This window comes from Camelus bactrianus, chromosome 25 (genome assembly GCF_048773025.1).
Source record: "Camelus bactrianus isolate YW-2024 breed Bactrian camel chromosome 25, ASM4877302v1, whole genome shotgun sequence".
In the NCBI taxonomy this organism is placed as follows: domain Eukaryota; kingdom Metazoa; phylum Chordata; class Mammalia; order Artiodactyla; family Camelidae; genus Camelus; species Camelus bactrianus.
In genome coordinates this window covers 20,694,740-20,838,918 of record NC_133563.1, presented here as the reverse complement: position 1 = coordinate 20,838,918, position 144,179 = coordinate 20,694,740, and the positions used below count along the sequence as shown (strand labels likewise).

Here is a 144,179-nt window from a genome sequence, read left to right as displayed (position 1 = left end):
CCTCTTCCTGCATATACTGTTTGACTCTTGCACGTAACATTCCTTGCACTGAGGCTGCTTAGCAGGTGCCTTCTTTCCCTGTGTACCTGGCCCATGCCTCTTCTCCGCCGCCCGGCCCCTGTAAATACTTGAAATCTTAGCCTTCAGAATAAAGTCTAAATGTGTCGTTATGCCCGTAAGTCCTTTCAGGATGTGTTGTAGACTTACCTGTAGGGCCTCACTTCCTTTATTCTTTCCTTCTGGGCCCTCAGCATTCCAGCCATATCCCCCATATGCAGATTCCAAAACCGGTGTTGACTTCTTGCGACCCTGTTCCTCAGCGCCTTTGCCCATGCTGTTCCCTCTGTCTAGAATACTCTTCCAGCAAGCACACTGTCCCCAGAGGTCATTTCACAGACTTCAGCATTTTTTCAAACAGTCTCTTCCACGTAGAGCATTTTTGTATAAATCAATTCCATTTTTTAAAAATACATTGAGCTCCAGCGATTTCCAGGCATCATGCTGACTACTGGGGACAGAAAATGGACTGCGAGGGGTCCTGTTTTCTGGAGCCTCACAGTCTTTGTGGTGATTGTTACATAAATTACCTAGATCGAGGGTCTGAAATATTTTTCTTCAAGGATCAGAGAGTTAATATTTGAAGTTCTAAGGGACAGCCAAGACTGATATGTAGGTACTTAAATGGCCATTTAAAACTTAACCATGTTAAAATGTAAAGAACGATGCTTAGCTGGTAAGCTTTAGAAAACAAACAAACAAAAGCCAGATGGTTTCCCAGACTTCACCCAAGCACCACACACAGTTTATCAGCCTGTGGTCTAGACCTATTCTGTTCAGTACAGTGGCCATAGATCTTTTAAAACTCTATTTAAAAACTGAATGGGAGTATTATTATAACAATGAACAGTGAAACTTCAGAATAAATGGAGAAAGAAGAATAACTGTTTTTCCTACTATCTTAAGAATCCATCTTCATGACAGGGAGAAAATGAAGCAGATTTTCTCTGTTCAGCCTTAAGTGTATTTATACATTTTAATCTCTTGCCTTGTAGACTCATCAGAGCAATTTCTGTTGATTATAAGCTTTCTGTGTAAATACATGTGAAATGTGTGCTATCTGCAGATATTCCCTATTTAAATGATGAATACCTGTGTTCATTGACAAAGTAGAAATCAAACAAGAGCCATTGGGGCACATTTCAACAGGGAGATGAGAGACTTGAGAGATTTATATATTTGCAGACATGTCAGCCTGGACATCCAGTGCAGAACTACCTTCCTCCCTGCTCCTCTCTTCTACTCAGTTGAGAGAACTGGATTTGCTTCTACGTGTAGAGCCCAGCCCACACACAGACTGATGCCACATGTGATCCGCAGCAGAAAGAATGTACCAAACCTCCTAACTCAAAAAGCCTTCCATTAATATCAACTTCCATTAGCTGGTGGTGTCTAGTCATTCAGTGAATACTTACTTAGCATGGGCTGTGCACAACACTAGATCCATGGCCCAGGTTCTTAATCCCCAAACTATTTTCCTGGGCACCTATTCCTTTTTTTCTTTAATATCTCAGTTTAGATTTCTGGTTTCTTCTGCCTGATCTGGACAGACAGCCTTGGGGGACTACTCCAGGATTAGTTTAAACAGAGATGGTCTATACTCTTAGTATTACCTTCCTTCTCTTATTAATGTCTGCTCCTGGTGCTTCTTATCCAACTGCATTCCATTACTACTCCTCCCTCCTCTTCTGCCAAATCATTAGACACCCATCACTTGGGCCCGAAGTTGACTTACTAAACTATAAATATTTCTCCGTATTGCTCTGAATTTTCTATATGTGATCCCATGGCTATGCCAAATGTACCCATTTCTAGAACACCAGTGAAATAGAACATAATACCAATTAGGACCATTTGAAGAGAAGAATGTGACTTGGAGTCATCTGTGGTATTTAATATTTCCTGCCTATTGCAAATTATTCTACTTTAAGCATATGTCCCAAAGTGCATCCCAAGAAACAGAAATCTTAAGAGAGGCACCACAAGAAAAAAAAAATGTTCTGTGCAGGAAACATTCTATATTCTCTTCTTGTTTCACAAACTGGTTTGACACAGGACACCCGGTTTTTAAATAACATCCGTAATATCCCCTTTGAAGCCACTTTAGGAAATGCAGCTTTTCTTTTACTGTTTTTTGTTATTGAAGTACTGTCTATGTACAAAGCTGTGCTAATTTCTGGTGTACAGCATAGTGATTCATTTATACATACACATATTCCTTTTCATATTCTTTTTTATTATAGGCCATGACAAGGTATTGAATATAGTTCCCTGTGCTATACAGTAGAACCTTATTTTTATCTATTTTATATATAGTAGTTATTATCTACAAATCCCAGATTCCTACTTTATCCCTCCCCACCCTCTTTTCTCCCCACTAACCATGAGTTTGTTTTCTATGTCTGTGAGTGTGAGTCTGTCTCTATTTTGTAAATAAGTTAATTTGTTTGTGTCATTTTTTAAGATTTCACATGTGAGTGATATTATATGGTATTTGTCTTTCTCTTTCTGGCTTACTTCACTTAGTATGACAATCTCCAGGTCCATCCATATTGCTGCAAATGACATAGTTTTATTCTTTTTGATGGCTGAATAGTATTCCATTGTGTGGTATATATGTATATATACCACAACTTCTTTAGGAAATACAGCTTTTCTAAAAGTAGACAAAGATGAACCAGATATACTTTCCACCTTTAAAGGAATTTTACCATGGAGTAGTGTATAGGGAAAGATGCATAGCACAGAACGGGAGTAAGCAACACACAAACGTATGTGTCTGTGTCTCCAAGCAGAGGGTAAAACAGAAGTATGAGCTGATTCTTAGTTTCATTGTAAGGTGGTTGGCCTCTCATTGGAATGATGATGAATATGTCCTAAATCCCTATCCAGTCTAGGACATATGAAGAAAGTCAGATGGAGCAATTTTTAAGAAGTTTTATGGTTGATAGAGAGTTCCTTACTTCTCCTGTTCATGCTGCTCACAGTTCCCCCTAAGCTCCCCTCAGTAACTTTTCATCCCTTTAATTGCCCCCAAGAATTTCCAGCTTCACTCCAGAGTCCGTCTTCACCTCAGTCTCTATATGGTTGTAACACTAAATATTTATTTTGCAACCCATCCTCTCATACCCACATGTTTCACTTGAAGTCAAAAGGGACCTGAAAGACCATCCCATTCTCATATTTTATAGGCTCATAAATTTATGTGACCTGGTCATATTTAAACAGCTAAATCATGGCAGGTGAGGGAGAAACATCCCAGTACAGGGACTCCCAGCTGTAGAACCCAGCAGCCGCTGTCCCCCCAAGGCCAGCCCAGAAGGGGTGTCCTCAAAGCTGATAGGTTAATTCTACTTAAAGACAACATGTGTCGTGCCCTCATTTCTCTCACCCACACTCTGGAAGCTGAGGACTAGAAGGACTGGCCAGGGGCAAAGGTCAATATGCTCACACACATTTACTTCCAAAAAGAACCCTTCTGAGTTATCAGTGTAGATGTTAATTTGTTCTAGGGGTCTGACCACATCTTCAGAATCACTCCTGGCCCCTGAACATTCAGGTCTTACAAGCTCACATACAATAGCAGTGCTAGACCAGGAGGCAAACGAAAACATGTTGATAGTCTGTATTTTCCCAAAATATTCTAAGCTAAAAATTCGGTAGCTATTAAGGCCCAAGGGTTTCATTATTTTAATTGCTAACAATTTATGCTTCATTACACTGTCATTGAAAAATGGCTGATAATGATGAGATAATCTCACATGACCTACAGTTAGAATTTTTACATGTCTGTATAAAACTAAAACCTTTTAAAAAGTGAAAGTAGATTAGGAAAGAAAAATTAAAAAGAGAATCAAGTCTTCTTGAAAGAAAACACTCCTCATCTCCTCACCTTCCCCTCCTAAGACAATTTTTAGGTCCCTTTAATCTCCCCTAAGAGAGATTTCCAGCTTTACCCCGAAGTCTGGCTCCAGCTCTAGGTATATTTATGGCTGTAATTTTTAAGCAAGTGCTGTATAATATGGCTACCACCTTGTGGGCAACAGATAAATATTTATTTGATGAGAAAAATGGATGGATAGTATTATTTTATTATTTTCCTTCTTTACTTGTATATTTTCTTCTTTTATCTACCTAGAGCAAGGCTAGGGACTGTTCAAAAAAGGATGCCTAAATGATTTGATAATATTTCCTATTTAATGCCTCTGCTGCTCAGTCCTTGTGTCCTAGTTTTTGTCACTAAATATTTTGTGCTTTCCAAAAACTATTTCAGGGGTGGATATGAGAAGGAATCATGCAGTAGAGACAGAGACAGAGGTGCCTAAGCTGCAGAAAGCAGAATTCTAATAGAAATAAATATGACAATAGCGAAGAATCATTCTTACGTGTGTTTTCTTGAAGTATTGTCAGTTTCTGGTGTACAGCATAAGGTTTCAGTCCTTTTATTTTTCCTTGCTCCTCATTTTCCATTCCTCCACTCCTTTTTCAAGTTTCTGGACATTTCTACCCTTGGACTGAAGGAATACAAGTCTGTTTTGCTAATGTTCTTCATACAATCAAATTCTCAAAGCTGTACCTCTCTGACCAAGTTATAATGAAATCTCCAAGAAATTATAAGAAACACTGATAGTTAAGGAGACAGCCAGAGGAAGTGCCAGGGTCTGTGGGCTCTTTCGTCATAAATAACTGCACTAAAATGACAAAGTCATGTTGAATTATTAGATCTTTTTCTTAGATCTGCAAGATGATGCATTGTCATCATGATAATCAAAATTAAAACACTGCTTGTTGAGTTCTTACAAAGTGCAAAGTACTGTTCTTGACACTGGAGAGTCAAAAGGTTGTATGAAATATGTGATTTCTGCCATCAAAGGTTTACAGTCTATTTGAGGATCCTGTGTATATGTGTGTATATATGCGTGAATATGTATATATATTATATGTATCACTTGATATTATACATGTATGTGTGCATACATGATAGTTATTGAAAAATTGGTATTAGAAAATTAAATTGGGAACTTAGGTAGTAAAATATTACAATTGGCTATCATTTAAAAATAGTATTAACAGAAAATGTAGAACAAAACAGTCTGTACAAATTAAAAATAAGAAAAAAAGGATCTTCCAGGAAAGGAATTCTTTGTATTTTTTTTTCCTACCTTTAATTTTAGATACATTTTTCTTTGGTATATACTCTTCAAAGTTTTTAAAATAATAAGTTAAAATGTAGGAAGCGCATACTAAATATAAAATAAATGATATGTGTACAGGCAACTAGTACGAAAGTTCAGAAGAGAAAGCAGCCTGGGGATTATATTGGATTATCTCCAAAGTAAGCTGGGCACATAACATTTCTGTATGTTTTACAAAAAGTGAACTCTTTACTTCGTACTGTGGAACCAGAGTGTGGGACAAGAAAACCTTCTGATTTAATGAAATCTACATTATACACAGTCTTTTGAAATTATTCAATCTTAACACTGCCATAAATATACATAAAGAAGAAGCTTTAAAAATATTTACCCAGTAGTATCCTGTTTATGTTTTACTGAATAATTAAAAATCATTTGCCATTAGATGATTATTAATTTATTATGCAATAAAATGCCATAACACTTCTTTAAGAAGTTTTAGAGGATTGGGCATTTTATTTTTCCCAAAGAAGTTCAACATCATTCCTAGCTTTTTTTTTTTCCCTCTCAATAAAATTGCATCCTATTTTTTTGGCAGTGCCCAAGGAATGGGCAAAGTTATCCTCAGTTTATCCCAGCGCTATGCAGGGTCCACCTCAGGCTCTGATTCAAGAAATCTGAAGCCCTGAGGCTGGCAAGTGATTTCTGCTGTCAGCTCTCCAGGCTTCCCTCTCTCCCAGCGTTGGAGTATAGAGCAGAGGGGAGTGTTTAATTCTGAAGCTATCTACTCCTTTGGAGGTTTACCTTCAGGGGTCTCACAAACATTGAGCTCTTCAGCACTCCAAGGGACTTCCCATGAAGAGGGCAGACTAAAAAGATGAGTTTCATTCAGGCAAGGAGGTCAAAACCTGAAACACTGGTCAAAACTCTTGATCTCAAGTGACAGAAACCCAATTAAAACCAGTTTAACCAGAAAGAGAACTGGTTCATATTACTGGAAAGTCCAGGGGAGGATCTGGCTTCAGGGTCTCCAGAACATCAAAAATTTGGGCTCTTGCTGTCTCTCACTGTCTTTCACCTGCTCTCATAGTTATTCCTCCATATGAATTACCCTCATTCCCTCAGACTGTAGCCTGAGGATGAAGAAGACAGAGTTGAGTGTAGGAGAGTAGAGTTTGAAGACACAGTGACATATACAGATATAAGAAGTCAGTCAACGATTAGATATATGAGTGCAGAGCTCAGGACAAAGAGCTCAATTAATAGTTTTCTTAGAGCACCATGTAATAACGATAGCAACACTTACTGAATATCACCTGTATGCCAGGCACTTTGCTAAGCAGTAAACCTCATTGACCCTTCAGAATTCTGTGAGAGAGTCTGAGATTTAAATGACTTGCCCAAATTCACACAGCTGGTGAACCGTAGAGCTGCCATATTTGAAAACCCAAGTCAGTACGTATGACTCCTGTACTGTACACTCTTGACATCAGCCAAAGTGTTGGCTGCTGAGGAATCATAGCTGTCTGTCCTCTCCCCAAATTTCCTTTCACAAAGGGTGCTCCCTCAAGAAAGGGAGGTGCTTCATCCAAGGTTATGCCCCTTTGATAAAAGGTACCAAGATCCAGCCTTGCCTCAGTCAGGGATGCTGTGAAGGACTTCCCAAGGGATGGATCTTCAGAGGCCTCTTTACAGCTGCATCACAGTTAAACTTCAGCTTCTGTCCAATTTTACTTCCCCCACCTCCTTGCATGTGTTGTTCCCAAGAGCGCGCAGGGTAAAACTCATATGCACAAAAGTCCATTTCAGACTCTGTTCCCAGGGAACCAACCTAAAACAAGTTCAAAGCCTGGGCTATTGACCTTTAGCATAAACTACCTCTTCAAATCAAGTTTGTTGACTTGGCCTGCTTAACTACAAAGAGATACTGTGAAATGAATCATGAAGTTTTGAAAATGAGCAATTTCCAAACAGGAGACCAAAAAAATGCTCCCGTGACATACTCAGAAAGGTAACATAATTTTACGTGAATTGTGGACCTAGTCAACAATTTTTCAAGGTAAATATTTTATGTTCTCTATTATAAAGCTGAGCAGAAGGCCTTCATCATATTGGTTTACTCTTTCCTGTCTTCTTGGCAAATTAAACTGTTTGATAAACAGCCTGCATTTAGCAATTTCTCCTTTATGGAGTTTTACAACATCCAGCTTGCCTGCACATCAGAAACTATTTGGTACAAATTGTTTCCTTGAGAAGTAACCGTGGAGTCCTGCACTCCTAGGTCACTGGGACTTTGTTAATATTCAGTTGAGTCCTGTGTGTGTCAAACAGACACAGAGTTGCCAATCCCCAACTTCAGTCTGAGATGCAACAGAACCACCAAGAAAGACAAGAAACAAAGAGCACTTTGTCGGTCTAATCCTTGAAGAATGCTTCGAGTTCATCTAGCCCTTCTAGAATTTTCAGAAAACGGTCAATTTTTTTCCTTCTCTCTCAATATTTTTCAGTAGTAAAGATGGGCCCCTGTGTTATGATTTCTGAAATTCCGGAAAGGCTCCCATGTTCTCCCGAATATCTCCTCATTAATTTGCAGGTATTTGCAATTCCACCATTAGAAGTTCTTTCTCTAATATTAGTCAAAGGTGGCCAAGACAATTGCAAGCCCTTAAACCTTTTTAGTCCATTGCAGTTCAGTATAAGTGTGACTGAGTTTACCGGCAGCTTTCAAAACAGAGGGTTTTGATAACAGTTGTTGGTTATGAGGATTGGGGGGGTGGGGGGGCACTATACCAGCATTGGTAGAGCAATTATTTGTTCAACATACTTTAAAGACACGACCTCGGTGGTCCTCAGCTAACCCTATATTAACTCTGTATTATCCCTCTTTTATTGGTAGGGGAACTGAGTTTTTAGGGAAGTAGATAAATTGTCCAAGACCACATACCTAGAAAGCATCAGACATGGGTGGATTCCAGGTGTGGGACTGCCCAGCTTACCAGCACCATCTTCTAAAAATACTAGGCTCATAAGGGGAGACGATCATGTCACCAGGATAGAAAAGTGAAGAATGAAGAGGAAATAGGAACTAAAACACAAACACCTACTCAGCCTCATGAGTATGGTTGTACTAGGCTCCTGGGCCTCAGGAAACGTGGGACTACACACACATGAAGCTGAAGGGGCCCTGGGACAAATGTCTCCTTCCCGACAAAAAGACAGATGGTCCCCAAGAAGTAGAAGGGCCACCTCCTCTGCAAACAGGGCCAGAAACATCTGTGAACTCATTGAAAACTTCTGGTGCTGGAGAAAGTCCACACTGCATAGTAGACTCTTGGCCATTTGATAATCAGTCTAATCAACAGTGTCCTCTGCCCACAGTCAGTGAGGCTGCTCTGAGTCGGACTTTGGAGACAAGCAGAGAGGGGAGTCATGTAAACTTATCTGATATATGTAGTTCTCTGTATGAGGCTGCAGATTCATCCATGCTATTTTCTCTGGGATTATCTACTGCTAGATTATCCACAGTGCCTCCCCCTACAAACACCTACAGCACTTAGAAGATTAGAGTAGAAAATGTGCCCCAGGTACAACAACTTCAGTTCTCCAAGCACGGTAGGACTTGATTTGTATCATTGGGTTTAGACAAAGTTGATCCAGCCCTGGCAAAAATTATACCAAGTTATCTATTCATTAATCACAATTCTAGTACTAACCTTTTCTTATCTTGGAATGTAGACATGGACCTCGAAAGTATTATGATGCAGAGGGGATATAGCATATGATTAAGAACAGGGGTCCTGGAATCAGGTAGCCCTTGATTCAGGTCCCAGTTCTAGTATTTTCTAGTGCATGGCCTTGTATAAGTTACTGAATCTCCCTTCACCGTAATTTTAATAAGGATCAAATGGAAATCAATAGGAACCCAATAAGGCTGCTGTGAGGGTCAAATGAGATAAGATACGTACAACCCTTGGTGTTATCTCTTTAATTCTCACATTATGACTCTGTATTTGAAGAAAGGCTTGAAAGTGATTTACCATGCCCATCTGCCAGGTAAAGCACATTGCTATTTAAAAGGAAAATACATCAGTTTGACTGAAAAAAAAATAACTGAAATCACTTTGTTCACCTGCCTTCAAGCAAAAATTTTAGTCATTAATGTTAGCAACTAAAGGGCAATTTTCCAACTCCAGAATCTCTGTTTACATCTTCCCAAAATAACCTGCTTTAGAAAAACAAGGTAAGAGAAAGAGGGATTTTAATTTTTATGGGGCAGAAAAAATATATAATTCATCCCCCAAAATGCCTCCCAAGCCTATTTTATGACACATAAAAACAATCTTAACTTGAATATTCTGGAAAGTAAAATTTTTTAACCATCTATTTCTCTCTTAGTTGTAGCAATATGATTAGCAAGATAGCTATCCACCTGTCGGTACATAGGACTTGTCAGCTCTAAGACCATGTGCATGGACTTTAGAGTTCACATTACCTGACTCAAGTCTCAGTTTTACCACTAACTAGCTGTGTGATGTTACTTAATGTCTCTGAGCCTCAGGGTTCTCATCTTTAAACTAGGGACATTAATTTCCTACTGCATCAAACAGGGTCAACTGCTGGCTCAACAGCCTTTCTTCCATAGTTTTTCCAAGCCAGAAGAGCCCTTCACACAATATGAAGGCTGAAATTGCCAATCACTCACATCCCCAGCTTCTCTTATAATTAGCAGTAGGTATGTGACTCCTCTCTGGCCACTGAATCATCAGATGAAGTTCTGTAAGAGTCTTCTGGGAGAAGTTTTCCTCCATAATTAAATGAAAGAAACACACACAAGATAGAAACACCTTCCCTTCCTTGCTGCTTTGGGAATAGCAGGGTGAGGGGGCATGATGACTTGAATGTCCATGCCCAGGAATGGGTTTCCACTGCCCCACATCCCACCGTGCCAGTTTTCTCTATCATACAGAAGAAAATCAGCTGAATACAAAGGATATCTTGGTAGACTTTACAGCAGAGTTTGAGCCCTGGCTCTGCCACTCCGGGCTGAGTGACCTTAAGCAAGTAAGTTTGCCTTTCAAATGTAATAATGACAATAATGATGACATGTATTGAAACCTTAATGAACACAAAACCTCAAATGCAATACAGTGTTTTTAATCCACACCACAACCTACAGTGTAGTTATGATTGTTCTCCACTGTAAAGCTGGGGAAACTGAGTACTTTAACTAACTTAAGGTAGACATCTAATAAGTGAGGCATTATCCTTTCTCACTTCACTCAGAAAGTACTCAACAAATAATAGTTCTTATTATACACGTGCTGACATTACCAATTTGTTTATTGATTAACCATATAGGCCCTGATAGGAAATTTTAAAGATCATATTAACCACTGTGGCCTCAGAGAGCCTGGGTTTTACATTTACTATATAGGCAACCTGGACCTTGAATTTTACACTCAGCAGCAAAAAAAGCTGCAGCAGAAAGCATCAAAGGCTGTAAAAATCAACAAGATCAGATACATGCCACTTCTCTTTTTTTCTTTGATGAAAATAAAGCCGCTCTTCATTTTTGACCATCATTTACTTTATGAGTTCCAAGCTGACTAGTCCGAGCATGAGAAAATACTTCAAAATATTGCAATCTCACAATTAATGGATGCTAAAAAAAAAGTATGTCAATACCAACATTTTCTGAAGCCTCATTATAAGTTGCACATTTTCATTCTAGATAATTATTTTCATTTTAAGAAAAATTGAAAGAAGAATTATATTTTTATAGTCATTTCAAGGTTGGGCAAGAATTCCAAAATTTGATTTGGACTAAGCACTTTTAGATCTGGAATACAAATTTTCAGCTCTTTTTAAAGTCCTTGGGTCAAGGTTTGAATGTCAATTTAAGGCATGTAATTTGTAACAGAAAGAATTCCTTTGAGGGCTACAAACTACTTGAGCTTAGCAACCTGGAGTTTATATATCTTATCTTGCTCTTGGCAATGATCTAAGAAGTCTAGCTTCTGAAAAGATGGTAAATGTGTTCCAATTAGGAACTGACCCTGACGAGGCTAAACCCTCTTAATTGACAGCTACTTGCCTTAGATACCAATCCAGTAAATTAGACCAGTGGACCAACTTTTGCTAATAATGGGATGGAATTGATGCACAGATGCAATGTGGTGTAGCAACAGGAGCAAAGACTTTGAGGGAAAGAAGACAGAGACCTGCACCCTGGTTTAGCATGTACTTGGGCAATTAACATGTGACAATTATTTATTGAGAGCTCAGCTTGTGCTGGGTACTATTGTAGGTACCAGGCCCTGAAACTACTCTCTGAGCTTCTGTTATTCATATTAAACCTAAGAAAGAATGAGAGAAAATATAAGCAAAGCACTTAGCAGAACTCCTGAAGCACAGTAGGTGGCCCATACGATATTATCGTTTCTATGGCAATGGAGGTCGTGGTCTGGGTGAATCTGACCTTTACAGTTTGATTTTCTTTCTTCTCCATCTCCCAGTCAATGTGGCTAAAGCCGAATTCTATTATTTCAGAAGTACGATCGTAGCCCAATTTTTAAGCTAAAATGTTCACCGGAAAAAAAAAAAATTGTCACCTGATTGTTTTTCAATAATATTAGACTAAAATCACATTTTACCAATAATTATCATCATTTTAGAATGAGTCAGTTATTTGGCATGTTGTAATTACAATACTTGGATCAGGATGCTTTCCATTAGGAGAAAAACTCCACTCAAATAGTACAAACAGAAAAGGAAATTTATTAGCTCATATAGTTGAAAAGTGGAGACTATACACTATGTGTCATCGCATATAATCCTTACAATGTGCCCCTTATCATCCCCATTTCATATGAGATAGATGAAGCCCGGCGAGGTTAAATAACTTATCTGAAGTTCAAACAGACACGGTGTGGAAGTCAATATTTGAACCCCGGCCATCTGATTCCAAAGTCCATTCTATTTTTTAAAGCACTCAGAACCGTTCCTGGCATAGATCACCCAACCAGCATCCACTTGCCATGATAACCACTAGGCTCTCCCTTTCTGAAACGTGGTGATTTTTTTTAATTCTTCTTTTTTTCATTTCCTATTTTAACATTACAAAGTCATGTAACTATAGCCAAAGAATTTGGATTAATATACTGTATCAGTATCAGTTTCATTTTTCAGGTCAACAAATGCCTAGATCTAGGCACAAAACCACGTGCATGGGAGGAGATAAAAATGCTTGCTCTTCACTTGAAGTTTACAGCGCACACACTTCTGTACCTCTTTGAGGTTGACAAAGGTGGAGTCCCTGCTAGCTCACTTGGTCCTTATAACAAACCTGATCAGAATATTTATAAGCCTGACCTGGACTGCCAGGGGTCGGACAGTAAGGGTGGGCTGGCTAGAAGTCTTTACACAAAATCTGAATGTGTGCCGTAGCCCAGGGCCAGACCACTGAGTCATGATCATTTGCACCAGTTTCCCTCGTCACTACCCACCCTCACCTCATCAGACCCACTCTTGACTCTAAGGCTGGTGCTAATTTCGTAGCGCTCATATGCTGTCTGTAACAGAAGAGTCCAACTAACACTGCTTGGGTCTGAGTCAGACACTTAAAATAGAGCAACATGTCTAAGCAGCAGCTAGAAGCTTGCTTCATAATTTATTTTCCTTCGTGTAGCTATGATACTTTCGTTGATCTCTTTAAGCATCCTCAATATAATTATTTTAAAGTCTAGATCAATATAAACTATCAGAGAATTTATGGTGTAAGGTGTGGAAAACCTCATATATTAATGCAATAACTAAAGTCATGTCCGACACTACTTTAGAAATAATTGCTTCTGGAGTGTGTTAAATTCCCAATAGTTGATTTTGTTTCTGTTTTTCTTAAAGCTGGTTGTCTTCATGTGTTTATGAATTCAGGCTTGTAGGCTCATTTTGAAAGGAAGCCTTTTTGGTTTGGGTTTGGGTTTTGGGCTTCAGTTTCCTCACATCTGCATGTGAACACACTCTCACTCACCCTGTGTCTGTAAATCTCCTGTTCTTGCTTCCTGTACTCATCCCCCTACCAGCCCCCCGTCTCCCTCTGCTGTTGCCTCAGTACGCCCGCCACACCCAGCCCCCAGTCCAGAACCAGGTCTTTTAAGGTTTGCAGATTTGGGATATATATTAGTTTCCTAAGGCTGCCATAGTCAGTGACCACAAGCTTGGTGCCTCCAACCAACAGGCATGTATTCTTTCATAGTCCTGGAGGCCGAAAGTCTAAAACCAAGGTGTCAGCAAGTCCATACTCCTTCTGAAGACTTTGGGAGAGAATCCTTCCTTGCTCTTCCCAGCTTCTGGCGGTCACCTGCATTCTTTGGCTTTCAGTCACTCCATCACTCCAATCTCTGCCTCTGGCTCCATGTGCTCTTCTCCTCTGTGTGTCTCTTGTGTGTCCTGCTCATCTTAGAAGGACATCTCAGCCATTGGGTTTAGGGACCATCCTAAATCCAGGATGAGTTCATGTCCAGATCCTTAACTGATTACATCTGCAAAGGCCTTATTTCCAAATAAGGTCACATGCTGAGGTTCTGGATGGCCCTGAATTTTTGAGGGGGACTCTATCCAACCCACTGCAGGCCACAGGCCCTGTGATGATACTAGGAGAAAAAAGACACAGTTACCAAGCCACTGGATGGTTCCATTCAATTTCCAATCACAAGGCTGTTTCCAGGTACCTTGACCTGGTCAGTAATCTACACTATTTTTTCTATCTTTCTTTTTATGGTGTTGGAGAGGCATCTATCTCATGTGGAGGACCCTTGGTCCCTTGAAGAAACCAAATCCCTAGCCATTGCTGCCAGTTGAGGGCACAGTACATCTTCACTCTAGGCCTACCACCTGTTCATGTTTCTGTTCATTCCTAGTTCTTGACGGTGTTTGCATTGTTTTTGAACCCAGCCATATCTGCTAAACTATCTTTTTTTTTTTTTCACATGTTCTCTCTCATTGCTATATTTTTGTGCACATCAAAGCATCAGTTGACTACATCATCTTGATGACTTTCCCCTTCTATTATTGTTTAATACATGCTGTGTTAAGTCAAACAAAATAAGCATCTGCATTTGGCCACCTCTGCTTAGGACAAGAGACCCCAATTCTGGCAAGTCTTCTCAGACTCCACAGAGGGAGACAGGAGCTCACTCCGCTTTGAACTCAGCTCCTTTGCAACACTGGCCAAATGATAGCTCTGTTTCCATGAGATTGTTTCACCTTTGGGTCATAAACCACTTGAAAGCAGAGACCCTGTTTCTCCATCTTTATATCCTTGATGTGTAGCACAATATATGGTTCCCAGCAGCCTCATATATGCTCAGCTGGCAAATGAATGAATGAGCAGAGCAACATCAATAACTCCATGAGTCTTGGGTCTCATTTAATCACATTTCTGATTTTGTCCTCATTCCAAAGAAAATTCCTCCAATAAATATTCATTTTCACAACACTATCTGGGGTGTTTTGCTGCATACCCTGACTAACGTAAAATTTCTAAGCCCTATTTTTAGATCTATTTCAGGTGGCAAATAGGTTTTGGTAAATAAATTTAATTCCCCTGTCCTGGTTTTAATTCAATGCAGAAACATCTCAGAAACAAGTTACCTTCTTTAAACGGCTTTAATTTTCTAATGGCTAAATTGTTATAACTGTTCATTAACTCTCTTGTAAATAATCTAGCAGCTGTTAAAATTCTATACATCTAACAAAGAAATATTTTTAATAGAGGACGGGGAAATGTCACAAATAATGAGAGTTGTAGAAATTAATGTTTTTGCATTTTACGGTTCATCTGCAATGAATTACAGAATACATTTTAAAGCGTGCTCTGAACTCCCAATCTCATAATACCTATCACCAGAATAGCAGGCAAAACAGTTCAGTTCCTCATTTTGTAACCCACCACCCTCTGGGTGGTCATGCTTCTAGAGGTGGACATTAGGAGTGGGGTGGGGTACCGTGAAGCCTAGCCACACTCTGTCTTCTGCTCTGGCAGTACAGGTGTGCAAACAGGTTCTCAGAAACTGTGCCCCAAATTTCATTCTGGCCATCAGCTCCTTTTGAAGCACAAACCTGCGCTTATTTTCTTTGCTAAATTGGACTTTGAAGGGTGAATTTATGCATGAGAACATCTGCACCAAGAAGCACTCCAGGTTTCTGAGTTTAAATTATTTCCTGTTTAGGAAACAGTACCAACAATGGCGTTTTGACGTTGGGCCACGTTTTCATTTGCTTTTGTGCTTTTCTTCTGATGAATAGGTTCTGTATACCTTTCCAAATGCCTGAATCCCACCAAGTAGGAGCCATAGGTACATGCAAAACATCAAACCAAACCCTCAGGGTTGCCTAGCTACCAAATACATGTGCAGCCACCAACGTGTCTTTGAGCCTGTACGTTCTCAGGGAACAGCTCACCTGGGGTTTGCCTGTGTAGAGATGTGTATGTGTGGTGGTCTATGACCTGCACAGGATGAAAGTAAGATCTCCCTCTGTGACTGGGGAGGGAGAAGAAACAGGGACAGAGAAAGACAGAGAGTTAGGGGTGGGGAGAAGGCACATAGGAAGGTTTCAGGAACCTAGGTAAAGATAAATTTAAAACAATGTGGTTTTTTCCGAGTGCCCGGGACTAAAAGCCTGAAGCACTGAGTCCTTATCCCAGCTCCATCTCTGAGCCTCAGTTTCCTCACATAAAATGGGTACTTTGGATGAGACAGTTTCTAAGATCCCTTTCAGAACCAACATTTTTTGAATCTAAAAATTAAAAAATTACAATGCATTTTACTTATTAGAAACTTTTTTACTTTGAGGATATGAAAACGTGAACATAGTGGCTGCTGAAATACCAGTCCCCTGCCCCCTGCCCCCATGCATGCCTCCAATTCATCCAGCGCCCACGGCGCCAGCCTCCCCTCTGGGCTCTGGGCACATCGTCTGTCTTAGCCAGGGTGGCACATCTTATCACCAGAGGGGCTTTCTAAAGAGACACATCCCATGGCCTGCACCTCCAGATTCAAATCCCATCGCCAGGGACGGAACTAGGGCTTCCATTATATTACAAATGTGATTCTGCTTTGTGTCAACGGAGAACCATGTGGGAAATGAAGTCTTTGTACCTTTCAGGTGGTGGTGTGAATTGACTAACCACGGTTAGACACTTGGCCCTAAGTGACCTATTTGGGTGGCTTATTAGGCTGAAGAATCCTTTAGGTCCAAAGCCCACAGCTCTTCCAAATGAATTCTTGGCATTTCAGGAGCTCTCCCTACCCAAGCATCTCCCAATACTTTACAAACCTGTACTGAAACTCATCCTGAGGCAGAAAACCATCATCACAGCCACTGCGGGGTAGGGCAAAATCAGTTCAGAGGGTGCGATGGACTCCTGGATGCTTTGTCATTAGCATTTGAAGAGGCATTAGCCCGACCTTCCATGCACTTACAGATGGGAACACACGCACACAACTGAAAAAAAGGAGATAAAAACGAACAAGTTGCTTAACATTAATCAAACTACATTTTTGCAGTCTTCCTCCATAATCAGGTTAGTAATTCACTTAAAGAGAAATTTGGGAGTTTGAGATTTGCAAATGTTAACCACTATATAAAAAAATAGATTAAAAAACAAATTTCTTCTGTATAGCACAAGGCACTATATTCAATATCTTGTAATAACCTTTAATGAAAAAGAATATGAAAATGAATATATGTGTATATATATATATGCATAAATGACTGGGACATTATGCTGTACACCAGAAATTGACACAATGTAACTGACTATACTTCAATTTTAAAAAATAGTAATAAAAAAATAAAGAGATCCTTTCTTATACCAACTAAGACACATACATGTTATTTTTCCATGGCCTCAAATAGTAGAGATTATGCATGTTAATATTTTGAGGATCTGCTTCATTTTTGGAAAGGTGAAAAGGGAACTTCACTTTGCCTGAAAATATGCCTATTTTGCTTTCAATTTTTTCGGAAATATTTTCCTAGGTATGGCATTCTAGGTGATTTTTCCAACACTTTGCAAATATTATATGATTGTTTCTTGTCTTCTGTTATTTCCATTAGAAATTTAATTATTAATTGTTATGTATTTTTTCTTTCTGGCTGCTTTTAAGATTTTCTCTTTGTCTTTGGATTTTATCGTCTTGACTATAGTTTGCTAAGTGTGGTTTTCTTTGTATTTGTTCTGCTTGGCATTCACTCAGCTTCCTAAATTAGTAGGATAGTCTTTTTTTTATCAGATTTGGGAAATTCTTGGTCAGTATTACTTCAAGTATTGTTTCTGTTCCATTTTCTCTCTCTCCTTTTTTGGGGACTGCCAGTACAGTTATGTGAACTTTTTGATTTTATTCTCATTAATTTAAGTTTTATTTTTTATATTGTCTTTTAAATTGGATATTTTCTGCTAACATGTCTTTGAGTCTTCTAGTCTTATGTTGTATCCATTCTGCTTTTAAGTTTATTCAATGAGTTCTCAATTTCAGATATCATGTTTTGCAGTTCTAAAATGTCTATTTGATTCCTTTTTGTATAGATTCTGATTATTTGGTTATATTCTCCATATTATCATGCATTTTCCATCTTTTCTCCTATTTTTAACATAATAACTATAGTCATATGATATGTTTAAATGCTAACTACAACATCTGGATTATCTCTGGGTCTAGATCGGTCTTTTCTCCTGATTTTTGATCACTTTTTGTGCTTTCTGCATGTCAGTAATTTTTTAGACATTGGAGATGCTTTGAATTATGTTCTCTTCCACTCAAGAGTGTTAAATTGTATTTTTGGGGGGTAGAAGTTAAATTACAAGCAAATCATGTAGATCTTCTCAAGGCTTCTTATTCTTAGGCTTCATCAGTGCAGATCTTAGGTTTTAGTTTTGCCCATACTCTTAGAACATTGTCCTTACTCTAAAGTGTGACCTTTCTGCTGTCTAAACTGAAATTCCAGGGTGTTCTAAAGATCTTTCCACTCTGTCTGGATTTTGAGTCCAAGTTCTGTCTCTATAGCACTGAACTGTCTCTAAAAATCTTTGCTTAGCTCTCAAGCCTCACAGCAAATATTCTCCGCTAAGCATCTCAGAGTTGTAGCCCATGCCAGCAGTTTAGCATTAGAAGATTCAAGGGGATTATTTACTCAGATTTGGGAGCTTTTCCCTCTAATAACTTGGCTGCCTTTTCCCTAGAACCTGTTCTCTAATAGCAGTCACCTTGGCGGTCCAAAATTTCAGTCTTCTTCACTTATGAAGACCACAATTCTCTGTTCAGACTCCACGATCTTGCTCAGCAAATTGGAATCTCCTGTCAGGGAGAAAGTATCAGGAATATGTGGATCACCTCTTATGCTTCCCTTCTCTCAAGGATTAAAGCCCTGTGTTGTTTGCTATCCGACAGCTGCGAATGGTTATTTTACAGAGTCTGCCCAGCTCTTGTATATATTTGTAATGATAGGGTGAGTCCAGTACCAGATAAGAGATATCTCCTCTCCTTAGGTGTTAGCCTCTTAGTTGCCCCTCTCTTACGTTCTGAGCCTCCTACCCCATGCATGCAGCCATGCAGCCTTTTGTAACTAACAAGTAGATGCCTCATGGGGAGACTGCATACATATTTTGGGGCTCACTTTTTGTCACTGCCTTGGTACCCCAGCTTTCCAATTTTTGTCTCCCCTACCCATGAGACTGCTACAAGTTTTAGGGCACGACCTTTTTTCTCAGCTTCTATATCCATATTAAGTGTAAGCAAATGCTCCTAGGGGATAAGACCACGATACATTTAGGGCTTATGATGTATGTGCTTTCCCTATTGAATCATGGCCTCGTATTTCTGGTCGTCTTAGTTGATTTTCAGTACTTTCAAACATCTGCTTTTTCCTTTGTTCTGTGCTTCAACTCAACGTATATAGTTATTCTCAGAAGAGTTAGTCTGATACAAGTTACTGTGAATGCAAAAATCCCTCGTTTGCATTTTCATTTTGACTGTCTACCAGAACCATTTTCTAGTTCTGGCCTGGAAGTTAAAATAAGCTCCAGTCAAATCACGGGAAGAGATGGCGTGACTGGTGTTTCTAAGCCTGGTCGTCTTGTTATTTTTGAACTCCCCTCCTACATAATTTATACTGAGTCTCACCTATAATATAGTTCATTGATGCAAGTAATTTCAATGCATTTTAGTCAAATAAATCTCCCCAGTGAAATATTCTCAGTTAATAACTAGCACATAAAAAGCCAGAAGTATTTGCCAGAACCATAAATTTTAAGTTAATTTCATAGCTGTTGAAGAGCAGGATGTTATTGTAGGCTGTAGACCCTGCACTGCCAGTCTTCAGGGCCACAAGATACTTACTGGGGAATTAAATGGACTTTGATAAGCATCATCAAACGTGGCTCTCGTGTTCTCCTTTTTCCACATTAGCAGCAGGCTCATGCGTGATTTCTTAGGCTGCAAGTCAGAGGGAATACATCTTTCTAGTCAGGGAAAGTAATTGAAACTCCAGTATGATGAACGTGTACCGACTAATATTAGCAGGAAAACAAAAGATAAAAGGACTGAATTTACATATCTATTGTTAAGCCAAATCTTCTATTTTGCTTAAAGATTAAGATTCACAGCTGATGCCTTGAGGGATAGAAGTGTGTCTGAGTTTTGCAAGTAAATTGGAAGAAAATAGAAAGTGAAGCAGTTCAGGATAACATATGAAAATGCAACCAACCATCCCAAAAGGAGGACATTTTGACAGAAGATAGCAGAATTAGTATTTGAAAGCAGAGAAAGCACAAGAAAAATAAGGGAAATCCTGACAATTCTTCTAGTACTACATTTATAAAGAGAAAAAGAAGAAGAAAATTCTAATTTCTATAAGGTGAGGGTGACTTAAAAATAGAATGATATGTAAAAGCTAAACAAGACACTGGTAGCACTCCCCTGGAAAATTCCCTCCGGATAAAATCATATTCTGAAGCCTAGATTTCACGTATATTATGTGAACAAAGTTTTAGTTCACAGACACACACACAACCCCAAACAAGAACACGCATACCTTACTAAAAAGCCTTGTGTAGCTGGTTGGCTTTTAAGTTAAAAAAAGAGAATCATTAGAGATTTACAGAAAAGTTGCAAAGATAGTAAAGAATTCCTGGGTACCTCTCACCTAGTTTCCCCTAATGGTAACATCTTCCATTATCACGATACATTTATCAAAACCAGGAAACTGACGCTGGTACATTGCTGCTACCTAAACTGCAGACTGAATTTGATTTCACTGGTTTTCCACTAACGTTCTTTTACTGCTCCAGGAGACCACATTGCATGTAGTCATAGCACCATGGACACCTCTTGGCTCTGACAGCTTCTCTGTCTTTACTTGTTTTGCATGACTTTGACAGTTTTGGGGAGTTCTGATCAGATATTTTGTATAACACCCCTTAATTTGGGTTTGGCTGATGCTCTCTCATGATTCAGCTTGGAGTTACAGAATATGGGGGGGAACCCCACAGGGGTGAAGTGCCCCTATCACATCAGTCAGAGAGTACCTGAACATCAGTATGGCTTACCACTGGGGATGGTCACAAGGACTACTTGTTTAGAGAGCGTTTGCCGCTATAGATTTTATCTATATATTTTCCTTTCCATATGCTATTCTTTGGAAGCCATTCTCAAGGTGAATGGTAGAGTTTAGGTTCCACCTCATTGCAGTGGCAACAAATGTTTCCAAAACCTAAATTTTAGGAACAAGCACAAAAGGGCAAATACAGACAAATCCAAACTCTTTTACTCAGTGTTTTACCACACCAAAACCAACATATGGCATACCTTATTACAGAGCCCAACAGAATAAAAACTTAAATACCATAGTTTCAACCTCAGAAATTGGAAATTGGTTTTCAATTCTTGCTATCCAATTGAATGACAAGGTAGATGATGTAGTCCTGAGATGGAAAGTACGTGGGCGCTCTCTCCTCATCCTCAGGGCAGACATGCCTGCCAATCAAGAATTCTTTTCTAATTTTATCCAATGTAGCTTTGGAGTTCGTTCATTATCAGTTGTGCTGGCAACAGACGTGCAAATAGAAGCCTAGCATCATTTCTTATTTGTTCCCAGCACTGAAGAACACTGCCGTGAAGTTTACCACTGTGCCTCAGCAAACTTTCTAGCATTATTTAATGGCATTTCTTGAGGAGCCGTAATTGTGCAGCATACTCAGAGTTACCCAGATATCTCTATTCATCCCTTCCTCCTCGTTTAATTTAGCAAAAATAGGCTATAATTCCAGGAAATCAACAAATGGGATCCCACTTATTATCTATTTTTTGTGCATTCAGAGTTGTTTTTTGAATATCTACTTCATTCAATGACATGTGGTAGGCTCCATATAAGGCCAGAGTTTCACAGAATAGCATTACTGCCCTCAAGGAGTTGTGTGCTATATGAGAAGATACTTGCATAAATCAGGGAACACAGTGGAAAGTTTATATGAACAGGAGAAAGCATCACAGGTGTTAGAGGACGGGGGTCACTTTCCTCTGAGATAACTCAGAGGACGAACGGAGAAGGCAAGTGTAGTTCCCACTGCAAGCCTGAGTTCATCCAGTCATCCTCCAAATATTTATCAAATTCCAAGCATATGCCAGTGGCTTCATCAGAGGCCGGGGGTTATAGTACAATAACACTAACAACAACAATAATATGAATAATTACTTTTAATTAGAGTTTTCTTTGTGCTGGATAAACAAAATTACAGGCGTGGTCTTTGGCAAATGTTCTGAGAGAAGCACGCAAAAGATGCTAAGGGAACACAGAGGAAAATTATCTAAAAAGGATGAGAAAGGCAAGAATTCTAGCAGACTTCCTAGAGGAGAGACTCTAGCCAAGTTTTAAAAGATGGACTGGAGGTGAGGGCCAAAACACCACTCTCAAAGAGAGCAGCGCTTGGCGAAAGGCTCTAAGGCAAGAGCTTCGGGTGCGTACCGGAAGAGCTTGGATGTGATGAGCGGAAAGGGGTCTGCCCGTGCAAGATGAGGCTGGAGGTCTAGGCAGTAATACGAAAGGAAGAATGAAGACTTGTCAGAACATTTAACAATGTCCGCTGACTATGTAGTACAACCTAACAACATTCAAAATGAAGCTTACGCTAACAGATCTTCACTGGATTACACTATTGCCTCCAGATTGCTCCTTCAGTGTGTTACCCATGAAGATCACCCATTATCACATCTGCATGGATGAGTCTGTCAGAGGAAGAGTGGGCAGAGCAGGGACTGGCGAGGCAAGACGTGGGACAGGGAAAGCCCAAAGGTGAGGAGAGTCATCCTGGAGTACAAGGCTAAGACATGGACCTCGACCCCAGCTAGTCATGTGCCTGATGGGAATATCTCAGTTGAAGAGTGAAGAGAAAGAGAACACCTACCAAAGAAGTAAAATTAAAGAGAAAGTTTTAGATCAGACTCCACTAGCTTATAGGCAATGGATTTTTGTCTTTTTGGTGGATGGTGGTGAGATGCCTGGATCAGATGCTAGCGAAACAGCTAATGGAACTTCATACTGGGATTCAAGACTTGAAAGAGGAGTACAGAGACTCCAAGGGTGTGGACCTCAGCTTCCCTAAGTCCAGCCTAGACGATGCTTATTTTAATCATCTGTTCCTAACAGAGCCACCTCCTCATAATAAAAAGCCTTTCACAACAACACCCTACAGAAGAAGCTCTCTTCCATGACATAAGTAGAAACTGGCTTCTCAGACTTAGGCAGTCCTTATCCTATTTCTCACCCTAAAGATGAATTTTTCTCCTATGGCAGTGCGCTGTTGTCAGTGGGGTATCATATTGTGTCTTTTACTTAGAGAGGTGTTTTGATAAAGACTAAACGGTGATCATACAGACTTGTGAAAGACTGTTGGACATATGGCTTTATTTATCATATCTCCTTAAAAAAATGAAAGGTGCTGAGTTAAGAGGAATATCAAGTAAAAAACTTTGATTTTTCTCAGGTCTACATTTTTTTCTTTACACATAACCAGTTTTTAAAAAATAGAAAATTCTCGTTCGTAAAGAACATCCTCATAAATCACAGTAAAAAAAAATCCACTTTACGCCCCCTGTTTATTTCTAACCCCCCTTCCCGGGTGCCTGCCCTGCCCCCAGGCTTGCACGTATCTGCTGATGGCAGAGAAGGTGGTCGCCATTTGTCATGCAGCTTTCCTGGCTGGGGTGTAACAGATGAGCTGCTGATTTTGCTGGTTTTTAGGTCTATCTTCTGACTTCATGATTGATTCCTCCTGCAGATCATCAATGGAAATTAAGTGTTTTGATCCAGTTCTTAATTTGAATTTTAATTAAGTTTTCAACCCAGCTTCCAAAATCTCCAATAGGTAGAACTGCCCTTTCTATCTAATTGTCTGCTCATCAGGATGGGATTTAAGCACATCCTGCTCTTAAATGTATTTTGCCACTTTCTTCTGGCCTAAAAGTTTCTGCAGGAAAATAACCTGATAGCCCTATGGGGCTGCCCTTGTATAAGACTCTTTGTTTTTCTCTTGCTGCCTTAAGAATTCTCTCTTATCTTTAACTTTTCCCATTGTAATTACAATATGTCTAGGTATGGCCTGTTTGGGTTCATCTTGTTTGAGATTCTGTGTTTCCTATACCTGGATATCTATTTCCTTCTTCAGGTTCGGGAAATTTTCAGCCAGAATTTCATCAAATACATTTTTGACTGCTTTCTGTCTCTCTTCTCCTTTTGGGACCACTGTAATGCAAATGTTAGTATGCTTGATGTTGTCTCAGAGGTCCCTTAAACTGTCCTCATTTTTAAAATTTGTTTTTCTTTTTGCTGTTCTGATTGGCTGATTTCCATTATTTTATGTTCTAGATCACTTATGCATTCTTCTGTATCTCCTAGTCATCTGTTAATTCCTTCTAGTTGGTTTTTTTATTTCAGTTATTGTATTCTTCAGCTCTGACTTGTTCTTTTTCATATTTTCTAGTTTCTTATTAAAATTCTCACTGTGTTCATCTGTTCTTTTCCCTGACTCAGCATTCTTATTACTAATACTTTAAACTCTTTATCTGGTAAATTACCTATCTCTGTGTCATTAATTGCATTTTTTTAGATTTTTTTCCCTTGATCTTTCATTTGAAAAAAATTCCTCTGTCTTCTTATTTTGCTTAACTTTCTCTGTCTCTGTGAAATTAAGTGAAATAGTTACCTATCCCAGTCCTGAAGGGGTGTCCTTGTGTGAGAGTGGCCCTGTGCAGTCTGTATGCGCTCAGTGGATTTGGTGGGTGAGCTGGATGTGAAGTGGGAGTGAGTCCTTGCCCTGGGGCTTGCTGGCAGCCATCACCTTGGTGGGGGGTAGGGCTGGAGGTGAGGGGCTACACCTAGAGGAGAAGTGTGAGCAAGGGCTTCTCCTTTGCTCGGTGGCTGACGTTGCCCTTCTGGGGACGGGGGCAGGTCCCAAGGTGCTGGAGCAGAAGCCCTGAGGGTTGGGTCCAAGCTGGTTCTGTTCCTTCTAAGAGTGTACTCTCCCCAACCCAGCATCAGCACCTTCACCCTGGAGGGGAGAAGCGCTGGAGCAAAAGGGACCAGAGCAGGTGCCCAGTGGGGGCCGGAGCACATGCCGGGGCAATCCTGGCACACTAGTCAGAGTTCCAGACAATCCCAGTCTGCAGCCTCCACGAGCACCAGCAGTGTCTACCCCTGTCCCATTTAGATGTGGTGCCGGTTCCAAGCTGGCTCCATCCCCCACCACTGCACACTCTCTTCAGCAATGGCTACCTTCACCCTAGTGGGGAGCTGCATCTCGGAGCAAGAGGGACTGGAGCAGGCTTTCAGATGGTTGCAGGAAATTGACCAGGGTCCCAGGAAATTTCAGTCTACTGCCTTCACTTGGTTTCAGGAGCAAGATGTGCATGCTTTTCAGAAGCAGTGTAGGTTTCTCACAGCTCGTCTGCGAGTCCCACTGGTCTTCAAACCAGCCAAGTGGAATCATCTTCCTGGTGTCAGACCTCAAGGTCTGGGGTGCCCAATATGTGGTTCAAGCTGCTCACTCCCCAGGGAGGGTCTCCAGGCCCCTATAGTCCCCTTGCTCTTCTGTGTCCCATCCTAGGGGCATGGGCCTGACCTGATCGCTTCCTTTCCCTTCCTAACTCCATGTGGATCTTTCTTTACAGCCTTGGTTGTATTAAAGTCTGCCAGTCTCCAGTTTGTTTGCAGTCAGAATTGCTCCACATGTAGATGTATTTTTGATGTGTTCATGGTGGGGAGGTGAGTTCAGTGTCCTCCTATTCCACCATCTTCATCTCCTCCTGAGACTGCATCCTTACTTCCCTTTCCCTGCCCTTTCCTGTCACCTCCAGTCCCCATCTCCTGAAAGCACTCCCCCAATGATAGATCAGTTAAACAAGAGTCCTCATCTCAGACTCAGCTTCTGCAGAACCCATTATAAGATAAATATGGGTTATTTTTATAACCCGAACATAATAACACCAAACCAGAAGCAATAAAAATGTGTTGAATCAATTTGCATTGAGTAGGTTAAAATAAAATTAAGGCAATAAGCAATTATTGGAAATTTCAGCGGTCAGATCATGAAGTCTCTAATTAAGGTTAAGTATGAAGTTTCCCATGCCTCAGAGAGCAGTGATCGAGAAATCACATCCACAGTAGTTTTCCTGGTTTTTATAACATTATTTTGAGTACCGGTCTTCAGCTTTTCATAAAAATCCAGCCTGATGTTAGGCTTTCTTCTTTTCCTTCCTCTAAGTGTTCTGTCCCCTTAGAAATGATTCTGCCTTCACCTCATGAAGATTTTTTTAATTTTCCTTCTCATCTTACCTCTGCTACCATAGAACTGCTTTTTGTTGGCATAGTTCAGGCAATCAGATCCCTGGGTGGTAATGTTCAGGGTGTTTGATAACAGACTGCTTTCACAGGCAGGAGCACCTTGAAAAGATGATGACTGCAGTGGTCCTGGAGCGGGAAGCTCACCGCTCATGTGGCAAGCACACACATGAAGACATCTCTTGAGCTGCCCTGTGCTTCTGTTCTGTGCCTCAGTAGTTTCCTTCGTAGGTTGGGCCATTTTATCTCAGCTAGCTGCTGGAGTACAACCTAAGGAAACTCAATCACAAAGCTTTCAAGATTTTGACAAATGTCTCCCAGGAATGAGCCTGAGGCCACTGGTTCGCAAAGATGCATTAAAGGATCATCATAGGGCAACTAATCTCCTGTCCTGTCTGACCTTGGCAAAGTGAAAGCCAATGACAAGGGAAGTGCAAGGCATCCCACTCCATTTCCAATCCCCTGAAACACTCAGTCTGTCTCCCTTCTCTGCTCCAAGCCTTTATATTTTCTTTGGGGATGTGTGATGTTAGAATGAATTGTAACTGAATCACCCTAGAGTTAACACTTGAAGAAGACATAAGTCTCTTCCTTTATAATGACTTTAAAAAACAAAAGAAAAAGCTGTAGCCCTTCTCAGGTAGGATGATAGTGAAACATAGGTGTTTCTAAAACAAAAGATAATACATACTGAAACATCCGTAAGGCCACTGGCTAGGTCTCCAAAATTTACAGAAAGTCAGGGCTGCATCTATATGCAAAGGGCAGTACAGAGTGCGCCTGAATGCTTGGACATTTTTCTCCTAAATTTATAGCATGTGGCTTTCTTTCATCACATTTTTTTGTGTGATATTTTATTTACACTTCTGCACAGTTAGTAAGAGGGAGGGAAGATTAAGAGAAAGAAGAGCACGCAGCAGTTACCACCTGTCAGACTTACCAGCCTTTTTGTCCCTGATCTGCAATACCACTGACCATCTTATTTGAATCAAGAGCCTGCTTAGAGGAGGTGATGGTTCTTGTTCCACATTATAAGGCAGCAAGCATGGTGCAGACTGCTTCATGGTCTGTGCCTTTCTGTTTCTCTCTTCTGCTTTCTGTAAATGATGCAAATGCTGCTCAGAAATTCCCCCCGGCCTCCAAAAAGTCTTTTAATGATAATATACATTTTTATGTACTCATTTCTCATCCATTCAGTCAACAGGCATGTTGATGGTTAACAATAGTAGCAAACATTGACTGAGAACATAAAGTCTTAGGCAAGTGCCAGCTTCCCTCCCCTTCTGTATTAACTTCTGGCTCAGCTCTTCCTACTTCAGCAGCAGCTAACCTCATGCCTGATTCAGAATTAGCTCCCACAGATGAGCAGTCTGATGGGACACCTGTGAGAAAGGCCATGAATAAGTCTATCTCCTACTGTTTCAGGTACTCTTCCAACCCTGCAGGCCCCAAATTTCTAAGCCTTTGATTTAGACTCCAGACCAAAGGCAGAGAAGTCATCCATTATTACAGTTACACTCTCTTCCATCTTCATTTACAAACTGCCCAATAATTGCCCAAGCTCATTTCTTTCTTCTGGAATCTTTGTAAAAGCAGCAAGAAACAGGCAACATGCATGAGAGTCTACCTTTTTCTAACACTTTTCTAAAGTTAAGTGGAAGAAGAAAGACCTTTCTTCTAAGTCATTGCATGTAACAGGTTTACCACACATATTCCCAAGGCAGTACTGAAGCGTTGTGAGCTTTCCGGCCTTAATAGTTTTCTTGATCGTCTTTCTCCTGACTGTTGAGATAGGCCACATATTTTAGGTTTTTGTTACAGCAGCAACATAGTTTCAGATACTAATTTTTATAGTAAGTAAGGTACAGGTTATGCTTCATAGAAAACATACCAAAATATACAGTGTTTTAAATAAATAACAGTTTATTTTTCTTTCATGTACTTTCATGTACTGTCCCAGAGCTAAGTAGTCTAATGCTGGTGGTATTGCTCTGATATCCAAATTGTTCCCTTAGTGGATGCCACTTCCCATCCAATAAAGAAAAGAAAGTCTGGATAAAGCAGCTTTTAAAAAAAATAAGTAAAGGGACCTAGAAGTTGCACATAGCACTTCCACCCACATCTCATCTGTCCAAACTTAGTCACGTGGCCACACTTAACTACAATGGAAGCTTTGGAATGTAGTCACTAATGTAGTCACAATGTGCTCAGCTAAAAATTAGGGGGCTTTTTACTAATAAGGGAAACAAGTGGAATGGAAGCCTGTGAACATTCAGTGCTCCCTGAACAGGCATATGTAGAAAACAAGACATTGCTTACCATCTATCAGCACCTGTGTATCAGGTCTCACGGGCAGTTTTCCTCCGGCAACTTGGATGAAATCTCAGGTCGGCCCTATGATTGTCTGGTCACTCTTGAATATGAAAAAGTCGTTAGTCCCTCAAAATATTCTCAGTCAGTTCACTAATTCATATGTCTAGTCCAGCATAATAATTAAAATGCAAAATCCATTAAGAGTTAGGGCTTTTTGTCCTGTGAGCTCAACTCTGTGGAAGATGGGAAACCTCACTGAGAAAAGAGTATATAGTTGTCTTCATTTCTATTTGTCTTCCTGATAGTCCTAGCCATCTTAACCCAGCTCAAAAACAGCAATCGCATATTCCTCCATGGTTGAAGTCACTCACCCATGGACTTACTTCCCGGCCTCAATTCAACAAGTGTTCACAGACTGGAGTCTGTGATTTCATTTATGTGGTGGGGAGACCTACAGAACTCAAGTCCCGGACCTCTGATTCAACCCTGGTGCTTGGACAACCTTTTCAGCAAATTTTTAAATTGTTCCCCGGACACCTAAACCATGTGTTAGAAGTAGGAAGAATGTTGCAGAATATTTTTAATGATTAGAAGATGAGGTATAAATGGATCACTAGGCACAGTTCATTGGAAGGAGATGAAAGTAAAAACTTTTGAAGAAAGGTCACTGTGTAATTGTGTAATTTCTACACTCCTCAGTGCTTTTGTAGTATCTAAAATGAACAGATACGGGATTTGAGCTATTTTTTCCTAGTTTGTTTATTTTATAATAGGAAAAATCATCCTTGTTTTAGTTTGAACACTTATTTGCATGTATCTCTCAGTTTATAGATACCGCTCCTTACCTAGTAAATTTCACAGGTACTATTCAAAGGAAATTAAGGTTAAGTTTTCAAGCAGAATCTGTGATATACATAGAGGAAGTTAACTATACACAATTTGCACTATAGAACTTCCAACATTATGGCAGTGAGGCCATGTGGTTTATTACTGTTGCAGTGTTATTTGGAAAATTGTCAGTTTGATTGTTCTTTGAAATTGTTTTAAAGTAGTGGAAGGATGCAGTGCTCATGGTCTAAGGAAACAAGCCCATGGGGGAGAGATGAGCTCATGTTCATTACCAGAAACCAATATATTTCTGAATTTGATTCTTTGAAAACATGGAGGAAAAGATTCTCTACCCCCCCCCCACAAAAAATTGTTTCCCCTAAAAGCGATTGAAAATGGGAATATAATCAAAAGGTCTCAAAAGGAGGAAACAAAGTTAGTAGCTTATGCCATAATGTTAGCCATCAGAGCTTCCTCCTTACCTTTTCTGCCAGGCCATCTCCCAAGACTGATGACCGCAACACAAAAGAAAATAAAGTGATGAAGAATCAATGACATGGACCAGTTGAATTGCGTAGAGAAGGTCACTTTATATTGAAAGATGTAGGAAATTTATATATCATTCTCCTACCAGAGCTACTTTAATTGATTTGTTTATTCTGTAAGAAATGCCTCTATAAATTTACTACCCCCTCAATATAACCAGTGATAATAATAATAGCTAACACATGTTACTTCCTATGTGTGTCAGTTTTCATTCTAAGTCAGTTTCATTATACACACAACACACATGCACAAACACAAACTCCTTTCATTTTCTTAATAATCCTATGGGAGAGGATAAATGCTACTACTATCCCAATTTTCCAACTGAGCAAACAAGCATAGAAAGGCAATTTGCCCCAGTTTCTATAGCAAGTAACACTGGAGGTAAGATAAAAACACAGGTTCAGAATCTATACTCTTACCCATCAACCAATCCGGCCTCTCTGGTAATAGCAATAGTTACCGTGGTAAATTGTATTATTGTTCCCAACTACTCATTTCTCTTCCTATAAGAGAATTAAATATACTCATTCATTGCTATGAGACTTTTGCAGTACCTTTGGCGGAGAAGTATGCTTCCCTTCCCCATTCATGGCAGGCTTGGTCATGTGACTTCCTTGACTAGTGGAATGTTTCTGCCAAGTTCCCACAAGGGCTTGTAAGGGAATCACAATCACATATTTCTGACGATTCATTCTCTCTCTCTCTCTCTCTGTCTGCTGTGAATAAAACAGGTCCTACATAGTGCTGTTCCATCTGACCTGCAGCTCTTGACACATAACAGGGGCAAGAGTAAATGTTGTCCTAATCCACTAAAACTTGGGAGTTACTTGTTACTACAACACAGCTGATTCATGCAGTCACCATCTCTTAAGTGCCAGCATAAGTTGAAATGAATTCTCAGATCTTGCAAGTATAATATGTTGTTCTTCAGAATTCACAAGGGTAATTAGTGTATATTTGAATAAACCAAGAAGCTTCATACGTTTTATCAGAAAAATACCATTACCCTCACTTTATAAAGGAGAAGAGATTTCATATGAAATGATTTGGCCAAAATCTTAGAATTAGTATTGGAAAGCTATTCCCAACCCTTTTCTGTCTGTGATTTCAGGGCACAGGCCTTTCTTTTGATAGTGTATTACATCTTCTTCCAGGAGAAAGAAGACCCTGGAAAACTCACATTACCTATACAGAGTTTATGAATCTCCAAACTCGAGCCAGCCTGAGCGAGAAGTACAGCAAATTGCTGAGTGTGTCATAGCATTTGTTCCTTTACTAAACTGAAAAACTACAGTTGCAAGTTAAATTACATTGTTTAGAAAGAACTATCACTTTTAACTGTATCTGGTTACACTTTATAAACCTATATGCCACCATGAGAAAACTAGTATATATTTTATCAATGTTAATCATTTTCACTCATGGACTTGATTTATTAAGGTACACGCTAATTACCCCTGTGCGTTCTGAAAGACAAAGTATTATACTTTGAAGATTGGAAAATCCAATTGAACTTGATGGTTCAAACTTACAGAGGTGAAATGCAGCTTGATCAACACAGAAGTCAGGATGTATCACACCCTTGTTAACTACCAGAGTCCTGAGTGAACAGTCTTTCTGACAATATGGAATAAAATGTTACAGTAACTTGCTTCAAAGGGTAGATACAGACTAGTGCAAATCAAAATAATTCCCCAGGCAATTTAAAAATCCTATGAAAAAGATGTTTGATCCTTCCATTTTTTTATGCTAACTTTTCACTATCTCCTCTCTTTTCTTCCATCGCCTTTTTAATACAAGCCAAATTGGAATCACCAGGGTTTTATGGAGTTTGTTTGTGTTTTTAAATTTAGACTACCACTTAAGACAGAGAAATCTTAAAAATGTATTCACTCTGCATTTCTAAAAGTTGATCCCTTGACCCTGGGGAACTTTTATTGGAGTCACAATACTGTCTTGGTCCTTTATAAAATGCACAGCCTTACTTTTCTCTTGTGACCTTGACAAAATATAGCTGTTTATTACTTTTCAAGGTTTAAAAGAAGCAGCTGAACAGTCAGAAACATTCAGGGAATGAGAATAGATGACTGCAGGTTGTCCTGAAGCTCCCTTTGGTGAATGAGTCAGAGACTTGTTTTGTTCAAGTCTTTGGTTCTTGTATTTAGACACATGTTTAAAAGACAGCAAGAAAGTGTTTTCTGGGACTTGGCATCATTGCCTTCATGGTATTGATGAGCTTTTGTTGTCATTGTTTTGTACCTGAGTAACAATACCCCTTCTCTTATTTCCTGGGTTATTTTCTTTTATAGTTGGGCAAGTATTTTACAAGAATCTGATGTCACCCTGAGAATACTGAAATTCCCATTTATATTGTATAAAATAGGTTATCCGTGGACAAATTCACTAGAACCTAAAATCTCCTTATAAGTGACCATCCTGGAGAACCTAAAATGTGACAGTTTGAGGGGTTGCTTGTGAAACTTGTAGAAGAAAAAGGAGTAAGACAGACTATAAAGTTACTCAGAGATGTTGCAGACTTTTAGGATTGCCTCCAAGGCAAAACATTTTTCCAGGATTATGATCATATTCCCTGCTTCTGTCTGGTAGGGCTGGATGAGCTTGGGAACACTAGAAGCTCCAACTCTCATTTAGAAGAGGCCTGAGGAATGCAGATACAGTCAAAAAGGGAGCAGAGAAAGACCTATGAGCAGTGAGATGGAGTCTGGGAATAAAAGTCATACACACACACACACACGCGCGCACATCACTAGCTACTGAACTTGAGCAAGCCAGAGTCCACTCTGATCCACTGTGTTCTCAACTGTAAAATAAAGATGTTAAAGTCACACACCTCTCAAGCCTCTTCCACTTTCTGCACCCACTCTCTGCACAGACTCCCAGTGATTTGTAGCAAGCCTTTGGTATCAAGCACCCTTAGTTTACTTTGCCTTACTAAGAAATAAAAACATTCTTAAGGAAGAACCTATAATAAGGAGACTTTATAATAAGGAAAGAGTAGTAAAAAGCTGATTAGTGGCAAGAAATATTCAGAGATTTTTCTGCTCAAGGTTTATATAAAGAAAGAACAAACTGTTATTTAAGCCAAAATGAACTTGAGCCAAGTGAGTTTTTCTTTATTCCACTAGCAGAGATGGCCACAGCAATCAGAATCCAAACTGGAAAGGAAGAAGTAAAACTGTCACTGTTTGTAGATAAGATATTATATACAGAAAATCCTACGGACACTATCAAAAAACTTTTAGAACTAGTAAATGAATTCAATACAGCTGCAGGTTACAGTATTAATATACAGAAATCTGTTATGTTTCTATACACTAACAACAAACCATAAGAAACAGAAATTAAGAAAACAATCCCATTTACAAATGCATCAAAAAGAATAAAATACCTAGGATTAATCTAACCTAAGAGGTAAAAGATTTATTTTCGGAAAACTGTAAGACATTGATGAAAGAAAGTGAAGACGATACAAATGAAAAGTGTACTGTTGTGCATGGATTGGAAGAATTAATATTGTTAAAATGACCATACTCCCCAAGGCAATCTACAGATTCAAGGCAATCCCTATCAAAATACCAAAGGCATTTTTCACAGAACTAAAACAAATAATTCTAAAATTTGTGTGAGAACATTAAAGACTCTGAATAGCCAAAGCAATCTCAAGACAGAAGGACAAAGCTGAGGCATAACACATTCTGATTTCAAACTACTACAAAGATACAGTAATTAAAACAACGTGGTACTGGCACAAAAACAGATACACAGATCAATGTAACAGAATAGACAGAAATAGAAATAAATGCATGCTTATAAGGTCAATTAATCTACAACAAAGGAGGCAAGAACATACAAGGGAGAAAAGACAATCTCTTCAAAAAGTAATGCTGGGGAAAATGAACAGCTACATGTCAAAGAATCAAACTGGACTACTTTCTCACACCATATACAAAATAAGCTCAAAACAGGCTAAAGACTTGAATGTAAGACCTGGAAACCATAAAACTCCTAGAAGAAAACATAGGCAGTACTCTCTTTGACATCAGTCTTAGAGCAGAATACGTGAAGGGGATTAAGAGATACAAACCTCCAGTTATAAAATACATAAGCCACACGGATGTAATATACGGCATAAGGAATATGGCCAATAATACTGTGATAGCTTTCATGGGGACAGACGGTTGCCAGACTTATTGTGGTGATCATTTCATAACATGTAAATGCCAGATCACTACATAGTGCACCCAAAATTAACATGATATTGCCCATCAACTCTATTTCAGTAAAAATAAGTAAACAAATAAATTTTTATTTTTACATTTTTTTTCTTATTTTATGAGAAGCTAGCTAACATATTTGCAAAATCTCAGGCTTTAGAATAAGCTGTCTTTTGTTTTGCATTTCAGCCATGCCAGTTATTTGTACTATCTACAGGATTGTTGTGAAGATCTAAAATAAGAAATGGAAAATGCATAACACAAAAAGACTCAATACTTTTACAACTTGTTCACAGTGTTTACCGGGTTAAGGTATGTGAAGGTACTGCCTTCCCCAACAAGGTGCTTAAGTAGATTGTCGTGAGATTTTGTGTAGCATCAGGCAGTTTTTAAATGATAAAGAAAAAACATAGACAGGGCTCTTGATATCTAATTTTGGCTTCTTTGCCTGCTCTGTGAGCTTCTGCTGTCACCTTGATCCGTTATAACCAGCCTTGGCTTGATTCAAGCCTGGGAAACAGGTTTTTCTCAGAACGTCTGGCATCCAGGAATCCAGATGCTGTGGAGAATGATGCTGCATAAATGCTTTGCTAAGCTGATGAGCTTCCCTGAACCAATGTGTGAGCCAAATATGCAGTAGGCTCAGACAAGTGTGTAATTGTCTGTTCTCTTCAGCAAGAGTCTTTAAAACAGTCTAGAGCCATCCAAAAAAAAAAAAAAAAATTCACATTTGTTTTTCATTTGGTTTTCTCTCAGAGACCGCTACGAAAGTCTGCGAAAATAGCGCAAATGTCATCTGTTCAGCCACGTTTGTGCTTCTGCTTTGAATTAACAGCCATCTTGGGTTTCAGTTCATTAGAATATTCTGAAGAGAGATAAATTCATTAATGGCTGTAACAGCCTGAATCAGCACGCCCATACTTCAAAAGGATTGCGCTTCTTTATGCCTCTGCTATCTCATTAGGAAAAGCAGGTCAGATCAAGGGAAACTAACTCAACTCAGTTTGTCTCCTTTCAGCTTCGGGTCTTCCAAAACTGTAAAAGCTCGCACCGATACGGATCAAACTCCATACAAATTTATTGAACTATCCAACTCCTTGCACACTATACTGTAATGAATGCCTGAGTACAGAATACCTCTGATTTATGTAAAGGCTGCTTTTGGAAGGCCTTTAACAGTTTCACAAAGATTATTAATCCCCCAAGCAATCTTTTGAAGTCAAGAGAGTATAAATTACCAAGGCACAGGGTGGCCTTGAAAGAAATACTTTCTCGTTAAAAATAAGCTCAGTAAAATGCTGCCGCTGCTGTGGCAAGCAGTTTGTGTTTCCATAGAAAGCCGTGTGATCCAGCAGTTCCATTCCTGTTCTAAACCCCAAAGAACTGAAAACAGGTATTCACATAAAAATTTGCAGATGTTCATAGCAACACTATTCACAGTAGCTAAAAAGTTGACCCAAATGTCCATCAACTAACGAACAGCTAAATAAAGGTGGTATATCCATCAAATGGAATATTATTCAGCCATAAAAGGAATGAATATAGCATATACTGATAGATGCAACAATATGGATGAATCTTGAAGTCACGCTAAGTGAAAGAAGCCATACACAAAAAGCCACATATTGTATGATTCCATTTATATAAAGTATCCAGAACTGGCAAATCCATAGATGCTGAAAGCATATTAATGGTTGCCAGGGTCTGGAGGGAGAGGGACGTGGGGTGTGACTGCCTAGTGGGTATTGGGTGTCATTTTGAGGTGATGTAAATGTTCTAGAATTAGATAGTTGTGATGGTTGCACAACACTGTGAATGTACTAAATGTCTCTAATGGTAAATGTTGTTATGTGTATTTTACCGCAATTTTTAAAAGACATTACTTGTGTAAGTTTGAGTCTCATGTTTCTGAAAGGGTGTAATTACAATCCTGCCTGAAATCTAAGAGGGAAACTTTAGACAGCCTCATGGTTCCCTCCAGACCTGGTGTTTCAGAGAAATAAATGAAGCCCAATTTAAGTAATTTCCTCAATTTCATGAAATGAGCTTTCTCCTTTAGCCTGAAGATGCCCTCAGTTTTTCAGCAGAGTGTTCCCTGACCTCCCCAACTCCCAGCCCAATTTAGATACTTACATAATACCGAAGTATAGTTATTATGCAATACCTATGTTAATACCGTTACTTTACATCATAACTGTTTGCTGGCTTATTTCCCTTCCCCACCAGACTCTGAGTTCCTTGAGTCTTGCAATTTTTTCTGTGATCCTTGCACTCTTCCTTGGCACGTGGGAGGAATTTTGGAAATTACCCTCCCTTGTGTATGAAAATGACAACCATACACTGCTCCCAAATTATGAACCTGCTAATGCACTAAGTAATCCTTCATAAAGCAGTGTGTCAGTTTCCATAAATTGAAGTCAGATCTTTGCAGGGTATTTGCATAGGTGAAAAGCAGTGCCTTTAGACATGGCTATGGTTACACTATTTACTACCTGGTGAATCAAAGTGTTAGAAGCCACGTGTGGTTTTTGTGACTTTTATTGATCTTTCTTTGATTTTTAATTCTGTGAAAATGAATCGACTATTGGCTAAACAGAATAAACTCAAACTACTCCCAGGTTATTGATGCTCATAAGAGGCCTTGATTTTAATGTCATGGCTAGGGTGAGCCTCGGTAAGAACAGTTTAGTGATGGATTGGAGAGAATAAAAGCTGTAATGGGGTAAAAATCTATGCCAGTGTTTTCATATCAATGTAGAATGAGAAGGTTAAAATGGAGGTGGGAAAAGAGAAGATTATTTGAAAGAATTAAGATAAACATTTTTAAAAATATGCAGGTGATACGGTTTTTATTTGCGTCACTGAAAACTGGCCTGCACAAAAAGTTAGTCCTTATTTTTAGTTACGGCTCTACAAGGGTTAATGTTCAACCATCCCAAAGCCAATTGTCATCGCCTGGGGCAGCCTTCATTGGACCTAATTGCTTTACAGTTAATTAAACAATAAGGTAAGGTAATTTAGTCACTTCCTAGGCATGTATATTGCAAACAATTTGTCGTGATGTTGAACCAGACAGAGAGTAAGTTATCTTTGTGCTATTATTGTTGATTGTTAGAAGGCTTAGGGCTCAATATTTAATCCATTACTTGCAAATATTCCAGACTTAATATTTCCATTACTGACCTTACCCTGGTGTCAGCCTTTGCATTACATTACACTAGCTTTTCTGCCTTTACTTTGTGAATATTGTCGTAGGTTATCATGAATCCCTTTAAAAAAAAAAGTATGTATTATACATGAATAGAGGAAACTCAACTATATCTTAAGTGACTGAGTGAAACTAGTTGTACTTATTTTGTCTTTCTTCTTTCCTTCCTTTCTTCCTTCCTTTATTTTGTGCTAAGGATCCTGAGGAAATCTTAAGGATATTTATCAGTTAAGATACAAGAGCCATAAAGAGTAGAAGCATAAAACAAATCACACAGTGACAAGCATGAGTATCTTCCACATTCTTTAAAACAAAAATCAAAAAAGGAGGTTTCCTAATGTTAAATTCTCATTAAAGATGTGGAAACCTACATTTCCTTCAGTTCAGGTGTGACTGCTTCAATTTCTGTAGAAGTCCCCTGGATCCTGCCCATTTGAGTTTCCTAAATAAGGAGACAGAAATTATGGTCACACACGTTATCTCAAAATACTTAGCCAATTATCTTAATGAACTTAGTTGTTTTAAAAATAACTGAGGTGTGACTAAATGCAAACATCCAGTATCCCTCACTACTGTGTTGTGGGTGGGGACCTGCCTGTGACCTTCTACAGAAAGGGATCTTTTCCCCCAATTCTAGTATTTGGAAGAGTAAAGGGATTGGAAGGAGGGGGTATAAGAAAACTAGAATTCTCATTTGTCATAATAGGAAAGCATAATGTCTAAAATCAACAAAAGAAAGACACGTTATTTAGAAGGGAAAAGAATTGGGAGGGGTCTCTTTTGGGATGATATGGAGGCAGGGATACCGTTAGGGCACTGACAGTCTTGGAGTAAGGTTTTTAAACTTTACTGTCTTTATGTATTATGTGCATGTATTACTATAAAAAATTAAATTTTAAAATCTTCTTTCATGGCTACCCTTGCTCTTAAGGATAAAGCCTGAAATCCAAAGCATAGCTTTCAAGGCCTGTCGTCATGTAGTCACTTCTGCCCACCCGTCCAGCCATACCCCTCACATCTTATGCCTTCCTTCAGAGCTCCAGCTCTGTGGAGGCTCTGTGCCTCCTCCCAGCAGGTGATGACTTGCTCACCTCTGGGACTGTCCAGGAGCAGCTGCTTCTGCCTAAGACTGTCTGCTCCTCCTCTTCCCTCCCCAGCCTTCTCTTGGCTGTGCTTCCATAGCCTTCCCTCTCCCATCACATCCAGGTTAAGTGTGCATCCTGTTCACTCCCTTAGCCCGTTGATTTCTTCCCCACCACAGCATTCATCACATTGTATTAAAAGATCTTATTGAACTATCTGCTCCTTCATCTAGAGTGTCCGCACCCTGAGAGCTAGCACCCGTCTTTCATGTCCGTTGTCCTGTACTCAGTATCCAGCACGATGTTCACTTCAAAGCTGATGCTCAACACACGCCTAGAATAGTGCCTGTCACCCAGTAGGCACAACAGTAAAGCTGAGTGAAGAAAGGAAGAAAGGAAGGGAGAGTGGGAAGGAGGGAGAGGGTAGAGAGACAGAGAGAGAGAGAAAGAAGGAAACAAAGAATGTTTGGCCTGTTAGATTCATACTGTTAAGTGAACTTAAGGTACAATTATAAGGTGCAAAGAATTTATATTTAGCATTTTTCCTTTTTTTTTTTCTATTTCGTTCCTTTATTTGCTCACTGTAGGCACTCTAAATGTCAGTGTCTTCGTATCACCATCTGAAATAATTCACACTAAAGAATTGGTGCCAACATTGTTTCAAAGAGTGATTCCAAAAGCATTTAGCTAGAGACAATAATGCTTAACCCAAAGAATTTTAAAGATCATTTTGAGTTCAACTCCTCACTTTATAAATGAGGAAATTGAAGCCCAGAGACATTAGTGATTCACCAGGTATCACACAGCAAGTTCAGCTCAGAGCTGACACCCATAGCTGGGTCTTCTGACTCCCAGAGCTGTGCTTCCTGCTACTTCATCAGCCACTTAGAGAGTGACATCTCAGGAAGCAAGATGAGGGTAGTGTTCCCAGAGTTAGACAGGCATGCTTTGTTGCTGCCCCTCAAATTTCAACGGCCTCAAGCAACACCTACCCAAGAGGGTCAATGTGGGTTTAATAAGCTATTGGCTATGACAGCACCCAGTACATTGTAACCTGTAAAGCACTTGGTAAGGTTCGGGGTAAACAGTAAACCATCAAGTCAGTATACACTGGTAGACTCAGGATATTGGTCGTGCTCTCAGCAACCTGACAGTCCCACCTCGAAATCTCGAGAAATTTCTTTGCATGACAGTTCTTAACTGAATCCTGTAGAAGTTTAGAGAGACAAGCATCCTTGAGACCAATTTAGAAGCAATTTTTGTTGAGATTTGATTTTAGGCTGTTTTTTGACAGTTTGCTAAACTTCCCTGATATAAAAATTTAAGAGCTAATGAACAGTTTACTGTATTTGCTGCCAGCTCACTCCTAAAACACTTTAGGAAATTATTTCATCCCAATTTCTTTCAGTTGCTGAAAAATCAAATAGCTTCTCTGACAGAATCAGTTAGGTAGTAGGTTCCATAGGCATTTGGATATCCTTAATGGAGTGTGTTAAAAGATAAACCGGGGCATTTTAAAAATTTTCGGAGTTTATTTGAGCAAAAATCGATTCGAGTCAGGCAGCATCCAATCTTGCAGCTAGAAAGGAGCTCAAGGAGCTGTACAAAATGAAAGACTTTTATAGCCAGAAAGAAGTGGGAACAAGGAAGATATACTCGGTGAAAAAAATGGGTTGGTTATTGCAAGGTTACTTTCTTTTAGGGGAAGACAGGGGTCGATCAGACAGATTACTTGACTAGCTCTGATCACGTGATTCCTGATTGACTCCAAGATTCCATTTCTGGGAGATCCAGAACTGTAATTAAGTCTCAGCTTGGTGAGGTGGTGCTTAGCGTAGGTAACTCCGTTTTGGACCTGTCGTCTTGCTCTTAACAAGTGTGAGCGTGTGAAATATTTTCCACAGTCGGAACATTTACTGTGGAATTGCACAGGGTTTGGGAGGGGGTTCCTCTCAGACAAGTTTCCCTCCAATATGCTTTAATTGGTCTCCTATTGAATAAGATGGGTCCTCACTACAGGCATTTAAGCAACCAAATGGTGTTTCTGGAGTCCTTTGCCCATGGTTTCTGATATCCACGGTTGCAGTCAGATAATGCATCATCCTGAACCTTCATCCTAGGTGGTTGCTGGGGTTCAAGTGTGTCAGTAACACTTAGTTCTGTGCATGGAACTAAATACTTAAATAAAGTGGCTTAAACAATTGAGTTTTATTATTGCTGTTTCCTCACAGATCCAGACCAGCCATAGCAAAGGGGGAGGGTATAGTTCAAGTGGTAGAGCGCATGCACAAGATCCTCTGTTCAGTCCCCAGTACCTTCATTAAAAATTTTTTTTAAATAAATAAACCTAATTACCTCCCCCCAAGAAAAAAATTAAAAAAAAAAAAGCCAGCCATAGGAAGGCAGTCTCAAGGATGGCTCAAGAGCTCAGTGATGCCATCAAAGACACTGCTTCTCTTCATCTTTCTGTCTTCCCATCCTCAAAGCATCCGAGTATCTCCGTGTATCTTGGTCACAGGGTGGCTGCAGCAGGTGCAAGCGTTACGACCTCATGGGACAATGTTCCTAAGCAAGAAAGGAAGAAGCGAGGAGGAAGAGAGCTTACCTCTTTTTGTAGGAAAAGAAAATGTTCCTCAGAAACCCCCCAGCAAACTTCCCCTATGTCTTACTGGACAAAGCTGGATTCTATAGCCGTCTTGAGCTCCCAGTAGGGCTTGGAAAAGTGAAATTGTCATTCTCAGTCTCCCTCTTGGAATTGGGCACTTCCTGTAGACAAGAAGGATGAGCAACATGTGTGTTAGGCAGGCTGTTATAATAATAAACTCTACGTGAGAGAGTTCTAAACACTCCACATACATTAAGCCGTTAGATCTTCACAGTAAGTCCATGGGGTGGCTGGGTGTGATTATTATCGCTTACAGAGAAGCAGCTGAATTTCAGAAATGAAAACATAGTGAGGCAACAGAGGAGCCAAGATTCCAAATCCATCGCCTGATTCCAGAGGCTGCACTCCTGACTACACCTTACGCTGCTCTCAGCCTGCAGTGCCGCCTAGGCAGGCAATCCACCAGGCTGCTTGCAAAATCCATCACATAAAAGGTCTGAGCAATACTTGTCTCCCTCTGAAGTGCAAATGTGACCTTTCCCCCTGGTTGTGGCCACAGAATGGGTGAGAAGAGCAGAGAGGCCATCCGAGAGTGACAAGAATCATCATCAAGTCTGCAGCTGCCAGGGCCGTGATCAGGGCGAGGGCTGGGACCGGGAGAGTGCTGTTCACGACCAGGGGCCAGTGATGCACAGTCAGCAGCCCACTGAGCTGCTGCAGTGTTAGGAAGTCTGGGCAAGGCAGAGGTGAGTGATTGGACCGTCCAGTTACAAGCCAGCAGGATTATAATAGAATAGTTTCCAAGTGAGAAGAGTGTTTTAGAGACTCTCCACTCTTCTCATTTTTAAGTGAGTAAAATGAGGCTCAAATGGAGTGGAGTAATTGGTCCCAGATCACCCAGCTAGTTTAATGTAGAACATGAAGCCCAAAATAAGGGCTTGTTTCCAGGTGAAAACAAGTAATTTGGGAAAAGCAAACTTTTTTGTTTGACCCTTGCAAAAAGCATCCCTAGAACGTCATACAGGCTTCTATTACCCTTTCTATTACAATGTGGAATTGATTCACTAGTGTGTGGGTCTCCCTTGTTACTTTGAAAGGGTCTCAACCGTGGATGAGAATCTTTTCTTTTTAAATTTTTTACTGAAGCGTAGTTGATTTACAATGTTAGTTTCAGGTGTATGGCAAAGTGATTCAGTTATACATATACACGTATATTTTTTTCTTTTCAGATTCTTTTCTATTATGTTCTTACAAGAAATTGAATATAGTTCCCTGTGCTATACAGTAGATCCTCATTATATATAGTAATGGGTATCTGTTAATCCCCAATCCTTAAAATTTATCCCTCCCCTGCCCCTTCCCCTTTGGTAACCATAGTTTGTTTTCTATGTCCGTGAGTCTGTTTTTGGTTTGGAAATAGAATTTGTATCACTGTTTTTAGATTCCACACAACTGATATCACATGATATTTGTCTCTGTCTTACTTCACTCAATATGATCATCTCTAGTGGATAAGAATCTTGACAGCTCCACTTGCTAGCCTATTTCATACTCATTCTCCTCCTCTATAAAATGGGAGAAGCGATAGTTCCCACCTCCCAGTGTTGAGGAGACAATCACATCTGAATGCACGTAGCACTGTGCCAGGCAGAATCGGGGGCTGGTAAGTAGCAGATACTGACCATTCCTATCTCCTGGGTGCCTCCTCTCAAGTTTGGTGAGTCAATTCATCAATCAGCAGAGGAAACTCAGAGTCAACATGACAACAGAGAGCAGGTGGCAGAGTGTTACAGAGACGTAAAGATGCAATGAAGAAAGAGGCACAGGAAAGGTCTGAGTCCAAAAAGGTAGTGAGATCATGTAGAACTGAAGATGTGAAAGAAAGAAACACACAGTAAGTAGAAGAGCCTTCACCACTCGCTCCGTATCCCAAAATTGCTTCGAGGTTCTTCAATTTGGGCTCCTCAAGATTCAAATAAGATGGGTACCATTTTGACGAGCTTCTTTAGACAGATCTAAAGAAATTAAAGCAATCTGCTTTAGGTCACAAAGTTGGCAAGTGGCAGATTCAGGATTAAATACCAAAGCCAAATGACTCCCAAAACTTGTCCTACCTGCCTGCAGTTCATTGTGAGGATTAAATTAGCTAATACCTGTGGTGTTCTTGCCACAACACCCGTCACAGGAGAGGCAGCTCATGTCATTGCTGGTTTCATTACCACTGCATTCCAAGGGTCTCTCCTGCACTGGTCCCAGCAGGGAGGGATGGTGGCACTGTCATTCCTAAGGAAGAGGCGGAACCTCTTAAGCCCCAGCACTGATCAGAGGCAGGATCCGGAATCACTGCTATGGGAGACGTGCACCCATCTCCAAGTTACATCGTTCAGCACTTGGTTCAGGGGAAACAAGAGGCTGCCAGGCCCAGAGGTGGGCAGAGTGGCATAGGTTCAACGCTAAACTTACCCGTATCTCTAATCCTCCCCTAACCCGCATTAGTAATACAGCCAAAGAAGCAGGAGAGGCGGCGGCAGGGGTGGCAGCGGCAACAATGAAAGAGAGGAAGCAGCTGGCACCGGAGGGCCTGGTGCCAGGCTCAGGGCTGGGAGGGACTCCGGCAGTGATAATAGTGGTAAATAAACAGAACCGATGGCTGCACTGGGGTCTGGTACCCTGCCAGGGAAGGGACCAGGGGAGATGGGATTCTTGTCATCACACTGCTGCAGGCTCAGCCATCACGTCCCCAGCCTGGGAGCTCCAGAAGCACCTGTTACAGCAGAAGTAGCTCGGCAGGCCAAACAGAACATAGATTCATCCAGGCCACCTGGAAAGGGATTTAATACCTAACGACCTGCGCGATGCTCCTAATTGTCGTAATTAATCTGGCCCTCTTCACTAGTAGCTGCAAACCAAGTACCATAGAGCGAACAGTTCCCTGCTAACATGCCCCCCCCAATAATTAAAGCTGTGAGAAATCCACATTTGAAAAACCGAAATGCTGTATTTTCCTCGCTAAACTGTTTTTTCAGCTCTTCTTCTTTGGCCCTCTCTATCCCCTGTGAGGAGGAACATCTTACTTTCTTCGACTTACCCAGTTACTGCTTCCCTGCTGCGTAATTTAGGTAATAATTATTTTCTCATTTTCCCCTCCAGCTGGCGGTGGTTTAGTCCCATCCACCTCATATTTCTTTAGCATGTCACACTGTTGCTCTAGCTTATTTAAACGCTCTGGGAAGTGGGGAAAGGTGGCCATTGGAAGCCCATCCCTGCATCCCTTTAGGAAAGAGTCCCTGTTGTCTTTCCATGAGCAGCGGACGGGATGAGAATCCAGCAAACTAACAGCAAATAGCTGAGTGCAGTTGCAAAGAAAAAATATGAACACAATCTGGCTTCTGCTTCTTAAATAAAAACAGATGATGGATGCCATATGAGAGCAGAATTCACTTTATGAGAGGAAACGAAACAACAGCATTTAATAGCAATAGTGTCCCAACTATCAAGTTCTCACTGTATTTCTCTATCAACAGCTAATATCACAGGCCACCTCCGCTGGTGAGGCTTCCAAAAGTAAGAGGCTTTTGAAACAAAGACTTTCTTATTCTGTTTCTCCATCTGTCATTCCTCAAAGATACAGTGATCCAAAGTTTATCACTGAAAGATAGGACAAAAAAAAAACCCCAAAAAACTAGCGACCAAAGACTTTATTGTAAATGGTGGACTTTTTTTTGTCTAAAAAAGTAGAAAATAATGCCTCCATTTTCAGAAGTTCTCTTTTTTAAGTTTTTCTCTTTTGAGTCCCAATAGAGTACATTTAGGATAATCGAATTACTCACATGAATGCTAACCAATGTGAGCTTCTCTGTTTTCTGCAAGGAATTGAGCTTATAAAAGAATCATCTTAAATATTTGCTAAACACAAAATCACAACAATTTATGAATATTAAATTATAAAATATAGTTTAGAATCACCTCTCTGACATTTGAGTAGAATCTTTCTCGAAGAAGGGATCATGAGGAATTCCACCGCCTCTTTCCTTAGAATGTCTATGACTTTGAGGAGGAGACATATAGGAAATGTTTTACAAATATAATTTAAGAAACCAGTCTGTATATTTATCAGCCAAGAGCTCAAATACAGAATTGCTCAAGAAATCCAGGGGTTACATATCAGAATGTTGCCAATAGCTCATTGACAATGTTCTGTAAGTTAAGCATAGTAATACCTCAGTTTAACAGAGGGAAGAAATTAAGTACCAAAGAGCTTAAATAATTCACTTCTAGTGACAAAAAACAAGTTAAGGACAAACTAAACTTGGTTCAGATAATCCTTAAAACCTCACATACATAAAACAACTTGTATTTATTTTAAGAGAAAGACCACATCCATTCTGTTCTCTTTTGTCTTCCAGAACTAATTTTTATTGTTAAGTATTAAAATCACATACATTTTATAAATTAATTTTTATTTTTTACAGATAATGACCATTATTAATATCACTGAGATCTGCAACATTTTTTTTAACTTTATTTTTGCATTAAGAAGGCGGCATGTTTAAGGTAAAGGTAGATGTTCTAATTCAACACAAACCTTTTTAACTCCTAAAAGCTTAACAAAGGAATTGTGCCAGTTAGGAATCTTTTGAGTACAAGTCATAAAACTCCCACTCAATTGATGTAGGCAAAAGGAGATTTTTATCAGGAGGATGCTAGAGTATTTTCATGTGTCCAAATGACAGCAAGGGCTGGGGTTTTCAAGAGCTGGACCCCAGAGACAAGGAAGCGCAGCTCTCTCTCCCCTTTTGCGCTCTCAGTGGTGCTGTTTCAACCTCCTTTATTAGAGCTCACACTTTCTCACATGGTGGCCACCAGTAGCTTCCAAGCCCCCCTACCCAACAGCTTCTACCATCAGCTTCCAATACTCATCTACTCCTTTAGTTCTAGTTCAGAACTCCTGAGGACAAGTTGATCAAACTGCCTTCATCTGCCTGACTGTATTCCAGAGAGGTGAGGCATCCTTAATAGGGTATAGTTGGCATCTAGGCAGAAGTGATTCTCAAAAAAAAAAAAAAAAAAAGAGAGAGAGAGAGAGGTGAGCAGGGAGGGAAGCCTACTGAACAGCTAACTTGGCAGACAAACCAAGAATAATCAAGTAAAACAGAAACAAGCACAGATTCAGAAAGTTCAGGTAATGCTAAAGTTAAGGTGGCACAAGATAGCGTGCTAGAAATCGGCATTAAGGCATTGTTCAGTATATTCTTTTTACATCTCTTTCCCAGCCAGAACAATGAATAACTCACTTTAAAACTTTTAACACATCATTTTCTCTCTCCCCTTTCTTAAATGCTTTCTGTCACTTCCCCATGGCATCAAAATTTGGGGCCCATAAATTGACCCTAAAATCTCATGCAAAGCATCCATAATGTTACTGTTGGGATTGTTTCAGAGACATCTATGTTATTTTTAGGGTTCAGATCCTCATCTATGAGTTTCTTCATTCCGGATTCACGGCATTATCTTCTGAGCTTTGAGATTCTGATGCAATTTCCAGTTCATACTCCTTTTTCAATTGCTGCATTTTCATGTCTAAATCCAGCAAAGTTCTGGCCAGCTGGTGATTTTGGAAATGCATTTCCAGCTGAAAGTTAGAAAAACAATAAGGATTTTTATTAGCCTGAGATACGGATCAAATGAAACTGCTCTCTGCACAGGAAAAATAAGGACTTTGTAGGAAAGGAAAATAAGATATCGAGAGAGATGTATTTGTCATCTTATTCTCCAGTTCTGACTGTTTGCCCTGACTGTAAAACTGACTTTCTATACAAGGTAAAATCTGGACATACAAATAGCTTTCGAAATGGCCTTGCAAGGAAAACGAAAATAGCTGTTGCACAGAGCCGTCCATGTGAAAAATTCCTGTGCATGGATGGCTGTTTTCAAGCAATGGCATGTGATCTGCAAGGAAATCATTTATCTTTATGAGCCTTCTGAGCTCCAGGATGACTGCCCAGGGCCATCTGAGCTTTCAGGACCTGGGCCCATTTACTTCATTACTTGTCATTTCAAGTCTTCAGGATTCTAAATGGTCTCCCTGTTGAGCAAAAACATTTAACCACCCCTTAGAGGCACATGTACAGTTATGTGTACTTGCAGAATCTAACAGCTTTCACTCTAGAGTGAAACTTGCTATAGAGCAAGGCTGATTTATACCCTCCAATGAGAATCTGTAAAGGTCCCATGTATTTAAAAATAGATCTCCCAGGCAGTTTACCTAAGAGGGAGTCCAGCAAAGCTTAGTCCAACATAATCTTTATATTACAGTTGAGAACTAGTGATCAACTATTTGCATATTTCTTCAGTTAGGGTCTTGTTTAATGCAATTCATGAGAACCATGTTCTCTCTGCTTAAAACCCCTCATCAGCTCACCAACAGAAACCACCCCAGGATGAACCAGGGCATTCCATTGGTAAAAAGCAAATATTGGTGGTTCCCTCTGAATTTACAAAAATAAAGTCATTGGATAAAATGTTCGTTCCATTTTCTTCTGACATATGTTTCTTCATTCTTTAGCACCTGGAACCACTTCTCAGATAGCAAGAATTTGCAAAGAATACAGTAATGAACATCCAGCAAACAGGCATTAACAGTAACAACCCAACCAGTAGCCCAAGAGGCCCCTGCACCTTGCCTGTGGGAAGCTTCAGTTCCCCAGTGTGGCAGGGATGCACTGTAACCCTGTCCCATTCTTCCAGCTTCATTTCGGGCACTCTTCCCACACCAGCCCCCACTGCAGCTGCTCAGGAACCTTGCCTATCCCAGAATAAACACGTTATACTGAGCCACATCTTCTGCCCTTCTGCTTAGAATGCCTCTTCTACCCTCTTCGTGCTGAACCCAGCCAAATGCCAACTCTTCTTAGAAGCTGTCCCTGTACCACCTTGTCTGTGCTTCCACATTGTTCTGTACCTGTGCCTCTTATAGCACACAGACTACACCAGACTGATGATTTTGAGCACAGAATTTGTTTCCTGTTCATAACTGTATCCATAACTAAGGGTGCACTGCTGGTGCACATAACACGGCAGGTTATCTCTGTGTTTGTTAAAAGACAGAGTGAAGGAATGAATAAATGGATAAACTGATGAAAATCCATCCTGTACTTTCATGCCAAAAATCAAGCAGTTAAATTATTGATAATGGCTCACCATCTAAGTATATGTAACTCACACCTATTTAGGAAAGTCCAATACCAATCGTTCCTTGCTTCTTTCCTCACAGATCCCTTTGAGAATCTGGTGAAAGCTGTGAACCCACTCTGAAGAGAGAAGTGCACTTTATATACATACAGAATTTGGCATACAATTTTAGGTATATAGAACCCTTGAAGTTCACTCAGAGATCCTAGAAATCAATGCATCTCACTAAGTAGAACAATTAAAACAACAAATAATAGAATAAGTAACATTTCATAAATAGCAACATGTCTCTAAATCAATTGAACCTGTTCATCATTATTCCTTACATAAATCCCACCCATGTGCATGGACACATGGTTGGATGTGTGTCGATTCCTACAGAAATCTGGCTAATGGTCTGTTATCAGGAACTGCTGCTTCTAGCGGTGATGGTGTTAAGCATCCACTCTTTTGCTTCTTCATGACTGGTCGTACACAATGGTGTAATAGTTGGCCAAGACATTGATGGTGGTCTGCATTCCAGGAACACAGCATCTGTGCATGTGTGAAATTCTCTACTCCTTTCTGGGAAATCCTTTGATCATTCATATCTATGTATTTGTCATTTGGGGAATACAATTTAAAAAACTCCAAGGTCTATAATAATTATCATAACAATAAGGCTCACTGAGTAGTATGCACATTCTAGGCACTTAATGTAACATTATCTCATATAATACGTACAGCAGTCCTATGAGTTTATTATCTGCATCTTACAGATGAGTCAACTGAAGCCCAAATCTGCTAATTAGCATCCCTAAAGTAACAGGAACAGTATGCGGTTTGGCATGTGTCACTAGAGGCTCAGCCCTCTAAAGCCAGCCGGCACTCCGGGCCCTGCAGGACCCCTTTTCTCCCGGATGCTGCTGGGGAGGCAGGCGCGTCAAACCCTGCAGACAGATGGACGGCCAGCGCCCAGCTCCACCGCGGTGCACCGCCTCACCCTTTCCCCACCCTGGGGAAAGCATCCCTCGGCCTTCCGAGTCCTGGGTGGGCCACATGCGCGGCTCGAGGCCGGGGGCCCAGGAGGGGAAGAGGGAGAGGCGGCCCCGAGCGGCGGCCGCCAGCGCGCTCACCAGCTCGGCGCGCAGCCCGGCCAGGGCGCTCTCGACGCGCGCCCGGCTCTGCTCCTCCCGCGCCGCCGCCGCCGCCGCCTCCTCCCGCGAGCGCCGCAAGCCCCCGCGAGGCACCGCCCGCTGGAAGGCGCGCACCAGCCGCCGTCTGAGGTCTTCCAGCAGCGGACCCACGGCGGCGGCGGCGGCGGGGGCCTCCTTCGGGGCGGCCGCGCCCTGGCTGCCCCCAGGGTAGCCGCGCGCGGGACGCAGGGTTGAGGGCCAGAGTCCAGCTCTGGCTAGGATGCTGTGGGGGCCCCAGGAAGTTCCCTCTCTGCGGCGGCGGGAGTCCCCCAGGCCCATCTCGGAGACGCGGCGCCCCAGGCTTCCAGGCTTGTATTGCTGATCGCTTGTTTCCAAGTGCGAGAATGAGGACGGGTGCGGGACGGGGCGGGGTAACCAACGAACCCGCGGGACCCCAGCCAAGTGGGACTCGGCTACTGCTCTGCCACTCAGACCCGCTCCATTTCCCCAAGCCTCATCTCTGCCCTTCTTACCCTCCGTAGCAGCAAACGGAGGAGGTGGTTCCCATAACTCCAGAAGAGGTTTCAACTGGATCCTTTTTATTTGTTCCCTGGATTGTCTTTCTGAGAGGAAGACTTGGGTCCATCGAGGTAGGTGGAAGTTGACATGAAGAAAAAGGTTTGAGGCCCTGGTTGCTTTGGTTATTTAATATTTCAACCCTTTAAAATATTTTTTCTTGCTTTCTACTGACTGCCAGGCACTGTGACAGGTGTTGGGAATATAAAGTCTAATTAGGCCCGTACCTCTCCCCGGCATTACCCATGAGGGAGAAGCTTAGCCCTGTTTGCCAATTAGAAAGAATGATCTTTCCACGAGCCCAACGATGCAGAAGACACTTGGGTTCTGAAACTCCGTGTTCCTTTCTATATTTGGTACCTTAAAATGAAAAAATTAAAATTCCTCTTACTCCGAAGTGTATTATTTTGTAAGTCCCAATTTAGTACAATCAGGTGCCAATGTGACTTGTATATCCTTTAGCAGTGAACTTAATCAACTGCCTCTTTTTTGATCTAATGGAGAGTTTCTAAAAAGGAATAAATAAATGAAAGTTTTGTATGATCATAGGACACAATTACCTCCCCCACCCTGGAAAAAAAGTGGCAGGGATGTTGATACAGTGCTCTCATCTTAGAATTAGTCATTCGTTTAATAAAGATTTACAAGTCACCTGCAGTGTTCCAGGGCCATGATAGGCGTTGAAGGCAGTAAGAGTTAATTTTTGTTAGTGTTTACAATGTGTCATTCACTTTTCATATATTAACCTATTTTGTATTCACAATAACCCTGTGAGATAGGTACTATTCGATTCTGCATCTTACAGATGAGGAAACTAAGGCAGATGTTAAGCTGTAAGGCAGAGATCACAAAACAGGTCGTTGGTAGGCCTGGGATTTGCACCTAGGAAGTCTGGCTTGTGTTCTGAACCACTGAGACACACCTTGGATACACACTACCTCCCAAAGAGGAAAAGAAGTTGCTCAATTTACATGTTGCATGAGTGGGTGTTCAAATTCCTTACGCTCATAAAATTCAGCTCTACTGAAACGACTTGAGACTTAAGAGTTGGAAAAGGAGGAATGCAGGTTACCACCTCTGCAGATAACCTGCAAAATTCAGTACCTTACAATAGTTTATAACCGAAGCAGAGGCAGATAACTATCATTGTATATTGTTTCATAAAGATTCTCTAGAAACACTTGAAAATGTGTGGAAAATATGAAAGTCTGTATGTTCTACTGGGAGCCAACCTGAGTATAAATTTAAAGATTCTGTTTTTATTTGTGTGTGGTTTGGGGCATGTAGGTGACAGGTGATAGGTGATTTTTCTCATAAGAGAAAATGTAGATGACTGGGTATGGTCATGACTTTTTAGATACAACATCAAAGACATGATCATGAAAGAAATAATAACCTGAACTTCATTAAAATTGAAATCTTTTGCTCTGTGAAAGACACTGTCAAGTGAATGAGAAGACAAGCCACAGACTGGGAGAAAATATTTGCAAAAGACATATCTGACAAAGGACTGCTATCTAAAATATGCAAACTACTCTTAATCTCAACAATTAAAAAAAAAAAAACTACCCAACTGAAAAATGAACAAGCCACCTGGACATCTCATCAAAGATATACGGGAAACAAGCATGTGAAAAGATGTTCAACATCAAATGTCATTAGGAAATTGCAGATTTAGACAATAATGAGTATCATTACACACCTATTAGAATGGCTAATAGATCAGACCTCCCTTCTAACTCTATCTCTAATTGGATGCTCAACTTAATATATCTCATTCTTAAATATTGATTCCCTGCATCCCTTAATACATGTTTTTTTCTTTACCACCCCCCAGTTCAGTAAGTGGAAATTCCATTGTCAGTTACTCAGACCATAGGCCTTGGAATCACCCACAGTTTGTGTCTCCCTCTTTCGCCCTACATGCCATTCGTCAGTATATCCTGTAGGCTCTACCTGGCAATGTCAAAGAACATCTAATTCCTGCCATCCCAGTCTTCCCACTCACCATCACCTAGTCTGTTCCATAGCCTTCAAAAGGTCTCCCTACTCCACAATGGCCCTATTTTACTTCTCTGCCTTGCTCCCCTTGCAGCAGACTAAGTCACTTCTTCATTCAGAGTCCTCCAGTGTGTTCCCACCTTATTTAGAATAAAATCCAGTGGTCTAGCATAGTGGATCATAGCATCATCCCAAGTGGCATTCCCTCCATTTCTCTAGTCTCATCTCCTTCCTCTCTCTCCTTGCTTACTCTATCCTGCCTCCCTGGTCTTTCTCTTTTCATGGCCTTTACCTTTGTTATTCCCTTTTCCTTTGTTATCCCTGTTTCCTAGGATTCTCTTCTCCTAGATAATGAATGGCTAGTTCCCTTACTGGGTTCAGGTCTCTGCTCAAATGTCACTTCATCAGAGAGGTCTTCCTGGATCTAAACTAGCACGCACACACCCCTCCACTACTGTCCATTCTCTGTGTCTTTGCCCTGCTTTTTATTCCTTCATAGTTACATCAACTGTCATCTTATGTATTTATTTGTTTTCTTATCTATCTGTTGTCCACTAACAGAATATAATCTCCATGAGAACAGACACTTTCTTTTGTTAACTGGTACATCCCCAGTGACTAAAATGGAGTCTGTCACTTGGTAGGCACTACATAAAACTTTCTTAAATGAACGAAAAGAAGAGAGGGAAAGAAATAGAAGGCAGCAGGACAGAGGGAAGGATGAAGGGAACGAGATAAGGAGGAAGGAGCTGTGTAGACCAGCCAGGCACTGAAACAAACAAGGACTATCATGTCAGTTAATGAACTTCTCCAGAGTGACTCCAAAATGATTAACTCAGGCCTGCTTGAAAAGAGCACAGTGTCCTCTAATGAAAAGAAGAATAACTTCTGTCCTTGTAGCATGTTTCTTCAGTGTGCTTATGCAAAGGCGATGACATGATTCAATGACAGGTCATGACATCAGCCCCAAGTGCAACAAGCTGACAGTGCCTGAACCCAGCTGTCTCAGCTAACTCTCTGAAACCATGTGATATCTGGAATCATGGAGTCTGTATGTCCATTTCTCTCTTTAGCTTCTCAAGGGCAGTGTCTGTATCTCCATCACCGTTTCGTCATCTCCAGAAACCAGCGCAATGCTGGCATGAAACACTTAACAAATATTGGTTAAAATCATTATTAAGTTGATTAATACAGCAAGGCAGAAGGCAGTAAACATTCATAGAGCACCTCTTAAGCGCTAGGTAGATACAGATGTAGACATGGACAGAAGTACAGGTGCAGGTAGAGAGAGATTTATAAGAACAGATGTAGAAATAGAGATATAAATAGTATACCATTGACTTAATCTTTACAAAAATCCTGTATTATGTTTGTTTTGTTTTGTTTTTCAAATGGGAACCTAAAGTTGAAGGAAAGTAAGAGACTCGCTTACGGTCACAAGTAGACAAGGAAATGGCCGAGGTAGGATCTGATTCCAGATCGATATGTCTCCGAGAGCTGTGCTCTTTCCCTTACACCAACCACATCAGGCAATATACAGTTGCAGAATCATTGCAAATCTGCTCAGGGAGGTTAAAACTTCGAATTTATTTTATTTCCGTTACCTAAACCAATTCTTCCCTAGCCTATGTGCCATTCTGCTTCCACCCTTACGTTTAGCACAGCCACCTCCTCTCAGTCCTTTTGGACATGAGAAGAAGATTAAATGCATAGATCACACTCCTAATTCATGCAGAACAGCAGCAGAACAAAAGTCTGAAATTCCTTATGCAAAACCCTCATCTCCTCTCTAAATCCTTTCACATAAATTCATCATTTAACATCTTCCTTTGTTGCACCTCATTTCTACTTTTTTTCCTGCCTCTGTTCACCTTTCCCTGGAAAAGTTGGATCCCAATTCTTTTATGTGTTCTTTAGCGGTGCCGTGGGAACCTTAGCTCTGTTTCCACTTCTTCACTTCCTCTTCAGCCATCCACTGTGAACAATTACTCTTTTAAGCAATGAGTTCTGTGTGTTCCGAGTGCGAACAGAATGTCCCTGAGTGCTCTGTGCAAAAAGAAACAAATACTTCTCTAGGCTTCAGAGAAAGGCTGTTTTCCTTATAAGCCTTAAAATAAATATTTGTAATTTTTTCAGTGAATAGCTTACTGGTTTGAATCATTTGAGGGTCTGTGAGAAACATGGTGATTTTGTTTTCTGGCTAACTACTAATCATTGGCAAAAATTCCTTTGTGGTTGTGGATTGTCCAGAAAATAGTCATTAACTTTCTAGCTTAATTTGCCAGAACTCTGGGGTCAAAATGCTGGTTTCAAATCCCAGCTTCACCCCTTGCTGGCCACTCGACTTTGTATAAGCTTTCTGGGTCAATTTGTTCGCAAGTAAAATGAAAATAATCTTTTCCTCCTCACTCAGTAGCTAAGTAGATTAACTAAAGCATGCAGAAATGCACTGAACGAGGTAGGCCCTTCATAAATGTTACTCCTGCTTCTCAGATAAGGGATGTGACTGGGGTTCTTACCGTAGAGACATGTTTCTGAACATCGATTGCATCAGTGAATATCACAGTGCTATGTATCTAAAAGATACAGGAGAATTGGAATTAGGATTGCAAGGGAAACTGAGTCAGGTATGAACTATGAAACGACAGTGAAACCAGGCTAGACAATGCTCGTTCCAATGGGTTAGATGACCATTTAAAATTGTCAGTGATCGCATGGAACCGGTATAATCATCTCAATCACAACTACGTGTGTATGGTGAGTTGTAGTGTTGTTCACACTCTTCTCCACCTCTTTCAGTGGGAAAATTGTATTTCTCCACTCCAGTGACCTCAGGCTTGGCCATAGGACTTGCTTAAGCCAATGAACTGTGAGCAGATGGGACATGTGTGATTTCCCAGTGAAATCTTTAGGTACCATCACACAGTCCACCTTGTCTGTTTTCCAGCAGTGCCCCAGGGCAGGCAGCTCCTTGACCCTGGGTCCTGGAATGAAGACATCGTGGAACAGAGGGGAAGCTGACCTGCCATGGGTGTGTGGTTTGAGTGAGAAATATACAAATGTAGAAATCCAGGAAGATTAGTGTGTTCGCTCTTTTGAAAGCCTTGATATCTGATTCTCCTTTTGATTTATTTCCTTTTCTCAAAAGTAGAGTGCAGATGTAAGCATCCAGAGGACTGAGAGGTCTGGTAAATTGAAATTTTACTGAATCATTTCTGAGAAGAGATGTATAGAAGCTTTGCCTCAAACAAGAAAAATCTAGTTGTTGGAAGGTACAAAAAAATTTCTAGTAACTGTCCAAGTACATTTGCTCTTTTATTAGATAAATTTAAATGAATTATGAGCTATGCATGAAATACAGATAGCAGTAACTATTTTTTAATGACAGAGAATATATAAAAGCAGATATGCAAGATACTGTATAATTTTGGACTGTCTGAGAACTTTTACAGTCTGAGAACATCACAGCTTCATTTCCACACCAGATATACAGGGGATATATTTAATATAGTTTTGACTGTTTATCTCATCTTCATGCTTTGTATCTTGAAGACATTTCAATTACAACCTTCTTTTAAGATTCAACTAAACATGATACCAATGAAGTGCAGAAAGTAGAAAACTTATGGCACATTTCTGCAGGGCCTTTTGTGTACTGAGCTATTCCAAGAGCTTTGAGAAAGAGAATAAATGTCAAATTTGTCCAAACAGCAACTTTAATACTCACTCCAATAAATATATTTCTATTTTAACATAAGATACCCGTGTTAACTGTTTTCTTTGGCAATTTCTGTTCAAAGAATAGTTGGAAGTACCCAGGAAGTACCCAGCAAGCAGTATCTGCTGGATAACATTATTCCCCTCTTTCAAGATTGAACTTTTGAGTAAAATTGAAATATTATCCAATCAGTCTGCACGTGTGTTGAACCGAACTTAGTGCAGCGGGATATTCAGAGAACACCTGAACAGAGAAATATGTTACAAAATGCATTCTTTCTGTGGCTGATGACACAGATCTCGATTGAAATGCTGGTAGTTGCCAGAAACATGTTTGGTATTTGGGGATAGGGAGCCTCTAAAATGGCGCCCTGAAGTGGGATGTCACTTCTGAGATGAGGTTCCAAAGAGACTGTGAGTTTGATCTTGCTCAGTCTGTCCTACTGTCTTGCTTGCTTGCTTGCTCTGAGAGAAGCCAGCTGCTCTGCCCTGGGCTGACCGGTGGAGAGGCCGTGGAGCAAGGAAGAGAGGGAGGCGCCTGGACAGCAGCGAGCCCTTAGTCTTGTGGCCCATGAGGAGCTGAATTTTGGCACAACCATGGCGTGAGCTTCAATGAGAACCCTCCCTTAATCAAGGCTTCAGATGACATAAAAACAGCCATCACCTCCAGGAGTTTCCCTCTCCCCTTCTTACGAAGGGGTACGTGTATCTTTTTGAATTAATGTTTTTGTTTTCTTCAGATAAATACCCCGAAGTGGAACTGCTGGATTGAATGGTAGTTCTAGTTTTAGTTTTTTGAGGGGGAAACTTCTGGAGATGATGGCTATTTTTATGGTGCAGATTGTGGTGATGGTCTCAAGAGTATATGTTTATCACTAAACTCATCAAGTTCTACGCAGCTTTCTGTATGTGAACCACCCCTAAATAAAAGAATTTTCTCAAAAAATACTAATCCTAGAAATTAGGATACATGACTGAAACTACTCCATTAATCAAACAAAAACTGTAACAACATCTCTCTTGCTTTAAATTAACCGAATGATTAGACTGTAAAGTTTTCACAGACACCTGGCTTCCTGGTTGAATTATGAATTTCTTCAACTACAGGTACACTCACAGTGGTTGGGACAGATAAGTGCTGGGTGTGAACCGAGGGGATGAAAAGTGAACAGTGCCTGCCGTGGATGCCACTCATTTGCTATTTTAGAGTAAAGACTCTACAGAGACCTACTTCTCAAAGAAAAATCTTAAATTAAAAAAACAAGAAATCAGCATTAGAGGAAGTAAAGTAATTTCTGAGATATGATTCTTTGAAGGAGAAAGAAAAGAATTAGTAACTAAAAAAATACACTGGTAGAAATATCATGTCTAGAAATTGCAGAATCAGTAACTTAATGACCCATAGCTCTATGGCAAGAGGCAGAGCAGCAAAGTGAAGGGGAAAGGACATTAAAAATCTCCAGCCTCGTGCTCTTTACGCACTTGGATTTGACTTCTCTTTTCCTTGTTACTTGTAGAACAAACTACATTGGCTGCTCCTGGAACGTTTCTCAGATACTTCCACGGCTCCATGCCTTTGCACATGTGCTGTTTCTGTGCATGGAAAATTCTTCTCACCCTGCCAACCATTCTGATGAGTTCCCCAAATTCCGTAGGCAGGAATAGAACTTCCTTCCATTGTGTGTTCCCACTGCTGTATCCATAACTCCAGGTCTTACTCCTTTTCATGCTAGACTCTTACCCCTTTGTTACCTCCTTTGGCTTGTGAGTTTCTGATGCAGACACCTTGTCTTTTTCTTGGGGTCTAGCCCACTGTTCCATAAATGCTGTGGGAAGGATGGATGGATGTTAAAGACTGAGATGCCCTTCATCTCTGTGGGATTCAATAGATTTCAAGTACCTAACAGAGGAAATTGTACCTTTATGATTCTAGGAATATACAACTTTTTAACCATGGCATTAGACGAGGCTAGCTCGCTTTTGCAGGCAGTAAGAAAGAACTGAGCAAAATACAGAGAGCAATAGGAGCCCTGCATGCTGCTTTCCAGTACCTTAGAGCCCCCTGCTGTCTACAGAAAGACACTGCAACCTCTCCCCAGGCTAACAGAGCAGTGTTAGACACTTAACATGCAACCTTAAAAACTTACTTTAGCCATTTCACAGGCCAGGTCATTATTATCATCTGCCTTTTTTAGCCTCGTTCTAAATCGGCCAAGTCATCTTTCTGAGTTTTCAGTTTTTCTTAATGGTACCACCATGATCCAGCTTATCCTGGGTCAAACCCTCTCTCCTGCTGCTGCTCCTTTTTTTTGACAGTATCACTGTCCTTTATTGGACGTTTGCTGTGTGTCAGGCATTGTGCTAAACTCTTGACATGAGTAACATACCATTTAATCGCTCGATAGCCCTATAAGGCAGGCTATTGTTTTCCTTTTGGTAAAAGGAAAACGGAGGCTTAGGATGGATGTGCATTTCAGTACCCTTGCATATGCTGAGTTCTCCTTCCTCAGTCCCCAAATTACCTTTCCCATCACATGCACCAAGGTGGCTCCAGATTTCTCATATCCAGCCAGAAAGGGGTTGGGGGATAGGAAAGAAGGGAACAAGTGATGGACAAAGACAGTCTGAGCCTCTCATGAAGTGGACCTCACATACTTTTCCTGGTTGCTGACAAAGGTTTGTTTTAGAGGCAGAAACCAACCTGAGAACACCTCCCTGATTCTATGGTTGCTCAAATGTATTATTATGAAATGACTGGTGTTGGGTCTAGCCCTTCCATCTGTGTTTGTCTATTTCAGAGCTCCTTTGGTTAAAATTGTATACCTAACTTTTGTTTTTTATAGACTTACTCCAAAGAAAGAGGCATTGGATGAAGAGAATATTGGACAAGGACCCAATATGCATGTGGAAACTGTGTGTATTGGCTTGATGTTGTTGAGAAGTACCTTCTTGGTGAGTGTGTTGTTGGAATGGGGACAGGAAAGTAGAACTGAATGTCCCCTAATTTGGAGCTTGACTCTGAAGCCTAGCAGCCAATATCATATGGTAATTTGTTTCTTAACCTGAGCTTCAGTTTCCTTGTTTGTCAAATGAGGTTAATAATGGTACCAACCTCACAAGGTTATTCTGAGAATTAAATAGATAAAAAAAATATGTGAAAGCTGAATGTTTGGTACAGGGTAAGCACATGAAAAAAGATTAGCTGTAATTATGTTCTAATGCATATATCCATTTTTACATTTTATAAATCAAGGTCATACTTACCTTTTGTTTAATCTTGATTTTTTCATTAAAATATTATTAAAATTCTTTATAACGTATTTTTAATAGTTTCAAAGTAGAACGTTCCATCTTATAAATCAGTAGTTCTCAACCAAGTGCAGGTTTGCCCCAGTGGACATTTTGCAGTGTCATTTTTGACTGATGCAATTGGAGAAATGAAGTTCCACTGGCATCTATGAGTTAGAGGCTGGGATGCTGCCAGAAACCCTACAGAGCGCAAGACAATCTCCCACAACAAAGAGTTTACAGCCCAAAATATCAAAGTCCTGGCACTGAGAAATCCAAGGATGTATCAGGATTTTTTTTTAAAAACCAAGCCATTTTTAGTAAACATTTAAATAATTTTTTTTATTATTGTAAGTAACAGGGGGATGAAATTCCTGGTAGTTCTTATTTTCTGAGGCTGTCCTGTGGTCTACATGATAATTTACTTGAAATTAAATTAATGTAAGCGTTTCGGGGGGTGTGTGAGTATATCTGTGTGCAGACTTGCACTTGGGAGCATAATGCAAATTATCCCTCCACAGCCTGGGGACAATAAAATAGTACTTGAAATGCCTTAAAAAATCTGCTCTTAAAAATAGTCAAAGAGTAATTATTTGGTACTTAAAGTAGTCTTATTGATATCTCCACCAGAGGGTGAATTAATTAGCATAAGTGGCATAAAAAATAATTTTCACTGGTGTAATGGTGTTTCCTATGAGTAATTGATAAGGAGGAAGTTATAACACACACTGCTCTTGGATACCAGTAGTGTAGGAATAGGACAAGCCCAGGAATCCAGTGCCATCAGTAAAGTATTTGAGGTCAAGGGTCCCTTTGGTCACTAGTCCCTCCATCCATGACAGTCCCTGATATCTCTTGGACTCTACATAAATTCACAGTCTTGTCTTCAGGCCATTGTTGTGTTAGTCTTTCAAGTAAGGTACTGATGACTACATAAAACAGAAAGCTGGCCCCTCTGAGAAGATTGTAGATGGAATGTGTTCAAACTGGTTGGAGGAAATAAAACTAATATCAAAACCATGATTTCCCTGAAATTGTTGCTTAGGATAAAACTACTTTGAAACACACACACAGACAGAGACAGACACACACACGCGCGCACACACACACACACACACACACACAGAGGTAGAACCCAGAAGATTGATCTTTGGAAAAAAAGGCACAGACAAGGTCATCAGATAGATTTTGGGTTGCTCTAGACTCTTCTTTCATAGATTTATGACTTGGGGTGACTTGGGGCAAGTTCCTGCTCTGAGCCTCAGTTTTCCTCATAGAATGAGGATTATGTCATCAACCTCATTAACTACATAGCAGGAGAGCTGGCACATTGTAAGCATGCCACAGATGTTTGTGTTATTTGCATGTCTTTATACCCAAATCTACTTCATTCCTTAGGATATATTTCTAGAAATGCAATTTCTAGTCAATGTACCATCTTTGAAAATCACATGACCACCAGTGTTTTCACAATGAAGCACTAATTGCTTCAGTGTTTTAATGGTTTTCTTTTCTTTTCTCTTTTCTTTCCTTTTGTTTCCTTTTCTTTCGTTTTGTTCTTTTGAGGGAAGAAAAGGTCAGTCTTTGGTTTGTTCTCTTTTGATGGGAATCAACTCTTCTATTTAGTTTCAAGAATGTACTTTGGGAGCCTGGTATTCTCAGTTCTCTCCCACCTGCTTGGTATTCAAGTACAGCTGCTCTCTCTGGGCACCCTCCCACCCACCTCCTGGGATAATTCTAGAAAAGTCTCACAGGGCGCCTTGCCCATAGGAGGATTAGAGTTCCTGGAACTAAGAGTAGATCCTGTTCTTTGCCCTCAGAAAAGAAATATTATTTGCCTTTTGTAACTAGAAAGACAAGACGCATTATGTAGTTCTTGAAAGTCACAAAGGTAGTAATGAAAATGTTACCGTATGTATATGTATATGTATATGTGTAATGATGTGTTAACGTAAGTTCATCAGTTGTAACAAATGTACTGCCCTGGTGCGGGACAGTGATAGTGGGGGAGGCTCTCGTGGGTAGGGTAATGTGTGTGTGTGTGTGTGTGTGTGTGTGTGTGTGTGTGTGTGTGTGTGTGTGTGTGTGTGTGTGTGTGTGTGCGGGGTAGAGGGTTTATGGGAACTCTCCATTTCCACTCCATTTGCTGTGAACCTAAAAATGCTCTAAGAACTACAGTCTGTTTTTTAAAAAGTAAGTAATAATACCTCCATCATAGGCTTTGGGAAGAACTTTATGTGATAAATATGGGTAAAGTTCTTAGCACAATGCCAAGCATGTAACTGCTCAAGCAACGTTTATCATTGTTGTCATAGGAGAAAACATAAACAAAGGCAGTAACTGCTTAATCTATACATCTGTTTCCCTATAATAATAAAATAATCCAAATACTTGTTTTAAAAAGAGGGGGAAGGAGAGGGCGCTATGTGGAGTACTCGGTACTATAACCCAGAAGCCCTGCCTTTAAATGCCTCTATTGTTTAACTAGTTCTTAGTTCAGTAGACATGCGTTGCCCACCTGCAGTGTGTAAGGTGCCCTGCCGGGGGCTGGGACTACAAAGATGAGTGAAACCTAACCAGCCCACGGGGCAAACAAGTATGAGTAATCAAGAGTCACAGGGAGGGGAGTCTACATCAGGTCAACCACATGTTCAGACACTAGCCATTTTAAGGTATGAAGAGAGAAAAGATCTGATTCAAGTAACTTAACAAGAATGGGGGAAAAAACTGATACTTTACTAAGGGATATAGAAGAAGACAAGTAAATGGCCATCAGCACTCCCTAAATTAATCCGTAAAATCAATGTAATCCAATGAAAATATGCCCAGTGGATTGGGTTTGTGTTTTTTTTAACTAAACCAGTTTTCGAGTTCAAATGGAATCATAAACCTGTGAAATATCTAGAAAAAAATCAAAACAAGCATAAAGATAAGACTAGCTTTTGTTAAATACACACTGTATTCCATAGGAAAAAAAAAAGACTAAAAGAAAAAGACTGAAGCCACATGGACAGCCGCCTTGATTGTCTTGGTTAATCTCTGAAGTAGGCTTCCTAGTTTGTTTCTTCCGTTTACTGTAGGGGCTTTGCAACATAGTGTGATTTGGGATGGTTGAAAAATAGTCCTCTCCCCGTTTTCTTCCTCCTCCACCTTCTCCTCCTCTTTCTCTCCCTCTTGCTGCCCCTCCTCCGCCTCCCCCTCCTTCTTCTGATGTAGAAGTATTACTTTGAACTTGGGCATGTTGGCTAGAAGACATGTTTGAGGATCTGGAATCTGCCCATCAGTTGTGTACCTCAGTTTGAAGACTGTTAAGTTAGATGAAAGAGGCTGATGTGCCACACGAAGAGGTTTTCAGTTTAGCCCATATACTAAGGTTTCTCAACCCCACACTATTGACATTTTGGAACATTGGAGAAAATTCTTTGTTGTCTGGGGAGGTCATTCTCTGCAGTGTAGTCAAGAATGTTCAGCAGCATCCCTGGCCTTTAGCCACTAGATGCCAGTAGCAGCACACCCCCCCACCCCACCCGCCCCCAACCCAGTTGTGACAAACAAAATGCCTCCAGATATTGCCAGATTTCCCCCAGGGGGCAAGATCACCCATAGTTGAGCACCACTGCCCCAGACAAAAGGTAAGTCATTGAAGGGTTTGAAACAGTAAGACACAATCAAAATTACAAGATTATTTTTATGGCTTTTAGAAGTAATTGCAGTGTTAATATGGGGGAAGGCCTAATAAACTTTTTCTAGAACTAGTGAAAAAGGAGGCCTCTATAGGGACATTTGCCTGACCCATTTATTAAAACGTACTCTAAACCTTTGTTATTTAAACTGTGGTACTGGGGTAGGAATTGATTAAGAGATCTAAGAAATGGAGCAAACAGTCCAGAAACAGATTAATGTTAGAAGAGTGAAATGAGCCCTGTCACAAAATATGATGGTGTCATAACAGAGTAAATTGGTACAATCCTTAGAAAGCTATTTGTTTATACGAATCAAGTTAGTAACATGTTTATATCTTTTGGGATTGTGTATAATTGTCAGAATACTGTAAAGTTGTTAAGAATTATCTTTATCAAGAGTGTTATATCACTCAAGCATGCTTGTGTTACACTAAGTGAATAAAAACATAGAAGACAATATACATATATACAGACATATTAAATACAGAATACAATACACATTTTGAATGTATATTCAATATAGGCACAGTTAAGGAAACGATAAAGGTGTGGGAGAGTGTAGAATAACAGTGCTTTCCTTTAAGTAGGAAACATTTCACAGGCTACTTTTCTGCTTTTAATTTCTCTTCATTTAAAGATTTTTCCTACAAGCATATAATTTCCCCTTATTAATTAAGGGGAAATTTTGCAAAAGTTTTGGAACAAATTTTGAAATAATTCTAAATTAAATGAAAAAAATTAAAATAGCCCAGTGTGATTTTTTTTTTTTTTTTTTTTGCTTTGATTGAATGTATCTTTTAACAATTCACCATTACTACCATAGCCTTCTTGGAGAGACATTTGTTTTTTGTTAGAAAAACCCCATGCTTACTGACAGTTGAAAACTGAAGAATATATAACAAAGGGTTTACTTTGGCCTGATTATAAGTCAGTATTTGGGGGATGCTGGTGATGTGCATTAGTTTTAGACTTAATTTGTCTTCTTTTCCCTCACATAGGTGGCATTCCATTCCAGCAGGAGCATCCTGATGGTTTAATTCATCTTTTATTGTCATTCTTGACAGTATTCATCATGAAACGGAGGCATATTGCTGCAGCTCAGGGTAAGAAAAAGATCTAAATTGAAAGTTGTTGGCTTGAAGTTGTCTAGTAATAGTTATGAGTTTAAATCTTTCTTCATCTGGAACTCAGTTCTACCCATCCACCTTGCCAGATTTAGAATGCAATTCCTCTTTTTTATTCGACATTCACATTTTTCTTCAACCCATGTAATTTATTTTTATGATTGGCATCTTGGTTAGATTAATTTTTTTCATTTACTCTTAGATATGTTCAAACTTACACTTAACTTTATTATTTCCTGTCTTGACATAGTACAATTTACACTTAATTAATGAATTATCCTACCTAAGCTAAATGATATTCATTGAGAATTGTAATAAAAGTATCAGAGAAATGAAATATATCAAGAGTTATTTTTAGAAAGTGAATCAAGATAAATTTTAGTCATTAAAAGCATTATTTTATCTATCCACCCCATCTTCAATAATACTGATTCCTATTACTATTAAACATGTCACTACATTGTGTCTTAATTAATGTAATAAATTATTTCTACTGGATTTCATAATCTCAAGTAGTTATTAGAAAGACAAAATTTGATTCTGTAGTCCAAGAATCATAAATATCTACTGAGAGGTGCCTAATAATTAAAATAACTCCTGAAAAAATGTCTTTTGCTATTAGCTTTTCTATTTAAGTAGAAATGTTCCCATTCTGGGAAAATTTTTCAAATATAAGATAGAGCATATTTATAAAGCTGGCATTGGAAGAAAGGCTCACACTTAATAAGTTTATGTATTATGTTCAGAAAGAGACATAGTACTAAAGGAAATTTATTTGATCCTCAAACTGATTCCATAAAATATGAGCCATATTTTTGCTTTCTGATTTGATAAACCAAAAGAGCCACCTATTAATTTGCAATAAGAAATACAACTACCAAGCCAATCAGAATATTCTTATCAGTTAACATGTCATCTTCCAAGAAGAAAAAAGTCTAACCAGGAAACCAAACTGTTAGCTCTTTTCTATCCCACATGGCAGCCCTTTAAGGGAGGTTTTAAGAGTCCCGTAAGTAACACTACTTCCTTCCACTCTTGAGCTTGGAACTCACTAAGAAACAGGATAACTGGCAAAAACCTTATTGGAGGACAAGGCTTGGAAGTGCAGCCATGATGATCTTTCTTACACTACACTTTTCAGTGCTCACAAGCACCCTATGAAGAGTTACTCTTACTGTCTCCATTTTACAGATGAGGAAGCTGAAGCAGAGAGAAGTCACGTAATCTGCTCGTGTCCAAAGATGTACTAGATGGTGGGGCTGGAAAGGTGAAGCCAGGCATTCTGACTCTAGAACCTACATTTAAAAGCACTTTCTGCCTCGCCTCACAATCTTTTCTTGCTGTCAAGGGGATTTTAATAGTTAGAGAACAGAAGTACAAGCATTAAGCTCTTCTGTTGCACTAGTGAGTCTCAGACATTTTAACAGTTGACATTTCCTCTGAGAGTCACTCCTGTTCAATGGTAACAACTCAAGTGTAGCCAGAATGAGTAAGGGCCACTGAGTCTAAATTGACCACATTACTACCATGGTCATGGGACTCTGGATACACGTTTGCAGGAGTTCCTTTCCATTTACCTTGACTGAACCCTCCTCCCTTGTGTACCTTACACACTCTCAACCTTTCAACACTCAGGTTTAAGAGGGTCCAGCTGCCTACTTTTAAAAGTACGCTCTGATCCTCCTGGGAGATGAGATGAATTACACCATCCACTTGACTCCACAGCACCCCAGGAATTTCACTCATCTAGCACTCACTACATGTATTCTAGACAATATATGTATTTGCCTACATACAAGCTCTATGGAGATAAGATTGGCATTCTATTTATCTTACTCTTCCTAGGACTTAGCCAATTACATGCCTTAAAAGAATGTAGGCTGTCTAATGAATGTTGTAGAATCATGAAATCCAGTCCAATCTTATTCTGACTGTTTGAATTCCTTCTACAACTCTGTAATTCTAGTGTATCTTTTGCAGGCTGTAGAAGTGTGGGTATAGGTTTTGGAGGTTATATATTTAGCTCCGGGTATAAGAAAACTTAGGAATTGAAAAGAAACTAAGTAGACTTTAGGTGTAAGGTATTTTTACAAATTTTTATATAAAAAGTAATATGGACTAGCTGTAGAAAAATATAAAAATCATGAAACAACACTGATCACACCACCTTGCTTTAACATCAGTATAGTCCTTCTGGTCTTTGTAGTAGCTGTTGTTAAGCCATTTTAAAAAATAGAAAAAGGGAAGTAATAGTCTCCTTAAAAGTAAAATATCTTAGTTAAAATGATGTAACAAGAGAAAAGGGAATGTAAAATGATATGGCACCTGAAACAGGGGTAAGGAATATTCAGTCTAAGTCAGCAGCAGAGCATTGAGTGGTTACTAAAGACAAGACAAATATGGTGACAGTAATGGAACCACTTTTGTGACCTCAGAATCCTCAGTTCTCAGGTGGTGACCAACAGATAATTCAATTCATTCACTCATTCATCAAAGGACTCAGCATAGTATCATATACTGGTCAGTCCCTAATAGACTGAAAAAAACTGCACCACACATTTACTCATTAATCCAATAAATTCACTCAACAAAAAATATCCAACTGCCTACTGAGCAAAAGAGAATTAAGCATGATCTCTGCCCTACGTAGTAATCTCTTGTCAACCTTAAGGTCTACCTTCCTGAAAAGTCTTTCTTAATCAAACTGTAGATTGGTACAAATTATAGTCTCTAATAAAACAGGGAGTTAAAATGATTTAAATGGCATTAGATATATTTGTAAAAGAATAAATAAATATTCCAAAAAGGATCTTCTTCCAAAACAAATCAGATTCATAGAATTAAAACCCAGACATGTTAGATAACCCTTCTCATTAATTGACTTCTACTGTTCAGGACACAATGCTGTGGTATTGTTTCCCTAAGGCGAAATCAGTATCCCCACAGTTTTAATATCTTGCAGATCTTTTGGGTCTTCATATTTTTGAGCTAGTCTTTACTAGCTTGAAATGTAATGTTGTTAACACTTGCATTCTCCCTGTTTGGTTTCAACATGCTCTGGTAACACCTGCTTTGTCATAAATGATCACAGTGCTTGAGGGCACAGGTTTCATGATCTTGATTCCACAGATGGAGAGGGTGGAGCATCCACACATGTACAAATTCTCTCTCTGTAATATCCTCACAAATACACACCTGTGATTTCCAAGAGTAGGGAGCTAAATTTCAGTTCATTAACAAGCCTGAACAAGCAACATCTTTCTAAAATCAGGGTTGTTTATATGTACAAGACCCCATTATGTCTGTAAAAAAAAATTGTCTAAAACCTGGTATGGTACAGAATCCTATTTTGTTAAATTATTCTAACCTTCCTCTGGGAAGAAATTAGTCCTCCTGATAAAATACATAAGCAATTTTAGGACTTAAAGGGTTTAAGACTTGCTCTGAGAAACCACTCATCTTCGCTCCCAGCTGACTCTCACTCAGTGATCGTTGTGAAACATTATTTTCTATATTTCAACAAAGATTAGACGGCCACCCTCTTTTCCAAGTGTTCTTCCCGGGAGTGAATCTTTGAATTGGCCTTCTAGAGGTCTTTTTGCTTGCATCGTGCTCATAATTAAATCCTCCAAAAGCTTTTTTCTTAACATCTCAAAATCTCCATTAGCACGTAAGAGTTTATGAAAAATTCATCTAGTAAAGAAGACAGCAAATTACAATGTAATGTAATAAATGCCACTTTATAGATACACCCAGTGTCCCATGAGGATGGAAGAAAAGTATTGAAAGCAGAATGGGACCAGCTTAACCCAAGAGAAACTGAAAGTAGGAGAATTTTTGTGAGTATTTTATGGACTACTTTTCATTCAGTTTGTCTTTTGTTTATTAATTTTAAGTCAGCTACCATTTCCTACCTATTTTTTGATAAAAGTATGTTGTTTTATCCACATTTCAGCTCAAACAAGCTTTTATGGAATAGCTGGGAATTTAACCAGGATGGTAATATTACTAGGGGAAAATATTACTAGGGGAAAAATTCTAACCAAAAAAAAAAAAAATCCCAAATTGACATTTGAAACACAACCGATCGGTAAATCAAGATTTCTTGCTAATCTGTATGAGCGAATATAAATGGATGAAATAATTCTTAGGTAAATTCAGCTTGATTTTGCTCTGCAAGATCATTCTCAGAAAGAATTCTCTGTTTATTGCATTGGAGTCCCAGATATCTTGATAATAGAAAGAATTTCAGCTGGTGGACATGATGGTAACATTAGTCACAGAAGTTAAATCATCTGTTACAAATCAATCTATTGGCCTTCTGGTGTATGAATTAGTCTTTTGTTAGAAAAGGGCACATTAATGCTAAAATTGAGTCCGTGTAAATATACGCACGGTAACAGAACTGATCCAACTGTAACTATATTGCTTTAACTATATATTGACTCTGTCCTTGGTGCTGGCCAGTTAATATTTATTGGCTCCTTTGTTTGTTGTTTATATCTTGGATAAAGTTACACCCAAAAAATTTCCAGATGACACTATTGACAAAATAAAAACTAAAAAATACCTACACATACTAAGATGAACCAAAAGCACACCAATAAGAAATTAACTAAGGATAAGTGTCAGATATAATTGTACAAATACAGGAAGATGTGACTTAGTAGCAGCAGGCATAATAATATGTATTTTGTTAAATCAGAGGGGCTTTGAGGGACAGTAAGCTTAGTGTGGGTTAAAAGTGCTCAAAAAAACTAATATGAATTCAGCCTATTTTCAAATGTAATTAATATTCAGTACATTCTTATTTTGCGTTATGTTTGGTTCTTCCGTATCATTAAAGGTTTATAATGAGAGAGAGGATCAATCAGTTTTATTCTGTGAAGGTTGGACGCCATCTGGAAAACAGTGCAGTGTTTAGAACAAAAGAGAACAGTTTTGTATGTTGGAATTGTATGTTCAGGATTGCAAGTTTTTCGTGAAATAAATTGTCCACAGAAAATGTTTAACAAAGTATTTATTATAGAAAGTTTTTAATAGAGAATTTCACCTTTACCATTTGTTTTGAATTCTGAAAAGTGAAATCATAATAGAAGGAAGAATACATATGGCACGGTGTTCAATTTTTACCATTTGAAGGATGCTCTTAAAATATCTCTTAATCTCAGGTCACTTCAGCCTGGCAATCTGATGGCTGAATCAACAGTCTCTGATATTAGCTAATGATTAATTCTTGTCTGCATCATATCTCTATGAAAAAACTGTCACATCATCCGTTAGAGACATCATCTTAAAATAGAATGAAAATCACCTAATAAAACAACGTGCAAAATGCAATCTTGGGTAAAACCAATCAGCATAGCAGTGAAAATTTTTTCCATCAGGGAAAAGGACTTTCATTCTACCCTGAATTTAAAACAAACTCTACAGTTCATGGAGTTCTGTGAACTATTAATTTAACAGGTAAGAACTAACTCCCAGATGTTTCATACTATTTAAAGTGAAAGATTCATTTGCCTCTGAGCTACGCTTGGAAAACTTCATATAGTAAGTTTCCTCAACTTAAATGAACTAAGAAAATTACATGAAAGTCAATTTGCTTTCCTACTTTGAAATTTTTGATTTCTGAGATGAAGGAAATGAGTGTAATTTTCCATAAATGTATGGATTCAACTATATGAAGGCAAGCACCAATAATACATCTTAATGAAAACACAGGGAAGCTATTGCTGGCGTCCTCTACTGCTCCACTCAGAAACCTAAAGGCTCCTCCTGCTATCCCATATTTCATGAAGCAGACTACTTGGTTCCTGTGACCTATATTTAGAACAAAAGCAGTAAATGCCATCTGGGATGAGTTGTAAAACCACAGTAGGTGTGCTGGAATTGTACAATTTAAAGGAGACATTGGGTTTTTTATCCTATCTTTGGACTTCGGGGAGAGATTTTTCATTTCCCTTTATCAGGAAAGGCCTGCAGGGTGCAGCAGAGAGCACTGGCGAAACTAAATTTCCAAAAGTTAAGTATTAGCTGACAGTTCAGCCCATAGGTTATGGAGGCAGACAGACCTCAGTTCGGAGTGAGCCTGCCACTTACTAGCAGATACTAAACCTCCCTAAGTCTCAGTTCCTCCACCTGTGAAATGGGATAAAAATATTACCAAGAGCATAATAAAAAATATATATATGCATTTATAATATTTCATCTCTTTCTAGAAATTAATGGTGCTATGTCTAGTTTCATTCACCACCTGTCAGAGTGCCTTTAATTTAGCAAATACTCAAGAAATAGCAGTAATTATTGATGTCCCTATTATAATTATTGGCAAGAAATACCAACATTAGCCCAGCAGTTAAAAGCTCAGTCTACAAAGCTAGACTTTCAGGGTTTAAATGTAACTTCTACCCTTCCCTAGTGATCTTAGGTATTACTAAGCCTCTGTGATGTCAGTTTCCTTTTCTATAAAATGAAGATGAGATAGCACTTAATTCATAAGTTTTTCAAAAGGATTAAATAAATTAGTACCTAAAATGTGCTTCGATTTTCAAAAATGGTGCTGGAACAACTGGACATCCACATGCCAAAAAAAAAGTGAAATTAGACATAGATCTTACACTCTTCACAAAAATTAACTCAAAGTGGACCATAGATCTAAGTGTAAGACACAAAACTATGAAACTCCTAGAAAATAACATAGAAGAAAATATAAATGACCGTGGGTTTAGTGATGACATTTTAGATAAAACAGCAAAGCCACAATCCATGAAAGAAAAGCTGGACTTCAATAAAGTTGAAGTTTTATGCTCTGCAAAAGATATCATCAAGAAAATAAAAAGACAAACCACAGACTAGGAGAAAATATTTGCAAAATACATATCTTATAAAGGACTATTGTCCAAAATATTCAAAGAACTTTAAACTCAACAATAAGGAAAGTACTCGGTTTAAAAATGAGCCAGAGACCTTAACAGATACCTTACCAAAGAAGATATCAGATCAGTTTTTTTTTTAATTGCTTCACTCTTCTGACTCTAACTCAGAGATGCTCAAACTGAAGACATTTGGGGTTGCCACATAAGGAGTGGGCGGGAGATGTTACTGACACCTGGTAGACAGAGGCCAGAGATGCTGCTGGAGATTCTGGGCACTGGACAGCTGCCACAGATGGCGAAATGTCAATAATGCCAAGTCTGCGAAACCTGCTCCAACACCCTGTGTCTCTTAAATGTTGTCTGTATCGTTTCCTCCTCAGCCTGCCTGCCATGGGTTCCTCCTAGTCCCTAGCCTAAAACATGATAATGACAAAGCAATGATTTTTACAATAAGACCACTTATGTATGAGACAAAACCTAGTATTCTTAGAATATGCATATTATTTGTGAGGGTATTTTGTCAAATGTAACTTGCTCTCTCCCAAAGAAATGAGCTTATTTTCTTACTTTTAGCCTTCCACTGAAAAGAGGTAGTGTGCAAAGCCAGCCTACTTTTCATTCTCCACCTTTAAGACGTGTTTCAGTGATGCATTTGACAACTTACACACAGATTTTGTTTAGATGTAACAGCTGTGCTATTAAAGATGGAGCCTGTTGTAAGGATCCTCCAAAATGTAGAATTCGATCATGTAACTCATTAACTCTTCACACAGAAGTATGCCATCAAAGACAGATACGTATTTTTAAATTTTTCTGATGGTAATAGCTAAAAAATATAAAGAAAAAAACAAACTGGATATGACATCTTTAATAGCACAGGATATTCTTTGAAAGCACAATAGCTTCAAATGTATTAGTATTAATAGATCTGTTCTTTGATTTCAAGAAGCATGTATTAGTTTGGATGCTCTCCAGATCTGAATATCCTGGTCTAACATGCACGGTCTAGATAGCGTACCAAGCAATGACTAACTTAAGAAACCTCTTAAGGAATTTCTGCTTTGGAATACTAAATATGAAGCTCTGACAGAGGGCCATCCCGTCACTCACTCCTCTCTAGCCCTCCTGGTCTCCTTCCAGTTCCTTGAAACTTCCAGGGAACCTCTTATCTCAGAGCCTTTGCACTCGCTGTTCCCTCTGATGATCACTCCCTTCCTAGAGACTCACACAGTCCATCCTCTCACTTCCTCCAAATCTTCACATAAGTATCAGTTTCTCAGGGAGCCGTCCTCCAGCCACTCAATGCTCTACTCCCATCCCCTAGACTGTCTTTCTCCCTGGCATATATCATCTTTTGATATACTCTATATTCTACTCATTTGCTGTAATAAGTACTCAGTAAATGTGTGTTGTGTTCATTCAGTAAATAAAAGGAAAGAAAGGTGGGAATGCCAGTTGGATTTGATAGGCATGGTCTGTCTCTGGAGTTCTAATGCTGGTGGAAGCTTCAGACTTCCATGCATAGCCAAGGCAGTGTGATTCCAGAGTGAAGTATGCCAGCAATGCCTTCCTGATTCCCCAGCTTCCTGACAGTGCCAGAGGTAACCCTTTCTTTAGAGGATGGCTCTCAGTTGATATTCTGGGAGTCCCTCCTGGAGACACAGCAAGATTCAGCTCTAATTCACAGTCTATCTCATTCATCTTTGATTATCCAAATGTTTCCTATTATCTACAGCTGAGCCCTGACTAATATTACACCCCCATTTTACAACAAGAAAACTGATCATCTGGAACCCTAAATGACAGTAGTGAGCCAAAATGAAGTTTATATGATCCAACAAACAAAATGAACAATTCTAGATTCCTCTTCCAATGACTCAGCAAAACCTCCTCAGTCCCAGAAGTTTCTCCTCCTAATCCCTCAGAAACATGGGTTTTTGGAACTGATGAATAAATATATTCTTTCCAGGCCAGCCCTCTGCCTGGAATAGTCTGCACCTGCTACCGATGACTGTTAGACTGCTCCCAAAAGGCAAGAAAATCTTACATCTCAGTAGTTGAGCATTTTGCATAATGTATTCTGTATGATATTTTTGTGGAATTTTCAAGATATGTTGTACTGGGAAACTCAAATTAAGTCACAAAAATCAGCTGTTTGGTTATAAACCATCCACTGTGGGTTTACAGTGCATATTATGGATTCAAATATTCTTTCAACTAAAAATGGCTTGTTTTCCTTTTCTGATTACAAGTTGATGACTTGTGTGATTTGGGACAATCAGAGCCTGAGAATCTGGCTGTTGCTTCCAGTCTTTTGCACATTCTGTTGAAGCAGCTAAACTCTTTCCGTGGCTAGTTATTTTTTGTTTATTTGTAGAGTTTGCTTTTGAAACTGAAAACAGTTTTCAAAGAGAAAACCGTCTCAGAAGAACATCTTAGGGGGAAAATCCTCTCGATTATTTATTTATATAGTATTATACAGACAAGCCAAGGACAGGGTACTCCTCTGAAAAGACAAACCTGGTAAGAGGGGATTCCATAATACAGAAAGCAGATGACGTGGAAAGAATCAGAGGATGGATAGGGTCAACATATTTTTTCAGGGATATGAAAGTTACTAATACAAGGTTATCAAATAACCTGTGAGTTAATTATATTATACTTTCAACATACTGTGGGTTATTTTTCTATTTATTTAAAGAGTTATTTCTTAAGTTTTTAAAAATTGGTCCCCTAAAATTACAGAAGGAACTGTCCCTTCTAAAGGCATAACTTAGGTCTTGAAAAATTGTCATTATTTTTGGAAGTTATTAAACTAAAAGAGTTTCTCTCTTGGTTGTCAAAGTCAATAAATTTCTCATTACTCAGATGGAAATCAGATCTTAATAACAAAGAGAATGCCCCCTTAAAAATGGCAGTCTCATATCTCATAATAGTTTGTGAGGTTTAAAAGAGAGAAGAGGAGAGAAAGAGAATAAATACCTTGGCTGCCATCAATAAAAATTATATTTTTTAAAAAGGGTTTTATATTTGAGAAATCTGTCACAAAAACACCATTACATAAAATATTATCCTAAGTATATGATGTAGGAAGTATAAACAAATAGGCGAACTCCCAGAAAGTCCCAGGAAGACTCAGTGCGGAAGAACTGCTGTGAGTGTGCAGAGGCCGGAGAAGGACCCTGCTTTGTGCAGAGGCAGGCGTGCGCAGGGTGGAAAAGGAAACCCAAGGAAGGAGAAGTCTCATATTTGAGCCTGCAGGGTTTGGTTAAGGGCTTGCAATATATATGTTTTGATTAACCATTAAATTCCACAGCCTGACACATTGCCACACACATGATGCTTGAATAAATATTTGTCAAGCAGTTTGATACCAATGATGTGTGCTAAGCACAGATGCACATGACAACTCCTTTCTTCCTTCTTGTCTTAAGTGGTGAAATGACACCCAGAGCAACAGGCATCATGTTCCAACCGTGAAGCAACAAGCTGATATTCTGAGGATGATAGAGCAGGAGGATGTAAAAGATGTGGGTCTTTGAGGCTGTCAAGGAGCTATTTCCTCCAGATATCTTGTTATATAAGTAGTTACTTGTTTTGTTTTCTTTTTTTTTTTTTTTTTTTTGCTTTCAAGTACAAATTTATATTTGGGTTTTTTCTCTTTTATTATTGAAGTATAGTTGCTGTACTTTGTTATAGGTGTACAATATAGTGACTGACCATTTTTAAAGGTTATATCGCCTTTAAGTTATTATGAAATGTTGGCTATATTCCCCATGTGGTACAATATCTCCTTGTAGCTCACGTTTTACCTAATAGTTTGTACCTCTTAATCACCTGCTGCTGTATTGCCCCTCCCCACTGGTAGCCACTCATTTGTTCTCCATATCTGTGAGTCTGCTGCTTTTTTGTTATATTCACGAGCTTGTGGTATTTTTTAGATTCCACATATAAGTGATATCATACTGTATTTGTCTTTTTCTGACATTTCACTTAGCATAAAGTCCATTCATGTTGCTGCAAATGGCAAAATTTTGTTCTTTATGGCTGAATAGCATTGTATATGTATATACCATGTCTTTATCCATTCATCTGTTGATGGACACTTAGGTAGCTTCCATATCTTGGCAATTGTATATAGTGTTGCTATGAATATTGGGGGTGCATGTATCTTTTCGAATTAGTGTTTTTGTTTTTTGGGGATATATAGCCAGAAGTAGAATTGCTGGGTCATAAGGTAGTTCTATTTTTATTTTTTTAAGAAACCTCCATACTGTTTTCCACAGTGGCTGCACCAATTTACATTTCCAACAACAGGGTATAAAGTTTCCCTTTCCTCCACATCCTTGCCAACATTTGTTATTTGTGATCTTTTTGATGATGGCCATTCTGACAGGTGTGAGGTGATATCTCATGATGGTTTTGATTTGCATTTTCCTGGTGATTAGTGATGTTGAGCATCTTTTCACGTGCCTGTTGGCCATCTGCCTTTCCTCTTTGGAAAAATGTCTCTTTGGGTATTTTGCCCACTTTTTATTTGGATTGTTTGTTTTTTTGATGTTGAGTAGTATGAGCTGTGGAGGCAAAAGACCTGTACTAGGAAAACTATAAGACTCTGATGGAAGAAACTGAAAATAACACAAACAGATGATGATATACCATGTTCTTGGATTGGAAGAATCAGTATTATTAAAATGGCCATACTACCCAAGGCAATCTGCAGAACCTACAGATTCAATGCAATCCCTATCAAAATAGCAATGGCATTTTTCAAAAAACTGGAACAAATAACTTTAAAATTTGTATGGAAATACAAAAGAACCTAAATTGGCAAATCTTGAGAAAGAAGAACAGAGCTGGGGGAATCACATACCCTAACTTCAGACCTACAAAGCTACAGTAATCAAAACAGTATGGTACTGACACAGAAGCAGACACATAGATCAATGGAACAGAATGGAGAGCCCAGAAATAAACCCACACACTTATATTCAATTAATCTTCAACAAAGGAGGCAAGAATATACAATGGAGAAAAGATAGTTTCTTCAATAAATGGTGCTGGGAAAACAGGACAACTACATGTAAAAGAATGAAATTGAACATTCTCTAACACTATATACAAAAATAAAATGGATTAAAGACCTAAATGTAAGACTGGAAACCATAAAACTCCTGGAGGAAAACATAGGCAGAACACTCTTTGACATAAATCACAGCAATATTTTTTGGATCTATCTCCTAAAGCAAAGGAAATAAAAAGCAAAAATAAACAAATGACGCTTAATTAAATGTAAAAGCTTTTGTGCAGCAAAGGAAACCATTGACCAAATGAAAAGACAACCTACCGAATGGGAGAAAATATTTGCAAATGATCCGACCGTTAAGGGATTAATATCCAGCATAAATATTTTATTCTTTATTCCTGAAACCACTGTTACTTGTTACTTCTAGAAAAAAAAGGTTATTTATTACTTGCAGAAAAAAAGCGTTCTTTATGTATACACTACTAAAAGGAAAAATTTATCTTTTTTTCAAGGCTCCTTCGCCACAGCACTCCCAGATAAACAAACAAACAGACAAACAAAATCACCTGGTTGCCGATATCTGTAATTCTTCATGCAACAGAACACTTTATCTGGAACAAGTGATACTGACTCATACTTAATCGTATAGCACCTGCTTTGGCATTACCTTTGGGTCTACTCCAAGAGAGAATTTCATGTTTTGGGAATTTCATGGCTCGCAAATTCAGATAACCCTCAAACATACCTATTTTTTAATTATTACAGGTTTACTGGTTCAGGCATTACTAAGCTTTTGTTCTCAAACTAATCATGCTGCTACCTTGTATTACAGAAATAACCATCTCTAAAATTTTCCTCATAAACCATATTTTTCCTGGATTCTTGCCTCAAATAGTCATAAATTGCCATTTGTGCCAGTTATCAGTTTATCATCTCTGAATTCCAAGTTGTTTTGCTTTGTGATACAGGAGCTGGACTATGCAAACATTTCCCCGTTGTCAGCTGGTGCAACGTTGGGCTTTGTCAGCAGGGGGCATAGAAGGGACACTGCTGGAGGAAAGGCTGCTCTTTTCGGGTTCTAATGTGACACCCAGGGGCACTCATGAACCAACAGGTTTTGCCAGCACCATGCAAAGTCTCACTAGCACCTCAGAAGACTTTCCAGTGAGTTTCACCAACATCCCAGAGGGCTGATACCCAACTGGTTTCACTGGGGCCCCAACAGGTGGTTTCCAGCCAGTCCTGGTTGATGGCACTTCAGCAAATTCCCTGTCATTAAGTAGGCCACAGCCACACCCTCTCCAGCAGAGGCTGGATGTCAGTGTTGGCCTCCTTCCAAGTCTTTTCCTTCGGTGGGTGTTAGTCTCAGCTGGAGAGGTGGTAGCTGCTCCTCCCCTGTATCTGCTATTCTTGTATTCTGTCAAGTTCACTTTATTGCTAAGTTGTAATCCCCTGATATTAGATAACTATTAATTATTTATCCCTTAGTAGTTACTCCTACTATTTGTTCCTTCTTAGATAATTCTTTATATTGAATTGTTCCACTCAGTTTACTGAGTGATTTCTGTCTCCTGGCTAGACCCTGACTGACACATCTTCTCTTGGTCATTCATAGGAATTCTGCATGGGGTATCTTCATTTTGCAAAAATATCAGGATTCTGCTGACTTCCAAAATAAATTATCCTTTCAGTTGTAATGTTAGGCATGTAAGGCCAAATTTCCAAGTCTGGTAATCCAGCACATTACATTTAAATAATATGTATTATTTTGCAAAATTTCAGGAATCAGGAAAGACTCAAAGACATTGAATTTCTGTTGTGGTGGCCTTCCTTAAGCCCACTAACTTTTATTTTATTTGTGGTCCCAACATACTATTTCAGGTAATAGTCTGAGAACTAAATTGCACAGGTAAATACTAAAATGTATTTGCACTGGGGAAGTATTTGGGTATTAGAAATGGATGCTACTATTGCCTACAACTCAAAGATTTGAAATTTTTAAAAATCTCTACCAATAGTGAGCCTATAGGCAAACTAAATTTTTTTTGAAACTACACTTTTAACCAACATAATCTAACATCAGGACATTTGAGATTTTGGGGCTCTGTACTGTCCTTTGTCAGGAATGACCCATAGTAGAGAAAACATTTGCAAATAATATACCTAATAAGAATCTAGTACCCACAATATATTAAGAACTCATATAACTGAACAACAAAAGACAGTCAACCCAATTAAAAATGGACAGAGTATTTTTGAACATTCTCCAAAGAAGATACATAAATGGCCAGCAAGCACTTAAAAAGATGCTCAGTGTCATTAAAGAAAAGTCAATTGATGTGATAACCTATAATGGAATATAATTTGCAAAAATACTGAATCAGTATGCTGTACACCTGAAAATAATACAATATGGTAAATCAACTATACTTCAATTTAAAAAAAGAAATGCAAATTAAAACCATCATGAGATGCCACTTCACACCCACTCGTATGGATAGAATTAAAAAATAACGACAGAAAATAACTAGTGGTGGTGAGGATTTAGAGAAATTGGAACTCTGATACATTGCTGATATGAATATAAAATAGACAGGCACTGGGGAAGGAATTTGGCTATTCCTCAATGATTACCATATGACTCAGCAATTCCACTCCGAGCTATAAACGCAGAAGAGTTGAAAATGGAATGTTCAAACAGATGCTTGTACACAAATGTTCATAGCAACACTATTCACAATAGCCAAAGAGTGGGAACAACAAATGTCCATCAGCTGATGAATGTTTAAAGAAAATGTGGTATCTCCATGCAAGGACTATTATTCAGCTATAAAAAGGAAAGAAGTACAGATACACACTGCGATGTGGATGAACCTAGAAAACATTGTGTTAAGTTAAAGAATCAGACACAAAAGGTCACATGTTGTATAATTCCATTTATATAAAGTAGCCAGAATAGCAAAATCTGTAGATTCCAGGGCCTCGAGGAAGAATGGACTAAGGAGTGATAACTGAGTTATGACGTTCCCTTTTTTGGTGGTAAGAATGTTCTTAGACACTAGTGACAATTGCACAACACTGTAAATGTACTTAACGCCACTGAATTGTACACTTTAAAAATGGTTAAAATGGTGAATTATGTATTATACATATTATAGATATATATTGCAGGGAAAGATTATAGGAGGGAAGGAATTGGAGGTGGAAAACATGGACAATTCTTTTAAGAAATTTTGCTGTAAAAGGGAGCTGAGAAATGGTGCAGAAGCTGGAAGGGAATGTAGAGTGAAAGGAAGGTTTTTAAAATATTGAAGATACTGCTATCATATAAACATCAACAGTGAAGGAGAAAATCAGCAGATCTCAGGAGAAGTGAATAGTAAATGTATTGAGGAAAATCAGTCTGTTATTAGATATCCAAATACCAATAATAGCAACTACAGTAATATTAAAAGAATAACTATTATTTACTGAGCTCAGTGTGCCAAACACAATGCTAGATGCTTTAGATATGTCATCTCATGCAATGAACACCACAGCCATGAAGGTGTAGATAGCCTGATTTTACAGATGAACAAAACAGCCTCAGACAAGTTTAGCAACTTGCTCAAGGTCACACAGTTACTAAGTGAAGAGAGCCATGATGCAAACCCATGTCTACCTGGTTCCAAAGTCTATTCTCTAAAAAATCCTTTCCCCTTGATGTGGCCCACATACCAGCAGCCTCTGAATTACCTGGAAGCTTGCCAAAAAAAAAAAAAAAAAGAAAAGTCTTGGGCCCCATCCCAAAGAACTGAGTGCAAATCTGCATTTTAACAGATGGGATGAGTTGTAAATCCATAAAAATTCGAAAATCACTCTTTACCACCCTGCTATGAATATACCATTCCTCACTGATAACAAAACCTGAACTTTAGTCTTAGGGAAAGATTTTTGATCTATTTTGTTTACAGTGAGTTTCTATAATAATATTAATTCCTCACATACAATTAGCAGATAGGGGAATGATTTCCAAATAACATGGAAGTTACACTGGTTCAGGTGTGATTTTTTTTCCCCCAACACGTTAATTTTTTGCCCCCATCAAGTTAATGCAAAGCACATTAACACAGGACTAGACATGGTGCCATTTCCCTTCCAGCCGGCCCTTGGCTTCATTGAGCCCCGTGCTGTGTCTGAAGAACTTACTACAGGAGTTTCCCTTGCCTACTAACCCAGCAGCTTCTACCTTTCTTTACATCTCTTCCATCTAGCCACCTTCAACCTTTTTAAGTACTGTATTTGCTGTGTTATTTCCTTGGTTAGTGGTAATTTAACATCTGTGTAAGTTTGCAAGGATTTTTGTATTAATATGTTACTATTTTTGTTTGTTGCATTAGTTTTAAGAGATTTACCCTAACTCTATTTTTCTCCAGTTTGCCGAATGAAAAGGCAATTGTCAGCAATTTGCAGAATGAAAAGGACAATGTATGTCACATCATAACCAAACACCTGCGTTCTGGAATGGCTGGGGTGGTTTAAAGGATACATCCATCTACTTTTGGATAGGTAGGTACCCATTATTCTCAATGATGCCGCGTTGTTACAGAAGAGGTGATGGGCTCGGAAATAGAGGAAATGCATCAAAATAATCAGTGACAAAAATGCCCAGCTAAAGAGTTTAAACTGCTCCCGGCATTTAAATGTTATTAGCATAATGAAATTTTCTAGGAAAAGTCCGAGTGACTATAACAGAGATCCTGACCTAGCTTCTGTCTCTGCAGCCTCCCTTGGTTTCAACCTCAGTCATTGACAAATTTACATTCCTGTCTGGCCCAGAGACATGCAGCATCCTTGGCCCCCACTCCTGGCCCCTGGTGATTTTTCTTTGCTGACACCTACCTGCCTAAACAGACCCTTAGCACAGCCTTGACAGGAATATTTGCAGCCTCTCTCCAGACAGAATCCTGATTCAAAACCCACATGCCTGAAGCTGAGCATGTGACTACGAATGAAATCTACTATTTCTATAGGTTACAAAATCCCCTCTCACACACGCCATTACCACTACTTAATATCTAGAGCATTAAGAATTTTTTATTGAAGTACAGACAATTACAATGTATCAATTTCTGGTGTACAGCACAATGTCTCAGTCTTGCATATACATACACATACTGGTTTTCATATTTTTTTCCATTAAAGGTTATTACAAGATATTGAGCATAGTTCCCTGTGGTATACAAAAGAAACTTTTAAAAAAATCTATTTTTATATATAGTAGCGAACATTAGTAAATATCAAACTCCCAGATTTATCCCTTCCCACCCCCTTTCCATGGTAACCATAAGATTGTTTACTAAATCTGAGAGTCTGTTTCTGTTTTGCAGTTGAGTTCATAGTGTCCTTTTTTTTTTTTAACATTCCACATATGAGTGATATCATATGGTATTTTTCTTTCTCTTTCTGGCTTACTTCACTTAGAATGACAATCTCTAGGTCCATCCATGTGGCTGCAAATGGCATTATTTTATTCTTTTTTATGGCAGAGTAGTATTCTGTTGTATAAATATATCACAACTTCTTTATCCAGTCATCTGTCATGGTTGCTTCCATGTCTTGGCTGTTGTATATAGTTAGAGCATAAAGAATTGATATTTCAATACTGATGTTTTGTCCTTAATTCTTCTGCTTCTTAAATATGTGTCTGATTATAACATTTTTAACTATAACTTGTCCTTAAACTGAGTTGTCTTTTTAATCAAAATATTACCATCTCGTTTAGGGATTAAAAAAAGATTCTGTTGACATTAAAAGAAAAGATAGAATTTACAATATTTTTAGTCATTTTCTGTCCATTTTTCTGTTAAGCCCAAATTCTTAAAGAAGCTATTCACTCTTCTGAACTTTTCTTTAATAAACTTTAGAAATCTCATGCAACAAATATTTTATACTTTGATTTTTCTTTATTTAAACAGTGTTTTAATTCTGGTGCAACATACTTAATACTTGTCCATTATTAATACTGAAATACTCCTGAAAATCTATCCATTTGCCTTATTCCTCTCTAACCTAAGCCCTCCTACTTATGATATTTTTATAAAGAATTCTATAGAGAATTATGTTTTAAAGGTTTGGTAATTCAGAGGAACCAGTCTATAAAATTGCATGCAAATTTTAAACAACTCTGTTACTATGTGTTGATAATCTCTTTCTGTAATAGTTCTTATCTCACAAAAAGTCTCAGTTGTGTAAGTGTGTGTGTTGTGTGTGTGTGTGTGAAATAAGACATAGAAAGAACACAGCTGTCTTATAAACATGCTCAAAATAGTGGCAGCATCCAGTTCTTCAAACAGTGATTATCCCAAATCATAAAAGTCATCAACTGAGTGAGCAGAAAAGAAAAGCAGATTATTTAAATTGAAGGAAGATTAGGTCTGTAATTTACATCTGTCTTGCCATGCTTTTAGTCAAATAAATTCACAGTTACTAAAATTGCAAATTTTACATTGTGAAACTGTACATTCATTGAATAAGTATTTCCAGGTAAAGGAAATACTGAGTGCAGCTAATTTCTATAGAAAGAAAAGTTAACTAACTGAATGTTTAATATAAGGAAATGAGTGAATATGTTGGTAAGATGGGACTTCAAGCCAGAACAGAATATATACCTTGTTCAAAAGATTCAGATCCAGCAGATTTAGGAAATTAGGGTTGCATGTGAAGTAACTAGATAAAAATTCACGAAAGGGAAGATGGGCACCAGTGGAAAGCTACTGGGTAAGAATAAATGGTTCAAGAGAAAAGAAGTGATAGACACTTGAGAGTTCAGTACGAGAGAGAGAGAGAGATAGTAAGAGAGAATTCTTTCAAATAAGGATTACAAAATGGTCATATAGCAAAGTACAGTTAAGAGGGGCATTTAGAGTATTTACTGATGTTCTTAAAAGTGGAATACTTGATAAATATTTGCCATACCTTGCTGGCTATTTAATTACTCAGAAGGTGGAAGGAGCAAGGGTAATAGTCACCATTTATGAGTAATTACCCAGTTTCAGCCACTACGCCAAGTACTTTGTATATATGATCTTATTTAATTTTCAGCAGTCATGAAAAGTATGTCCCCATTTTTATAGATAAATCAAAGCCCAGAGAAGCTCAGTATGTTGTATATGGTAAAACAGCTGGGACGTAGAAGAGATGGATTTGAACCCAAAGCCCATGTTCATAACTCTCCTTCAAAGACAGGAGGAAAAGATCTTAGATAAAAAAGTAATCCTATTAATTTAAATATTAGAATCATATTTGATACTAGAAATTAGGAACAAAACTTGTTTTTATTTAAACTAAGAGAAAATATGAGTGATTCCACTGACAAGGCTAAGAGAGGCAAGAAGTGGCAATGCATATTCATCTGACCATATTTTGAAATGGAGAGAGATTTAAACTGAAATTTAATATTAACAACAAAGAAGGATTCACCATGCAATGTAGCATTATCCATGTGATCCTTAACCTGACATAAGACTTTCCCCAGATGGTTTAGTTTTAGGTCATTTTGTAGCTGGTATACTCAACTTATTTTGAAGTGTTGAAACAAATTGTTCACTGGCAGAAATGGAATTTTTCTGTGGTAGAGAGTTTGTTAATGAAAGACTTTGTGCGTTTTTGGTTGGTTGGTTGGTAGAGGTTTTTTAGGGCTTTTTTTTTTTTTTTTTTTGAGATGAAACAATTGCCAGAGTTGAGTTTATGTAAAACCACACCAGCAGGAAGGATTTAAATGTTTTGAATGTTTAATCTCTATTGGTTGAGGGGAATCACATTGAAAATAATAGTGTTTGCTTCCGTACTCTTGGGATTTCAACAACTATCCTTGATGCCAGCCTCTCTTAAAGTACCCATTAAAAAACAAAGAAAAAAAAAACACATCTAAAAAAAATTTTTTTAAACAGGATATTCCCTGCATGAAAGTTTAAATTCCAGCTGCCACGGCCACTTGGCTAATGGACTCCAGCCTGTGAGCTGAATGCTGCCTCAAGCCAGAATCAGGTGGCCCAGAGAGCACAAAAATGCCCACTTCCTTATCCATCTGTTGCTACAACATAGGAAGGTTAAAAGTGTGTTGTGTTATATATTGTTAAAACCCTGAAAGGGTCCAGGACTTAAAGGTAACTGTTGCTGACAGTGAGGAATGTATGTGCTTAAATGTTTGTTTTTCCTGCGTATTTCTTTACCCTAAGATGTGTCTACACTCAAAAACTATGATAGACAAGTAATTATTCCTCCACTTTTAAGAAATTCCATAACTGCAGTTAAAAAACTAGCATGCACACTGTCTCACACACGGATACATACATACATACATACATACATACATACATACATACATACATACATACAACAAAACTAGCACAAGATTGGGCTGGATTAAAAAGTGCTAGGTATCCACATCAAAAGATGATAATCTCACTAACCTCTCCTCTGGCAAGGAGCATTTTGTCCACTTCTGGATGCCATTCTTTAGAGAAAAAAATTATAGAGGAGGATAATGGTGATAATGACAATGAAAATAGTAACAAAAATAACTTAGATTACTTGCAACGAGACGAGCAGCATTCCAAATGCTTGCACCCTATTAATTCATGGATCCTTGCAACGATCCTCAGGTGAAAAACCAGCAGCAGAGAGGCTGTTACTTACTCATGGTCATACAGGCAGAAATTGGCAGGGCCATTTTGTAAAGCCCTGAAGTTTGGGGTGGGATGGGCACATTTTTTTTTTAAACAGTGCTAGTGTTATCCTAAATAATACAGTCGATCAGGGAAGACTCTCTTGAGGAAGCGGCTTTTGAACTGAAATGTGAAAAATTAAGAATTTATTAGACAAAAGGGGAGGGGATGGAAACGCAAAGCTGTTCCAAGCACAGGGAACAGTGAGTGCAAAAATCTGAGGCAGGAGTGCCCTTGGTGCGTTCAGTGATTTATAAGGCGGAATGACTGGAGTACAGCGAGGAGGGTGGAGCAGGAGGCAGGAGCTAGATCATTGTACCATCTGGATCATTTTGGGTAATAGCAAGTAGGCCAATACTATCTCTTTATATCGTCACTATATCCAGACCCTAGCTATCGTGTTACGTGGTTCAGAGAAGACCATGTATAAATACAGGTTGACTGAATGAATGAAGCCCTACATTTTATAGAGCTTATATAAGGGCTTTATGTTACCTTCGTTGCTACAGAATCATTAAAATGAATTTTTGTGTCAAGGGCACAAAAAACTGCACAAAGACAGCTTTTTCCTTTAAAACAAGCGCAAGAATAAAGCTAAACCCAATTAGCACGTCTCTGGTAAGCACTGCGCGTGCGCCACTGGCCAGTTCCGCAACGCTCGAAGACCCTCGAGCAAGAGAATCACCTTTGCGCTTGCTCAGTTCGGGGCTGCTCAACTAGAGGGCGGGTTCTGGAGAAAAGGAAATGGTCATTGCGTTTGCGTAGGTCCTTCGGCGTCTTAAACTGGCTGCGCAGGCGCACAAGTACCAGTTTGACCGTAAACATCCTGCCGATTTGAACCGAGGATTTGGGCGGCAGGAAGAGCCGCGGCGTAACGGCAGCCATCTTGTTTGTTTGAGTGAATCGGAAAGGAGGCGGCGGCTGTGGCGGCGGCGGGAGCTGCTCCGAAGCTACACCTCACAAGGGCTCCCCCCCTTTCCCCGCCCCCTCCCCCGACCCTTTTCCCCTCCCCAGGCCACCCAGCCCGCCCAACTCCCGGAGGAGAGCAAGGTAAGACTGTCGGCCGACCCCTTCTTCTCCGGCTCCCTCCCCCCACCCCTTCCCCGCCGTCTTGCCGTCGGGGAGCGGGACTCCGGAGGGTGGGGGGGGGGCGGCAGGAGGAGGGAGAAGACGGCGCTCTCGCGCCCCGGGACGGTGCTGTGCTGCCAGCCTCCGAGCTCCCGGACGGCAGCGCCTCCCGCCAAGGCCCCTTGCCCCGGGCCCGCCCTCGGCCGGGACCCGCGCAGCCTGGGCCCGCATCATCGCCTGTTGGGTAACAAATGGTTCTGGTCTAGTCCAAGGCCCCAAAAGCCGTTACTCCGCCGGCCGTTCGGGGACACGCGTCTCCCCGAGGAGGCAGAGGAAACCCTGGGCCGCGGAGGGCGAGGAGGAGTTTGAACTAGCCCGCTCTGGGGACTGGGCCGCCTACTGCTCGGGTGAAAATGGCTGTCTGGGAAGACGCGGGATTCCGGGCGGGAGGTGGCGGCCAGCTCGCCGCCCGCGGTGCCAGCTCCTGGGCCCTCAACTGTCCGCCGAGTGGGGGTCAAGAACATGCGGGCCGTGCTCTCGCGGCCACGGTGGAGCCGGCGGGTGGCTGCGGGCCCCTCGCCAGGGACTGCTGCTGCTCCCCCTTCCCTTTTTTGGGAGGGGTGGAATTTTTACGTTGGGGGGTATCAAATATTGGACAGACCAACGGAAAACGCGACCCAGGGAAGTGGCCTCTGATTCTTAGGAAATTAGCGTAATTGGTTTTCCTCCGCGACTTTCCTAACGAGTAAGGGTATTGAGTGTCGTGGAGACGTTTGGGGGAGGTGTGTGTTTCTGACAAATTCCTGGTGTCTTTTCCCTCTCTGAGAAAGGCTTTGAGAATGATCTACTGTAATAATGTGAGGGTGACACTGTCTAGTTGTGATGCCAGACTAAACGGCCTTCTTCAAATTTGAAAGAAGGAAACGCTGGAGGGTTTGGCCACCTTGATGATTTGTTTGGCTGTCTGCAGAGTTCAGAAACGCGCTTGTATTTTTAAGGGTTTCTAGTAAAGACTAGTGTTTATGGGCTTTTTGCAAGCGAAAGTTAGTATCTTCTCTCCTTATACTGTTTAGAATAATCATTGAATTACGGAAGAAAACTGCTATTTTTAAAACATGAATGTAAATGCCAATGAGCTGTGTGATTGTGCAGAATTTAGAAGACAGGTTGGAGAAGCTTTCCTAAGTTGTAGAGTCATTATGTATTTAATGTTAGAGGCAGCTAACCAGTTACTTTTTAAAAGTTTTGGTGAGGGCATATGCCATATCCACTGATTAAATTGCTTGATTGTTTGTATGTGAGGCGACAGCACTGCAAAAACCAATGGACATGGTGCTTTTTCTACACAGGGCAGAATTACATTGACAGAGGATAACCTTTGCCTTTTTTATGTTTGTGAAAGCAATACATTGGTACACTCTAGAATTAACTTTTCTAAAGGATGAGAATGAGTTCCTGTTTATTGGAACGCAGAAATTCAGAGAAATTTTCTCTCTTGGGTACAGAAGGGGAATTTCTAATTATTGGAAATAAACATTTTGCGTTTTCTGTTTAAATGTTGTGATGTCAGTTGTTAGGCTTGATCATACTAACTGGTACACGTGCTCTGCTGAGAGATTTTTTTCCAAAGTAACTTTGCATTTACAGTGGCATTGTGTTGGATATGTGTTCTGTTTAATTCTTACAATTGTTTGGTAGACATCCCCATTTTATAGATGAGAAGGTTAAGACTTTGATGTTAAATCACTTTTAACTATTACAGAACCACTAAGGAGGGAGTTGAATTTAAACCTTGGATTGTCTGATTGTAAATCTCTTGTTCAAAAAACTTTATTACCAAGGGGGAGAGGAGCTCTAATATGCAGTTGGAAGTGCCTTTTGTCCCTGAGACACTCTCCCAACACTCCCTAAAGAGATAGTTCCAGTCTTACCTGAGTTAGATGTTGATGTTTTCCAACTTAGTAATCACCGAATTTCCACCTCCCAGGTTTTTATAGTTAGGGAAAATGAACTACACAGATTAAGCAGCTTAACTTGCTGGTTAATGGCAAAACACTCCCAATATAGTTGTTTTTACTTTGGACAAGTGATGTTTATATATGCTTCAAGTTTAAAAAAAAAAGTCCAACAGTACAAAAGGGTAGGCCTCACTTCTCACCAGACCCACTTTCCTAAGGTGACCAGTATCATCAGTTTTATTTGTTTTTCACAGATATTTTATGCTCTTACAAGTGCATGTTAATATACTTGTATAGAGGAAGAGTTCTCTGGATTTTTTTTAAAAAATACTTACGTATATCATTGTTTAAGAGAGCATGGAATTCTATTGTATGATTGTATTGATTTGCTGAAGGTCACTTACTAGGGGCTAGGTAGGTAATTTCTAAAGTGTTGCTTTTAAAAGTCAGCTGGCAAGACAGCATAGTGTTGTAGTTAGACATGTGGGCTCTGAAGTTCAGGTTCCACTTGCGTTAAATACTAATGACCTTTGCCACGTTCCTTATCCTCTCCTTTTCTGTTTCTTGGTCTGTAAAATGGGCCAGTATTTATAAGATTATAGTGAAGAGGACACAAAATGCTTAGAGCTTAGTACTGTTTTTTTTTTTTAATCATTGTTATTACTTGTACATCCTCAGGTATACCTTTGGTTTGTTACTGGAAGTGCAGTTTCTGGCTGGAAAGTAGGAGTGTTCAAAATTTTCAGATGATCTTGTCAAATTGCCCTCCAGAGAGGTCATACTAATTTATACAGCCATTATCCTGCCCTGCTTTCTAACAGAAGAGTGAAATACCGTAATGATTTAACATCAGTGTAGAAACATGAGCTGTAGTTTGACTTTGTTTTTTTTTTTTTTTTAAGAAATTGCTTTTAAAAATTGCCATTTTTGCATTCTTGAATATGTTCTAAAATGTCAGCTTCCCATTCCACATCAGAATTAAATTACTTTGAAGGATCAATTTTTAAAAATTGCTGCTTTAGAAAAAATTGAGAAATCATGAAATTGCTAAGTTATGCTTTAGGACCAAATGCAGGCTTTCTGCTAAGATATTCTGTAAAGGATTAGCAAAATTTAGAATCTTTAAAACTCAAAGAGATTAATCAAATTTTTTTTAAGATTGGTTAAATATTTGGTATTACTAAGGAAAAATGGTTTAAGAGGCAACAGTGATTACATTTTATTCTCATTTAGATATAAGCCAGTAGTTGATCCACCGCTGTGTATCAGGCTTCCTTTACTTATTAGGGTGATTTCCTCTAGCTAATTGTTTCCCAGATTAATTTTAGCACCACTCTGCTTTAGTTACTCCTCATCCCATGCCAGAAAGCATCTATTAAGGAATCTCTGCCTCAGCATAGCTGGGATATTTTAGGCATAGTACTCTGACTAGCAGCTGAAGTGCTGGCCATGAGCTACCGACACCTGTTGAGAAGTGCCAGTAGTGTCAATTTCTAAATTTCCAGAATTTTTTACATATATCAATTGTGAGATCACTTGGTGTATTTCATTTTCTTATTCATTAAACACATATTTAGTAGTTGACATGCAGCCAGGGACTATTCTAGGAGCTAAATATTAAAGAATTTTTACTTATCTGGAAAATGACTATCTTCCGAAGTGAAACTTGGGGCTTGTTGTGTGTGACAGTGACTGTATTTCTAAGAGCACATTGCCATATTGGATTTATGCAAAATCCCATAGATTGTATTTATAATGCTGTAGAGGCAGCTTAATTTTTGTGCTAACAAACTTTAAGGCTTGAAGTAGAAGTGCTACAACATAGGAGGCTCTCTTTGATTATGGGAACCATGTTTTTATCTGTAAAATACTATGAAGTGGGATATAAGGTATGCTTGAGGTGTTATTCTTTAATGCTTCTACCTTAGAGTGATCTGAATTCTTCCTAGTTTAAAATTCCTTAGCTCTTTTCTTAACATGTGAGAGAAGTTGTTCACAACATTAGGCAGTTGATGAAGCCTGTTTTTTGAGAAAATTTTCCTAGTGTGAATTAATGATCCCCTGGAAGCATCTGGTTCAGAGAATGAAAATTTCAGGACTCTTTTCCATTAAGTGATGGAAAATGGAGATGAGGCAAAACCTAACTGAATTACTCTTGCACCACCACCCTCCCAAACATTTTTGATAGGCATGAGATCTCTTGCCTGGGATGTGTTTAACTAATATATACGTATATTCTGTACCTTGTTGGAAAAAATAGGCAGTTTTTAATTGAAAGTACAATAAGTGAAGTTCTTGTTTTAAAATTTATAGTCCCTTTGTAAAAACATGAAAATTCAAGTAAACTTGCTCTGTACTTTTTTAAGCTAATTCCAAAGAAATTTTACATTCCCACTAGCCATGAGAAGCTTCTTTATATCTTCACCAGCATTGGTGTTGCCATTATTTTTTATTTTAGCTCTTGTAATAGGTGTGCAGCGATATCTCATTGGGTCTTAATTTACATTTTCCTAATGACTAGTGATGCTGAGCATCTTTCTTGTTCTTTCTTTGCCATTGGTATATTCTCATCTGTGAAATTTCTCTTCGTTTCTTTTGCCCATTTTCTAGTTGGGTTTTTTTTTTTTAACTCTTTAGTTTTCAGAGTTCTTTATATATTTTAGGTCTGGGTCCTTTTCAGATATGTGGTTTGCAAATACCTTTCACCATTTTCTACCTTTGCATCCTCAGTGGGCTCTTTCATAGAGCAAAAGTTCTTAATTTGATGAAGGCCAATTTACAGGTTCTTTTCCTTTATGGGGCATGTTTTTGGTGTAACATCTGAAAATTCTTACCAAGTTCTAGATACCAAAGGCGTTCCTCTGTGGTTTTTTTCTTAAAATTTTATAGTTTTACATTTAAACTTGTAATTTATTTTGAATTAATTTTCACATAATGTGTGAGGTTTGGGTTGAATTTCATTTTTTGGTCTGTACATCATGTTCAGTTACTCAAGCACCATTTGTCAAAAAGAATAAAAGACTGCCTTCCTTTGAATTTGCTTTAGCAAATTTTTAAAAAAATAAGTTGGACTTAATTGTGTGACTATTTCTGGGTTCTGTACTCCGTTCCATTGATCTATGTGTCTTTCTCTTTACCACACAATGTTGACTACTGTATAAAAAAAAAGAGTTTTAGAAAAATCTTATCGGTAGCTATTTGAAAAGCCTCGAGTTTTGACAGGAGCAGTGTTACACCAGTTTAACTAAACTGTATATCATGCTATATCCAGTCACCTCAGAACATTTTGTTCCCGCAAAATGAAAACTTGCATTTACCAAAAGTCTGTATACACAAATATTTATAGCAGCTTTATTTGAAATAGTCAAAAACTGGAATCAACCAAATGTCCTTCAGTATGTGAATGGCTAAGCAAGTTGTGATATAGCCATTCCATGGGATGCCACTCAGTGATAAAAAGGAACATACTGTTAACACATGCAGTTCTTTGATGGACTTTTGGCATGTCGTTGAATCTAAGAAGCTATTTGGAAAAGTCACATACCGTACCATTTCATTTATGTAATATTCTCAAAATGATAAAATTTGAGTGAAGAACAGAGTGGTAGTTGCCAGGACTTAGGAACGGTGGGAAGCAAGGGACAGGTGTGACACAAGTTTAGAATAAAAAAGTACTTTTCATGCATTATGAGTGTGCTTGAGTTTGTTTGTTTCTGCAGAGGCATGACTTACCTTGTTCTAGTCAAGGACATTTTAGAAAAATAAATTCATTTGGTAAAATAAGGGGTTTTTTTTAGAAAAATCTATGGGAGAGGGAAAATGCACGATATAAGGGAAATGTCTTTTTACACAGTTCATGTCCTCTCCTGGTTGCTTCCTTATTTCCTTAGGTATTTTTTCTTAGGTATTGTTACACATTAGCTTACTGAAAGAAAATAAAAGGTGAATAACATTTTTATTTCTTCTAAGACTATTTCAGTCATAAGATAAATTGTATACTGTATCATTGTCCTAAATTTAATATTTAAAGTGTAAGTAGTCAAGTACTTTTCTAAACTGCTTTCCTGTAAAATGGGGCTAACCTACTTATTGTTGCTTGGTGGAATATGAAATGCTTACTGTCATGAGGTAGCAGTTATTGTATACATTAAGCTGAGAATCTGAATTTTTAATGGGGTCCTAAAAATAGTAATTTCTTCATGGAATTAACACTTGATGGAAACTTCAAAAAAATGTCTTCTGATGACAATTTTTACTTAAAGGGAAAAAACAAACTAGCACTTTTATTTTAATATGTCAGTGGGACATGAAAGTGATCTGACTCTTGTCCCCTTTCCTTTCAACTCTTAGTATTTTGGGGTCTTTTTCTTACCCTCTCAAAATTAAAGCAATAGGGTTTTTTTTTTAATGCATACTATACTTCACTCAAGCCTTTTAATATTTCTCATATTTAAAAGAATAGGAACTATAACTCCATTTTTTAATGTAAAAAAATTAAAAGATTGGAAACTTTTATTCTCAGATTTTTTGTATGTCTTGATAAATAATTCACTTCTTGTGTGGTATTTATATTAACTTTTCTTCCCCTTTAGGTTTCATAGTCCTGTTTCATAGTCAACCAGAACAATGTTCTACGCACATTTTGTCCTCAGTAAAAGAGGGCCTCTGGCCAAAATTTGGCTAGCAGCCCATTGGGATAAGAAGCTAACCAAAGCCCATGTGTTCGAGTGTAATTTAGAGAGCAGTGTGGAGAGTATCATCTCACCTAAGGTATGTTTGATGTTGATATTTTTATTCACTTTGTTGATTGTTCATTGGTGTGTGAAATAGAATTCTATAAAAATGGCTTCCTAGGTTGGCATCTATGTATATTGGGGGCAAGGAAAATCCATGTATTAGCCAGTTTCAATATGATACCCTCTTCTTTTTAAAATATCTGTTAAGTACACAGATACTTTCATTTGCCTGTTTTAATGGCAGATAAGCATGGATGGACAGTACCCATATATTTTATATTTGGCTTTCTAGATGTTTTTATATTAAATATGTGTCTACATGTTCTTGATTTAAGAATGTACAAAATGCTCAAAATAAGGATTCATTAATTAGAAAATGTTGCAGGGGCCAGCTCTAACTACCTTGTCCGCCTAGCAAGTAGTATCTATAACACTTGCCCCACCTCAGCTTCACAGGCCTACTTCCTGTTTCTTGAAGATACCAAGAACTTTTTTTCCCATCATGGAACTTTTGTACTTGGCTATGCACTTCTCCTAAACATTCATTACAGTGTCCCCCTAGAATGGAAGCCTTGAGAATGTCCTTACTTTATTGGCCTTGTTACTGCTCTGTTCCTAGAGGAGATTTTATCGATACCTTCTAAAGCAATGGTTTTGACCTTTGGATTTCACAAGTGGTATGACTTAAATTAATATGTGTTGGGTTTTTTTGTTGTTGCTGAGAAAGGATCATTAAAGTACACAAACGCAATTTTTGTTTACAGGTCCTTTCCTGGACTTTATATTTATACGTACACATACACACATACATGCTCCAGTTTTCCTGTTGTGAAGGGGTTCCAGATCACACCTGTCTGGACCAGCATTGGGAGTTGCTCTTCTTAGAATTGGCAGTCTGGACAATGCTGGCATAATGTGTTAAATAGAGTAGTTCTTTATTGCTGAAAGAGTGAGGGGAATCTCAGGAACAAAGCTGGGATATAGCAGAGACTTGTTCAGAAAAGTTACTTAGGAAAGTAATTATTTTAGGTGATATGAAAGTTTGTGTTTGGAATTAGAGTAAATTATAAAATTTCTGTGTGTGAAACTTTGGTTTTAGAGTTACAGCATAGAATTTATTGATGTTAAAGATGTTTCTATTATGTTATTTCTAAGACTATACTAATTTGAAAACTTTACTTAAATGAGAATAAGTGATGTGTTGTTCTACCATCCAGAGAAACGTTTAGTGTTTTGGTGTGTCTTCTAGACTTTTATATTTGCATGTGTTTTATGCATAATTTGTCTCCTTTTTTACAACTGCATTCAGGAAAAGCTCTGTTCGTAATTCTGCTGTCATTTTTAATGGTTGCATTGTACAGTGTCATAATCTGTTATCCACAGAATGTAAGTTTTTAAAAAAACTGGAAACACACTTGACTGAAATTGAAGTGAGGTCATTTGTGTATATACAAATGTGTATAATTATGGAGGGTGGATGTTGCAGACACTCCTGGAAGTGTTAATATACGGCATGTGTGCTGCATTACCTTTATAATATTCGAAAAGTTCTGAATTCCAAAACACATTTGGCCCCTAGGACTTCAGATAAAGGATTATGGAGGACCTGTAATTTATTGTTTTGATTGTGCATGATTTATTTTACTTGCCTCTTTTGGGGGTGGGGGGAATAATCCATATTTTTTCTCCAAATTTTTTGAATTTTTATCCCCCTAGACCTGTATAATGCATCCACTAAAAATTATAATGCTGAGAACAGAGGTTTTCCTGAAAGTAGGCTCATTCCAAAATAGTATGGTGCAGTTTTCATGTACATAGACACAAAAAGGAAAAATCGTGTACATGCACGTGTAAAAGCCTTGAAGGCATACTGAAACATTATTAAGGATTTCACCAGGTGGTAGAATTACAGGTTGTTTCCATTTCCTCTTTTTAAAAAAACAACCATTTAGTAAACATAAAAGCTTGGGAAATCTTTTGTTCACATCTGTCAGTCTTTCCTTAATATTAGCAGGTAATATACTTATTTTTAAGATTTCTGATATTCATTAACAATTTGCTCTGTGGGGAAATTGTACCTGTTTGCGCTGCTGGTCGAATTGTTTGAGAAGATGATATTTTCTTTATATAGATAAGTAAGTTTACTGAGTTAAATGGAGACTGGAGAAATTGAACTCTTTTTCTTGACTTTGATATGTGTGGCTAATCTTTAACATCCATAAGCAAATATTGAGGATGATTTGGCTTTAAAGGATAGCAAAGTTTTTCATAGTGTGCTCAGAGTACTTATACCCCATTAGGGAGGGACACTACAACTTATTTAAAAACCATTTCTAAGTGTGTTTATTTGTTGATTGATTTTTTTTATTGTGATAGACTATAAAGATAAAAGATCTCCACAGGGTGAACTGACTTAAAATTTTCTGATGTTTGCTTTTAGTGTGCAGTTCTTGCTACAGGGCAATGTTAGGTTAGTCATTTAGAACAAATGTTAGACACACGGCTCAGTCGCAACCGCACGCCTTACTTAAACCCGCACCCATGCCTCTCCCTGTCCCTCTCCTTCCCTGTCTCTGGTTGGAACAGCCCCTCCAAACCCCTGCAGAGCTTTCCCCAGATGTGTATAGCCTGTGTTCTTTTTCATACCTACACTTAAGATTGCGTTTTTCCCCTTTTTTCCTCAGGTGAAGGTGCAGTCATTAATTTTAAATTTCCTATGACTACATCATAAAAGGAGATTCTCTTCTTCCATTAGGAAGTGTTTTAATTGGGTGTTACTTTTCATATCAGGGATTTATCATCTGATAAGTCCTAGATTTGATCACAAATTTATTATAATTTTAGATGCCTGAGAATTTATAACACTAAACTTCATGATTTTTAAGTTATGTGATGTGGCTATAAATGTAGAACCTGAAAAAAATTATTATTGTATTGTTATTGTGTATTACTGTAAATCCAAATCTTAGACTGCTGTAGAGAGTACACATAAAACTTAAAAATACAATGTTTTATTTAATAAGTAACATATTAGTCATAATTTAAGCTGTAAACAGATATTTACCAACTTTCTTCGCTTCCTGAGAATTTGATGTGTGTGATCTGGAAAACAATCTGGTAAAGTTGAGTTCATGTTTTCTTGTTCTCTCAGAAAAAAATTATTATGGCCAGAGAAATATTGAATCATTCTGTTTAAATTGGGTATTGACTTCTCATTCTTTTCCCAACTACTGTGTCTCATCTCACACTGGGTCCCACTTAAGCATTAATCAAGATCTCCTTTGATAAAATAGGCTGAAGAGTATATTTTCATGTGAAAAAAGATGGGTACCATTGTCCTTCATCAGTTAGTGTGCTTTCCAGTCAGGTAATAAAAATTTGATCAGCCATAAAAAAGAATAAAATAATGCCATTTGCAGCAACATGGATGGACCTAGAGATCATCATTCTAAGTGAAGTAAGCCAGAAAGAGAAAAATACCATATGGTATCACTCATATGTGGACTCTTCAAAAAAAGAGAAAAAAGGACACTAATGAACTCATCTACAGAATAGAAACAGACTCCAAGACATAGTAAACAATCTTATGGTTTCTGGTGGGGTGGGAAGGGATAAATTTGGGAGTTTGAGATTTGTAGATGTTAGCCACTATATATAAAAATAGATTTTAAAAAACAAATTTCTTATTTATAGCACAGAGAACTATATTCAATGTCTTGTAATAACCTTTAATGAAAAAAATAGAAAACGAATATATGTATATGCATGACTGGGACTTGTGCTGTACTAAGAAATTGACACATTGTAACCAACTATGCTTTAAAAAAAGGTGAAAAGTGACTTAAACAATAATGTAATTAGCAATCCTGTTTAACTAGAAATTTAGAAATAGGAAGATCTACAGTTTGTTCAGCAGTTCAAAGATGTCATACAAGGACTTACCTGGACTCACCTTTCTTAGTTTGTTGGCTTCTTGTCCTCATGCTTATGGCCTTATAGTTAAAGGGCAACTACTCCAAGCCCTACCTACTTCAGGAAGGGGAGAAGGAAGAGAGGACTGTTTGTTTTTTTTTGTTGAGAAAATCTTTCTTAGAAATTCTCTGACCTACTTTACACTCACTTCTCATTGGCTGAACTGGGTTACATTCAAAAACAAGCACTAGCAGAGAATGAGACAATCATCCTTCAAGCCGGGGGGACGTTTTATTTACTTCCCAAATAAAATCAGAGTTCAGTTATCTACCAAGGAGCAATGAAATGACTAGATTGGCAACAAAAAGTGCCACATAATTCTTGCCATGCTAATGACAACAATCCATGATCACTGTAATACCTGCTTCATCGCTACCTTCATGTCTGTTAATTCATGAATTTGTGCTAGTCTATTCTTTGGGTATACTTAGAAGTTTATAGGTAAAGGCTGTGAGAAATGAAATATACTTGATTATGAGGTAGCTTCAAATAAATGGTTAAAAGTTATGGAGAGATACAAACTGCCTATAAATTGCACAGCATACAAGCTTTAAAGTATGATTGCCTCTAAAACCAGAAAATTAACTTTATAAATTAATGTTAATTCACAGGTGAAGATGGCACTCCGAACATCAGGACATCTCTTGCTGGGAGTAGTACGAATCTATCACAGAAAAGCCAAGTATCTCCTGGCAGATTGTAATGAAGCCTTCATTAAGATAAAGATGGCTTTTCGGCCAGGTATTGTTGACCTTTTTTAACCTGTGGAGTTTCTTATGTTTGATGTGAAAAACTGCTTAACCAATACTCTAAGTGAGCCTGGTTTGTTTTGTTTTAATTGCAATACGAAGAACCTTTCAAAAACAGGGCAAAGCTTGGAGAGGTTCAAGGAAGAAAACCCGTTTTATTTTTGTTCTACATAAGGAATTATGACAGTCACCCCTGTTCGTCCTTTACAGCTGCCTTTTTCTTTTAACCTTTTTCAGCAGTCATCAGAGGTTAAAAGTTTTGAAAACTAATTGTTACGTGTTTTTTGAAAAATGGAGCTCAGAAAAGGAAATCTTAGAATTTTAAATTTTTTCTGAATAATTTTAATGTGTTTTTAAAATCAAATTCAATTTTAGCTTAAATTGTTAAGACTTTTAAAATGTTCTCTGTAGTTTTTGGTGGTGGTTTTGTTTTAGGTGATGTTTGATTGTGAAACCATACTGTAGCAACTGAACTTCCATCTGCATAGATAATTACTATTGTATAATATTTTCAAGTGTTGATGAAATTTTATTCTGATTAAAATAACCTAAATGTGTAGGAGGGCCACCTTATACAGTAATTTCTACTTGTGTTATATTCTTCAACTTCAGTTTATTTAATATATGCACAGTGAAATCTTTGAGATCTAAGGTTTTATTAAAGTGAAACTTTTAGGCAGAGGCTGTGATACTTGAATGATTTCCAGTATGTGGCTACTAACTGTAATTTGCTTAAATAACATGTTTTGTTTCTTTTTATCTTTATAATAAAAATTCATTGCTTTAAGACCTCTTGAAAAATATGGGGGAAAATGTAAAGAAAATTAATATCATTAAACCCTACTTTTCCTAAAATAACCAACCCCTCATTATTGGGATACTCCTTTGCATTCCTTCCTTTCCCTCATAAATTTCATGCTTATTTAGAGAACTTACTAATATTTATTTGTTGATATGTCCCTTTAAAGACTTTTCAGCTTAATTAACAGTGCTTTGACTTTTTTCTTTAATGCAAGTAGTATGGCTTATGATTATAGAAAAACGAAAGTACTTGTGCTTCAGTGGTACTTTGCATATATTATCAACCTTTCTAGAATATAATCTTAGGAAATTATACTGACTTTTTACCATCCTTGATCCCTTGATAATCTTTGGTTTAACCAGGTCTTCAAGCTTACCATTTCTTTTCCAGGTGTTGTTGACCTACCTGAGGAAAATCGAGAAGCTGCTTACAATGCTATTACTTTACCTGAAGAATTTCATGATTTTGATCAGCCACTGCCTGACTTAGAGTATGTCTGTTTCTTTCTCTCCTCTCTTTTTTAATTGTTGACATAGTATACAATAAAACATAATTAGCTTACAAATACATAGTTTTCTTGGGATGTTTTGACATCCCAAAAAAGAGTTGACATGTAGCTAAAATGCATTTGCTTCATTTAGGATAACATACAAATATGAAACATAAACCCGAAGTGTTCGTCCTATAAGAAAATCATGTAGAAGTATCGGCTTTAATACAGCTAAGAGAATTCTGATTAGCTTAGGCCAAAGCTGATTTTTTTTTTCCACTAAATACATGCTACGTTCTACATGATCCCAGGTTGGTCGAGTTATTAGATGCAGAACTGCAGATAGGAAGGGCTGACTGTCAAGTTACATCTGAATTTTTGACTTCAAGGGGTTAGGGGTTGGTGCCCCTAATTCCCATGTTGCTTAAGGTTTCAGCTTTATTTCCCCAATTCACCTCTCACCTTCAGCAAGTATCTTATTTCATCTGTAAATACCTCAGTATGTATCTCTTCAGAGGTAAGGAATTTTTTCAGCATATCTATAATAATATCACACTTTTTAAAAAATTAAAACAATTCCTTAATTATGATATACAGTCAGCAGTCAAATGACCCCAATTGACACATGACCCCAATTTTCCCCCTTGTTTGTTAGGGTCTACACAAGGTTTACAGACTGCACTTGGTTGATATGTCTCATAAGTCTCTCTTAAGAACCTGTAACACTGCTACATTCCTCTTGCATGTTTTTCTGTGCCATTTATTTGCTGAACAAACCTAGTAGTTTGTTTTGAAGCATTTATATACTGAGTTTAATCAATGATATTCCACATTGGTATTAAACATTATGTGTTTTTCTAATTAATGTTTGTAAACAGTATGAGAAGTTATTTGTTAGAGGAAGAAAAAACGTCCCAGGAAAGCCAGTTAACTTCATTGTTCACACAACCTGTAAGTTGTAGGGCCCCAAAGCAAACCCATGCATATCTAGTTAATGCATCTCTTAAGTTTTTCCTCTGTATACCATGTTGCCTTATGTAGTGATTTCAGCATATTGTATTTTGCTTGCCAGTCATTAATGGTTTTAAAATTTAAATGCAAATTAAATTAACTTCCAAGTCATTCAGATTTCTTGGGTTGTGTTAGTATATTACTATTTAGGGTCCATAGGTTGTGTATGTAGTTTTTTTTCTTACAAAGAGAAATAAGATTTTTTTTCCTTATAAATACATTACAGTGAGACTTGAGACTGAAATGTATTTGAAATTCTTTTAAAGTGACATCGATGTGGCCCAGCAGTTCAGCCTGAACCAGAGTAGAGTGGAAGAGATAACCATGAGAGAAGAAGTTGGAAACATCAGTATCCTACAAGAAAATGATTTTGGTAATAGAGAAACAAATCATTAGCCACTAGCTATAATCTTAAAATTACATTGTGACACTAACAAGTTAAAAAAGAAAGCATCTCATGCATTTTCATCAAAAAAGAATATGTTTTCCTACCAGTATATTAAGCATTATTTCCATTTATGCACCAAACTTAGAGTTCATTCTTTGCCTACACCTCCCCATACATGGGGAGAACCTATATATTAACTTGTGTTAAAAGTCCCAAAGTTGAGGTAATGCTTGCTTTTCAGCTAATCATTTTGGAATCAGTTGGCATCATGTACCTACTATGTAGCAAGCCAGATTCTTTTCTTGATGAAAATACTGTAATAAGAAAGTTTTAAGTCTGAATGTTAATGTGACCTAACATACATACATGCTTAGATTTACTTGATATATTTAGGATAACCTAAATTGGGGTCTTACAATTGAATTTGCTAATCATGCCCCAGAATCAGTTTATGAAATATAGATGGCTGAAGATTTGAAGTTTAAACTAGACATTTTAATATTTAACGGTAAATAAGACTTCAGTTAGCAAATGTGACATTATAATTAAATCATTAGCCATTTTCTTTTTTATCAATGATATTTCTAACTTTTTTCAATTAGTGACTAACTAGAATTTCTTTAGGTGACTTTGGAATGGATGATCGTGAAATAATGAGAGAAGGCAGTGCATTTGAGGATGATGACATGCTAGTAAGCACTAGTGCTTCTAACCTCCTATTGGAGCCTGAACAGAGCACCAGCAATCTGAATGAGAAAATTAACCATTTAGAGTATGAAGACCAGTATAAGGATGACAATTTTGGAGAAGGAAATGATGGTGGTATACTAGGTAAGTCAAAGGTGTTTATTCTACGTAATTTCTTTTTAGTTGTGTTGTTTTAGAGCGGTTGCTAATTCTCATCTTGAGCAACTCTCTAGGTGATATATGTGTGAATTGCCACCATGTGGTTCAGTAAAAGTTTTCTGTAAATCTGTAACCTAAAAGTATAATAACAGTATCTAATTTTGTTTAAAAGTACTTCTCTTGGAGTTTTAACTTTTACTAATTCTTAAAACTGCTCTACTTGTGTTGGATTAAGTAAATGTGTGTTATAGACAGATTTGAATTACAAAATATAAATCAAGAATGAGTTTTTTCGTATGCTGAGTGTTTTATACTTTTGTACACTATCTTGAGAGCAGATGCATATTGAATACAGATTTAAATTTTTTAATTTAATCCACTTTAGCATTTTCTTCTAGTGATTGGCTATTGTTCTTTCAGCATTTCTTTTTTAAGTTGTAACTAAATTCTGTGTTTCAGATGACAAACTTATTAGTAATAATGATGGTGGTATCTTTGACGATCCCCCTGCCCTGTCTGAGGCAGGGGTGATGTTGCCAGAACAGCCTGCACATGATGATATGGATGAGGATGATAATGTATCAAGTAAGCATTTCATGTTCAATGATCTAGGCATGATTCTGTTGCTTCCAGAAAGATACTTAATGTAGAAGACCAAAAACTAGAAGTTCCAGCTTCTAGTGAATTATAAATCTCCTTAAAAAATAGTGCTTATGATTGTCTTATATGTTTAATCCTGTGCCCCTCCCTCCTTTTTGGCCATTAGGGTCAACTGTGGAGGGACTTCCTCAAAACTAGAAAAGTGTTTTTTCTTTGGTATCAGTAGGTTTCTTTCAGTTACCCAGAGGAATTATTTTTCCCCATTTGTTGGACATATATTAAGTACCCACCAACCAAGCCTTTTGTGACGAAATTTCTGTTTTTGTAGTGGGTGGTCCTGATAGTCCTGATTCAGTGGATCCTGTTGAACCAATGCCAACTATGACTGATCAAACAACACTTGTTCCAAATGAGGAAGAAGCCTTTGCTTTGGAACCTATTGATATCACTGGTGAGAAATAAACTTTTTGACTCATAAAACTTAGAACATAAAGTTCTAATTCTGGCTGACGTCCACTAATCTCATTGTAAATAACTACCTTCTCCTTTGTCAGCCATCTATCATAGAATCTTTATTTAATTCAGTTATAATTCCTGTATCTTATATCTTACAGAATATCTACAAGTTGCTATGAAGTAAAAGTATAAAACAAGCTTCCTGTTAATACGTATCTCAGTCTTTTGGGTTTCCCAGAATGCTGACAGGTCATACGTGTAACAGTTAGAAAACACTGCAAGGCATTTTTCAGTAAAGTACAAAATTGACTGATTATCTTCCAAGGTTCTAGATTCTGTATAGTTTGGGCTACAATCTGGGGAAATCTAAAAATAACTTTTAAACTGGAAATATCAAAGATTCTAAAATCAGTATTCTGTTTTTTAGTGCTCATTAAGAACCATATCAAAACATATTTAAATGGGGGTGCTGCTTCTGAGTAAGGGAGGCAGTGTTTAATTTGGATATGAAACTTCACAATTTCTAGATGTTTTATGAGTACAATGAGGTAGAAAACTTGAAGTCAGTTACAGTGGAATTCAAAATACTGTTACTACTTTTGAGTAAAACACAATTAACTTTTTGGGTTTCCTGCTTAGACATCTGATCACCAAAATTGTGGCTTGGGCTTCTGGTTTGAAAAGAGTACTTACTATGTAACTAATTCTATTGAGAAACTAAAAATATAAAAATGAGTAAGTCTATCCTCATGGAACCTAAATACTAGAAGAACACGGGTAATTAAGCAAAATATGTATCCATTAGTGACAAATATTACAGAGATCTGTAAACAAGAGGGAGATACACTGCAGTGTTTAAAGTAGAATAGTTAGGCTTAACCAACTATTGAACTTTTAATTTCAGGGAAGGGAACTCAGTAGCTGGAGGACAGGGGCTATCACTGTGTGACATCTTTTTGAATCCTGAATTTTGAACCTCATGAAGATTATATCTATAAAAACCTATGGATTATAATGTGTCTGACAGAATGAAATCTTGGGGAATTTAATATCTTGGGCTTTTCTGTATTTTAAGAAATTGAGATAATGCTACCTACTTTGTAAGTTTTAGTAAGGATTTAAATGTGTAAAAAAGTGTCTAAGATTAAATATGTAAAAAAAGTTCCATGTTCATCTGACTGGATTTGGCCTTGTTTCACATCATCAAGCTGCTTGTGCAACTGCAGCTTTTCCAATAAAACTCATAGTAATTGCAGCCATTTATGGAGTCCTCAGTCTATGCCAGGCTCTATACAAAGTATTTTAGAATCCCTGTATAAGTGGTTAGCCATATTTCAAATGAGTAAACGAAGAGGTGAGCAAAATAAAGTTAACTTTTCTAAACGGTCACTCACCGAGTAAGTGGCAGAACCTAGGACTTGAGCCCAACTCTGAATCAAGTGTGGTGTGTTCCGTGTTTATAGTATTAAGCTACATGAGCAAAAATGTATTGGCCCTGGCCATTATTTTGCTCCTTTTGTGCTAAAAATCTATACATATTTATTCATTCAGATTTTTATTGAACACATGGCTAGCATACATGCCAGCCTCTACATGGTACTTGGGAAACATCAGTTAAAACAGATTCTGCCCTCGTGAGGCTTAACTTTTTTTCTAGGTATTTAGTAAAGCAGGAATATAATGAGACCAAGTCTGGTAGTTGGATGTTTCATGCTAGCCTCTCAGAAAAATGACCTTATTTTCTTTTATCATACTAGTCAAAGAAACAAAAGCCAAGAGGAAGAGGAAGCTAATTGTTGACAGTGTCAAAGAGCTGGACAGCAAGACAATTAGAGCCCAACTTAGTGATTACTCAGATATTGTTACTACTTTGGATCTGGCACCACCCACCAAGAAATTGATGATGTGGAAAGAGACTGGGGGAGTGGAAAAACTCTTCTCTTTACCTGCTCAGCCTTTGTGGAATAACAGACTACTGAAGGTAATATAGTTTGCAGAATTTTTCATTTTAGAGAGATTATGACCATTTTTTTAAATATCCTTTAATAACTTTTGTTTGAATCATTTTGATCAGATATTTTTCAGCTATCTGGCATCTTCTTTTTGTTCTCCCATAAACCTTAGTATACTGAACATAATCTGATCTGAAAGTTCATGGAAGTGACATCTGCATTTCTAAAAGATACAGAATGAATTTTCTAAAAAGCCACTGGTATTTTTAATAATAGTTCTCTCTCCTCAACCTCCTATGATACATTTTGTTGCCTTAATGTGTACTGTGGTTCAGGTCTGCAATCTTTAGATGTTGCTTTCTGGCTAAAACATGGGGTAGTTCTACTTTTCCCGCAAATAAAGCTAGAATTCTTTAGAGATTTTTTTCACTTAACAGGCCCTTTTCTGCTCACTTCAGGTTTCAGACTATTCCATAAAAGTTCTGAGGCATCTGAAAAGCTGTTAGGGTATTATTATCTCTAAAGTTAAAATATTCATAGAACCATATTGACTTTACTATAATTTAGTGTTTAAAGCAGTAAGACTTTGGTAAAACTGCTGTTTACTGGAAGTACAATCATATAATCATTTGGAAGAAGGTCCTTAATATATTTTTGGACTCAGTGGTCTCATCATTAGGAATTTTTCCAAAGGAAGTAATTCAGAGCCACTTACATGAAGATGTTCGTTAATTGTTATTTACAGTTAATTTTTTAAAAAGAAACTTAGTCTTGAAGTGTGGCGCATACATATATATACACACCCAACACACAGGTTTATCTCTACTCAGTGGAATATTATGCAATCATTAAAAATAACAAAAATAATAGTAATTATAATTACCATATAACATTAAGTTGAAAAGGCACTATATAAAGCTATTTGGTATGATTTCATTTAGATTAAGTTTTAAATTTATTTTCATTTGCACACTTAAAATTTATCCATTGTTTCATAACTTGGAGATAATACTAGAGTTCTAAGTACAGGATTTCAAATTATAAAATACAGTGAAGTGTGAATATAACATTGAGTAGAATTCATGGTAAATTACATATACACTGATTATAGCATATTTATTAAAACATACTTACGGAAAATAGTAATGTCAGTGATAGGTTTTAAGTTTATGTGATTTATAATTGATATTTTTAATTTTTTTTAATAGCTCTTTACACGCTGTCTTACACCACTGGTACCAGAAGATCTCAGAAAAAGGAGGAAAGGAGGAGAGGCTGATAATTTGGATGAATTCCTCAAAGAATTTGAAAATCCAGAGGTTCCCAGAGAGGACCAGCAGCAGCAGCAGCAGCAGCGTGATGTTATAGGTCTGTTCAATTGAAAAAGTTTCCTGATAAAGTTTAAGTGAACATTTGGTTTAAAATTTACCTATATATTGCCAAAACAAATCAGAAACAAAGAAGTATACTCAAATTTTTGGACAGGGAAATACATGCCTTACATTCTCTGATTGCTTTGTTAGATGTGAAGTTTTTTGTTTTCAGAAAGGGTTGACGTATAGGACTGGCTGAATGATAGTCTGCTAATGGATAGTCCTGGGTGGGACGTGTCCATGTAGGCCCCTTCCCACCTTTAAGTGTATTGTTAGGAATTGAGTAACCTTTTGGAGGTAAAATTTTACTCAGCCTTCCTTAGGGAAAGTAAGTCTCTGTTTTACTCTTAGCATATTAGTATTAAACGTAAATGGTTTTAAAATATTGTTGAGGACTGTTAGGCCCTAAGCTTTCTCTTCATATGACCAAATGCAGATGAGCCCATTTTGGAAGAGCCAAGCCGCCTCCAGGAGTCAACAATGGAGACGAGCAGAACAAACCTGGACGAGTCAGCCATGCCCCCACCGCCACCTCAGGGAGTTAAGCGAAAAGCAGGACAAATTGACCCGGAGCCTGTGATCCCTGTAAGTAAGCACATCTCTCCATCATGATGTTTGGGGTGTTCAAACAGTATTTTAGATCTCCAGTAGTCACAGGTGTTACTTAAGGAGACCTTTTGAAGTATCTTGGTTTTGGCAGAAGGTAGTAAGGAATGTGTGCAGAGAGAGAATGGCAGCTGAGGATCTAAACACAATACGCTCTAAGTGGGAGGAATTTTTGGTTTTTCTGACTTCCTGGATAGAGTCGTGCTTCAAAGTGGCTTAGAGCGAGTATCCTTGGCTAATGTGGAATCCTTGACTCTGAACTTGGTTCCAGTTTTATTTCTCCAACATTTGCCTGTGGTGAATCTGACAGTTGCAGATAGAAGAAAAGCAGTATATGGAACCTGTTAAATTCTACAGATACTAAATACATTGTGAATAAAAATGAAACAAACTTCCTGCTAAAAAAAAAAAAGAATTTTTATACTTGAAACTAGTAGAGTCTCATACATTCCAGGTGTCTCACCATTTATATTGCACATTTTCTCGTCCAGTTTAAGTGTATTAGCTTCAGGTGTACAACATAATGATTGGGTGATATATGTATATGTAGTGAAATGATGACCACAGTAAGTTAGCATCCATCACACATTTTCTTCTTATCATGAGAACTTTTAAGAGCTACTCTTAGCAACTTGCAGATATGTAGTATAATTTAATCTCCTTATCCATGGATGCAGATACAGAGGCCTGTCTGTAATACATCAGTTTACATAAGAGTCTTAAGCATCCATGAATTTTGGTATTTAGAGGGGATCCTGAAGCCAATTCCCTGCAGATACAGAGGGACAACTGTATCATTAATTATAATCAGCATACTGTATGTCAGATCCCCAAAACTTATTTATCTTATAATATATGGAAGTTTTTCTTTGACCAATATCTATTCATTTTTCCCACCCTCTAGTAACCACCATTCTACTTTCTGCTTCTCTGAGTGTCAGCTTTTTTAGATTCCACATGTAAGTGATATTTATCAAACAGTTTCTTTCTCTGACTTATTTCACTTAGCATAATGCCCTCAGGGTCCATCCATGTTGTCGCAAAAGGCAGAATTTCTTTCTTTCTCATGATGAATATTTCAGTGTGTGTCTATATATATGTTTTTCTTAATCCATTTATATGCTGTTGGATACTTAGGTTGTTTCCATAGCTTGGCTATTATTTGGCTATTATAACTAATCTAATGCTACAGGGAACATGGAGGTGCAGGTATCTTTTTAAGGTAGTGATTTCATTTCCCAGAAGTGAAATTGCTGGATCATATGGTAGTTCTGGTTTTAATTCTTTGAGGACTCTCCATACTGGTTTTCCATAGTGGCTGTACCAGTTCACATTCCCACCAGAAGTGCATGAGGGTTTCCTTTACTCATCCTCACCACTGCTTGTTACCTCATCTTTTCAATGATAGGTGATTCCTAATTGTGGTTTTTATTTACATTTCCCTGATTAAAGGTGTTGTGTACCTTTTCATGTACCTGTTGGCCATCAGTATAGTCTTTGGGAAAATGTCTTCACATCCTCTGCCCATTTTTTAATTGTTTTTTTTTTCTCATGAATTGTGTGAGTTCTTTATCAGATAAATGATTTGCAAATATTTTCTCCATTCTGTAGGTTGCCTTTTCATTTTATTGATGGTATCTATATAGAATGTTTTAGTTTAATGTAGTCCCACTTGTATATTTTTTGCTTTGGGTGTCAAATCCATAAAAATCATTATCAAGACCAGTGTCAGGGAGCTTATTGCCAGTGTTTTCTTCTATTGAATTTTGGTTTCAGGTCTTAGATTCACATCTGTAATCCATTTCATTCTTTTCTGTATGGCTGTCCATATTTCCCTGTACCGTGTATTGAAGAGATTGTCCTTTCCCCAGTATGTATTTTTGGCTTCTTTCTGCTGCTGAATTAATTGACCATATATGTGTGGGTTTATTCCTAGGCTCTCTATTCTGTTCCAGGATCTGGTTTCTTTAGCAGACATTCCTGTGTATCTCCAATACTAGGCAGTTTTAGGCTTTCTTATTAAGAAATCAGAATATACTTGTCCAATTGCTGAAAAAAAGTAAAGCAACATCTTGCTATGTCATCAAGACTGGCTACCACTAAATTCACTTAGAATAGGTTAACTAAACAAGTATAAAGAAAGAGAGGAGGTCAAGATGGTGGAATAGAAGGATGTGGAGCTCACCTCCTCCCCATAGATCAACATGAGGAACAATTCTCACAGAATATTAGACTCACACAGGCTACATACACATGGTCCCACATAAAAGCAGCCCTTCAAGACCACAGTAGATAACTGTTGCTCCTAAACTCAGAGTCAGAGAAATACAAGTAACATGAAGTAGAGGAGCCACTCCCAATTAAAGGAGAAATCCCCCTGAAAAAACAATAAAATAGACTTCTCCAGTCTATCAGAACTAGAGTTCAAAAAGGGGATAATAAAAATACTGAAAGAATTTTAAAAAGCTATTTATAGAAATGATCTATGCAGATCACTGTAACAAGGAACTAGAAAAAAAATCAGCTTTACTATCAGCTGATTTCTCTACATAAATGTTTCAGGCCGGAAGGGAGTGGCAAGATATATTCAAAGTCCTGAAAGGAAAAACCTGTGACCTAGGATACTGTCTACCCAGCAAGATTATCATTTAGCATAAAAGGAGAGAAAAGAATTTCTCAAACAAAAACTAAATATAGCAACACTAATTGACAAGTCTTCTCTAAATAGAAAAGAATCTGTAGAAAAGATAAAATCACAATTGGAAATATAACTACAATGAATAGCATAAGCATGAAGAGGACATCAAAATCATAAAACGTAGGTAAGGGATTAAGAAATTTTTGTTTGTTTTTAAGAATGTGTTTGCACCTATATGGATAAAAGTCTAAAGCAAGTAGATACAGTAATCAAGTTAAAGTACTTGAAAAACAGGGTAACCACAAATCAAAAACATAACAGTAGAGTCACAGAGAAAACTCAAAGCATTATACAGTAGAAAATCATCAAACCTCAAAAGGGAAAAACAAAAAGGAACAAAGAAGAAATGCAAAACCTGTGTCCTGGTACATGGTCAGTCCTAGAGAATGTTCCACGTAAAAAAGAATTAGAAAAAGTACAAAACCTAAACTTGGAAGGATCAGAGAGGAAATTAGTAAAATAGAGATTAAAAAAGACAATGGGATATAGCAATAAAATCAAGAACTGGTTTTTTGAAAGGGTAAACAAAATCAACAAACCTCTGGCCAGGCTCACCAAGAAGAAAGAACCCAAATATAGCAAGAAATGAAAGAGGAGAAGAACCAATACCACAGACATACAAAAAACCATAAAAGGATACTATAAACAACTATATACCAACAAATTGGATAACCTAGAAGAAATGGACAAGTTTCTAGAAATATACTGTCCACCAAAACTGAATCAAAAAGAAATAGATAACGAGTGGAGTGATCACTAGAAGTAAAATAGAATCTGTAGTTTAAAAAAAAAAAACTCCCTGCAAACGAAAGTCCAGGATCAGATGGCTTCACTGGGGAATTCCACAGTCATAGAAAGAAGAACTTACACTGATTCTTCTTAAACTCTTCCAAAAGATTGAAGAGGAGGGGAAACTCCCAGAGTCATTCTATGAAGCCACCATCACCCTGATATCAAAACCAAAAACACTACCAAAGGAGAAGACTACAGGCCAATATCTCTGATGCATGTAGGTGAAAAAATTCTCGACAGAATAGTAGCAAACCAAATCCAACAGCACATAAAAAGATCATACACTACAATCAAATTGGATTCATCCCAGGGTTACAGGGGTGGTTCACCATACACAAATCTGTGATGCACCACATCAACAAAAGAAAGGACAAGAACCACATGATCATCTCAATAGATGAAGAAAAAGCATCTGGTAAAATTTAACATCCATTCACTCTTACCAAAGTGAGTGTGGTGGGAACATACCCCAACATTTTACCTACTTTAATGGCAAACACACAGCTAACAATACACAGCAGTGAACAGTTGAAAGCCTTCCCACTAAAATCCAGAACAAGACAAGGATGCCCACTCACCATTTCTCTTCAACATAGTAGTGGAAGTCCTAGCTACAGCAATCATAAGGAGAAGAAATAGAAGGGATCCAGATTGGAAGGGAAGAGGTAATAAAATTGTCACAAATTGTCACTATACACAGATGTTGTGATACTATATATGAAAACCTTACAGACTCCACACAAAAACTACTAGAACTAAACAAATTCAGCAAGGTACAGGGTACAAGATTAACATGCAGAAATCTGTTGCATTTCTTTACAGTAATGATGAAATGTCAGAAACAAAATTTTAAAACTTCCAAATTGCATCAAAAAAATAAAATACTTAGGAATAAACCTGACCAAGGCGATGAAAGACTTATAGATGATTTAAAGAAAAGGAAAGATACCTCATGCTCTTGGATTGGAAGAATCAAGTGTTAAAATGACCATACAACCCAAAACAATCTACAGATTTAATGTGATCCCTATCAAATTCCCCAGGACATTTTTCACAGAGCTAGAATAAATAATCCAAAAATTTGTATGGAACCACAAAAGACCCAGAATTGCCAAAGCAATACTGAAGAAAAAGGAGACTGGAGGAATAACCCTCCCAGACTTCAAACAGTAGTACAGAGCCATAGTAATCAAAACAGCCTGGTATTTGCACAGACAGACATGGATCAGTGGAACAGAATAGAGAGCCTAGAAATAAACCCACACATCTACAATCAATTGTCTTTGACAAAGGAGGAAAGAATATACAATGGAGAAAAGACAGTCTCTTTAGCAAGTGGTGTTGAGAAAGCTGGACAGCCACATGTATGTAAATCAATGAAGTTAGAACACTCCCTCATGTCATACACAAAAATAAACTCAGAATGGCTTAAAGACTTAAGACGGGACATCATAAATCTCCTAGAAGAGAACAGGCAAAACATTCTCTGGCATAAGTCGTAGCAGTGTTCTCCTGTAGCAGTCTACCCAGGCAATAGAAATTAAAACAAAAATAAACAAATGGGACCTAATCAAACTTAAACACAGCCTACGGGCTGGGAGAAAATACTAGCAAACGATGTGACTGACAAGGGCTTAATTTCCAGAATATGCAAACAGCTCAGAGAACTCAACAAAAAACGAACAACCGAATCAGAAAATGGGCAGAAGGCCTAAGGAGACATTTCTCTAAAGAATACACACAGATAGCCAGTAGGCACATGAAAAGATGCTCAGTATCACTAATTATCAGAGAAATACAAATGAAAACTACAGTGAGGTATCACCTCACAGTGGTCAGGGTTGCCATCATTAAGAAATCCACAAACAAATTCTGGAGGTGGAGGGAGAGAAAAGGAAACCCTCTTACACTGTTGGTGGGAATGTAATTTGGCATGGCAACTATGGAAAACAGTATGGAGATCCCTTCAAAAAAAAAACAAAAAAACAAAATTGGGGGGACAGCATAGCCCAGTGGTAGAATGCAGGCCTAGCAAGCATGAGGTCCTGGGTTCAATACCCAGTACCTCCATTAAAAAAATAAATAAAAACCTAGTTGCCTCCACACCCACCCAAAAAAAAAAGTATACAGTGCTATATGTCAATTATATCTCAGTAAAACTGGAAGGAAAAAATTTTTTTATATTCCAGAGGAAGCTCTAACTCAAAAATACAGATGCACCCCAGTGTTCATAGCAGCACTGTTTACAATAGCCAAGACATGAAAGCAACCTAAATGTCCATCATCAGATGATTGGATTTGGAGGTGGTGCACGCACACGCATAATGGAATACTACTCGGCCATAAGAAATAAAATAATGCCATTTGCAGCATCATGGATGGGCCTAGAAATTACCATACTGAGTGAAGTAAGTCAGACAGAAAGACAAATATCATATATCATTTACATGTAGAATCTAAAAAAACGATACAAATGATACAAATGAACTTACTTACAAAACAGAAACCTACTCACATAGAAAACATGGTTACTGAGGGAGAGGGAAGGGATAAATTGGGAGTTTGAGATTTGCAGGTACTAACTACTATATATAAAATAAGTTTCTACTGTATACACAGAGAACTATATTCATTGTCTTGTAATAAAAATACGTTTTGTAATAAAAAATACGTTGGTATAACTGAATCACTATGCTGTACACCAGAAACTAACAACATTGTAAATCAACTATATTTCAATTAAAACATACCTATATATATAAAGGAAGTAAGGTGCTCTGGTTTAAGGCTTCTCAACCTTAAGTCTGTGGAATAAATTAATCCGAGCAAAGGGAGGCTTTTTGGTACCTTAGGCTCTTGGTTCAGCTTCCATCAAGACGTTGGCAGAAGAATACTCCTTGCCAGTTTTAAGAACTAGTTGTCTGTGCCCTCTGGTGGTAAGGAGTTGTCAAGAAGAGCATTTTTCTGTTTGATCTCGGGAATAGGACTGGGAACAGGTAACGAGCGGGTTGCTCTAGTACTGCTCCCTGGGTACTTACTCCCTTGTCAGTTTATTAATGTTCTCGTCTGTTTATATTAAGCCAGAAATGAAGGGAATTCAAGAAATGGGCCCAGAACAATAGTCTCTTGATTCCTATTAATTTGCTGCCATAAGAGCACCTAGGCTCTTATTTAGAGCTTACACTTAGTTGGAATAACCTTAAGGCTGTCTTATGCAGGAATGGTTGACAGTACCAGGTAATTAATGTTAGAGACTTTTTGCATTGCCCTGGAGTCAGTGGATTCTGTTTTTTCCTAAAATGCTATTACAGAAAGTTTTGAGGGGTTTTAAACTATAGTTTTTCTTGTTTTTTACAAATTCCTCACGTAAACTTCAAGTAATTTGACTTCTAAAAAGTATGAAAACAAAACACTTTGTCCTAGAATAAGATAATGAATGGATTAATATTTTTATAAGCTATTTTAATGCTTCACAGTAAAAAAAAAAACAGAACAAGACATGTATAATAATCAGGTTTTGATTATAAGGAAGTGTGGAGATATGACCCCACTGTTTCTTTTCATTTTGCCTGAAGCCTCAGCAGGCAGAGCAGATGGAAATACCTCCTGTAGAGCTGCCCCCAGAAGAGCCTCCAAATATCTGTCAGTTAATTCCAGAATTAGAACTTCTACCAGAAAAAGAGAAGGAAAAAGAGAAGGAAAAGGAAGATGATGAAGAGGAGGAGGTAAGGAAGGGCTGTAAAGAGGACTGATGAATAAATGTACATTCCAGACTAAGCAAAAATCTTCAACCAGCAGTAAGAACCGGCCACAAGATAAAGGCAGCTAGGAACAATTTAGAAGTCAAGAAATCGGCGAAAGGGCACTCCGCTGTCCTTCAAGAGCCCACAGAGGACACAGTTACATAGCACAGCATAAAATCTGATGTTCTTAATGACGATCTAGATCACTAAGAAGTTTAGCTTACATTCAAACAATTGTCATCCACAATTAACTTAGCTCCAATAGGAAACATAATAAAAAGCTGGTTGAAATAACAATGTACTTAATGACATAGTGACTGCTTAAATTTCTTAGCAAGGGCCAGTAACGTGTAGCTCACCACCAACAGTAGTCCATGGACCACACTGCGTAGATAGATCACATCCTTGTAGATCAGTACAGAATCATATTCAGCTCAAGTATGCTTGGAGGTAGAGGACTTTGTTTCTTAAGAAAGACTTTAAACTACATGCTAAATGACTTTTCCATTAATCAAAATGCTCAGTTTAGTGTAAGAGCTTTCAAGAGATATAAAAACCGCTTCATTTTGTAGCAGCTTTGTCAGTTTTTTGTTTTGTTTTTGTGTGGGGGTCATTTTCACTCAGGATGAAGATGCTTCAGGGGGTGATCAGGATCAAGAAGAAAGACGATGGAACAAAAGGACTCAGCAGATGCTTCATGGTCTTCAGGTATGCCCATGAAGCCTGAGAGAGATTTCAACAAAGGCTTTTGGCATTGTTTCCTCAAAAAAAAAAAGTGACATGCTATAACCAGAAAACTTGCCTTTTATGAAACTTTTTGCAGAACTGCACATCTTAAACTACTTTAATACATAAGCTGTTAGGCCAGGAGCCAGCCTGGAAAGCATCCAGGTGAACACTTTCCTGTAGTTAACCTGCAGGGCAGACCTCCTTTGTGAGTCTACATTTTCTTTCTTTTGGTTGAGCAAATCTAATGAATTGAATCATCGTTCAGTGTCAGACGTCATTTCTCCTTGGGCCTTAATGTAGCAGGTACAGAGGAGATACCTTGAGTGTCTTCTATGAAAATACCAGGCAAGGTGCTCAAGGTTTCATAAATAGATTCAAAGGATAGTTAAGTTGAGAGTTTTCAGAACCGAGTTTGATCTTACTATTTTGTCAATTAGACATTCAAAATAAATGAGTTATTTTAACATTTGTTGGAACAGCCTAATGTAAACAGTGTCTTACTATTCAAAAATCTACTCCTGGCCCCCAAAAGAATTTACAGTATATTTTTTTGGTATCCAGAACTAGTACCCTTTTAAAATTACTGCTTTACTATGCAGATTTACTTTCATTTAATTCTTTTTTTGTTTGGTTTATTTCAGCGAGCTCTTGCTAAAACTGGAGCGGAATCTATCAGTTTGCTTGAGTTGTGTCGAAACACAAACAGAAAGCAAGCTGCAGCAAAGTTCTACAGCTTCTTGGTTCTCAAAAAGCAGCAAGCCATTGAGCTGACTCAGGAGGAACCCTACAGCGACATCATCGCAACCCCTGGACCAAGGTTCCACATTATTTGAGCAGCTACAAGCGTTATAGCTAGTGTCCGTTTCACTAGTGTGTACAAATCGCCCCCGTGTGTAGGGCACACAAAACCCTTCAAGAAATTTAGGTCTTTGTACAAAGTCTCTGCCTTTTTCTTCATTCTTTCCAGTATTTTAAATTTACCAGTTTCATCTTGTATGGTGGTTGTGTTCTGATGGAGAACAAGAACCCAGAAGGTTATTTTTTAACAGGCCAGAACAGATGTGTACAATATTGGCACGTGTACTAGTGTTGAGTAGCAGTGGAACGTCGGGGTTTTTATACTAGGTCTCCATTACTGCATTGGAAAGAAGAACTTTTCAAGAAAAATGCCTGACAGACAGTTAAGAACTGTGGTGTCTTTTCCCATCAGTAACACCGGCAGTCTTCTAGTAACCTTTGTGCTTTAGGGATGGCACCCAGAACAGAGATTGTCCTCTTGAGATAATGTTTTAAAGCGTAATTCCACAGTGACCAGGGGGGTGTGTGAAACTTTATCGTAACTAATCCCCTTCAGCTACAAAAAGACAGGACTTGGTTTAAGTGCCCTATTTTGGAAATCATTCCATTTGAGACTTTTTAATGAACCTTACTATCCTAAAATCTGTTGTTTTAGTGAGGCTCTAAAATGAGCAGAAATAGACTTTTTAGAGTAGAATGAATATTAAAGAGCATTTATAACTTTCCAGGAACTACAAATCAAAGTTTTAAAAAGATGTTTGGAGACACTTGAGTATTCAGATCATGAAAATAGAAATTGCTATGCCAGCTGAAAGGACAGGCTGATGGGAAATCATACAACTGGTTGACTTAACCTTGAAGCAGACAGTGCTGTAAAAACTAATGGCTTCTCTGATATTTATTATAAGTTTTAGTACTGATCTTTTTGCCATTGCTTGCACACTCCTATATTTGGGACTTTAATAGCTTTGCAACAAATCCAATATCTGGTTTCCTATAATTTAAGTAAGGAAAAACACATCCAAATAAAGGCTTTATTATTAACAGACCAGACAGGTAGCACCAGAAATTATGTGACTGTTATGATTATCAAAACATGTCTTAACTTTTTAGGGCAAAATTACACTGAAAGTTCTAGCTTAAGTGGTAGCACTTTTGTGGGAAAAAAAATCACTCAGACTTCAGTGTGTACCCAATAATTTTAAATTATGTGCAACGTTTTAAATTTGTGAACTCATAATTACTGTTTTGATGATTCAGTTTCTTGAGAATGGTAAGTGTATCAAATTGCTATTGCCGCTTTATTTTCAATATGATGTGCCTGTAAACCATGGATTTTTCTCCCTTTGTAAAAAGACATTGTAGATAATTAAATGTTTGATTATAGAAAAGTCATTAGTTTCTTGTTACACATTTTGTTAGTCTGGTTTTTGTTGCTTATTGGGTTTTAATATTGTTCTTGAAAATAGTTGATGCTATGTTATGTATAACTTTTCTAATAAAAGTTGTGTTATATGCTATAAATGTTGGACTATTGTTTTCCAGATAATGGTGTTCTCCAGGAAAACATAGATGAAATAAGTTAATTATGCTTCATCTTTTGTTTGTCTTATCTAGAATAATTATCCATACAAATAGTGAAATTTTAAAGAGGTCTTAGAGTTAAAAAAAAGACTGGAATAATTTGTCTTCATTGACAGAAGAGCCATGAGATGGATAGGTGTGTAATCTTTACAGTGTCTATTAGAATGTATTAAGATTAAAATGAAACCAATAAATGCTAGTGCTAAGGAATCTTAGGGCATAGATAACTACTAAATACATAACAAATTATGAATGCCTATGGATGTGTGTCCTTGGGGCCCTAATAAACGAACTTAGCCTATGAACAATGTCCTGGAGACTTGCTGGGTCCATCCGAGAAACCTTAAGCCAGGGCATTTGGTTACTTGGAATGTACCCACCATTGCGTTCAAGCATCTGACTTGTCCCGCCACAAGCTGTGAGTTTTAACACACAGAAGACTTCATTGGTTTAAGCCCTGCTGTATCTTAAGTGTAAATAGTTTAATGCTGTTTGTAATAGAAAAGTAAGTGTTTACTAAGCACCAGTCCTCAAAGATGCTTTAATTTAGGGCTCACCACCCACAGTGAAGACAGACTAGTAAGAATTATAATCTAACATAACATAAAAGTAATGGGAACCCAGAATATAGCATGCCAAAGTACCTGGGTGTGGTCCACAAGGGATTCTACGATGAGAAAAGGCTTGCTAATAAGATTTGAAAGATGATTCAGCATGGTAACTAGAATGGACTGGTTTTCTTTCAGGTGCAGCAGAACCATGAGTATTCAACTTGGGACTGAAAAGTCTAGTTGGAAACATGAGGGTAGAGAGTCCTGTCCCTTGACTTCCTTCCTCAAACTTAGAACTAACAAAAGGGTGCAGTAGAGCAAGGGGCCGGGGAGGTGGAGACTCAGCTTCTGATCTTAATTTGATCGTGGAGCCTAAAGCTCAAAAATGGGCCAGATCACATACAACAGAGGTTCTCAGCCTTGCTGCCCTAGGTGCAGTCACTCAGGAGGCTGTAAAAAATACTGGATGTCTAAGTCCCACTCCTGCAGAATGTTTCTGGATTCTAGTGCCCACTGAACACAACATAGTTGAATGGACGCACATGGCTCGAGGAAATGTATAAAGGGTCTCCCACAACAATTTTTGAGTAACATTGATGCTCCTGGAAGCATTATTTACTGTGTGGTTTGGAGTATCGCCTGACATGCCACCAGTCCCCGAATTTGAGAGAGACAGGTCAAGTGAAAAGAAAACTGGTATCTGCAGTTAAATGGATCAGGGTTGCCTTAGGACTCCATTTACTCAACTATAAATCTGAATGAGTGGTGCAGAAGTTGTAGAGTCTTGTGATACATGGAATGAGTAAGATCACATGAAATAAGAGTGCCTAAAACTGGGTACTCAATAAATGGTGGCCATTGTAAAAATGTTTAAAGCAAGGGATTCTTACTAGAAAATGGACTTTTCAGGATATGAATGACAGTGGGATGCAAGATAGAAGAATGAAGAGGCTTAAAAGATTGTTGTAAACCCAACCACAAAGTTATCTGAGTGAGATGCCAGAAGGAGCCTAAAGGATGTTCTCCTCGAATATTCCCTCCCTCTCAGCACACTCCTTCTGCCTACAGTGCCCTGTGAGGTGGCATGGGAGGCTCCTGAACTCCCCTCCTCCCATGGACACACCAAAGGTACAGTATATGTGGAGCAATCTCCCTTAAAAGAAATCCAGGAACTACCTGGGTAACTCCTACCCCTGGGACATGAAAACACCCACGTCAGCATAGGTAGGAAAGGCTGAGACACAAACGCCGTAAAGCTCACCCTCAGCCAGCAACATGCAATCAGGAGGGAACTCACAACTTCCAGCTTCTCACCAAAGAGTGAAGGGCTTAGACCCTACTTCCACCATAGCTTTTAAGACCTAACCCAAGGGACAAGCCCCCAAAATACCTAACTCCGAAAGCCAGTGGGTCTTGTGTCCTCGAGACCGACAAGACTACAGGAAACAAGAACTTCACAGGTGTGTGGGCACTCAAGGCTACCCTCCCAGGTTTCAGTGCAAAGGGAACAAAGAAAATTGCCCACCTCCCAGGCTTTCCCCGGGAGGGTCCTATTTGTGTACTTTAAAAGCTGATGCCTAAGGGTCAGGCTTCTTACTTAGCACACCTACAGGGGCCGACTGCCATCCTCAGAGACCAAGGAAACCAGCAGACGCCTCCCCTGCCCTCTTCCTCTAGCTTGCGTCAGGTCACCAGTATATCTGAAAGGAACTTGTGCACATGTCTGGTGCCCCAGCTTTCGTGGCTGCTGCCTGAGAGAAAGATCCCCCAGATCATCTGACTCTGACAGCCAACAGGGTTTGCATTGACAAGTCCCCGCAGACTAGAGCAAACAACAAAGGCGCTCAACAAGCTCAGGAGCAGGTACACACACGTGTGCACACACTGCAATGCCGCAGACCCAGGCCCAGATCAGAGCAAGCAAAACACCCACCTGGATGGGCCCAAATACTAACTTCACCAGCTGCTCTCCGAGGCTCCAGCTTCCAACCAGCCTATGTCTACGTCTGTGTGCTGACTGCAGCCTTCGCCTCTGGGACACTGACAGATCCGGGCACACCTTCAACTACTGAGAATAGACAAGAACAAAGACGGCAACCTGGATGATCACAGAGGCTTGAGGGACGACTAGGAAGTGGGCCAGGCTTACTGATGAGGTACCTCTCCCACACAAGACCTCTCAGGACTGGGAGAGGTGACTGTTCTATCTAATATGCAGAAACCAACAGGGAGTCAAAGATAAATGAAGAAATAGAAATATGTTACAAACAAAAGAACAAGCCAAATATCCAGAAACAGATCTTACTGAAGCAACAAATAAAAGTGATTTTGCCTGATAAACATTTCAAAATAATATATCTAATAGTAATAATACAATGCGTTTCCTCAGGTCAGGAAAACAATGCATGAACAAACAATTTCCATAAAGAGGAAAAATACTTAAAAGTACCAAATAGAAAGCAGAGAGTGGAAGAATACAATAACTGTACTGAAAAATTCAGTAGAGAAGTTCAACAGCAGATGAAGTCAAGCAGAAGAAAGGGTCAGCTTTCTTCTCAAAGACAGGGCAGTGGAATTCATCCAACTAGAGGCGGGGTGGGGAAAGAAAAAATGAAGATAGCTTAAGGGGCTTATGCAGTATCATCAAGAGGATCAAACACACATCACAGGGCTCTCAAAAAAAAGAGAGGCAAGAAGTAGAAAATGTATTCAAAGAAACTATGGCTGAAATTTCCCCTAAACTGGTCCCACAGGACTGTACATTTGAGTACTTTAAAAGCTGCTGCCTGAGGTTCTGGCTTCCAATCAGCCTAAATTGAGATGCTGACTGAGATGCTCCCCTCTGGGACACTTACAGGTCTTGGCACACCCTTGACTCCTGGAAGCCACTAAACATAAAATAGGCTTCTTAGACAACCAAGAGCTAGACAGGGTCTGATGATAAAGTTCATGTCCTACACGAAGCCACTCCTTCAAGACTAGGAGAGGTGGCTCTACTCTTCTACCTAATGGGTAAAAACCAACACAGAAAGTTAATGAAGATGAAGAAAAGACTATGTTCCAAATGAAACAACAAAATAAAACCACAGGGAAAAAAATCCTTAATGAAATGAAAATAAGTGATTTACCTGAAAAAGAGTTTAAAATAATGGTCATAAAGGTGTTCACAGAACTAGGGGGAAGAATGGATAAACACAGTGAGAATTTTAAAAGAGAAAATAGAAGACAGTACCAAACAGAAGTCACATTGCTGAAGAATACAATAACTGAGCCGGAAAAAATGCATTAGAGAAGCTCAAGAGCATACAGTGAAGCAGAATGACTCACCCAATCAGAGCAGCAAAAAAAAGGGGCGGAAAAATGAAGATAGCTTAAGGGACTTATGGGACAACATCAAATACACCAACATTTATATTATAGGGGTCTCAGAAGAAGAGAAAGAAAAAGTGGCAGAAATGTATTTGAAGAAATAATAGCTGAAAATTTCCCTAATCTAGTAATGAAGATTTAAAGACAAAAGTAGTAAAAACAAACAAAAAGAAACTAACTACAATAATTAGTTAAGGGATACAAAAGATAAAATAACATAAAATGTGACATCAAAAATACAAAATGTGGAAGTGAGGAAAAGAATAAAATTGTAGAGCTTTAGAATGCACTCACAATTTAATGTTATCAAATTAAATAGACTGTTATGAGGGGACGTGAAATGGGTGAAGGAGATCTAAATGTATAAACTTCCAGTTATAAATAAGTCCTGGGGATGTAATGTACAGCATGGTGACAGTTAATGCTACTGTACTGCATAAATGAAAGTTGCTAAGAGAGTATGTGTTAAAAGTTCTCATCATAAAAATATTTTGTAACTACACACCATGATGGATATTAACTGGACTTACTGTGCTCATTTTGCAGTTTATACAAATACAAATCATGTTGTACACCTGAAACTGGTATAATGATATATATCAGTTATACCTTAACTTAAAACAAAGATATAACAGCTGAGAATTTTCCAGACCTGAGGAGAGAACTATACATCCAAGTTCACAAAGCTAATATAACCCTCTTATCTCAGTGCAAAGAAAAACCTTATCTAGGACACATAATGAATCTGTCAAAAATTTAAAAATAAATAATCCTAAAAGCAGCCAAGGAAAAAGAGATGGTAACCTATAAAGGATTTCCCATCAGGCTATCAGCAGATTTTTCAGCTGAAACTCTAGGTCAGGAGAGATGCAATGATATACTCAAAGTGCTGAAAGAAAAACAATGCCACCCCCAAATACTCTGTCCAGCAAAGATATCCTTCAGATATGAAGAAGGAATAAAGATTTTCCTAGACCAAAAAAAGAGAAAGAGAGAGAGCTCGTTACTACTAGACCTGCTTTGCAAGAAATGCTAAAAAGAGTTCTTCAAGCTGAAATGAAAAGATGCCAATCAGTAATGTGAAAACACTAAAGCATACAACATAAAGGCAAAAAGATTCAGTCAAACTTAGCAGTGTATTACCACTTAAGTATGGTATAAATGTTGAAAGAAAAGAGTACTAAAAATAATTACAGCTACTATAATTTGTTAATGAATATACAATATAAAAAGAGGTAAGTAATGCCATCAAAAATTAAAAAGGGGAAGAGTAAAAGGGTGAAGCACTTGTAGACAATTGAAGTGACTATCCACTTAAAATAGACTGTTTCAACTATCAGATTTCTTATGTAAGGGTCATAGTAACCACAAGGCAAAAACCTAGAGTTAAAGCACGAAAGATAAAGGGGAAACAGAACATTCTAGCACAGAAAATCACCAATTTACAAAGGTAGCCAGAAACAGAAGTAAAAATAAACAATGGAAATATAAAACAAACAGAAAACTGTAAGATTGCATTAGTAAGTCCCTATATATCAATAATAACTCTAAGTATGTATAGGTTGAATTCACCAATGAAAAGACACAGAACAGCTGGATGGATAAAAACCAGGACCCAACTACATGCTGCCTAGGAGAGATTTCAGCTTTAAGGACACACATAGGCTCATGGTGAAGGGAAGGGAAAAGACATTCCTTGCAAGTGGAAACAAAAAGTATGTGGAGAGAGCTATGCTTGTATCAAACACAATGGACTTTAAGCCAAAAACATTAATAAGAGATAAAGAAGGTCAATATGTAATGATAAATGGGCTCAGTTCAACAAGAAGATAGAGCAATCATAAATATATATACACCCAACATCAGAGCACCCCAATATATATGTTGCTTTATAGCAAATATAAACATTTCCGAAAGGAGAAAGAGACAATAGCAGTAGGGAGCATTAGTACCCCACATTCAACACTGGATAGGGCATTAGACCAAAATTCAAAAAGGAAACATTGGACTTCAACTATACATTAGACCAGGTATACTTAGACATTTGCAGAAAATTCCTTCTAAAAGGAGCAGAATACACATTCTGCTAAGCACACATGGAACATTCTTCAAGGATAGATATATATCAGGCCATTAAACAAGTCAATACATTTAAATTGAGGACCTTTTCTCTCCACAATGGTATGAAATTAGAAATTCATTACAAGTGGAAAACTAAAATATTCACAAATATGCAGAGATAAAACAACATGCTCCTGAGCAACCAAAGAGTTGAAGAAGAGATTAAAAGAGAAATCAAAATTATCTTGAGGCAAATGAAAATGGAAACAATGTATCAAAACTTACGGAATGCAGCAGAAGCACTTGTAAGAGGGAAATTTATAGCTGTAAACACATTAAGTAAAAATAAAGATCTCAAACAACCTAACTTTACACATTAAGAACCAGAAAAGAAAAAGAAAAAGAAAAAGCTAAGTCCAAGGTCAGTAGAAGGAAAGAAAGAACAAAATCGAGTACAAATCAATGACATTTAAAAAAAGACAGAAAAAAAAATCAAGGAAACTAAGAGCTGATTTTTTTTTGAAAAGATAAAATAGACAAACCTTTAGGTAGACTAATTAATGAAAAGAGGATTCAAATAATATCAGAAATGAAAGAGGAGACATTACAATTGATAACACAGAAATGCAAAGTATTATGTGAGACTACTATGAATAGCTACATGCCAACTTAGAATAGAGGACAAATTCCTACAACGTACCAAGACTGAATTATGAATAAGTAGAAAAATCTGAACAGAACAATCACTAGTGATGAGACTGAATCAGTAATCAAAACCCACCCAACACACAGAAAGATAGCTGGTGTTAAAGTGATCACAGAGTAGAGGCTGGATGGACAGTTCTTCTCGATAATACTTGTATTGTAGCAGAATCATTTATGGTTTTATGTAATGAATAATCCAGTCTAATTATTAACAACAACAACAAAATCCAACAAAGAAAAGCCCAGGACCAAATGGATTCACAGGTGAATTCCACCAAACATTTGAAGAACTAATATCAATTTTTCTCAACCTTCCCAAAAAACAGAAGAGGACGGAACACTTGCAGAATCATTTTACCAGGCCAGCATTACCCTGATACCAAAAACAGACGAGGACACTACATGAAAAGGAAACTATAAGCCAATAACCCTGAGAAACATAAATGCAAAAATCCTCAACAAAACAGCACACCAATTATAAAAGCATATTAAAAAGATCATATGCCATGATCAAGTGAGTTTGTTCCAGGGATACAGGGATGGATCCTCGTCTGCAGTCAGTGTGATACACCTCATCAACAAAAGGGTAAAAATCACATGATCGTCCCAATCAATGCAGAGAAAGTGTTTGACAAAATTCAGTGTCTTTCCATTGTAAAAACTCTCAACAAAATGGATATAGAGGGAATGTACCTCAACATAATAAAGGCCATATATGACAAGCCCACAGCTAACATCACACTCAAGGGTGAGAGGCTGAGAGTTTTTTCTCTAAGATTGGGAACAAGATAAGGATGCCCATTCTCTCCACTTTCATTGAAAAAAATACTGGGAGTCCTAGCCAGGGCAATTAGGCAAGAAAAAGAAATAAAAGGCATTCAAATCAGAAGGCATTCAAATAAGAAGTAAAGTTATATCTATTTATAGATGACATGATACTATATATAGAAAACCCTAAAGACTCTCCCACCACACACATAAAAACAAAAACTGTTAGAATAAACAAATTCAGTACAGTTGCAGAATACAAAATCAGTATGCAAAATTCAATAGTTTTCAATACACTAACAATGAACTATTGGAATGATAAATTAAGAAAGCAATCCCATTTACAATTTCATAAAAAAGAATAAAATACCTAGGAATAAATTTTACCAAGGAGGTTAAAGACCTACATATGGAAAACTATACAACACTGATGAAAGAAATTGAAGATATGAATAAATGGAAAGATGCTCTGTGTTCATGAATTAGAAGAATTAATACTGTTAAATGTCTATACTACCCAATGCAATCTACAGAGCCAATGTAATCCTTATCAAAATTACAACAGAAATAAAGCAATCCTAAAACTTGTATGAAACCACAAAAGACCCCAAATAGCCAAAGCAATCTTGAGAAAGAGCAAAGCTGGAGGCATCACACTTCCTGGTTTCAAACTATATTACAGAGCTATAGTAATTACAACAACATGGTACTGGCATTAAAAACAGACACACCGATCAATGTAATAGGGAGCTCAAAGATAAACCCACACATATAATTTAATTTACAACAGAGGAGCCAAGAATACACAATGCAGAAAGGATAGCCTCTTCAATAAATGGTATTGGGATAACTAGGTAGCCACCTACAAAAGAATGAAAATGGACTGCTACCTTATACCATTCAAAAAATAATCCACTCAAAACGGATTAAAGACTTGAATGTAAGACTGTAAAATTCCTAGAAGAAAACATAGGGCGTAAACTCGTTGACATTGGTCTTGGTGATGATATTTTGGATTTGACACCAAAAGCAAAGGCAACAAAAGCAAAACTTAAGTGAAACTACATCAAAGTAAAAACGCTTCTGCACAGCAAAGGAAACCATCAAAAAAATGAAAAGGCAACCTACAGAATGGGAGAAAATACTTGTAAATTGTCTACTTGATAAGAGGTTAATATTAAAATTATACAAAAAATTCATACAACTCAAGAGCAAGAAAAACAATCTAATTAAAAAGTGGACAGAGGAGCTGAATAGACATTTTTAAAATAAACATACAAATCAACAAAAGGTACATAGGAATGTGTTCAGCATCTCTAATCATCAAGGAAATGCAAATCAAAACCACAATGAGATATCACCTCACACCTGTTAGAATAGCAATCATCAGAAATGAAAGACAGAAGTGTTGGTAAGGATATGGAAAAAAGGGAAATTTCATGTACTCTGGATGGGAGTGTAAATTGGTATAGGCACTATGGACAACAGTACAAACCTTCCTCAAAAAATTAAAAATAGAACTGTCATATGATCCAGCCATCCTACTTCTGGGTATTCATCCAAAGGAAATGAAAATAGGATCTCCAAGAGATAGCTGCCCTCTCATGTTCACTGCAGCATTATTCACAACAGCCAAGATATGGAAACTAAGTATTCATCAACGCATAAATGACTAAAGAAAATATGATAAATACACAACACACACACAGGGTGGAACATTATTCAGTCATGAAAAGAAGGAAATCCTGCTGTTTGCCACAACATGGATGGACCTTGAGGGCATTATACTACGTGGAATACATCAGAGAAAGATAAAAACTCTATGATATCACTTATGTGGAATCTAAAAAAGCTGAACTCATGGAAGCAGAGTGTAGGATGGTGGTACCAAGGGCTGGGAGGTGGGGGGAAAAGGGTACATGTTGATCAAAGAGTATAAACTCTCAGTTACAAGATGCATTTGGGGACCTAATGTATATTATAGTGATTAGAGTTAATAATATTGTATTGTATACTTGAAAGTTGCTGAGAGTGTAGATCTTAAATGTTCTCACAAAAAAAGAGATGGTAATTATGTGACGAGATGGAGGTGTTAGCTAACACCTACCACAATTGTGGTAATCATTTTGCAATGGACAAGTGTATCAAAGCAACATGTTTTACACTTTAAATTATACAATGTCATATGTCAATATTATCTCAATTAAGTTGGAGGAAAAAAAGAAAACGAAATGAAATAAATGAATGGTTGTTACAGTTAATTGGCAACACTTTCCCACTATCTTCAAAAGAAATTGCAGGTTTTGATACATCTTTTAAGGATCTTTTTTTCCAAATAATTAAGCTGTATGGTGTTAAATAGTTGAAAAATAACCACAAATTCTTAGAAGTCAGAAAAGGTCACCTGTGATAGTAGTCCTCACCCAAAGGCAGGTAAACATCCACACGATCTAGAAATGCTCTACCCATCACATTTCTAAGGTGGTATGACCTACTGGTTAACATAATACAATCTACAAAGTACCATTATCTAAGTCGCCTGTCATAACATGTCTCTTGAAACCATGTAAAAAAATGAGAAGATATCAAATTAGGCCCCCTGGTTGGTTGCTGGACTTCACAATCAGGTGCAACGGGATTCAAAGCCCAGCCTGGTCACTTACCACTAACGTGCTTTGGGCAAATCTCTTCCTTGCTCTGAACCTCAGTTTCCTCATCTCTAAGGTTGGGAAGCAAGATCTACCTCTTGGGTTTAATGACACACTTATGGATTAAATGACACACTCTATGAATGCAACAGGCATCAAGCCAGGCCAACAGCTGGTACCTAGGAAGCATCAGGAAGTATGAGCTACATCCCTCTGAGGCGTTCTTTCTGTTTTCACTGTATACATATTACCACAAAAAGCAATTCATTTCTATAAGCCTCTAAGTCCCTCCTATAAAAGTAATTCATTTTGAGAATTTGTCACTTATAACCTCTGGAGGCCAAGGGGCTTACACAAACAGCCCTGTTCCATAAAAATGGGAAGCAATCCCTGGACATGACCCCCCGGGTGGAGCTGGGGGGCCCTGGGGCGTTAACAGGTGATGGCAATTTCGAAAACAAGGAGCCACTTATTTTGACCATTTTCTTTTCCTGCCTAGTAGTTTTGCTTCCATGCTGTTCCCTCTAAACATTCTTACATTATTGTCAACTAGCAAGTCAGTGGAGGAAATTAAAATGGTGGGAGGACAGGGCAGCTTTTATTTCAAGAACAGGCTTCCAGGAGCATCTGCTTCCTGTTCACCATTCCTCCTGCTGCTCTCCCAGCTGTGCTTCTGTCACGAGAGCAAATGTTTCAACAGGGCTGGCAGGTCATGGAAATGAGTAGGTGACCAGGTGTGCCGCAACAGAGTGGGGGAGGGACAGTGGTGGGTGGGATGAGCTGAGATGGGAGGGGTGGACAGTGTGCACGAAAATCTCGCCAACTGCTGGTTCAGAAGAGGACCCAGCATTGCCACATTTGGGGCAGGTTATCAAGAGAGGACAGGAATCGGGTTTCTTGTGTGAACACTCCTGATTTTTTAATGTGGCAATTTAATTCCAAATTGTTTTCACCATCATGCAGATCCAGCCCGTTACACTCAGGTTTGTGGCTTCTGCTAAGCTGAGTGTGATGGCTGTAAGGAAAGCAATTTCGTGCCACTTTCGTGCAAGGCTCCCAGGGCTCTTTTCTCTGTCACTCTTCAAAGACCACAGGCTGGTTGCCTCCTCTTTAAAGAACGCCGTCTTCATTTTTCCCAAGGCCTGTGTTTGATTCTCCAGGCTCAGAGGGAGACTTCTGACTTGGCTTGGTGCTTCAGCGCACGGCCGGTCACCAACCTGTGTGACAGCCATTGTGTAACCACTGTATAGGCGTCTAACCTAACGGAAACCTCTTCTTAGAAGCAGGGCTGGAAAAATATAAACCAATAGACTGAAATCTCATTTCCTCCAATTTTGCAAAGCCAAACAATGCAGGGATTCTGAGACGTGACAAACGCAGGGGTCATGTGGGAGACTGGGAATCTGGAAGCGTGCGATCTGGCCCAGGAATCTGCATGTTTAACAAGCATTCCTGTGGTTCTGAGGCAGGCAATTCCCAGATGACATTTGCAGATAATCACAATTTAGCCTGATTCGCAGAGCTGCCTTTCAAACACTTGGCCAGCATCTGGAGCCCCTACTGGGAGGAGGAAGAGCCCTCTGTGATCAGCTATTCTTTATGCTCTAGGACTAATTGGTTCTCAACGGGCCAACAGCTGTTCAGTGGGACATTCCCATACAATTCAAGAATTTGGAATGAAGCTCTTCAAGTTGAGCAAACTGATACAGGGTGATTTCCAGCGGACACCTGGCCAAAGAGGTCCTCATGTCCCATTTTAATTACCCCAGCTGCTGGCAGTCTCCTACGTGCTAGGAAACTGAGTAAGAGAGCCAACCAATGGGTAATAATCACATCAACAGCGATAATCAAAACTTCAGTCGGATATGTCCATGAATGACTGAAAAATTGTGCTGAACACTGGAATTTGACACAACATTGTAAAATGATTATAAATCAATAAAAAATGTTAAAAAAATTGATAAAGTGAAAAAAAAAAAAAAACAACTTTGATCGGTCCTCTTCGCTGAGTGAGTTTGACCTTAGTGGTTGAGGGCATGTGATTGGAATAAGAGAAAGGTGGGCTGAGTAACAGCTCTATCTCTAACTAGAACCCATGGGGGATGTCTTAACTCCCCTGCATCTTGGTTCTCTACTGCGAAAACTCACAGGGCTCCCCTGAGGATTAAATAATATAACGCAGGCAAAGCACCTATCGTAGTGCCTGGCCCGTCGGCATTGTTCTTTATCCATTAGCTGTCACTCAGGCCACAGATATTTGAGTGCTTTACCCTGAGCAAGGCATGATTCTAGCTGCCAGGTGTACTGACACGGGCAAAACAGACAAGGTTCCTACCCTCACATAGCTATGCTTCAGGAATCTTTCTTTCTGAAGCAATTAACCCTCCTTTGATTCCCCCCCGCCAAATTATTTTCCCTGTCTTCTATGTTTCCACGATATTTTATCTACACCTCTTTTATGAAACTTATCACTGTATACTGTAATTCACCTGCTTGCTTGTCCTTCTTTTGACTACTTGACCATGAACTTTTGGAGGACTTGTTTGTAATCCCAGAACTCCTCAGCCCAGGGAGTGACTCTGAGTTGGGGGTGTGATCAGTTTTCATTGTAATCAGTATCGCCAGTGGTGAAGGATGAAAATAAAGTAACTCATCAAGCCAATGTCTGTAGATATTGGTCTTAAGAGTAGAAAATGAATTCTTATGGTCTTAAAAGTCTCATAATCTTGCCTTTAAAAGGAAGGAAGAAAAACTAACAAGGAAGGGAAAACATCTGCCAGCTTCCATCTCCCCGTGGGCAAAGGTTTGCTCAGTGGGACAGGAACTACCCATCCCTCCTGGGTGAAGCCCCCAGGCAGGAAGCTGGAGGCTCTGGAAGGGTTTGTGTTGGTCAAGTTGGTTCGGAGCCCACCTAGCAGAGGTAGCTGGAGCAGAACAAACAGCCCAAAGCCCAGCATTCAGGTAATACACTGACCGGTTTAGAAGTGGTCAGACACAGGAGAATACTTGGTTTGGGATTCCAAATCTTCACAATTAATTCTTGGTATGAAATTTTGCTTTCTAGGAGACAACCGCATCACTTTCTGCCTGCTGTTTGGAAGGTAACAGCAGCTAGTGAATCCTGGGTTTCTTTCCCAGGTCATCCTGAATGTGTTTAGATGGACTCTGCTGAAATAACAGAGATGCCCGTATTTGCTTGATTATCCCCTACTTTTCCAAGCCCCTGCTCATGACGAGCGCTTAATGAGGTTATGTATGCGCACAGACTTTGCAATCTGGAAAGCTCCACGAATGTCGTTAGAATAACAACAACACGGCTTCCTCAGGAAGAAGATACACCATATTAGAGGAAGATAATGTTAGTCCTTAATCCAAAAGTCAATTTCAGAAGGTAAGTGTTAAGGTTGTTACATAGTTACCATAGTCACGGTTGATTTCTTTGGGGTAACTATTCCAAGTTTGACAAACTTAAAAGTTTGGGGGAATTTCAGCATTAAATGCTCTTCTTAATGAGACTCGGGCAGAAACAAATTTTCACAAAACTTCTGAAGCTTTGCCACAGTCAATGGCTTCCAAAAACATACCTTAAAATGTAAAATTGATAAAGAGGGAGATTTTCAACTTGACAAACATTTGTGAACACCAGACACTGCAAGGTGCTAATAGCACTTAAAAAACCGTAATCCTTAAATCTTCAAAGATTTCAAGGAAGCAGAGAGTAGCATTTGAAAGAGACCTTGAAGAATGAATGTGGTTTCTTTCAACAGGCAGAGTACAGAGGATGGAAGGGCAGGGTATTCGGGGAGGGGAAAAAACAACAACACAGGCAAAGGCACAGAGGGAAAAAGGAGCTGGGCTGATTTGGAGCCAAATATAAGGATGCAAAGCTAAGGTAGCAGGCTAAGGACAGGATTAACTCTCAGGCTAAGCCATCTTGCTGGACTTTCTACAGATTCTAGGCTCAAGGACCACCTAGCGTCTCTCCTTCCTTCAGCACATTCCCATCTTTACCAATAAATAGGGCCTCTCGACAGACTTTCCTGCTTTCTGCTTTTAATCAGGTCACATGGGATCTTCGTACCTCAACAAACCAGACCAAGAATAGAAAGCTGAAAAGCATTCCAGGCAAGAGCAAGTCTGCTTGTTGAGTGTGACCATTTTTATAAGCGCTTCTGGTTCCTCTGTTTACATGGGAGCCTTTCTGCCAGGAAAACTGAGCAGCTCCTTCGTGCCTCCTGGGTCTCCCACTCTGAGAGCCTGGATGCAGAGGAAGAAGTCTGGGCCCTGGAAAATCATTCAGGAGAAGAAAGAGCTCAAGGCTTCCAATGTCTTCAGACAGACTTCTTCCTGGGTTGCTGACAGAGGCATCTGTGGCCAGGAGTACTGGCGAAAGGCTTAGGCCAAGGGTAGAAGGTAAAAAGAAGTCACTTCAACAGTCAGTTTTCCTGGAATTTTTTTGTCAGTGGTCCTTGTCGTGATCCAGAGCCAAAGTTCAGGGTAGAATGACTTCGTAATCGCCCAAAGGTGACAAATTGGTTAGGAGCTTAGGCAAAATCACTTTTGCTCTCAGGACAATCACAAAATGATGATGATGATGATAATAATAATAGTACCATTTATTACTCACTTAATAATAATAATACATTTAGTGGCTAGAATGAGTCCAACATTCGCTAGGAGTCAGGCTCTACATGAAACACATCACCTGCTTTGTCTCATCTAATCCTCCTAACATCTCCATGAGATGAATTCTATTATTATTATTATTATTATTATTATTATTATTATTATTATTATTATTATTATTATTATTATTATTATTATTATTATTATTCTCATTAACTCAGCAGAAACTCAGTGTAGCCCAAACTATAAGGGTCAGTGGAGATTTCATTTGTTTCTCTACATCTCACAGCTCAACTGTAGTTAGATGAGGCCACGTAACTAGTTCTGACCAGTGGGCTCTGAGCAGGAGTGAAGCATAGTTCTTGAGAACTGAAGCAGTGAAAAGCCAATGAGCACTGTCCCTCCAGTCCCCTCTTCCCCTGAGCCTGAGGGATTAAGGAGGGTGGAAGTGTCCCAGGAACCACTAGCTGGTGGAACCCCCATCGGGCTGGTCCCTGAGTAACTATGAGAAGCAGAGCCTTCTCACAAACTTGCCATAAATGTGTACCAGGAGCAAAGGATAAGCCTTTGTTGTGTTAAGCCACTGAGATTTCAATGCTAATTTAGTGCTGCGGCAGAACCTAACCAATCCTGATTAAACACTGAGGCCCGAAGAAGTTTAGTAATTTACTCTAAATAGTAGATCTAATTAAATAACTGAGCCGGAAATGGAACCAAAAGTTTCTGGTTCCCAGGCAAGTCTTTTCTGCTACACAAATTCAAATCTGACTGTGATAAGGGTCATGGTTTCTACTGCACCATTCGTCATGTGTGTGGCAATGACTCCAAAAACCTGTCCATGAAAGACTCAGCCCATGTGGGACATCTCTTAAAGGCAGCTAATAGATTAGCTCTGACAAGGCAGGCTGGTTAGAGGCAGACGGGAAGACTGAATTCCCAGGGAGACCCTGCACGTGACAAAGCTGAAATGTCACTAAAACCAGATACAAAGCAGGGGGATTGCCAAACAGCCTCACAAGGTCACATGAATTTACTGTCACCCAAAGCCTGGCCCGAAGCAGACCCGGAGCAGATTCATTGCCCTGGGTCCAGCTTGGAATATCCAACTCACAGAAGACTTAAACCAGAAATCCAACTTGCAGATTTATACTCAGAAATATGATTGTCACGTGGCCAATAATGATTTTGTTGTCCTCACTAATTAGGATCACTTGGTTCCTCCCTGAAACACGTGCTTGACCTGGCTTCTGGGATATCTCACATTCACCCTTCCTGGCTGTTTGTTTGTTTGTCCTACCTTACTGGAAACTCATTCTCAGATTTTTTGTTGTGGTTGAGTCCTCTTTGCCTTCCTCTCCTGATCATTGGCGTGCCCCAAGTCTCAGTCCCTGAAAGTCTTGTTCCTATCTGCATATTCCCTTGGTAATTTCTTCCAGTCTCATGGCTTTAAGCAGCATCCACATTCTGATGATTGTCAGCATTATACCTCCAGCTGACTTTCATCTTGAACTCTTGGCTGCCTGCTTGATATCTCCACTGGGACATCTATTGGGCATCTCAAATTTAACATGTCCGGAGCTGGCCTCCTGGTCTTCACCTGCAAACAAGCTCCTCCTGTAACTGCACCATTATAGTCAGTGGCGCTCCATCCTACCACCTCCTCAAACCCACAACCTTAAGGTCCTCCTTAACTCCACAATTCCTCTCACACATCCTCCTTCATACCCTCTAACAAATCCTGTTGCTTGTCTTCAAAATTTAGCCAGAATTCAACAACTTTTACCACCTCTACTTGCACCTTCCAAGTTACCATCATCTCTTTCCCTGAATCACTGCAAGAGCCTCCCAGCTGGTTTCCCTTTCACCTTAGCCAACCCCCTCCCTCAAGCTCTCCCCAGCGCAGAAGTCAGAGTGATCATGCGAAGCCTTTGTCAGACCCCACCACTCCTCTGTTCAGTGTCTTCCCATCTCACTCCCAGTCAACGCCAGTCAGTGTGATGGCAGAGACAACTTCAATCTCCTCCTTTACCTCTCTGATCACATTTCCTACTTCCTTTCCACTTACTGACCCAGTCACACTGGATTCCTTGTCATGCCTGGAAAAATCCAGGCTCATCATACTTCAGGAATATTATACTGGCAACTTCCTTTGCCGGGAATGGTTTTCCCTCAGATGTCCACATGGTTCACTCCACCTTTTCCTAGACTTTGCTTCAGGGCAACCTACTTGAAGAGGTCTTGCCTGATCACCCTACCAAAATTTGAAACACTTCCTGCACCTTCCATCCCCCTCCTGTTTTCTCCATAGCGCTTATCCACAAGTACTATGTATTTTACATTTGCATGCGTGTGTGTGTGTGTGTTTACGTGTGTTCCACTAGAGTGAATGTGAGCTTCAAGAGGAATGGGATTTTTGTCTCATTAGGACCTCATGCCTGCATGCTAAGCACACGCTCTACACTGAGCTGTACTCCCACCCCACCAGGCAGGGGGACTGTGCTATACACTTTAAAAAGAATCTAACATGGTATTGTTTTAGAAAAACAACGAGTTGGGAGCCCCTGTACTACAATTCTTCTCTTCAAAGTAATTTTTTAATTATGAGGGTAACTCCAGGGGAAGAGGTTCTTCCTTGTGTAATTTTGCAGTGTAAAATTTTTTTAATTCTGCAATGCTTATATATTGTTTTCATCATCCTAGCATTTTTTTTCTTTAAAGAACCACTCTTCTCCCTTTTGATGGTTCTGGTGAGGCTGTCAGTTATAGTGCCTAGTCCTTTCCACCCTGCCCTCATGACACATGGCCAGTCAGAATCAACCAGATGCCCTCTCTGGGAATGACAACCCTCTGGGGTTGGAGGAAGTGGGCTGGAGACATCAACTCTCCGTCTGCTGGAGGATATGAATCTGGAGCTGAAAGTCAGTAGCCCAGCACACAGAATAAAACATCAAAAAAAAAAAAAAAAAGTGGAGCAAAGGGAAGCAGTGACCCAGTGGCACTGAATTCTGGTTCTAGTTTGTGAGGTCCAGGTTCCTCTGGTAATTCCTCTCATCCTGCTCTACCCCAATACCCTTTTCTGATAAGTGAACCAATAAATCTCCTTTTTTTTTTAAGCTAACTTGAATTGATTTTCCATCATTTGCAACCAAGAAACCCTGGGATAACTATGACATAAACTCATCTTCTCATTCCAGCCCCATCACCATCTTCAGCTGTCAACTCATGAAATGCTTCAAAACCCCACTAGAGAAAGTGCTGTCTGGAAAGGGGCAGGGAGGAGGAAGGAGAGGGAGCCTGAAGAAAAAGAATGGACCACTGGGATAAGGAAACAGGATGAAAAATCACCACTCAGAATGGCCTGACAGAGGAAAAAGGAGACAGATAAATGGGAGACATTTGGCAGCCAAGAAAGTAAATGAAAGGATAAGAAAGATGACAGAATTCTAAGAACAGTATTACCTGAAACACTCGTAGGAGTGAGAACTCAGAACAATGGCTCTGGGGTTGTCAGCCGTTGCTTTTGGAAAAATATACTTAGGATCATCATGAGAAAGAAAAAAGAAAGGCAAGAGTGATGAGCAGGCCACCGCACGGTACATTAAGATGAAAAATGGGTTACGAGGAGAATTACTTCTTGATAGAAGCACAGCCCTGTTACTTTTAAATTTTGGTATTCTATCAAAAATCCATTAGGTGATACAGGCTTATCCTCACACAGAAGCTGTATTATATGCAGCTTTCCCGGAGGGTCATATTGTAAAGTATAATCTTGGGCAATTATGTTGCAACTCTCTGTTCCCTTCGGCACATAACTAAATTCCTTTTCAAGCTGCCTATCTTGTATTCTAACACCTCCCCCTAAAGTTTATCCCCTCAGCTTTTACATTTGTTTGATAACGTTTTCCATAATCTCAGTGCCCTCCCACTCATCAGCCAACCAGGTCCAGACCAAATTTTTACTCTTAGCACAACAGCCTGGGTCCCACCCGAGCCATTTCCACTATAACACCCACGTAACGTCAATGCACTGCCAAACTTATTTTCAGTACGTGTACTATGAAATCAGTGATGTTTTTACAATGTTTTAATACAGAAGAAGGGGCTTGAGAAGCTAAGGGGAACACAACACATAGCAGCTGCTAACAGTCCCCGACCCTCTGTAAGTGCAGCATCTCTGCTGGTACTACCTGGACCATACTGAGCATGAAATTAAACCATATACACAAAACTGCTTTGGAAAGTAACTCCAAAATGAAATGAGTCATAATTATCCATTATAAGGTATTTCCTACCTTTATTTGTTCACTGAGTACATATGGTTTGTTCCCAAGGCGTGTGGCAGCATGTCATGACTAGGGACCCGCTAGATTATGACACAACGGCTCCACCTGATCTGCCCACAGCTGGCAAACACTAACCTCATGGAGATGGCTGCCCCAGCCCAGCAGCCTCGTTGTGGCAGTTCCTGGCAGGTGCCCCCAGCACCCGGAGCTGGGATCTCCCGTCCCACTCTCCTTGCATTACCCCACCCCATACACTGACTTTAGCCTCAGGAGACCTGACCTGGACAAGGCAGTCAATAAAATAGAGATATTAATATTAAGAAAAGAGATATTATGGGAACCAGTGTTGGAATGAGGATCATCTTGGGGCCCAAGGGAGAAAAGGAAGAAAGCCCTAGAAAAACAGAAAAGTTTCACTGAGTTGGTGAAAAGCATGAGTCTGAGAATCAGAAAATCAGATTCAAACCCTAGCTCCGCTACTTATGTACTCTGTGACCTGACACATGATCACCGCTCAGTAAATGAATTAAAAAACGTCAACTTCATCTGCAGAGTTCCAATTCCTCATATGTAGGACACAGAAGTAAATACCTGCTGTCAAAGTTGTTGTGAAGGTGAAATAAGGTGACGTATAGAAAATGAATAGGAGACTACCTGACCCAGAATTACTGCTCAATAAAGAGTATCTTCTACTACTACCATTATTATGCAAAAAAAGCATGAAAGAAAATATATCCCTGATTCCCTTAAACAGCTGGTCCAGACAACAGGGTATCCAACATTATAACTGATTCATCTGTGATATAAGAAAAGTAGTGGCACTTCTGGGCACATATCTGGAGAAAACTATAATTCAAAAAGACGCATACACCCCTATGTTCACAGCAGCACTATTTATAATAGCCAAGATAGGGAAACAACCCAAATGTCCATCAACAGATGACTGGGTAAAGAAGATGTAGTGTATATATGTATATATACATGATGGAATACTACTCAGCCATAAAAAAGAATAAAATAATGCCATTTGCAGTAACATGGATGGATCTGTAGATCATCATTTGAAGTGAAGTAAGCCAGAAAGAGAAAGAAAATAGCTCTACAATAGTGCTTATATGTGGAATCTTAAAAAAATTAAAAAAGGACACAAATGAACTTGTCTACAAAACAGAAACAGACTCCAGACATAGAGAACAAACTTATGGTTACCAGAGGGTAAAGAGGGTGGGAAGGGATAAATTGGGAATTCGAAAATTGCACCTCTTAGGGAGTAATGGGAGTGCTAGTGTCTTGATTGTGGTGGTCGTTTCATTGGTGTATACATCTATCAAAATTCATCAAATTGTACATTACAATATGTGTAGTTTACTGTACAGGAACTATACAACAATAAAGTGTCAGGGAAAAAAAAAAGTCGTGGCAAATAAATTACAAGAAAAGTCCCAATTTTCCACGTTTGCCTTGGGGCAAAAAAGAAATACTAATCCAACCTAGGCCATCATGATCTTGTTTAAAACAAATCCTCAGAAAATCAATGTTTAAACCCTGTTTCTGTTTCTGACTCTCTCTTCCTACATTTTGGTTTTTCAGATGGAGAAGTTAGAATTAGGGAGACAAAGTGACTTCTCAAAAATTCTAAATGATCTCCAGGTCCCTTTCAGTGTGAATCAGGGTATGGTTCTGTGAATTACCCATGGGTTGGTGGGGATGAATACTGGTAAGGTCTCCGACTGCCCCTTTTGTTGGTGACCCAATAGGGCAAAACCAGTGAATCAACTGTTATTCCAGTTATTGCAAACTCCAAATGGACCATTTACCTGACTGCCTTGGGCTGTCAGTCAGTTTCCAGCTTATCTGGGTTTCATAGTATTGGGTTGTTGAAGGAGCTGTAGGGGAAAGTGGAGTCTGATTTCCATTAGAAGGCATCACAAATGAGGGGCAGTGAGAGTTAAATCAGTGGTTTCCTAATCAGAATAATCTAGAGAATTTTTGAAATTACAGAATCCTGGGGCCCATTCCTGAAGATTCTGACTCAATGGGTCTGTGGTACAGCCCAGTGTCATGTCATTTTTTTAAATCTTCCAGAAAGTTTACAATGGACATCCAGATTTAGGAATAATGACCTCCATAAGGAATTGCAAACTCAAATTCCTACAGGACCCAGGCAAATCAGGCTAAAAATAAAGTTCCCTAGGTCCAGATTTCATTTTCCCACTTTTGAGGTGGGAGTTTAAGAATTGTTTTCCTTTCCTCTTTTAATTACACTATAAAATACAGCAAAGAAAACAATAAATGACAACTGATACTCAGCCTTAATGCTGGGGGGGGGGGCAATAGGGAATGGTGGGGAATGAGGCAATCTAGATAATTCACACACTATCTAAAAGAATCCCCACTACTCAGCTCTAGCTAATTGTTGCCTTGCAGTAATGTATGCCCTATATAGCCAGACCTTTTAATTCATCCAGAGCGGGGGAAAGGGAATCTGGATTTTGACGTGAAATGTGTAAATTTCTAAATGTTGGGAACTCATATGAATTATTTTAAAACACTATTTGAAAGAAACAAAGCCTCAGTGTGGAACACAAAGAGCCAACAAGGCACAAATTTGAGATGTCTCATCTGTGTGTGCATAGTCAATCTTTTCCTACAGCGGAAAGTACAGGGCAGCGGATCTAGCATAGCCTCTGGACACAGAAGTCCTAGGTTAGTGTCCATCTAGTGCTTTTATAGAGGTAGTCTTAAACCTTTCTGGGCTCAGATATCTCACCTATCTGATGGGAGCAAGAGAACTTGATGTACACAGTTGCTCTAAGGATAAATAAAATCACAAATAAGAAAGCACTACATACCCTGTAAAATGTTAGTTCTCCTTACTACAGTTAAAACAGAAGACAGAGTTACATGCAGGAAAATGTTCTCAGGTAACAGAGACTGAAAAATTTTGTCCTTGGGTTGATCTTCACAAAAAGGAGTTCTGGGTCAGAGTTTTGTGTTAAAAAAAAAAAAAAAAAGACAAGATCAGAGACTTCAACTCAGCATGGCCTTTGCTTTTGGCCTGATTTTGTTTCCACTCTCTTTTGTCAAATGGTGAAAGCTGATAGCTGGTCTCAGCAGGGGCCTGCAAGTCTGGGATGCTGGAATCCTCCAGCCTCCTGGCACCGTCACCTGCCACAGCTGCAGGGGATGTGGACAGAGAAGGCGTACTGGGAGGGCAGAGGCAGACTCAGAGGCGAGAGAGAGAGGATATAGGCCCTGTGCCCTGAATGTAACTGATTCAAAGACAGGATGGAATTGGTGCTGATTAAATGAGAGGAGGCCCCTAGCCCAGAATGTCGGATTTAAAGCTATTTCACTGATGTGGAAAGTCATCTTGGCACCAGCTCTTAAGTTAAGAAGAAAGGCAAATCTGTCATCAGCCAAGCCTTGCAGAGAGGTTTCAGGCCCTCAAACCTAGTGAGCATTGCTCCTGGTGGAAGCTGTCAAGTCAGACAGATAAACAGCTGGGCTCCTGCAGTTTATTGAGCCTGAAATGACTGTAGAAGGTCAGATGCTCTCAGAGTTAAGTTACATCCTCAAATCTTCCAGCCGAGGAGGAGCTGGAAAGAAAAGCTAGGAGCTGCCTTATTGCTAACTTGTCTCATCTTGAGGTGACTCCAGCCAGGAATTTAACTAAACAGGGACTTCTAATCTGTCTCATGCCAGGAACACATTTAACTATCTGTTGAAGCCTATGAACTATTTATCAGAATAATGTCTGTAAATGCTTAAAATAAAATGATTACAAAGAAAATGAATTATGTTAAAATATAAATTATCAAAATATTTAAAAATATCTGTGATATAGTAATACTAGTGCTTCGTTATTAGTTAAATAAGAAAATCTAGCCATAGATCTAAAAACTAGCAAGCTGTTGAAGTGTTGGTGAGTAGTAATGAAGATCAACAATACATTGCAATTATCTGCAGGAACCACGTGGTGCTGGGAAAATGTGTGTGGTCTCTACAGTGACAAAAGTACAGGCATTGCTAACACTCCTATGGTTTGTTGCCTACCTTTATAATAAAAGAAAATTCTGTATTTCCCCTGTGATAAGGTGATAAAGTCAGTCAGTTGATCCACTCTGCCCCTACCTTTAGCAAACAAGCAAACGAATGCAACTCTTCCCCTACCTTTAGCAAACAAGCAAATGAATGCAACTCTTCAAGTCTCTCACTTTGGAAAGCTACAAATTTATGTTAACCATTCCTCGGAATATTTGTAAAAAGGGCAGATCTCATCTAAATGTATCAGATGCATTTATTTTCTGTAAGTTAAATTTCAAATTCAAAACTCCATACAACCAAGTTGTAAGAAACCTCATGTCAGTCATTCTTGGTGTTTCTACTCAACCACTTTGGGAATGTGTCATGATTCCAGGTTCTTTCTCAGTCTCACATCATCAAGGAGGGGCCCTCTGCTTTATCATCTGTCTGCACAATCTACCCACATGATGTCCACTGTTCCTCTCTGATGGCTTCTTTGGGTTCAGGGGTTCTCTGTTGCTTGACACATAGATATTTCCCCCTATGTCTGCCTAACTCCTTTCTCCCTAAAGGTACAGCTATTTCTTTCTAGAGCCTTCAACCTCCCCATGATTGCTTGTCACATATTTCCTCCAAGACCATAAAGTATGGAACAGACTCTTTTCTTAAATGGGCAAAGAGAAAGAAGAAAAAGGAAAAGGAAAAGGAGGAGGGAAAGTTAATATTTAAAAATATTACCCAGCCACATATTTCTAAAATTCCGCTTTGGAATCAACTCAGAAATAATGTATGCATTTGATTTGAAAACCAATCTCTTAACTACACAGAAACTTTATGATTTAATCAAAATTGTCATTACTCAATTTGTTGTCCAATCTTATCCACCAGATTTTATTCTGAATAATTTTAGGCTACTGGCAAGTATAAATCCATTCTCAGTAGGCAAAGAATTTCAGCTCTGAGGATATTAAAAATATGCCACAAGAAGGCCTTTCTAAATATCACTCAAATCCAAATGTGACAAAAGAAAATACTAATAAATTTTACTACTTAAAAATGAGAACCATGTGCATGGAATAAGAAACACCACAAGCAAAGTGAAAACACAGATAGCACACTGGAACAGGTTTACAAAAAAGGAGGAGCTAAACTCCATATCTAAAGAGAAAGAACAAAGCTGGAAGTATCATGATTCCTGACTTGAGACTATACTACAAAGCTACAGTAATCAAAACAGTATGGTGCTGGCACAAAAACAGACACAAAGATCAACAGAAATGAACAGAGACACCAGAAACAAATCTATGAACTTATGGTCAATTAATCTATGGCAGAAGAGGCAAGAATATACAATGGGGAAAATATAGTCTCTTCAATAAGTGGTGCTAGGAAAACTGGACAGCCACATGTAAAAGAATGAAACTACAACCTTTTCTCACACCACACACAAAATAAACTCAAAATGGATTAAAGACCTAAATATGAAACCAGAAACCATAAAACTCCTAGAAGATAACACAGGCAGAACACTCTTTGACATAAATCACAGCACTAGTTTTTTGGATCTGTCTTCTAAGGCAAAAGAAACAAAAGCAAAAATAAACAAATGGGACCTAATTAAGTTTAAAAGCTTTTGCACAGCAAAGAAAACCACTGACAATATGAAAAGACAACCTACTGAATGGGAGAAAATATTTGCAAATGATATGACTGATAAAGGGTTAATATCCAACGTATAAAAACAGCTCATATAACTCAACATAAAAAATATCAGACAACCCAATTAAAAAATGGGCAGAAGACCTGAATAGACATTTTTCCCAAGAAGACATACAGATGATCAACAGGCACATGAAAAATGCTTAACATTTCTAAACATCAGGGAAATGCAAATGAAACCTATAATGTGATATCACCTCATACCTCAGAATAGATATCATCAAAAAGACCACAAATAACAAATGTTGGTGAGGATGTGGATAAAAGGGAACCCTTGAACACTGCTGACGGGAATGTAAACTGGTGCAGCTATTATGGAAAACAGTAAGGATGTTTCTCAAAAAACTGAAAATAGAACTACCATATGATCCAGCAATTTCACTGCTGAGCATATATCTGAAGAAAACAAAAACACTAATTTGAAAAGATACATTCATCCCAATATTCATAGCAGCATTATTTACAATAGCCAAGATAAGGAAGCAACCTAAGTGTCCATCAACAGATGAGCGGATAAAGAGTGGTGTAAATATACATATATACATACACACACACACACACACACACAATAGAATACTATTCAACCATTAAAAAAGAATGAAATTTTACCATTGTAACTACATGGATGGAGCTGGAGTGTATTATGCTTAGTGAAATAAATCAGAGAAAGACAAATACTTTATGTTATCACTTATATGTAGAATCTAAAAAATGAAATGAACGAATGTAACAAAGTAGAAACAGACTCACAGATACAGAGAACAAACTAATGGTTACCAGTGGGGAAAGGGTAGTGGGAGGGGAGAGATAAGGGTATGAGATTAAGAGGTACAAACTACTATGTATAAAATAAATAAACTTCAAGGATATATTGTACAGCACAGGGAATATAGCTAATATTTAAATAGAGTATAACCTATAAAAATTTTGGATAAAAAATCAAAAATACTTCCCAAATTTGATGAAAACCATAAAAAAGCTCAACAAACCACAATAAAAGCAACATGAAGAATCTTACACCAATGTACATCATAGTCAACCATTTAAAACCACTGGTAAAGAGAAAAATCTTTAACATAGCCAGAGAATAAAGATATACCATATAGAAGGGAATCAAGATAAAAACTGCAGAATTTTCCTCAGAGACACAGCAAGCCAAATTTTTTGCTGCCTACAAGAAACAACATTCACTATGAAGACATAAATAGATTAAAAGTAATAGAATAGGAAGAGATATAATATGCCAGTAGTAGTCAAAAGAAAATTGGGGTGACTATATTAATATCGAATTAGATTTCAAAGCAAAGAATGAGTCATTTTATAATGATAAAGGGGCTTATTCATCAAAAGGATATGGAATCCTAAATATTTATGCATCTAATAATAGCTTCAGAATATGAAGTAAATCTGATGGAGCTCAAAGAGACATGGAGAAATCTACACTATAGTTGGAGGAGATTTCATAATCTCTTTCACCAAAATTGTGAGGAAAAAAAAGACCAAAAAGTGCTAAACGTATGAAAGACTTTAACAAGACTATCAACCTACTTGACTAAATAATAATATTCATAAAACTCTCCAGCCAACAATAGAATATATTCTTTTCAAATGTACATGAAATATTTGTCAAACACCATATTCTGGGTCACAAAATAAGATTCAATAAATTTTAAAGGAATAAAAATAAAGTATATTCTCTGATCACAATGGAAATAAATTAGACATTAACAGAAAATATGACAAAAATCCTCAGATTTTCTAATAATAGATTTCTAATAATCTATGGGTCAAAGAAGAAATCAAAAGGGAACTTCCTCAATCTAATAAAGGGCATTTATAAAAATCCTACATCTATATTCACAGGTAATATGACTCTCCATGTAAAAAATACTAATATATTTTTAATGCTTTGATAAAGCAGCAGGATACGAGATCAACACACAAAAATTATTTGTATTTTTGTATGCTACCAACATATAATCATAAAATTAAAAAAAAATCTTTGACAGTAGCATTTTAAAATAGGAAAAATTTGCAACAGATGTGTAATACCTGTGTGCTGAAAACTACAAAATATTGCTAAGGGAATTTAAAGAACACAGAATAAATAGAGAAATATACTGTATTCATGGATCACAGGACTTCTCATTGTTAAGATGACAATGTTTCCCCAAATTGATCTATAAACTCCATCAATCCAATCATCCTTCATCCAGTCAAAAAACCAACAAGATACGGAAATGCAAAGAACTGAGTATAGCTGAAACAAATTTGCAAATGAATTACAATGTTAAACACTTTCTGATTTCAAGGCTTACTGTAAAGCTACAATAATTAATACAATGCTGCATTAGATTAAGATAGACAAATCAGGAGAATAGAACAGAAAGTCCACAAATAGACCAACACATAAACATAAATTGATTTTTGACAAAGGCACAAGTGCAATTCAATGGGGAAAGGATAATCTATTCAATAAGTGATGCTGGAGTAATCGGCTAGCCACACACACACAAAAAATGAACCTCAACCCTACATCACATCATAGACAAAAATTAACCTGAAACGAATCATAGACCTCAGTAAAACAAAAACTATAAAACTTCAAAAAAAAAAAGGAGAAAATTTTAATGATGATGGATTTCGCAAAGACTTCTTAAATACAAAAACCATGAACTATAAAAGAAAAAAATCTACAAATTGAACTTCATCAATACCATAAACTTTGCTCTTCAAGAATTACTAAAAAGTGAAAAGTCAAATCTCAGAGTAGAAGAAAATATTTTATATACACACACATATAGCAATGGATTTGTAAACAGAATGTACAAGTACACTTTCAATTCAACAGTAAGACAAACAATGCAATTAAAAACAAATAAAAGATTTAAATAGAAAGTCTACCAGAGAAGAGAGATTTGGAGAATAAATAATGCCATAAAATATTGCTCAACATGATTAGTCATTAGGAAAGTGCAAATTAAAACCACAATGAAATACTACAACATATACCCTCTGGAGAGACTAAAATTAAGATTGACCACACCCATTGTTAGTGAGGATATAAAGCAACATTCATTGTTGGTGGGAATACAAAAATGGTATGACTATACTTTGGAAAACAGTTTGGCAGTTTCTTAAAAATTTGGACATATACCTACTGTCCATCCAAGTCATTCCAATCCCAGGTATTTACCAAAGAAAAATGAAAGCACATGTCAATCTGTAGACTTTTACACAAATGCCCACAGAAAGCTAATTAACAATGGGGGAGGACCCTAATGTCTGTCAGCAGGTGACTGGATCAACAAATTATGTTTATCTATGCAATGGAATACTATGCAACTATGAAGGTTTAACCATTAATACACATGACAGCATGGATAAATCTCAAAATCATTAGGCTAAGTGAAAGGAGATAGACACAAAATGGAACATACTGTATGATTTAGTTTATATAAAATTCTAAAAATTATAAACAATCTATAGTGACAAAAAGCAGATAAGTGATTGCCTTATCTGGCTGGGGGCAAAAGAAAGGAAGGATTGCAAAGGGCCACAGGGGAAATCTTTGCTGTAATAGAAGTTTTCCATATCTTTATACTGGCAGTAGTTTCACAAGTGTACACATTTGTCATAATTTATCAAAATACACACTTTAAATTCAATTTCTTGTATGTAAATTACACCTTAATAAAGTTGATTTTTTAAAAAAGAAGAGATGTAGCAGAATATTGTATTAAGAAAACAGTCTTAAAGTTAAAAGGCAAAAGTTAAACGACACCCAGTGTTGTCTTTTACCAAAATGTAAAGTTTCTGAGGACAATTAGCAAAACGTCAATATACTGTAGATAAAGAAATCAT

The 144,179-nt window shown here is 38.5% G+C and overlaps 2 protein-coding genes across 3 annotated transcripts; one reads left to right on the top strand and one right to left on the bottom strand.

Moving 5' to 3' along the window:
• Window positions 1-44,589: 44,589 nt before the first annotated feature.
• On the bottom strand, window positions 44,590-50,026 carry AARD (alanine and arginine rich domain containing protein). Its single transcript, XM_074352582.1, has 3 exons — window positions 50,014-50,026; window positions 49,211-49,833; window positions 44,590-46,536 (listed from the first exon to the last, which is right to left on the bottom strand). Exons 1-3 carry the CDS (start codon window positions 50,024-50,026, stop codon window positions 46,393-46,395), a joined length of 780 nt encoding a protein of 259 aa, XP_074208683.1. The 3' UTR covers window positions 44,590-46,392.
• Window positions 50,027-63,473: 13,447 nt separating this feature from the next.
• Window positions 63,474-115,499, top strand: RAD21 (RAD21 cohesin complex component). 2 transcript variants are annotated; one of them, XM_010972579.3, is made up of 16 exons: window positions 63,474-63,578; window positions 67,346-67,438; window positions 79,916-80,048; window positions 91,827-92,004; window positions 96,554-96,683; window positions 97,884-97,983; window positions 99,261-99,367; window positions 100,007-100,213; window positions 100,688-100,813; window positions 101,157-101,279; window positions 103,042-103,265; window positions 104,445-104,604; window positions 105,046-105,194; window positions 112,281-112,430; window positions 113,073-113,156; window positions 113,819-115,499. In XM_010972579.3, the coding sequence occupies exons 4-16, from the start codon at window positions 91,861-91,863 to the stop codon at window positions 114,008-114,010; spliced, it is 1,896 nt and encodes a 631-aa protein (XP_010970881.1). In that variant the 5' UTR covers window positions 63,474-63,578; window positions 67,346-67,438; window positions 79,916-80,048; window positions 91,827-91,860; the 3' UTR covers window positions 114,011-115,499. The 2 variants fall into 2 exon arrangements, with proteins under 2 accessions (XP_010970881.1, XP_074209043.1); XM_074352942.1 differs by lacking the exons at window positions 63,474-63,578; window positions 67,346-67,438; window positions 79,916-80,048 and adding an exon at window positions 85,052-85,258.
• The last annotated feature ends 28,680 nt before the right edge of the window (window positions 115,500-144,179 follow it).

What these genes read in the sequence shown, in the direction of transcription:
- AARD (XM_074352582.1), bottom strand. An exon ending in CCGGGCTGCGCGCCGAGCTG is followed by an intron (nt 46,537 to 49,210) that starts GTGAGCGCGCTG and finishes TCTAACTTTCAG; the next exon opens with CTGGAAATGCATTTCCAAAA.
- RAD21 (XM_010972579.3), top strand. Translation starts at nt 91,861, where the DNA reads ATGTTCTACGCACATTTTGTCCTCAGTAAAAGAGGGCCTCTGGCCAAA. An exon ending in CAGCCACTGCCTGACTTAGA is followed by an intron (nt 97,984 to 99,260) that starts GTATGTCTGTTT and finishes ATTCTTTTAAAG; the next exon opens with TGACATCGATGTGGCCCAGC. An exon ending in CCTACAAGAAAATGATTTTG is followed by an intron (nt 99,368 to 100,006) that starts GTAATAGAGAAA and finishes GAATTTCTTTAG; the next exon opens with GTGACTTTGGAATGGATGAT.